The sequence below is a fragment of the Mus caroli genome, unplaced genomic scaffold, assembly GCF_978045245.1.
Source record: "Mus caroli unplaced genomic scaffold, Mus_caroli_1 scaffold_3, whole genome shotgun sequence".
NCBI lineage: Eukaryota > Metazoa > Chordata > Mammalia > Rodentia > Muridae > Mus > Mus caroli.
The window spans coordinates 30,577,257-30,721,435 of record NW_028227258.1 but is presented as its reverse complement, the minus strand read 5'-3'; the positions used below and the strand labels follow the sequence as shown (position 1 = coordinate 30,721,435).

The 144,179-nt window shown below is 43.9% G+C and overlaps 2 long non-coding RNA genes and 1 pseudogene across 2 annotated transcripts; 2 read left to right on the top strand and 1 right to left on the bottom strand.

The window, feature by feature from the left end:
* Positions 1 to 77,849: 77,849 nt before the first annotated feature.
* On the bottom strand, positions 77,850 to 118,787 carry LOC147005446 (uncharacterized). The gene is made up of 3 exons (XR_015046665.1): positions 118,600 to 118,787; positions 80,583 to 80,844; positions 77,850 to 78,834 (listed from the first exon to the last, which is right to left on the bottom strand). It is a non-coding gene; the product is annotated as an uncharacterized LOC147005446 (long non-coding RNA).
* LOC110290853 (POU domain, class 5, transcription factor 1 pseudogene) lies at positions 89,382 to 90,510 on the top strand (annotated as a pseudogene).
* A 2,587-nt stretch (positions 118,788 to 121,374) lies between the features above and the next one.
* LOC147005445 (uncharacterized) lies at positions 121,375 to 123,701 on the top strand. The gene is made up of 3 exons (XR_015046596.1): positions 121,375 to 121,389; positions 121,872 to 121,961; positions 123,307 to 123,701. It is a non-coding gene; the product is annotated as an uncharacterized LOC147005445 (long non-coding RNA).
* Positions 123,702 to 144,179: the final 20,478 nt, after the last annotated feature.

Genomic DNA, 144,179 nt, shown 5'->3' with positions numbered 1-144,179 from the left:
TGCTGTTTCCAAATGAAATATAAATGTGTCTTTTTTCCATTGCCCTTCATTTCCAGGTTATTACAGGAAGTTTCATTTTGTTTTGGTTTTTAACCTAAACTTCCTCATCTTTATTACTTTCCATAAACTTTTTTGATTGCTGATCTTTTGTTTATACTGAGAGTTGTGTTAGAATTGAGGCTCATCCAGACAGATCAGACCAGGACAGCACAGTTCCACTGGAGAGAGGTTTGTTGGGGGAGGGGGGCAAAGGAAGAGATGAAGAAGAAGGAAGGAGAGAGAAGGTCAGGGGAGCTCTGCTTTTTATTTGGACCATGACGTAACCACATGCACCGTGCAGGTAAAGGTGGGCAGGCGGCCCAGGTGGATGCTGGGAATGTATGGTGATTGCTTATGGTCCCTGTCATCACTGGATTCAGAAGGTCGATCCTGATACCAACACTGAGCACCCTACCCCATTTCCCCCTTGACTCACCTCTCAGGTCCACCTGCCCTGTCTTGCACATGACCCCTTTTCCCCCAAACACTGTTTTTCTCATGAAAAGACAGGACATCAGATAACAGACTTTATCAAGCTTTTATTAAAGATATCTCATGCTCAGATCCACAGGTAGGTAAAGCCACAGTTCTACTTTGATTAATCTGGCCTTAGCTATTATTAATATACATAGAGGCCTTGATAACATTAAACTGTCAATCATGGAGGATGGTTTCTTAGTGGAAATGGTGGCCCGCTCTGTAAATCCTCAGCGGTTTGCTTTCCAGGAGAGTTGTAACAAGCTGAACCCCTTCTGTAGCCTGAAACTCCTGCCCAGGTTTCTTCTCTTCCCCTCCCATACTCCATTTTCTTCAGCTTCCTTTCTGTTTTCTAAACACTCTAGAGCCCCATCTCTGTGCTTCTAAAGTTTGCCTAAAACACATCCCCAGCCCCTCTCCACAAGGGGTATTTGTTTGTGAATACTGTATTCTCATTATCACACTCTATCTCAGATGTTGCTTGCTTAGAGAAGACCTTGTGAAACCCTTCACTTGATCACTGCCCTTCCCAGCCTCTAGCACTTTCTTTTCATTGAAAGAACCTGCATTTTCCAGAGCCCTCTCTTCTCCTCAAGCTATTGCACATATTCCTTCAAGCCTGCTGTCTTTCTGCAGACCTAGAATGTCAGCTCAATCAAGCAAGGACTTTGCTTTTTAGCCCTGTCATCTGGGACTATACCAGGTATAGGATACATGCATAAATAACAATTCACTCTGAGAGATGCACATCGTGTTCTTGGCTCTCGCGGCATCAGGAAGCTCAAGAAATATCCTCCTCATGGTGGCAGAGAAACCTCCCCCTCCAGTTTTCACAGTGTGTCTCCATCTCTAATCTTCATTGCTTTGTCCTTGAGGTTGCCCTGGCCTGGGCTCCCCTTACAGTCTCCAACATTTGATAGATTACTGGAGCGATTCCCACCAGTTCCTCAATCACCTAATCTTTGTGACCTTTGATTCGCAGATAGAAAAACGTGGGGTTATCAGCAGAGCCTGTGCTTCATTTAGCACATTTCTTATCTAGCCAAATTCCTATCACACCCTTCCCACACCCAAGCTGAACCTTGAATCAGCATTCAGCACTCTTGGATGAGGTTGTTCCTTAGGGTCAGGTGCCTGTCATGGGCAGGGCTGTTCAGTAGAGCCAAGTGTCCATCAAGCCTAGAACTGAGGTAGAGATCTCAAACATAACTTCCTTAGCAGCACGTGATGGCTGATTTGCTAATTCATCTTAGCAGCTTCTACCTGCATAAAATACCTACAGAAAAACATAGATTTGCCTTCTATAAGAACACAAGGATTGTAGTGCTCTACTACAGTTTTGATATAACCTAATTAATATAAGACAAGTAAAATCACACTCAGGTAAGGACCAATGTAAAGCTGCTGCTCCAGCACCGTAACTGCCTGCCTGCTGCCACGCTCTCTGCAATGATGGTCATGGACTCACACCCTGAAACTCTAAGCTTCCAATAAACTCTTTCTTCTATAAGTTGCTTTGGTCATGGTATCTCTTCACAGCAATGAAAAATAAGACACCACTGCAGTGTGTAGTTTTTACTACTCCTACTTTAAGCTCTGGGTGAACCATGCTACCAGCCCCACCCAGGTTCCCTTAGATCTGTGGATGAAAGACAGACAGACAGACAGACACATACACACACACACACATACACAAACAACTAGCTTATTTTTATATGCTTTAGCTCAGTGGCTTCCTCGGCTACTGCATCCTCTTTTTCACTCCCAGTTCAGCGCCCTAAATCTGCCCTCAGTTTAGTTATGTTTCTAATCTCGTCCCTGCTAACCCAGGCCCAGTCAGGGAAGCGGCCAATGGCCACTCCACCCTAGATCTCACATGGCTGGTGGCTTTTTCTCCCTCCAAAGCATGGTGACTCTCTTTGCCCCCCAAGTCTGTTAGCCTGCCTTTGGGAAAACTGAAAGTCCCACTTATTCTGTCCAGCCCATTGGCTGCTAGCATTTTTATTGATCAATCAAGAACCAGTGGGGAACAGGACCTTCACTGCTCACAGGCAGATTCCCAATCACGGCATCAGAACCACCTCCTATACACTGTCCCTCAGTATAGGTGGCACCAGATATAGAAGGTCTGAGGAGAAAGGAGTGCTGCCTTTGCCAAAGCACTTCCCCTGCCTGAGGCTGAGTGCATCCATTGTGTTGCTGCCTCTGCTTCCATCTTTTTGCTAACATTAGAACCCAGCCCCTTCAGTCTTCCCTAGGGACTGAAGACTCATAGTTCTCCAGGAATCCTCCAGGTCTTCAGTGACTGATTCCGAATTCGGAGGCATCCAGGCTCATGGAATGAGCAACTTCAGGGTTCTCAGTTCTTCAGCATGTAGATGGCCATCGTTGGCCTGCCCTGCCTGTGTCATGGAAGCTTAACTAACAAATCTCCTTTGTAATGTTGGTTCTGTCCCTCTAGAGAACCCTCATTAATATAATATAAGGCTCTTTTCGCAGGAGAAAGAGAGAGAGAGAGAGAGAGAGAGAGAGAGAGAGAGAGAGAGAGAGAGAGAATTGGTGGACTGACTCTTACTCTGAGACTCTGAGCCAAGAGAACTGTGAATCTGGATTGATGAAGTAGCAGGAAGACATTAGACTCCTTCACAAACTAGTCAGTCACTTATGGTGATGGGATGGGTCACTGTGAGTGTAGAGAGTGCTGTGTGAGAGACAGTGGGACTGTCACTGGACTTTCAGTCTTATTCTATTTCTGACATTCTTGTCTGTGGTGGTAAATTTCTGTTCTTCACCCTTGAAGCACCAGTCTGGAGTCTGCAGCAGCCAGGGCCATCTGTGGTAAAGGCAGTTTCCTCACACAGTGAGGGGCTCAGCTGCAACAGCGGGTGGAGGCAGTCCTATACAGCCAGTTTCGTGGAGGGTGGTCTTGGAATGATGGGGTCCATTCCTCTCAGGGAAGGACAAGTTCTGACTCCAGCTGCAAAGCCAAAGCAAACAGATGTACTCCTCCATGACAAACATTCTGGAAGATTCTGGACAGTTCTGGACATATCAAAGGAAGGAGTCTAGTGGCGTCCTCTCTTCCTGTCGAAGTGGGCATGACAGTGAAACTTGATTGCTCCCGAGAGACAGGAGAAGGTAGGTACAGACAGGCTTCGTGTCTCCTTTTCTGCTCAAAGGTTCCTCGAGGCAAGTGTGAAAATAAAATAGGAATAGTCCTGAAGTAGTTTCTTTGGAAACTATTGCCAACTCAAACTTCCACTTCAAATCCCATTGAAACTTCTTGATATTTTGCTTTGCAGTTTTCAAAATGAATATGTAAATATTGCTCAACTCTACGACTTTTTTTTTTCTTCTGAGATTGCTTTTTTTTTTTTTTTTTTTTCCTGAACAGAATCTCAACATGTAGCCCTGGCTAGCCTAAATGAAACTTGCTATGTAGACCAGGGTGGGCACAAACCCACAGAAAACCACCTGCTCTCTGCCTCTGCTGGGATTAAAGGTGAACACTGCCACAGATCCTCTTTAGTCCCTGTCTGCGTGGAATGGGTCTCCGGTTGCAGGTGGACAAGGAGTCAGCAGGAACTGACAGACTCGACAGAGTGTGGATCTGAATGTAATTTGTCAAATTGAGCATCAAACTTTTTATACAGAAGAAAATAGGGAAGTTGGGTGACACACTGGCAAGGTACAAAGAGGTTACTGGATTCTTACACAAAACAGAGGAATGCAAACTCGGAAGGACTGGCAGGAACCAACTGGGATAAAATTGAATGTTAACAACTGGGATCAAAAAACTGCTCCACCTAAGATCCCCTTAATCTTAGAAGCCAGGGGCAAGGACATAGTTCCACTCCAGTCTATTGTATAGTCCACCTTCCCCCTAGGCCATTGTAAACTCCTGTGTGTGGGTAGAACTCAGCTATCTATAGTTCTAAGTATCTACTCTGGTTCCTCTTTAGGTCACAGACTTCCTTCTTCCTAAATAATGGTAAATTTCTGTGTAGGGCAGTGACTTAGCTATCCATACTCAAGGTCGGATCAAGGACTGCCTAGAATCTAATTTAGCTATATGTCAAATGTCAAAATATCAATCCTTAGGAACACTTATAATAAAGCAATATTAAGGGAAAGCACACAGATCTGTTTACCAACTAAAGCAAGGACATTGGAGCATTCTTTATACAGGATGCCACAGTTCCAGGAGACTTTTCGCCTCGGGACAGGGCCCAGGTTTTTGGGTTCTGTCACTCTTGTCACTACTGGAGTGGGTGTAGCAGAACACTACTATGCCCAGCAATTGCATTTTTTTGCTTGTCATGCCCGTACTTTGGCTGGTCAGAGTTGACACACGGATTTAGTGTGTGGCTAGTACTATTGTATACATTCATCTGACTCTTCTACACAGTTCAGTTGGGAAGTTCTGTCTTTAAAAGACAAAAACAAAACAAACAACAAAACAAAGAAGCAAAACCAATCAGAATGTGAAACATTTCTTGTGGGGAAGTATAAAGATGTAACAGGAAGTGTAAAGATGTAACAGGAAGTGTAAAGATGATGTAACAGGAAGTGTAAAGATGATGTAACAGGAAGTGTAAAGATGATGTAACAGGAAGTGTAAAGATGTAACAGGGATAAATACTATCTTCACAAGATCTTACTTGAGGGGGAATTAAAAGAACTTACTTTCAGATTCCAAGCAATGAGACTACATTTGGATTGTTCTTTGCTTACACTTGTATGCTATTATTGAGAGCCTGTTACACCAAGACAGTTTGTAACTAAACATGAAGTCATGTGTGGCATAATGAGGTTTAATGCAAAATTATTTTTCCCCTAAAGTGCACATGAAGGAAACAAGATGAAGGGGCTGGAGTTGGCTCAGCAGTTAAGGGCACTGACTGCTTTTCTGAACGTCCTGAGTTCAAATCCCATCAACCACACAGTGGCTCACAACCATTTGTAATAAGATCAGATGCCCTCTTCTGGTATGTCTGAAAACAGTTACAGTATACTTACATATAATAAATAAATAAATAAATAAATAAATAAATCTTTAAGAGAGAGAGAGAGAGAGAGAGAGAGAAAGGAAGAGAGAGAGAGATGAAGAGGGTAGGAGATGCTCCACAGCTTTGAACATGAGACTTGCACATGAGACTCACAGGCAGAATTCCAACAGCTTGTCATTTCCCAATAAAACTCTTTCTGATTAAAGTCCTATCACCTCTTCTGCCTTGTTACAGCACAAATGGTTTCTGTTTTATAAATCAACAAAACATTTCCATACTCCATAATGATGATTTACATGGGGTGATTTACATTTGGTGAAAGAATGTCTTATTGTCCCCAAGCAAAAACATCAGATATTAGGAATGAAAAAATAATAATAATGGGTCAGCCATCTTGTTGACTCCAGGGAAGTCTCACTTCCACCCCTGGGACACTGAGAACCTGAGATCTATCCCAAGGCACCACGTAGTGGGGAGAGAGCCAGCTCTCACAGGTTGTCCATTGACCACTATTTGTGCACACACAATAAATGAACACATTGTGGACAAATACACATTGAGCTGGTGGTGATCCTGGCGCACACCTTTAGTCCCAGCACTTGGGAGGCAGAAGCATACAGATCTCTGAGTTCAAGTCCAGCCTGGTCTATAGAGCAAGTTCCAGGACAAACAGGGTTACACAGAGAAACCCTGTCTCAAAAAAAAAAAGTGTGTGTGTGTGTGTGTGTGTGTGTATGTGTGTGTGTGTGGTGTGTGGTGTGTGTACACCCCCACACATTGAGCTCTATAGTCCTAAAACTTGGGAAGTTGAGGTAGGAAAATCATGAGTTTAAAGCTGTTGTGGGTTATATGGTGAGAAACCCTGTCTGCAGAGCAAACCAAGCAATAAAACATTCTCAATCTCCTTTGTGCTCAAAGACTCATTCATGTTGAAATAACCCAAACGCATGAGGACCAATGACAACATCATTTCAAAGATATCCTGCTGTTTGGGAACTAGTGTGTTCTGATTCTTTATGAACTATAATTTTAAACAAAATGCCTTTCTTGAATTACTTGGCTTATAGGCTGAGTTTCAAATCATAATACACTTGAGAGATGGAAGTTTATAAAAATGTGGTCAAAAATAAAATCCTCAAGAAATTACATAGCCACTGTTAGTCTTTCCATCCATGCAGATCAGTTTTACAAAATCATCATTATCATATTTCAGATCTCAGTGCTGACTTCTCTGTGATTTGCCCACAGTTCTTAAAGCAGCCAAAAGCTACTTAGGCAAATGAACGACAGTCATTAAAACTTAACTTCAGTGAGGTCATTGATCCTTTCAGGCCACTTATTAACATTCAGCCCTAAAACACTAAATGTATTTTTTTTTTTTGTCTCAAAAGCAATGCATCAATAGGAAAGACAAGAAAAAACACTGATGGTGAGTGGGAAATACAACCAACAGGAGAAAACCTCCTGACAGCTCACTAGCCCTCCTTTTACAGTGCTCAGACAAGCCGAGAAAAGAGATTACATTTAACCATCAGGCAAATGAACACCCAGAATCACGTGAGAGCAGAAAATGGACTCAACAAGTGGTTTCTCCAAAATAAATTATTCCAAATATCATTACCAAAAACTTATTTTTTTTCTCCTGTGGCTGTGGCTGGTCTACAACTCACTAGGTAGATCAAGATGGCCTTGAACTCACAGAGATCTGCCTGCCTCTGCTCCCTGAGTGCTGGCATCAAAGGAGTTGTTTTGTTTTGTCTTTATTTTTTTGTTTTTTTGAGACAGGGTTTCTCTGTATAGCCCTGGCTGTCCTGGAACTCACTCTGTAGACCAGGCTGGCCTCGAACTCAGAAATCTGCCTGCCTCTCCTTCCCGAGTGCTGGGATTAAAGGCGTACATCACCTTGCCCGGCCAAAGGTGTGTGTTCCCTCGCCTGGCCAAACCCCATTTTCAATGTATCAAAATAGCAGCCTTCACAAAACTTTCCACAAAACTTATTTCTGTGCTTGAAGACACTCTGACAATTAAAAGGAAAACTTTTTTTTTCTATTTTTCTAATGGGAAAAATAACACCGGGCACACAGGAATTCAGTGGCAAGGTCTTGGCCATGTCTACACGTAGCTGGACAGTAGCTGACACTGCCAGCTCTGAACAGGTGCTGCTGTGAATATCCCTGCTTAGATGTCACAGAATTGAACAGTGTCACCAGGAAGTGTCATGGAATTGAATAGTGTCACCAGGAAGTGCCCAGGTTCCTCTGGCCTCCACCTCAGCAGCCTCGGGTCTACTAAAGAGAGCTCAGATGAGCCCCGGGACCAGAGCAAGCAGTACAGAGTTTAACTAGAGCAAGCAGAGAGGCAAGGATACACTCTGAGGGGCTGGGGAGAAGGATCAGCACAGCCAGAGCCTGCTGCCTGAGCCTGAGGATTTGAGTAGAGATTCCCAGCATCTATGGAGAAAGCCAGGCATGGTGGGTACTTGTAACTCAGTGGTAGGTGGTGGAGACAAGTGGATCAGTTCTCTGATGCTTGGTGGTGGGCTAGTCCAGCTAGTTGGCCAGTACCAGTTTCAGGGAGCAACTCTATTAAAAAAATAAGGTGATGATTGATTGAAAAAAATACTAAGTTAAATACTGGCATTTATATATATGCATGTGAAAGACCCCGAGAGGAGCCCCTCACTCAGGCCTCGGGACAATAGCAGACCCCCAAGAACTCACGAGAGACCAAGCCACATGAAGCTTTATTCGAGGAAAGCCAGAGCTCTGGGGACGACTCATATCCCACACAGGGGTAGAGGAGTCAACCTCGAGGGGAAAGAGGTCCTAGTTTTTATAGGCCCTCAGGGGGGAAAGGAGAAGGGGGTAGTAGGGGATTTCCAGATCTAAACAATGTCTATTCTCAAGAAATGGGTATGGGAGGGGTACAAGGAAAGAGTCTGGTGCAGGTGTAGCAACTCAGGATTGGCCGGGCTGTGGTTGCTGGGGAGATTTTCCAACTCTTTCCCAGCAACCAATATCACAAACACCTGGCAATGGGCTTCATCAGTGGGCACACACATGGGTTCAAGGAACGGTCAAAACACTGGCAGACACACGGGTTCAAGGAGTGGCCAGAGCATTGTGCACCTCTATTTTTCTAAATCAGTGAAGTTAGTTCTGCTAACAGTGAAATCTATTTTGCCAATTTCAGTGACCTTTTACATTCTGTCAGGATCTTTCACATGCACACACAGAGACAGACACACACACACAGACATACACACATGGACATAGACATACTCAGACATACACACACAGACACACACCTACACATACAGACATACACATACAGACACACACACACATGGACACAGATACATACACATATACACACAGACACACACACAGACTCACATAAACATAGACATACACACAGACACACACAGACATACACATACTGACACACACACACACACACACACACACACACCAGATAAACACAAGTGCTCCCAGAAGAGCAAATCTTAGCAGGCACAGTCTCTTTGCCTCTTCTTGAAATCTCCTAGAGTTGGAACTTTCAGGAAAGAGGCGTGCTGTTTTTAGAATCCCGTTTTACCCAGAATTCAGTCTGCTATACGTAGATGCATAAGATGAAGCTGATGAACAGAGGTTTAAAAGTTTACTAGGGGAAAGGGTGACAGCCATCTGCATCTGCTCCCTGGCTGGGAGGTCCTGAAGCCAGTTTAGGTTGGCCCAGCTAGTTGACCACTACCACCTGTTTATTATTTTTCAATGATGTTTGAGGGGAATCTGAGTGGGCCCATCTGGACTCAAAGATCACCATTATCTTCGTATCCTGACCACCCAATCAACTGCCACCCTTATCTCTACATCCTGTTTCAAGGTCCTGAGCTGACCCAGCTGGAGAGACCACCATCATATTATGTTGTTGATGTCCTGATTTGGAGGCCCCGTTTGTTAGTCCTTTCCAGAGCTAACCTCCTGCCCAACAACTGGACTTTTCAAGTTTACCGGAGATTACCCAGAAAAGTGGGAGCGCAGTCTCCAGATGTCTGCTTACGTCAAGAAGATGAGATGGTCCTTTTGTTTATTCCATTTTTAGGGTTTTGTTTGTTTGTTTGCTTGCTTGTTTTGCTTGAGACTATGCAACCAGGGCAGAACTCAAAAAAGTAGCTTAGGCTAGCCTTGAGCTTAAGATTCTTAGGCCTCTGTCTCCCAAGTTCCCGTTAAAGCAACAAAACCATCTAATGGGAAGCCTCTGAGGTCTGGAGCCTGAAGTTAACATCAACAAGATGAGGAAGTGTGAACCTGAAAACATGTGACCTTCACTCGGCTTGCCCACCAGACTTTGGCCAGTATCTTTGGGCCCAGTTTATGCAGACAAAACTGCTTTTTTTTTTCCTCTCTCTTGCTGGCAAGCAGTGGCAGATATTGACAGTGCATGAAATGCTGGACCCACCCAGCATTAGTGACTCCATCTAACTGGGATACAACTTGAGAGTTCCGGAGGCCCCCTGGTAGGCAGGCCCACAGTGGTCCTTGAACCCAGCAACAGCACAGGCCAAGAGTAGGGGCAGCCTGAACAGGGCCACAGGCCCACCAAACACAACAAAGCAGGGTGGTAGAGCAGATGTGGAGAATATCATCTACCAATGATTGAAAATAGATTGCAATGTGGATAGTAACAATTAACATGATATTTTTATGAGGAATTTTACATGTGTATTGTTTTACTTAAATATAATTTGTGTATTGCGACAGCTCTGCATGGTAAATTAGCTCCTTTTATTTATTCCTTTTTCATCAAAGAAAGGGTCTCAGTATACAGACCAGACTGTCCCCAAAGTCATAGAGCTTCTTCCACCGCAGCCTCCTGAGGGTTGGTTGGGGTTACATGACACTCTATGTGACAAACGTTTCCTGGGGAGCTGAAATACATCTGTATTTCAAAAACTGCAGCTCCTTGTGGGAGGGAGGTATGGGGGGGAGGGAACTTCTGTTTTTAAGGTTTGTTGACACCTGAAGAACTCTTTAAAACAAGTGCAAAAACAACAAACTTAAAATTTCTCCCAGTGAATGTGTGCGTGTGTGTGTGTGTGTGTATGTGTGTTCATGTATGTGTTCATGAGTTTGTGTGCCTGTGTGTTCAAGTATGTATTCTTGTGTGTGCACGGTTGTGTGTGTCCACACATATGTGTTTGTGTGTGTGCATGTGTGTGTGTTCATGTATGTGTGTCTTTGCACTTGAGCACTAGCATGCCCATTCACACATGCTTAAACCAAACTCGGCACACTTACCACAGAGCTGGAGAAAAGCATGCTCATTTTAGAATCACGTATAAACTCAAGGATAACGTACTAACACAATGGACAATAGTGCGGCCCTTCATAATTATAGACTCAGATTTTGCTAGTGTTGCGTTAAGATAGTATAAAACATCCTCTAGAAATAAAAATTGTGTGTATGTGAATTTGTGTGAGAATGATTTGTAAAAGTGTGTATGTGTGTGTGAGAGAGTTTGTATGCAATTGTGCATGTGAGAGTGTGTCTATGTGTGTATGTGAGTGTGTGTGCGTGTGTGGTCTTCTCAGCTGACACTTTTCTTTATTTCTAATGTTCAATTCGTGATGTTCATTGTTCAACTTGACTTTGAGACGCCATGTGAAATGTGCTAAGGGTTCAGGCTTTCAAGGGCCTGTCAGGATTCACCCACTGAGCCCGTGCTTCTCTCTGAACACACACTTCTCCCTTCTCTGTAGACCACACAGGGGGTCACCATCCCCCCACCCCCACCCCACACACACACCCACTATGATGCCATCTCTGTAACTCCTGCCTCTGCAGTTCTGGATTCTGATGACTGCACCTTGGAATGCATTTCTGAGTTCTGGCACTCTTGGTTGTACTGTTCGATATGCCCCCAACCATTGCCAGTTCTGATAAAGACAAGGTACCTAAAAAGTCCCATAAAAGGAGTTGTAAGGACATTTCACCGTACACTACAGCAATGCCGTGAAGCACTGTTTTCTCGTTGCTGTGCATTTTTATTGTCGTTGTATAGGTGTGTATGCCTAGGTATACACTGGAACAGATAAACTTAATTCATACACTTTTATTTTCCAGCAGCTTTAAGGTCACAGAAATGTTGATGATGCTAGCTGTGGTAGTGAATGCCTGGAATCCCAGCTACTCATAAGATGGAGACAGGAGATCATACGTTCAAGGCCTTCCGAGGTTCCATAGTGAATCTGAGGCTAGCTTGGCTTATAGAAGGCTCTGTCTTCAAATAAAAATAATTAAAAGGGTCAGGGATGTATCTAGATGGCAAGTGCTTGTTTAGTACTTGTTAAATGGCCCTGGGTTCAATCGTCAGCACATTAGGAAAGTACAAAGAGTCTACATACTCTTTATCTTCGCTCCCATCTTGCTCCCTACCATCACACAGAATTATAACACTTGTTATAAAAGATGAGCTGGAATCGGCACATTATTAACTGAAGTCCAAAGTTTACATCAAGGTTTGTCTTTGGTAAGAGCTCTGTTTGAATGAGTATACTGTGGCACACATGAAACACTATAGTATTAACTATCTTTCTAAAAATCCTGTGCTCCACAGTTGGCCCCTCCTTCCCCTCCTTTGAATTCCCAGAAACCACCAATCTGTCTACTGTCCCCATGTTTTTTTTTTCCCAGTATCTTGTAATTGAAAGCACATGGCATTTAACCTTTCTGGTTAACTTACTCCCTTTCACCACACCTTAGTTACGTACCTATTGCTAGCACAAAACATCATGGCCAAAGCAACTTACAAAAGAAAGCATCTAGCCTGAGACCCACAGATCCAGACAGTTGGAGCTCATGAGCATCATGGTGGGGAGCAAGCATGCAGGCATGGCACTGGGGCAGTAGCTGAGAGCTTTACATCTAGATCCATAAGTACAAGGTAGAGAGAGCTAGCTGAGAAAGACATGTGCTCTTGAAACATCAAAGCCCACCTCCCATTGGCACACCTCCTCCAGCAATGCCACACCTCCTATTCATTCCCAAATAGTTCCACTCACTGATGGCCAAGTGTGCACAATATATGAGCATGGGGCCCATTCTCATTCTGCTACATCTACTCCAGTAGTGACAAGGCCCCAAAAACCTAGGCGCTGTCCGAGGCAAAAAGTTCATGGAAACTTAGTCTCCTGGAATTGTGGCATCCTGTATAAAGAATGCTCCAATGTCCTTGCTTTAGTTGGTAGATGAATCTGTGTGCTTTCCCTTAATGTTGCTTTATTACAAGTGCTCCTAAGGATTGATATTTTGACATATAGCTAAGTTAGATTCTAGGCAGCCCTTGATCTGACCTTGGGCATGTATAGCTAAGTCACTGCTCTACACAGAAATTTACCATTATCTAGGAAGAAGGAAGTTTGTGACCTGAGGAGGAACCTGAGTAGATACTTAGAACTATAGATAGCTGAGTTACACCCATACACAAGTATTTACAATGGCCTAGGGGGGAGGTGGACTATACCATAGACCAGAGTAGGAACTACAGCAAGGGCACGAAGCCCTTGCCCCTGGCTTCTAAGATTAAGTGGACCTTAGATGGAGCTGTTTTTGATCCCAGTTGTTAACACTGAATTTTACCCCAGTTGCTTCCTGCCAGTCCTTCCGTGTTTGCATTCCTGTTTTGTGTAAGAATCCAATAACCTCTTTGTACCTTGCCAGTGTGTCACCCAACTTCCCAATTTTCTTCTGTATAAATGTTTGATGCTCAATTTGACAAATTACATTCAGATCCACACTCCCTTGTGTAGAGTCTGTCTGTCAATTCCCACCGACTCCTTGTCCACCTGCAACCAGAGACCCATTCCACGCAGACAGGGACCAAAGAGGGTCTGTGGCATCATTCGAACCACCACAGTAGATATTTAATTAATACAATTTTAAATGCTATTTTTTTTTTTTTTTGGTTTTTTCGAGACAGGGTTTCTCTGTGTAGCCCTGGCTGTCCTGGCACTCACTTTGTAGACCAGGCTGGCCTCGAACTCAGAAATCCGCCTGCCTCTGCCTCCCGAGTGCTGGGACTAAAGGCGTGCGCCACCACGCCCGGCAAATGCTATTATGTAAATATAAAACTTGTTGCAGAACAGATCAAATGCCACTAAAGGTAGTTTTCATTGGGGGAGGGGCACCAAACTGAGGCATACAAACCTCCCACAGCTGTTTTGAGCTTCCTGGGAGGTCCCTGTGAGTTGTCACCTAATAAGGAAGTTACACAGCTCAGATAAGTATCAGAAATTTTATGAAGATGGCAGTTAGGAGATCATGTGTGAATGTTTGAGGTCTGCTCTGAGCAACGTGTATTTTTATTTGTGGTAATTGAGACCAGAGTGTGATGAGGAAACTTCCAGCCATGCGCTTAGTGCTCAACCAGTATCAGTGGGTATTCTTGACACAAGGCTGATTTCCTTCCTTTGCCAAAGGGAAGATAAAGAGAGTGCTGAGATCAATAAAGGAGGAGCCATTAAGATAGCAAGGCAGCAGCCAAAGGCTCTGCGTGAAGAAGTCTGAGTTACCTGGGATGATTTATTACCTGGAAGGTTACTTGAATCTTTTTCTGGGATGGACATTTTCCCAGGAGAATGAGGAACCTCTCTGGCTACCTGCCTGGTTCTTCTTTGTCACACCCCAGTGCTTGCTCTGCACTAAAGCAATGCTCAATGATCAGACTCCACGAGAGCCACTGTAGTCCTCACTCTGGACTCTGGGTAAATCCCAGCCCTTTTGGTATCTAGAAGTGTGATGGGCAAGTTATTTTCCCCTCTCCCTGTGACTCTGTTTCCCCTTTGCAAAATGAGATCCATACACTATGGCTTTAAAAAAAAAAAACCAAACAAACAAAAAAAAACATGCAATGAATATACAAGAAGGTAAGATCTTCTGAAAATAAGGCAGACATTTTAGGTCGGAAACAGGAATTTGAGACATTTTCTTTTTTTTTTTTTTTTTTTTTTTTTTTGGTTTTTCGAGACAGGGTTTCTCTTTATAGCTCTGGCTGTCCTGGAGCTCACTTTGTAGACCAGGCTGGCCTCGAACTCAGAAATCCGCCTGCCTCTGCCTCCCGAGTGCTGGGATTAAAGGCGTGCGCCACCACGCCCAGCTGAGACATTTTCTTATTTATATAAGCCTTTGGCTGCTGTGCAAGATCCACTGTCATTTCTTTGGTAGTAACTGCAGAGCTTTCTACTGTCACCAGACATGAAACCAAACTGTGGGAACAAGCCACCACCCTCTCTGAGTTGTCTGTGTGAAACCAATAAGTGGCATGTGCTTTTTTTTTTTTTTTTTTTTACCTCTCATAGACTTTGCTAGCTGATGTACATTATATGCCCACAGTGGCCCGGCACCCACAAAGTACCATGCTAGGGGATGTGGTCATTGCTCTAGTTTGTTTCTCTGTTGCTGTGCTTCAAGGCCATGGCCAAAAGCAACTTCAGAAGGAAAGGTCCCTGGGCTGCACGGAGGCCAGGGACGTCAGGTTCTCACTCCTGGACATCCCAGGCCCGCTGTATATTGAGGAAGACTTGAGAACAAAGTGGGGACCTTCTGGCAGACTCTGGCCCGGAAGCCAAAGGGTAAAGAGTAGGGAGGAGAGCTCTGACAGGTTATCCTCTTTCAAGTGACCCCTGGTAGCATCAGGTTGACAATAAAAACTTACCAGGAAACATGTGAAGACCAGTAAAACCAGCTTCCTATTGCTCCTGGACTTTCAGGAAGGAAACACAGTACATAATCATGCGTATTAAAGTGTACTTTTGTACAACTTACAGCCCGGACATAAATAAAAATGTCTTTGCTTAGAGTCAATGAAGAAGGACTCCTCTAGGGTGATGACTTTCAAGTCAGTCTGTGAAAGTGATGATCTTAAGTGCGGCTTTGAATACCACCGTCTACCTTTGAAACTGGAGAGGTCAGCTCGGTTGTGGATCTGTGTTCCAGGAGTCCTGGGGTGGTGCGTGTGTTTCTGTCACGTTGTTCTTTTCTTCAATGTTGAACAAAGCAAACCTTACTGCTAATGCATGCAGAGGGTTAAAAGGACAATAGCATCCTATTTTTAACATTTCTCCTCTGAATAGGAAAGTTGGTGCTGCTCATTAAGAAGAGATGCAACAGATAACCACGTGAAAAGCTCTACAGTCACAGGATGCTCCTGTGATGTTAAAGTGTCTGCCCCCGGAGGACTGAATAATTACAGAAACATAATATGCTTTTACAGCAGAGGCTGCCACATTAGGCAGCCAGAGCTTACCTAGTGGGATGGCCCTGATTGTCTTGGAAATTCTTCAATAAATGGTAAAAATACCACTCAGGTGTTCTTGACAAAAAATGTCTGATTTGAGCCTAAACACAGGTAACAGATAGGTGTGGAGTATGGGATGTTCTGAAAGGTCTTCAGGATTTATATTATGAACAAAGGAATATACACATCAAAATACACAGATCAAATTTGAGTAGTTCATACAGGGTTAACAGCCAAATGTATCATAGCAACAGGGGCGGGAAAGTGGATTGAAACTGGTCAAGAAAGAAATGGTGTAATGGAGCAGTTGTAGAAATTTGGTAAGAACTGCCTGCTGGATGCTGTCTGTGAGCCTCTGATTTTCTTATGTGGGATAGTCTGTCCTTCACGTGACATATACTGATTTCTGAAGCTAATTTTTGGATGGGTGAAAAGGGGATACTCCTGGTATCTATCTGAGCGTGATATAGATGAGTGAAGAGAGAGATACGGAGAGAGAGAAAGGAGGCAGAGAGAGAGAGCACATGTGACATCAGTGTTACTTTTTTGTTTCTGTTTTTGAGTCAGTATTTTTGAAATTAATTGTTTAGTTAGCAAACTTTAATGGCTGTCATCACAGCATCTGTCTTAATGTTCTATTGTGGTCAAGAGACACCATGACCAAGGCAACTATTGTAAAAGAAAGCATTTAATTGTGGGCTTGCTTACAGTTTCAGAGGCTTATAGCTCATTAGCAACAATAAGGCAAGCATGACAGCATGCAGGGACACAAGGCTCTAGAGAAGTAGCTGAGAGTTCTACGTCCTGATCCTCAGACAGGCAGGGGGTGGGGCACTGGGTCTGGCAAGAAATACTGAAACCTCAAAGCCCACCCCCAGTGACTCATTTTCTCCAGAAAGGCCACAGTTCCTAATCCTTCTAATCCTTTCAAACAGTTCTACTCCCTGGTGACTAAGCATTCAGATATAGGACCCTATGAGCCATTCTCATTCAAACCACCACAGCATCTTCAGGTATATATGCCCCTATAGTTTGTTCTCATTCATTCCCCTCCCCATGGCCTCCCTCATGACCCTGCCTACCTCCAGCTGGTTCCTTCCTATCCCAGATACTCTCCCCTCTGCTTCCATATCATACATGTTCCATTCTCTAATCTTTCCCCATCTTCCTTAAGATCTCTTCTCCCCTCCTTTCCTATTTTTATAACCCACAAAGACATATATAGGTAGGTTCTGTGAAGAATGGCTAAGCAAAAAAACAGTCTATGAAGAAATCAACTGTGGACACCCAGCAGACACTACAGCTTCACTTGTGTACCGGCACAGCCATCAGAGACATTTAAACACGAAACATGACCTCCATGGGTGGAAGAGACCACAAGCCAGAGCCAGCCCAGTATCTGTGAAACCCACTTTGACAGAAATGCATTTGTGCGTTAAATCCACATGGTAATGCAATGCTATGAAAATATCTTACGTTCTAAGAGACTGGGGCTTTTGTTTGACCCTACGGCCTCTGATGGAGGCATTTTCTCAGCTGAAGTTCCCTCTTCTCAGATGACTCGAGCTTATGTCAAGTTGACATGAAAACCAGCCAGGAACACAACAGGTGTCTGAATGGTTTGCTTTTTTTGTTTTGAGCTCACAGGATGATCCTCAGAGTCTTTAATTCACATGTTCCCCCCAAGCTATCTCAAGATGAATTACCTGACTTTGCCCCCTGCATTTGTTAAGTATTAGCTGTTTGGGTTCAGGTGAGTTAGTTAAACTCCCGGACCTTGGTTTGCCATTGGAAAATAGCTGTAAGGTTGTGCTTGCCTTGTGGACTTACTCTGGATATAAATATTTAGTAAAGTGATCACATGAGGGACTAGTATATAATGCATATTAAATGTTCACTATTTCTGAAATTTATTCATTCCAATTATAGGCAAGTCCAGGCTGACAGATGGGCACAAAGTGATTCTGAATTACAGAACAATGTTTAAAATAGAAGCACAATTTTATTCTTTCCAAGAACTCTTAATGTACTGCTAACCAAAAGGCAGGAACCATTTTAATGATGGTTTCAGGGACCAAGCTTAGGACATATGTAATGACTGCTCTGGGGAATTTGAACTAAGTTATATAAAACAAAACAAAACAAAAATCAGTCTATTTCTGTCCTACAGAATTCTGTTTCAATTTCCTTCAACACCTTTGTATGAAGCCTCCATGTCCACGCACACTACAGCTATGAGCTGAGGTAGAAAAGGCTTCAGGAGCTGGGGCATAGTTTTGGGTTTCAGCTGCGGTTCTGCCACCTCTGCTTCCTCCCCTCTGGGTGTCCAGATGCTGTTGTAAACCGGGCTAGAAGGATGAAGTGGAGTCTCGAGTGGGTGGGGTCCTGCAGGATCCAGTTGGCGGCTGAGTGACTGCCCAAGGAGGGGCTAGCTCCTCCAAGGACCTTAATGTTACAGCTCTGATGGAGGAAGGCCTTCTCCCATGATATTCAATGAAACAGCTCTCGGAGATGATCTTAGCTTGTGTACATAGTTTTAAAATTTGGGGGTAGGTTTGAACATATACACTTTATTTGGGGTGAACCTTGGAGAGTGGGAAGTTTTCAGGGTAAATGAAAACCATTGGCTAGAGTTTAAAGTCCTGTGATTGCCCCATTTGTATGAAGAAGCATTCTAGTAATCCCAGGTGCATGGTGGGTGGGTTCTTGGAGGGGGCAGAGTTTGTAGGTCTGCCATGGAACAACTACTCAACCATCCCAAGGTAGACAGTGTGGGGAGTCAGGATCCCCAGACAAGGTCAGAGAAGGGGAAGTCCTGCTGGGAAAGGGACTCCTCCATTTTGCACCAAGCTCTAAGGGTTTTGCCACACAGAATGGACAGCTCCCTCCATCTCTATCCTTAAAGTCAGAGGAGTGAACTCAGTTGGTGGAGCTAGGGTGATGGGGAAGTGATACCTTCAACGAGCAGTTGCCTGTGACAAAAGGAAGGATGGACTTCTGGTGGCTCAGTGGGAGAAAGATGGACAATAAATATCCTAAATTCACCTCTGTCCACCCTCCTTCCCATGGTCCAGATCTGAACCGTCAGCTTCCTGGTTTATGGTGGTTTTCTGAACAAGTAGAGAGTGGTACAGAGTGGGTCAGGAGGAGTGACGTGGTGTCACCAAGCTCAGTTCACGCTCGCTGACCGTCTGAAACTTTAGGACATTCACCAAAAGGCAGACAGCATTATGAAATATTCAAAGATAAAATCAGCACAGAGCCTGCCCTCCTGGCCCGTGTGGATCAGCAAATATGAACCTGCTCTCAAATTTCAACTGCCCCAAACAGAAAAGTCTAGCCTGTAGATTGGCATACTCCCACTAGCCCAGTAGCTGGGTTATATCCCCAGACCCTGCTGTAGGTCTCCAGGCTCAGTGTGGTCCTCAGGCTACAAACGTGACACTCTTTTGTATAGTATGCCAAAATAAGAAACACAAAGGAACAAGACTAATTTTCAGTGTGAATGGAAAACCCTGAGGTAGCTGCAGTCTTGGGCAGCTGGACAGGCCCACGCTCTGTTCCTGTGGAGTCAGCGTTTTGGGCCTGGGTGTGGACAGTGTCGGGTATTTTCCTAGTGACCAAACTAATTAGTCTGTTAATCCTCTTTCTCCCAAAGGCTTGGTGCAGAAGACCGGAAGGTCACTGTGGGCTTGCATCAGAGGAGCAAAGCAAGCCTGTGCCGGCCTTGTTAGAGCTAGCTAAGAGAAAGAAGTCAGGAATAAAGGCTATTCATCCAGATTAATGAGATGACCACAAGCTTTTTAACATAAACACTTTAGTTTATCGAGCTCAAATCTACTTTCATCAAAAATAAGTTTTTGTTGTTTTTACCTCTAAATTTTTTTGTCTTGTTTCCTCTATTTTTTTTTTCGATATGCCAGCCTTTAATTGAACTTTAATTCTCCTGTCTTAACCTCACAAGTATTGTTTGAAAATGTGTATGCCACCACAACAAGTTATAACAGTTTGCTTCTAAATCCTTTTCCAAATAAGTAAACATTCAAAGATAGATAGGTACTACTTGGACTGGAAAGATGGCTCAGCGGCTAATAGAGCTGTCTGCTCTGCCTGAGGACCTGAGTTTAGTTCCCAGCACCCAGGGCAGGCATCTCATCAATGCCGATAACTCCAGCTACAGGGCATCCAGCGCCCTCTTTTGATATCTGAATGTGAGTACACACACAGGAGTGAACGTACACACACTCAGATGCACAATTAAAAGGTTTGGGGTTTTTTTTGTTTTGGTCTGTTTGTTTTGTTTTGTTTTTAATTTTTTTTTTTTAGGTATTTTCCTCATTTACATTTCCAATGCTATCCAAAAAGTCCCCAATACACTCCCCCCCTCCACTCCCCTACCCACCCACTCCCACTTTTTGGCCCTGGCGTTTCCCTGTACTGGGGCATATAAAGTTTGCAAGTCCAATGGGCCTCTCTTTCCACTGATGGCCGACTAGGCCATCTTTTGATACATATGCAGCTATAGTCAAGAGCTCTGGGGTACTGGTTAGTTCATAATGTTGTTCCACCTATAGGGTTGCAGATCCCTTTAGCTCCTTGGGTACTTTCTCTAGCTCCTCCATTGGGAGCCCTGTGATCCATCCAATAGCTGACTGTGAGCATCCACTTCTGTGTTTGCTAGGCCCCGGCATCGTCTCACAAGAGACCTGTTTGTTTTTTTAAAGTAGTAGTTAACTATTTTGGTTCAATATTGTAAAACGTAAGTCAGTTAGATTACAGGGGAGTACTGTATCCTCACCTGTCTCCCCTCAAACACTGCTCCCATCTCGGTCTCTGTCAACCGCTTGCCTCTCCTTTCTTCTTTCTTGTCTGTTTTGGAGACCATCCAGTATTCCCTTTCCATTCCTGAACTCTGGATTGTGTTTCCTCCTTGCTAACTTTCCAACTGATAGACTGTCACTGATCCACCCCGCTGGAAAGCTAGCCCTGTGGGAGACCCCACCATGCAAGCAAGGAAGGGTGACATTTTATAGCGTATAGTCTCAAGCTGCACTCCTTGATTTTTCGATATAACTGACATTTTGTTTATAGTTTTCTTGACATTCCTTTCCCACATGATTTCCTTTTTTCTTTTGTCAGCGCGTCATTTTACAAATGCTGGGTGCTCTAAGGTTTACATGGTTCTTACTGGAAGTTTCTCGAAAATGTCTTCATTATTTCTCCATGCCAAGGCGAGTGAGTCTACTCTTGGGATCTCTTCTCTCTCTCTCCTCTAACTCAACTAGGGTACCTTCTCCACAGATTGCTAGCTAGCCAGATGATTCTCTGCACAACAACATATCTTTATCAAAGTTATGGATTGCTCTAATAACATTCAGAACTCTTATCAAGTGACTGTCCTAACATTGATATTTTCTGTCTTCCAAAATATCACCAGCCAAGGTCGTAGGAGGTTTCATACACATGAGCTTGAAGGACATTCCACAGTCAAACCAGAGAGACCTCTACTGCTGATCAATTATGACCGATTAGTCACTAAAATGATGAATAGGAAAACCAAGCATTAAGGTCCTAGGTTAAGGTAAAGACATACCCTGCCATCACTTTGCCCTGCAGGGTGAAACAAATTTAGTTTCCTCCATGGTTTGATTTAACATTCTTTTTACTGAGTCAGCTTGCCTGCAGCCAAGAGAATTTGCTATTCATACAAATTCCAGGAAAGTAAATATTTTCCTTAATATACACATAATCTTAGGATGCCAAAAAAGCATTGAACACTGAACCAGATGGTCTTATGTACACTATCAGACACATGAAGAAAAGAGTTTTTATTTTATTTTTTTCTATTTATATTAAAGATTTATTTTGTTTTATTGATGTATATGTATGTGTGTACTTGCATGAATTTGAGAGTTCCACTTGTTTCCATATGTTCATAGAGCCAAAAGAAATAATCAGGCATCCTTAAGTTGTAGTTACAAATGATTAGAATTCAACATGTAAGTGGTGTGCATCAAACCCAGTTTTGCTGAACAAGTAGCCAATGTTAATAAGGCACTGAGATATCTTTCCAGCTTATGTTCAACTGCAACATTACTATTTAAAATTGTTGTACTGTTATATACTTTCATCTCAAATGCATAATGTGGTCATTCTGTTATCTTTGCCATAACACTATACATATATATATATATATATATATATATATGTATATATACATATATATATATGTGTGTGTGTGTGTGTATACACATATATATGCCTCCATATTAAACACTTTATTTTATTTTATTTTTAAATTTTATTTTTTTTAATTAGGTATTTTCTTCATTTACATTTCAAATGCTATCCCAAAGTCCTCCAGACCCTCCCCCCGCCCCACTCCTACTTCTTGGCCCTGGCATTCCCCCGTACTGAGGCATATAAAGTTTGTACCACCAATGGGCCTCTCTTCCCAATGATGGCCGACTAGGTCATCTTCTGATACATATGCAGCTAGAGACACGAGCTCCGGGGGGTACTGGTTAGTTCATATTGTTGTTCCACCTATAGGGCTGCAGATCCCTTTAGCTCCTTGGGTACTTTCTCTAGCTCCTCCACTGGGGGCCCTGTGATCCATCCAATAGCTGACTGTGAGCATCCACTTCTGTGTTTGCCAGGCCCCGGCATAGCCTCACAAGAGACAGCTATATCAGGGTCCTTTCAGCAAAATCAGAACAACAAATGCACTAAATAAAGATAGAATATTAAAAGCAGTAAGGGAAAAAGGTCAAGTGACATATAAAGGGTTTTTTATTTTTTAAGGCGTGCTCTCCTGATGTTCTTGTGCCTGAAAGAATTTGAGAGTGCAGAGCTGAGGAGGATAACGGCTTGACCTAGCATTTACTGACGTGGGTTGCATTTAGTCTCCCTAGCATCCCCTTGGGTTTCATATGCATTCTTATCTCTGACCCACCCATGGGGAAGCAGAGGTTTACAAATGGTTAAGTGACTTGTACAGGAGTTAAAACCCACTCTGCTGTCTGCTTGTCTGGTTCCAAACACCTGTTCTCCATTGTGAGATTACAGTTCTGGGCTATATCCAGACAATCCTGTAAGAAAGGCATCTTGTAGCATTATCAACATTATTACTGCAAACACATCCTTTCATTAGACCTTACATTTATATGGCTGGCACATCTTTCCAATAGACAGTGTTCTTAGATTATATTGTGACTGTTTCTTCAGGGTTTGGAAGCAGATGAGCTAATGGAATGTTCCTCCTTTGGGCGTTCTGTAAATGCAGGTACGAGGAGACCCCTGCGGGGCTAAACTTCTGTGCTCTCCAGCAGTGGTAGAGAACCCTTGTTTGTTAATCCCAGTATAGAGGCTGTTCCCTGTGAATGTAAGGGGGCAGGGAATGGGGCTTGAGAAGGGGTCTGGCCTACAGAAGGCAGCTTGGACCCCATTCAGAGCCTTCCCCTCTTTCCTCACTTGGTTTATAGTTACTGGTGAGCTCAGATGACATGTGCTTGAGCAGTGATAATGGCTTGCAGCTTTAGGAGCTCATTTTCCTTCTCAGGTTTTACCCACAACTCCCCTGGCTTCATCCCTACGAGTTCCTATTATCACCTCATAGTCACTGACATGGGATAAAGAGGCCTCATCGCACAGTGCAGAGGAGCAGTTCTGAACTTCCAAACTCCAAAGTATTACTATTATCCTAATTCATCTTTTTAAAACTATTGTTACTGTTGTTGTTGTTGTTGTTGTTGTTAGTTTGAGATGGTGTGTGTGGGGGGTCTCTCTATGTAGCTCTGGCTGTCCTGGAAACTCGCTATGTAGACCAGGCTGGCCTTGAACTCCCAGCAATCCACCTGCCATCTTGAGTGCTGGGCTTAAGGGTGTGTACTAACACATACCCTCACTCAACAGTTTATATTTGAATAGGGGCTCTTAATGGCCACAGGGTATGAGGGCTGGTCTAACCAAAGGATAGAAGTTGATAGTCGGAGGATAGTTTTATTGAAGTCTAGACTTTGAAAAATGGGATAGAGACTCCCCCAGAGAAAAGTGTCTCCCTCCTTTTTTTGGCAGGGGAAAGATTCAGGCGATTTTATGGGGTGATGGGTGAAAGATGCCGGCATTTAGAGAAGTATTCATCCTCCAGTATTAGTCCTATCTTGGAAAGCTTTCTTTGGTGAAGATTGTCTCTATCTTTTCCTTTGAAAATCAGTTTTGGGCCTGACCCTCCCAGTCCCTGTTGGTACACGAGTTTTGCAGGAAAAAAAAAAGTTGAAAGGCAGAGGAAGGAGGAGGTTTCATAAATGCCGTTTCCTATGGTTTAAAGTAATGTGCTGTAAAGACAAATGGTTACTATAGACTGGATAAAAGACAAAGAGACAGGGTAGGCGGGGTCTGTCTACTTGACACAGCAACGGCCAGCAAAGGATGTGCGGTGTCTCAGAGGTCCAGCAAAGGACATGCTGTGTCTCAGAGGTCCAGCAAAGGACATGCCGTGTTTCAGTGGTTCCCTTCTGTTATCTCATTTTTATTTTCTCTCTAATTTAAACTATTGCACGCCGCTTTTGTTCCCCCTGGTAAGAACACGCTCAGGGCAACCGGAATCTTCTGCAGCACAAACTTTATTGCTTACCCCATCAGGAGCCAGTGGAGAAGAGAGCCAGAGAGAGAGAGAGGTGGCGGAGCCCCCTCCCTTTTATGGAGGACTGTCCTCCGCCTCGGACGTGTCACTCCCTGATTGGCTGCAGCCCATCAGCCGGAGTTGTCGTCAAGGGAAAGGCAGAGCACATGGCGTGGAAGCTACCCCGGCACATGCGCAGCTTGCTTGTTTACTACTTAGAACACGGGTGTCAGTGCCATCAGCGCCATCTTGTAATGGCGAATGTGAAGGCGGCTCCTTACATCTCCCCCTTTTCTTTTATATAAGAGCAATAGGCCACCCATATTAATGAGAGTGGAGATAGAGGTCAAATCCCCAGTGTGTAAAATAGGGGCTTTACACAAAACCTCCTCCCAGGCTCATCACCCAAAGGGGTCTTGGTCCGCTCCCGTGTCGTTTTTCCTGGGGGAAGGACACTTGGACACTCAACCTTCTTGAAAGATGACATGTCTCCCTAGAATAGGCTCATATATGCCACAGAGCCCTTCTACTGCAGTGCTTAGCCGTGCAACTCTCTCGGGCTGCTGAAGCACACTCACTCTATCCCGTGCAATGAGACTAGCCTCGTGGGGTGCAAGAGCTGAGTGGCCAGCGACCTATTGCTTAAGCATAGATAACCATATATCAGGGGAAGCACCATGTTCTAGTGCTGCAAGCGCCTGGGAAATAATCACCATGTCTCTCCTAGTTTGGGCCTTAAGCTTACAGACCAATCAGAAAAGCAACACTAATCCACAGCAAAGAACAGCTCCAAATAATTCCACCCCCACCCATTCTTTAAAGAAGGAAAATGTTGAAAAGATAGTCCTTAGGTCAGGGACAGGTCCAAGTGCGTGGGGCAAGTCTCAATTTTTGAAGGGTCTGTTCAAATTTAGCCGTCCAATTCTGTATCTCCCAACACTGCTTTCCCTTTGTTGTTATCGCACTGGACATCACCAAGATGAGGGACATCAGTATTCCCTTGGTCAGTCTGGATTTTTCGGGTGAGTCTTTCTGGTATCCAAAATGGGTTGTCTTCATTCTGTAGAAAAACACAAACAGCTCCCCTGGATCTTATCAAAATAGGATCCGGGCCTTTCCATTTGTTATTTAAAACATCTTTCCATTTAACCATCTCTTTGGGCCTATCTGGCTCTGAACAATGTCGTTCAGCTGCGGTATGGCCATGAGAATCAAGATTTAAAAAATTGAGTGTAAAAAGTGCTGTAGACACAGACACTCTTGGTACTCGGGGTAGAGCCTCCTCGACTCCCCCTTTCTGTTTTATTAGATAGGATTTGAGGGTGCGGTGCGCCTGCTCAATAATACCCTGTCCTTGGGGGTTGTATGGAAGTCCAGTCAGGTGGGTTACGTCCATCTGATGGCAGAACTGTTGGAATTTTTGAGATGTATAAGCTGGTCCATTATCAGTCTTAAGGAGTTTGGGTTTTCCCCAAGCACTCCATGCCTCAAGGCAATGTTGAATCACATGTGAGGCCTTTTCTCCGGTTAAAGGAGAGGCAAACATGATGCCAGAGCATGTGTCAATGGACACATGGAGATATTGAAGTTTTCCAAAGGAAGAAACATGTGTAACATCCATTTGCCAGACCTGTAGAGGTCGAATACCGCGTGGGTTAATTCCCACCTGAGGAACTGGCAAGAACTCACAGCAGCTTTGACATTGAGTAACAATGTCACAGGCTTTTTTTCTCGTCAAGGAGAAACGGCGGCGTAATGTTTCAGCCGTCACATGAAAATTGTTATGAAAATTTCTTGCAGCCTCTACCGGGGATGTTAGGGCAGCAGCCACCACTTTAGTGGCTTTATCTGCCAAATCATTCCCCAGAGCCATGGGGCCAGGTAGGCCTGAATGGGCTCTAACATGAGTAATATAAACAGGAAATCTTCTAGATAACAAAACTAATTGTATCTGCTGAAAAATATTGGCAACTTTACTGGAAGGCTTAATCACTCCAGCCACTTCTAAAAAATTGAGGGGTTCTAAAAAGGTTTTTAAAACTTCTAAAACCACTAAACATTCTACCACTTGAGGTGAATTTTCATTATATTGTTTGGATACTACTTTACCATTAGCCACATAGGCACCTATGCTAGTTTTTGATCCATCAGTATATACCACAACCCCATTTTTAAGTGGGTTTCTTACTGTTATTTGTGGAAACACAACAGATTGATTTTGGGCAAACTGTAAAATTGGATGTTTTGGATAATGGTTATCTATTTGTCCTGAAAAGGAGGTAACTAAAACTGCCCAATCATTAGATGTGGCTGCCAAGGTTTGAACCTGTCAAAAGTCCAATCTCTCTGCTCTGGAGTCAAAGCAGCAGCGTTTGCTCGGGCCTGCGTTTGTGCAGCCTCTTGCCATAGAACTCTCCATTCCATATATTTGCCCGCATTGGGGAGAGCGGCTTTTGCAACCATTTGCCAGTCGGCAGGAGTTAGTGCCATGCTGGCAAGCCTGTCTAACTGCACCAAAGTAAAATTAGCATTGGCTCCATATTTACGGACCAATTCAGCAAGCTCTTTCATCTGTATATACTCTACTGGAGCGTGGACACACCCACCCTCAGCTCCTTCAAAGACCGGAAATGCCTGTTGTATCTTCCTTTGTGCCTCTCTTGAAATGAACGAGTCCACGCACTGCCTCTCTGCACAGGGCTGACGCACTACGCAGGGTGGGGGCTCCGCATAGGGCGGAGGTGCACTATGACCTTGAAGCCAACTGCCCTGAGGCCAAGCAGCAAGCTGGCCTTTGCCAGCCGCTTTTGGCTTTTTTCTTGACTTAAAAGCTCGAATTTCTCTCTCATAACGAGCTGCTCCCTCCTCTAAGTCTGTTTTCTCAGAAGGGCTAATTTTTTCATCTGATTCACAGCTACTAAGAACTGGCTCTTTAAACTCATCTCTTTTCTCCTCTTTCCTTCTAATCTCTCCCCAGGTATTCTTCCCTGACATTAACTTTTCTTTTTTCCTTTGTTTTTTCTCCTCTTTCCTTCTAATCTCTCCCCAGGTATTCTTCCCTGACATTAACTTTTCCTCGGGTTCAAGACCCGTGGAAAGGCCTGTATACTTATTTCGCGCGCCATGCTTTCTCTTTTTTCCTGCTCTCTCTCCCCGCTTTACTTCTGATAGACTGTCTTGAACTTTGTCCAGAATTCTCCACCCTGCCTTAACCACTTGTTGACATGTGAAAAGAAATAAAAGGGCTTTTAACACTAGAGAAAGTTCAAGACCAGACATACCTTGTAAAGCTGTAACGAACGCGCATCCGTTCCCCAGCTGACGAGTTCTGAACCCACGCCGGATCCTTCTCAACAGTCTGTTTCCGGGAACACTTCATTACCACAGTTCCCCAGCTGTAGAGTTCTGGACCCACACCGGATCCTTCTCAACAGTCTGTTTCCGGGAACACTTCATTAACCGCTCCTTCTCCGTGATGTAGTAGCTCACGGGTTCCGGCACCATTTATTGCCCGCGCTTTTGTGTCCCCTGGTAAGAACACGCTCAGGGCAACCGGAATCTTCTGCAGCACAAACTTTATTGCTTACCCCATCAGGAGCCAGTGGAGAAGAGAGCCAGAGAGAGAGAGAGGTGGCGGAGCCCCCTCCCTTTTATGGAGGACTGTCCTCCCTCCGCCTCGGACATGTCACTCCCTGATTGGCTGCAGCCCATCAGCCGGAGTTGTCGTCAAGGGAAAGGCAGAGCACATGGCGTGGAAGCTACCCCGGCACATGCGCAGCTTGCTTGTTTACTACTTAGAACACGGGTGTCAGTGCCATCAGCGCCATCTTGTAATGGCGAATGTGAAGGCGGCTCCTTACATTAAACCTTCTCTGTTATATCCTGAGCTTCCTCTGAAACTCCATGAAGTTCTGCTTACAGTTTCTATGAAGCTGCATCTTCAAGCCATCCTAAATGATCACCAAACATGTAAAACCCAGGACATAAGCCGTAGCAAAGACCCCACGTCTCTAACTCCAATTCTCTATGTTAGTTATTTCAGTATTGCTGGGTCCAAAATGCCCAAGAGCAATTTTATTCTGCATGGCTCAGTCCATGATTGCAATGCCCTGTATATCTGTTCTCCACCTCCTGGTGGACAGGAAACAGTGAGGAATGGACCAAGAAGCATATTATCTTCAAAGGCTCAACAAGAAGTCCCCACCTCCTAAAGTTTCTGGAATATCTCAAAATGGTCCCACCATCAGTTAGAGACCAAGCGTTCAACACATGAGCCAGTGGAGGGAATTTCCTAGTCAAACCGTCATATTTTCCCACATAATTCTCTTTGAAATAACAGCATTAGCATAGGAACTTTATAAGGCAACTGCCTCGTTTATCTGAGCTATGATATTGTTACAAGGTCAGGGCATGAATCCTCAAATCTACAATCTTGCATATTTTTTTCTTATCTGAAAAAGCCTGTTTGGGACACAAACTTTGCTCCAGTTCTTGAAGATGTAGTTAATATTGTCAAAGGACAAAATTACAGTCTGGTTAAAAGTCCTTTACATTGGCTTCATTTCCAAGTCTATAATGAGGAGAAACTTCATTCCATAAGAAAGTCTATGTATTCTAATGGGCCGAGCAGAAAAAAGAACATTTTGAAAGGTTGTATAAACAGAGAAGGGATTTTTTTTAAAAGCAGACACAAAAACCAAAAGATGCACAGCAATTTCTAGGTCATTTCCTTTTAAGGGAGGGATGCAGAGACAGAACAATAGAAATCTGGCTGACTCAGCACCAGGTAACTTCAGGTCACTTTGTTTTCTACAAAGATTAATTAAACTTAGAGACCTTCCTTTTCGTGCCAGTTGAAACTGCTTTGCCTGGAAACTGTTTTCCATCCTAGCCCCATCTCTTGAAGTTCAAATAACAAATTAGATCTGGCTTGGCCCTATGGGACTTAGGCATCATGACTATTTCAGTCTTCAGTCTGGTCTATTGAGGCCTAGCTAAGGCGCTCAGCTCAAATGATGCCCTATTATAATATCAATTTGATAACACCCACATTAACTCAACTTCAACAATAAAAGACTTAAAAGGATGATAGTAACAGCTATGAATGTATAAATTCTCACTTACTCAATATTGGAAATATACATATTTTATGAGATAGAATGACATCATTAATTCAAGCTATACTATTTTCAGATTAGTACTGACTGAAGAAAATTTAAAATAAATTAATAGTTTCAACGTTTACCACCATCTCTTTAAATGGATGATTGTTCCCTAGGTCTCCCTGGACCTTATATGATCAAAACTATATAGTTCTCTAGGCTTTTCCCTTCTGAAAGGTACTACTTGTTGTCATAGTAAGTATTGTGATCATAGTCTGAACTCTTCATAGACAGATCTTATAAGAAATGGTAGTGATAACTGGGTAGTGGCTGCGGTGGCAGGGGCAGTGCATGCCTTTAATTCCAGCACTTGGGAGGCAGAAGCAGGCAGATCTCTGAGTTCAAGGGCAGCCTGGTCTACAGAGTGAGTTCCAGGACAGCTACACAAAGAAACCCTGTCTTGAAAAACAAAACAAAAACAAAAACAAAACAAAAAACAGAAAGAAAGAGAGGAAGGAAGGAAGGAAGGAAGGAAGGAAGGAAGGAAGGAAGGAAGGAAGGAAGGAAGGAAGGGAGGAAGGAAGGAAGGAAGGTAGGAAGGAAGGAAACCATAGGTGATGTTATACACTTTGTTCCTGGATGGTATCCAGTGATTGTATTCTTTTATATGGAAACAAGACAATCAGTGGATGTAACTAAGGTTATCATTGTGTTTACAAAGATATTGCCAGTTGAATTAATATGGGAGTGACCTCTGGACATGGTGCCACACAGCTATAATCACAGAATGTGGGAGGCTAACTTGGGTCCCCAAGTTCAAAGCTAGTCTTGGCTACCCAGCAAGTTCAAGGTCAACATGACCGTTACTACATGTGATGTTCAAAGTCTTCACTAGAGCAATAAGACAAGAAAAAGATATTAAAAGAATGCTACACTGTTTCCTCTTCATTGCCAACTTGATTGGGCTTAAAACAACCATGGAAAGCACATCTGGGTATCACTGTGTGGGTATTTGCAGAAAGATTTCCCTAAGCAGAGAAGATCTACCCAGAATGTGGGAAGCACCATGCTATGGGCTGGGGCCCTGGACTAAATGTTCCTGTTCTGGACTGTGGATACAATGTAACTAGACACTCCTTAATCCTGCCACCAGTGACAGACTGTAACCCCAAAATGTGGCCAAAATAAACTCTTCCTTTCACAGGTTGCTTTTGCAGGGTATTTGGTCAGAGCAAGAGTAACAAAGATAACTAATATAGATTGACTAGCCCACTGTCTTAGTTAGGATTACTATTGCTGTGATGAAACGCCACGCCCAAAGGAAGTTGAGGAGGAACACGTTTATTTGGCTTGCACTTTCATATCTTAAGCTACATAGTGAAATCTATCTCAAAACAAAACAAACAGAAAAACTAGCAACACACACACACACAAATGTTTTCTCTCATAGGCAGAACCTTGATTTATAATCTTACCTGTCTCTGTGTGTATGTCTATGTAGATGTGTGTTTACATATCTGTGCTTGTAGGTAATAGAACTAGAAATAAGAGGGACAGAAGAGATCTTAAGAAAGGGTAGCTGGATGCATGACATTGGAAAAGTGGAGGGATACCATCTGCAGGAAGAGTGGAAACCAGCGAATACAGAAGGAGACTGTTGGTCCTGTTGCAATGACTCTCCTCAGCTTAGACTCAGTCTCCACCTTAGCCTAGGTTGTATCCCACAGAAGTCCACCAGCTGCTGGTTCCAGGGGAAGTAGGAATAACTTCTAGAAGGCCCTGGGCAACCCCACTGACCTAGTTGTTGTTTCCCACCCTCTCCTTTTAAAAAAAGATTAATTTATTTTATATATTTGAGTACACTGTCACTGTCTGCAGACATACCAGAAGGGTCTATCAGATCCCATTACAGATGGTTGTGAGCCACCATGTGGTTCCTGGGAATTGAACTCAAGACCTCTGGAAGAGCAGTCAGTGCTCTTAACTGCTGAGCCATCTCTCCAGAGCCTGTTTTTGTTTTTTGTTTGTTTGTTTGTTTGTTTGTTTGCTATTATGCTATATATCACATTGCTATGGTGAAATACCATGATCAAAAGCATGGGGAGGAATGGGTTTATTTGGGTTATACTTCCATATCATAGTCCACAACTCAAGGAAATCAGGACAGGAACTCAAGCAGGTCAGGAACTTGGAAGCAGGAGCTGATGCAGAGGGCATGGAGGGCGCTGCTTACTGGCTTGCTCAGCTTGCTGTCTTATAAAACCCAGGACCAACAGCCCGCTGTTGGCACCGTACACAATGAGCTGGACCCTAAAACTATGTTCTACAGCCAGATCTTACAGAGGCATTTTCTCAATTGCAGTTCCCTCTTTTTAGATAACTCTAGCTTGTGTCAAGTTGACATAAAACTGGCCAGCACAGCAGTCAAAGTTATGAGTGTTGTTTATAAAAGGGCAGCGTGAAGGGGTACCTTAGCAGGCCCTGACAAGGTGTTCCCCTGAATAACCAATCCATGCAACAAACCTAATATAAAAGAAAATTGATTTGAGACCTGGAGGAAGTAGTAGAGGCAGAGGAGGGAGGGGGGTACAGAAGGACAGAGAGAGAGAGAGAAAGAGACAGAGACAGAGAGACAGAGACAGACAGAAAGAGACAGAGAGGGGTGAGGGAGGGAGAGAGAGAGAGAGAGAGAGAGAGAGAGAGAGAGAGAGAGAGAGAGAGAGAGAATAGAGGACGAAGGAAAGAGGTTGGCCAGGAACATGTAGGAGATGCAGGGGGAGAGACAGAGACAGACAGACAGAGAGCACAGAGAGAGGAGAAAGGAGAAAGAGACAGAGAGAGACAGAGAGAAAGAGAACACAAAAAGAAAGAGGACACAAAGAGAAAGAGGAGATAGAAAGAGGAGACACAGAGAGAACTTACCTGGCTGTTGCTAGGTAACTGTTGGGCGGAGCCTACAGGAAATGCTTCCAATGGGAACACAGCACCACAACTTGCAAAGCAGAAGTCTGGCCAACAACCTCAGCAAGCCTGGAAATGGATTCTTTCCCAAAACCTCCACATAAAAGAGCCCAGCCCACTTGACATCTTGATTTTGATCTTAGATTCCTTGAGAAATCTAGCTAGTCTAGCTTTCAGTGATATAAGTAGTCAAGAGATCAATTGCAGTACATATTGGGTTGTGTGTAGGCTATGCATAAATACTTCCTCACTTTGCAGACCGGACTTGAGCAGTCACAGACAGTTGTTATTTGTGGGCATCAAAGCAGATCTGTCCTGGGTCCAGAGGGATGACTGGAGTTTAAAGCCATTATTTGAAGTAATGTGTTTTGTGGCCATAGAAACACAGTCCACAGGTACCAAGCCGGTGCTCCGTCACCAGCCACTTCTCTAAGTGTTTCCTATAAAACAGTGGCATTGGATTGCTCTGCTGCTGCCCTAGAGCACTAAAGATAAATTCACAGTGGGAAGTAATGTGATGTCGGTGGACCAAGAGCCATAAAACCAACAGACAACATACAGGGCATCCTGCTCAAGAGTGGAAGAGACAGAGGGGGGAGGGGGAACTCACATGTGATAAGTAGAGTTCTAAGGACAAGGACAGTTGTTGGGAGCAGGATGTGAGGGTGAGAGGCAATGATGAACACTCAGCAAAATTGAAGAGCATGTAACTGTCGAAACTGAAACCTAGTACTGGGTGTGGCCTTAGCATAGAGCCGGGGCAGATGTTCTGTCACCCCTGCGACAATGGGTTTCCAGAGCATGGAAATTACTGTCAGAAACTTTGAAGGTTTGGAAAAGAAAACTAAGGAATTCCTTCAGAGGGATACAAACTGAGATTTCTCTAAGCCTGTCTTTTAAGAGTAAGAATCATTGCGCTGAGAAGATGGCTCAATGCTGGCTAAGCCAGCATAAGGACCTACATTCAGATCCCCAGAGCCCATGTAAAATCCAGCAATGACAGTTTGTACCTGGAACCCCAGGCGTGGGAAGTGGAGACTGTCAGACCGGGGATCTTGCTGAGTAGTCTGTCTAACTGAATCAGCAAACTTCAGACTCAGGGAGAGTCTGCCTTTTAAAAAATAATAATAAAGTAGGGGAGGGGGAGGGGAAGGGAGAGGGAGATTCCTAATGTTGACCTCCAGTCTCAATAGAGATAAACACCAATGTACACACATATATACTATACAAACACATACACACACACATGCATGTAAATGCGTGCGCATACATGCACACATACACGTGGATGCACATAAACACAATAAGAATTTTCAGAGTTTGTGGTGGCCCATGCACATAAGCACAGAGCAGGTAAACTGAGTTTAAGGTCAGCCTGGACTAATAGTGAGTTCAAGCCCAGACTGGGCTATACAGCAAGAATCTGTTTCAAAAACAAACTATAGCATATATACATACACACACACACACACACACACACACACACACATATATATATATATATATATATATATATATATCTTTAGGAAGTCATTAGTATTGTACTTAACTTATTTTCCCTTTCCATTTTCTGGGTATGCCACCGTGTTGTATAAGCTTGTGAGGTATGAATGGAAAGCTACAGCAAGACTTTATCTTACTCTTTAACACATAGTACCCAACGTAGATTTCAATTCCTGTGTGGACTTACAGTTTCAGTTCCTCAGAAAGGCTGTTTTGGAGCAGGTGATGTCAGAGGAGATGGAATAAAACAACCAACCAGGATAACCGCCTGACCTAAGCGGGGCCTCTATTCTTCTCTCTATAGTGCTCGTCTGAGGGTCCCAGGAAAGGACCAGCATCCCCATAGACGACCCAGCTCTCCTTATCCATTTCTCTAGCAAAAGGGGAAGAGGATAGATGTCAGGTCCCATGACAGAATGTTTCTAGTGATCTAGTGCCACAGCAGACGAAAGTAAAAAGCCAGCCAGGTGAGGGAACTAAGACACCAAGTCCAAACCCAGAGAGCCTTTCTGGACAGCAAAGTGGTAAAGGTTCCAGGATGTGCTCGGTGTGGCTGTCCTTGGCATTTCTTACTCCTGCTCTCTCAATGGTATCTTCAAGTAGCGCTGAGACCTCTGCTTCTCTTTCCAGTGACTCCTTCCTTCCTGGCTGGCAATTTGCAAAGTGTTCATATCTCACCTCCATTCTGCTGACACTTGAAATACAGGTCTCCAATCTCTCCTCACCTTTAACCACACCATCTTAATTGCTGCAGCACATGGACAGTGTTCTTTGAAGTCACAATTTTAAAAGTTGCTAAACATTTACTCTGAAGTAATCGAGGTTTGGCCAGGTAATAATAAATCGTAGAGATAATGTTTAAATCGGAGGAGGAACTTTATGGAGGTATTCCAGGCACTAGTAACAGAAGCTGGACTTTGACATCAGAGAGAATTAAAGTTTTATCTTGTCTAAACTACTGTTGTTTGAGTCCCTTCTGGTACTTCCAGCTTATTCTAAGCATAGTTAAAATGTTAGTTTCCGTGGACTGTAAAATAATGACGACTAACATTAAATGATTATTTCTTTACAATGAACGTTCCAGAATGACTGTTCCATCCAATGTGCACTGCAAACAGAAAGACAATACCTTCCAATAGGATCTTTCTAACATCGCCGGTTTCTAAAATGGTTTACTTTTTAAGTATGCTAAGAACCTAGAAAATCAAACACCTACATGTACGACAATATGCGATTATTAATTGATTAGAAGAATGAAATTTCATTGATAATTCAGACTCATCACCACTTTCAAAAGGCCTTTGCCCCCTTAGTTTGAACTGGTTTAGATTCCTTCCAAAAGCCAGAGGGTATGGGTCAGTCCCTCTCTAATGGAAGCAACCAGGGAGACTGAGTTTAGAACCTGCTAGCCATTGTGTGGTAGGACAGATCTGCAACAGGAAGGAATTGTAATGAGAAGAAATCTTAAAGCTTACAAGCAGTGAAGATCTACCAATATGCCTCCCATCACCTCTTCTCACAGGCAACAACAACATTTTTCCAATAATGCCTCAGTTTACTGGAAATTAGTCCCAATGTTGCTCAGTCAACTGTAAACCAGAGTTGTAATTCAAAACGATAACATCCAAGGCCACAGAAATCGGAGAATCAACCAACACTTATCGAAGAATTTGTAGCTGTGTGTCTGAAAATGAGCAGTATTATAAACCACTGGTAATCAAGTCTTTTTCATTATTGCAAACCAATAAAAACACAAACGGATATGTCAATGTTTTATAACACTTCTTACAGGATTCTTTTGTCTCCTTAGGCCAGCTCTAGAAGAAGGGGAAGGAGGTTCTGTAGTAGGAGCTAAGTGACACAAGTTTAATAATTGTCTCACCACTAATTAGCGATGCAGTCATCCATCCCACACAGCGTTCAACCATGCCTGCTTCTAAAGCAAGCAAATAGCCAAGAGAAATGGTTAGTGGTTAATGGTTAGTAGGTCATTGAAATTGTCTCAATTGTCGCACTTATCATTAAAGACATGCTAATTAAAGTGAGATTTAACTTCTATCTATAATATCACCAATGACTTTTAATGCCAATAACACATGACATCAAAAGTTACCATACAGTGATCATGCCAGATTTCTGAAGGCAACCTGAAACGTAGCAACATTGTATTTTGTTTCCTTCAGTCTAGAAATCCTACTAAAGGTGACTTATTCTAAAAACAAAGAAACAAACACCCATACATCTTTGTGCAGTTCATCGTAGTGCATGTGTGGCAGTCAGAGGACAACTTGACTCAGCTCATTCCTTCTGCAGGATATACTCCAGATAGCAAACCAGGAGCCTCAGGGTTGGCAAGAAGCACCCTTAGCTGCTGAAGCAGCTTGCTGAGCAGTCCTTTTCTCTTTGTACTAAAATTTTAGGGTAATAGGACAGCTAACTTTCTTTTTTTCTTTAAAAAGTTCTATATTTCCATTTGTTTCTCTTCTTGCATTTGTCTAATTTTAGTCTAATTTTTGTCTAATAATAATATTTTATCATTAGTTAATTATCATTAATAATAAAATATTATTTTATTCCAGATCTTTGTTTGTCTCTTGCTCTTTTCTCTCACTTTATAACACTGGTTTCCAGCTCTCTTCCTCCTCCTCCTCCTCCTCCTCCTCCTCCTCCTCCTCTTTCTCCTCCTCCTCCTCCTCCTCCTCTTTCTCCTCCTCCTCCTCCTCCTCCTCTTTCTCCTCCTCCTCCTCCTCCTCCTCATCATCATCATCATCATCAAACTTTTTTTCCTTTCCTTGCTAGTTCGTTTATGTGTATGTGCTACTGGGAACTAAACTTTATCTTTTGCACATGCAAAGTGAACATCCCACCACTGACTATATCCCCAACCATACTTTTTGGGTTTGTTTGTTTTATTTACAAGAATAAGTGCTGTCTTAGTTAGGGAAGCTATTGCTGTGATACAACACCATGGCCAAAACAGCTTGGGGAGGAAAGGGCTTATTTGGCTTACACTTCCACACTGTAGTCCATCGCTGAAGGAAGTCAGACAGGAACTCAAACAGGACAGGAACCTGGAGGCAGGATTTGATGCAGAGGCCTAGGGGTGCTGCTCACTGGCTTATTCAACATGACTTGCTCACCCTGAATTCATATGGGATCCAGAATCTCCAGCCCAAGGGTGTCCTTATCCCCAGTGGGCTGGGCCTTCCTTATCAATCACTAATGAAGAAAATGCCTTACAGGCTTGCTTATAGTCTTATCCTATGAAAATATTTTTTTACTTGTCTCTCAGACAACTTTAGCTTTTGTCAAGTTGACACAAAACTATTCGGCATAGGTACTAAACCCACCACTTTCTTTATTTTATTCAACCATTTTTATATTGACCATAAATACTTTTTAACTTCATAATATACCCTACATTATTTTTAAAATTTCTGTTCAACTGGCTTTATATAATTTCCATATCTTGTTTTATTAAGTATATTTCCATTGTATTCTCTCCAAGTTCTAGTGCTGTTATAGCAGTTTGTTTATGTCCCCCTGAGTGGAGCAGATTTCTCAAGAACATTCCCAAATAAAATCAGAGAAACATACAAACCAATAGATGCCCAAACTGTAGCAGGAAAAAATAAGAACCATGAAAGCAAGAGAGCATGGTATTTCCAATAGATAAGAGCACATCAACTACCAAACCCAAAGATATGCAAATGATTGATGCTAAGCAGAATTCAAAGATCTACCTGTGGGTGAGATGGTGAAACCATACCAGGAAGCTTGGTGGGTAGAGTGGGTTGAGACCTGGGAGACTTGGTAGGCACACACCCAAGACTTAGGTGACTTCCCACTCCCTGCCAGACTCCTGGCCTGGAGCACATACCATATTCCCTACATAAAGATATGAGACCTGTGGTCATATAGGCCCAGAAAAGAGTTCTCCATGGTAATGAGGTACCTAGCGGTCCTCAGAGCTTAGCCAATACGCTTCCCTTCTCAGACATTCCTCCCTGCAAAAGGTATCTTAGGTCCACCCTGAGAGGTTGGGTATGTATGCATTCATTTTCTGCCATGAACGGCCAATAAACGATAAGGTTAAACATGAACTGTCACTTTTATCAAGATCCGCCATGAAGAACATGGAGAAAGCCTTTCTCTACAGACCCACAGCATGACTGTCCTGTCCAGCCCATCTGAGCTCCCAGACAGCTTCTGCCAAGGTAGACACTGCTAAGCTAAGCCAGAGCTCCCTTCACGCGGCCAGCCCTACCCCAGGCTGAATGCCAGCCTTCAGACTGCAGGTCTGGACTTAGTTCTCAGCTCTTTCTTGACTCCGAGCAGCGCCTGGATGTCCAAGAGTCAGAGAACCCCCTGGCTTCAGCCTAGTCACAAGCCCTGGGGACCCTCGAACAAGCTCTGACATTCTCATGTCTCAGACTGCGCTTTCCCACCCCATTGCTGTGTCTCTGGCCTTCCCTGAAGCCCAGCAGCTACCCAGTTGCAGCGGAATAAAAGCAGTCAAACTCCTCACTGCTTTTCACCTCCCAAGTGGCAGGGCCCTGGGGCAGGGCAGGATGAAGACCCACAACTACCTAAGAAGAATCAGTGATGAGAAAGAGAAGACAAACAAAAAGACAAGTGAAGTAAGGAAATCAAAATCAATTCAGGACTCAAAGAGCCATTTGGGGGTTCACCTGCCAACATGAGGCATAGGCAGGCAGGGGACACCCAGAGGCCCATCCATTCCCCAACCCCATGGCCTACCAACAGTGAGAGCCACTGGGATGTGCAAGTGTATGGTGGACAGAGAGTAGCAGAACTGGAGATGAGAGGGTGAGGAGAAATAGCCAAGGAGTCCTGATCATGCTGTCTGGTCTGTGGTACAACAGTAGGGGTCTGTGTTGATATCCATGGCACATATTACCACCAGAGTCCATATAGACATCACTGGGCTGGGATGCCTCCCAGGACCATATTGATGTCCATAGGCTATGCAGAGCTGGCCCTGTCCCTCTCTATCCCCAGCTGCAGCAATGATGAGAGCAGAGCTGACTCCACCCCTTGCCAGCTGCATCATTGGGTGCATCCAGGGCAGTGCTGGAGAGAGCTCACCCTGGTGACATGGGTGCAGCTGGTGGGATGACCAACTCAGCTACCACACAGGCCCAGATCCAGGTTTTGAGTTGACCCACCCCAGCATTGACCCCATCTATGAATTGCCGGAGCATGTAAAGAATGCTCTGGTTTTGCCAATTCAAAGCTACAAGATCTCCATGATACAGGGCAACAGCAGGATATCGGAGAGGAGTCCCAGTGAAGTTCCAGGATTAATAGTGTAGCAGAAACCAGAGGCCTCGAACAAGACCAATGACTCATTGCAATGAACATTTGCAATGATGTAAAAAGGTATAAGGTGAGACACACTATAATACACTACAGCTTTCACAAGATGTTTTGATTGTTTTCTTTTTCTTTTCCTTTTCCTTTTCCTTTTCCTTTTTCTTTTTCCTTTTCTTTTCTTTTATTTTCTTTTCTTTGGGGGGGGGAGGTTTGCAAGGGCAGAGGGCAGATATAAAGGGAAGCGGAGATGAGTGGGGTTGGAGTGCATGATGTGAAATTCACACAGAATCAATAACAAGTTTTAAATTGTCATCTGAGGGTAGGCAGGGAAGGTGTAGGTAACTGAAGTGAAGAAGAAAGCCTGTGATCTGCCGGGGAATTGACAGCTAAGCTGACTTTCTCCATGACAAGTGTGCATAGGTTAATAGCATCTGCCCTCCACTCAGCTGATTAGACCACTCTGACTGATGGAGAAAAGCCATCAGATGGAACAAAGGTCAAGGCGGTAGCTCCAAGGTTGCTCTAAGTTAGGTTTGCTTCTACTCTCGAGAGCTGAGCGTAATTATCCAGAAAGGCGGACAAAGGCTCTTGTTGACAGTCCCTCGGCTTCAGTTAATAACATCAGCCTTCAACACGGCTGATTAAGCTCATTATTTTACAAAGGAACCATTATAAGGCTGGTAGCCAGAGTCTTATTACCTATTTTAGAGTTTAGGACATTGAAGCTCAAAAATGTTAGGAGTCTTGCTTATCTGAAGGTCAGAACTAAGTGAAATTAGATCCCCAAAACATGTGTTTTATCTATACGGTACTTATTACCATCCATAAAGAAAGAGGATTGACGTGTGCCAGCCACAAAGTAGATGAGTTAGCCAGTAAGAGTGAAGGAAAGCAATCAAAATGTAAAGTTTGCCACCCATCCCAACCTCTTTTATCTGGTGTGCCCTTCCCCCAGCCTTGAGTTGGCTAAACAAGTCTCCAATGGCTGGAGCCAGGCGCCAGGAGCCAGGCCTCGGTACATTTACATCTTCCTGCCTGAGACCTGAGCTACTGCTCAACTGCTAGTCCACTGAGCTGCTGAAGAACCAACTTTGCAACTCAATCCAGCTGAAACAAGCAACAGAACCCAGCTGAAACAAAGAGGTGGGTCCTTGGAGTTTTCCCATATATATTCAGAGCTGAACATTAAATTTGAGCCTTGGTCAGAGAACTTTGTCTTGGCTTGTTATTCCTCTTGTCTGCCCATTCTATTCCATCCCCAGCTCTCCTTTCAGGTATATCCAGCTCTCCATGGCCACTGGACAGCTACAGGGACCTTTCCATTTAAAATGACTTGATTTTTTTTTTTAAATCCTTTACAGGTAGGTATGCTGTGGTGGCTTCAATAAGTTTGGCCCTTGGGAAATGGCACTGTTAGGAGGTTAGGAGGTGTGGTCTTGTTGGAGGAAGTGTGTCACTGTGTAGGTGGGCTTTGAGGCCCTGTGCTCAGGCTCCACTCGGTGCAGAAGAGACTCCTTACAAATTAGCTGCTGAACTCGCAGCTCCTCCGGCATCATGCCTGCCTGGACACTGCCATTCTTCCTGCTATGATGATAATGGACTAAACTTCTGAACCTGTAAGTCAGCCCCAATTAACTGTTGTCCTTTATAAGAGTTGCTTTGGTCATGGTGTCTGTACACAGCAATGGAAACCCTAACTAAGACATATGTCAAGTAGTTTATCGCTTAGTTGATTACAGAGCCAATCAAAGTGACAACCAAGATTAACTGCCTCAAGTTTCTTGATGTTATGTTTAACTTCTAAAGGAAAACAGGAGGGGTATATTTCACGTTCAAATTATAATACAGGGTTCATTTCCTTATTAAATAAAGAATTTCTATGAACCAGTAAGAGTAGGTCAATGAGCCTCTAGAAAATTCTACAAGAAACCCAGTAGACAGAAAAGGACCTATAAATGACTTTGACATCAAAACTTCCTAGTGTGCTTCATACTTAGAGACAAAATGGAATAAAACTGTTACAAAACACCAATTCCCCTATTGTACTGTATTATTGTTTTAAAACTAAAAGATTACTTGGAGAAAATAACATCAAACAAATACAAGAAATTATAAGAATATGAACCAATAAAACCACTGTGAAGTATTTAAGTGTAAAATCTAAATGCTTTAGATATGGTTGGGGCATAGGCTGCTGTACAACTGTTGTATAATTTGTAGGGAAATATTACTTTGTTAGTTGACAGTATCGGCAATGAGTTTAAAGTGGAAAAAATAGCTCTTTTTGTATGATCCGGTTCTCATGAAAATGTTTTCAATTAGTGTCACAAAATCCAGTTTTACCATCTGACACAGTTTCAGAAACAAAAGCAAACAAGGCTTCTCACAGAGGTTTAGGAAGTGTGATCTCGCTTATGGAAGGTGGGGCTTCTTTGCCCAGTAAATGGAGGCAAAGCCTTTGGAATCCCACGTGGCTGCACTTTAATCCTTCCTGAGGAGACAGTAGAATCAGATTCTTGAACAAACCTCTGACCTTCCATTCTCCTATTGGAAAATGAGGCAATAGCCCCTTGCCACCATTTGGGGACACGAAGCTGGCATGTGTCCCTGCAGAGGATCTGTGCTTCATTTGGGTCAATTGTCTTCGGCTGTCGCCTCCTCTCTCCTGATGACTAAGAGAAGAAATAATAGGATCCCCAGAAAGGCTAAAGGAATGGAATCCAGGAAGGTTCGTGACAGCTTGAATATTAGGAGGCCCACTGAGGGACCTCCACCGAGAACCAGAGGAACAGCCATGGCCAAGAGTCTAGTAGAGGGTACTGGAGCTTCCCGGGGCCAAGTAGATCAGAGGGGTTTGTGAGTCACTCCAGAGACCAAGGTGTGCAGTGCTCAAGCAATGGGCCATAGAACTGCGAGGATGGAAGTGTTTACCAGCTTTGTTTCTTAGCTAGGGAAACTGCTCTGAGAGGCCCTGGAAAATTCAAAGGAAGGCAGCTCAGTGCCAAGTGAGAGGGAGTCAGTCACATCCCCAGCCCCACGCCCCTGCTTCCTCCCACCCCATCCCTCTATAAAAGGCCAGAACTCTCACCTCACGGCTGCTGAGGGACAGAAAGGAGGAGAATGACTATCCTCTCCCTGGAGCTGAGGCCGAGCTGTGAGGAGACCTCCGGGACCTATACATGAGCTAATTGGAAAGTTGTTTCTTAGGAAATTAGGTGAGTCGGGAGGTCTCTGAGAAGAAACAAGAAGTTCTATCCTGGCTTCAAAGAGCCCATGGCTGGGCCACACTACAGTCAAAAATATGCTCCCCACTCCCTTTTCCCCCTCTGCCTCTCATCATGGCGTTCACGCCATTGCTGTGCCCTTAAAGCTGCTTCCTCCTTTAGGTTCAATGCAATAATGCTGCCTCCTACCTACCCACCCCGCACGGCCATCTTTTTTTGTGGTTTGTTTGTTTGCTTGCTTGCTTGCTTGTTTTTTTAAATGTAAAGTTACCCCCCCCACCCTTTTTTTGGTGAATACTTGGTCTTTACACAAAATTACAGAAATGCTCATTATAACCTATCAGGTTATCAAAGCTGAGTAAAGTTGTTAATACTATGGTGTGTGAATTGAGGGACATTTGATGGGTGATATGGAAATCTAGTACAAATGGAAATCTCCCATGAAGGTCATACCCATAAGGTCCCCCTAATAAATGAGGACACAGAGTCCCAACTGGCCATCACTTGCTACCAAATGAGCATTCCAGAACTGGGACTGGGCTGTAGTCAATTGAGTTATTGATCAAGTGGGTCGGATGGAAATCCCCAAACAACCCAGGCTGTTGCTAAGACAAAGGATTGCTCTCTGTAGACAGTGGGGACCCATTGCCAAAGACAACACCTACACAATTCACTGAACATGGAGAAGATTAGCCAGTGTTTACACAGAGCCATCATCCCCACACTCCAGTATTTTGTTGTGGGAAGGTACTCTGCAAGCTACCAAAAGAGAAATGTAAACACCATCCCAGCCACAAAATCTTTGACCTACAATCTGTCCTACCTGTGAGATATGACAGGACAGTGGTTCTCAGCCTATGGGTCACAAACCCTTTGGGGTCACCTAAGATCATATGAGAACATGGATACTTACATTGTGATTCATAACAGTACTTCAGTACTTGACACTGCTTGGGTGACCAAGAACCAGACTAGATAAATCGGAGACCTAGGGTAAAACTAAATATTACTGGTCTACAATGTGTGTGTGTGTGTGTGTGTGTGTGTGTGAATAAAATCACTCCTAAGGGTCAGAGAATCTTCCTTGGGTAGCAGATGGCAGCAGACGCAGAGACCCATAGCCAGACATTACACCAAGAGAGAGTAAATTAGATGTCTCCACCAAATCCCTCCCCTCATAGCTCTGGGAACCCTGCAGAAGAGTGTATGAGCCAGAGCAGATGGAGGACACCAAGAGAACACAGCCCTCTGAGTCAACCAAGCAAGGCGCATGTGAGCTCACAGAGACTGAAGCAGCAAGCACAGGGCCTGTGGACTTATTGCATCTTTTAGCTTAGTATTTTTATGGGTCTCCTGAGAGGGAGAATGAGTGGGTGTCTGAATCTTGTGCCTTGGAACTCTTTTACTCTTTTCCTTCTGTTGGGTTGCCTTTTTCAACTCTGATATGATAGGTTTGTGCTTCATCTTATTATATTTTATTTTGTTATGTTTGGGAGAGAGAGAGAGAGAGAGAGAGAGAGAGAGAGAGAGAGAGAGAGAGGAAAAGAAAATGGTCAGAGAAAGAAAATATTGTTACTGTGCTTGCTTTGCCTGGTCAATTGTCTTTGAAATGTCATTTAGGACAAGTTCCCATTTGTCTGTCATTCTTACCTATTGGCGGTTGACTCCTTTGTTCTCTGGGCGCCAGGTTTTGAACCCAGGACTTTATGCATTCCGCAGGGCATCTTTCAGTAAGCATCATTTCATCCCCCACCCATGACTTTTTATTAACTCTGTGTACATACATGTGTCTACATATGTAAACATAAAGTGTGTATGGTTCACTGAGCAGCGTTATAGAGCACATAACCAGACTCAAATCAGGACACAGCACCACCCAGCACTCCCAAGGCCCTAGAACTGTCTAGAGCGGTGGTTCTCAGCCTTCCTAATGCTTCGATCCTTCAGTACAGTTCCTCGTGTTGCGGTGACCACCGACCATAAAATTACTTTTGTTGCTACTTCATAACTGTAATTTTGCTACTGTTATGAGTCATCATGCAAATAATATCTGCTAAGCAAGATATCTGATATCACCCAGGAAAGGGTGATTCAACCCCCAAGGGGGTCGAGACCCACACATTGAGAACAACTCTTCTTAAAGTTCACTTTTATTTCCTTTTAGCCTCTTCTCCGTGGTTGAGTTCTAATTTTATCTACAAATGTTGGTGAAGACAGTTTTCCCATGCTTGCTTCTCAAGCCAATTGCTATATTCCTTTGAGAATATTTTGGCTTTCTTTCTCTCTCTCTCTCTCTCTCTCTCTCTCTCTCTCTCTCTCTCTCTCTCTTTCTCTCTCTCTCTCTTTCTTCTTTCTTCTTCTTAACATATAAAGTCTTCCTTCACTCAGAAGGCCAGTGACTGTTCCCCTATATTTTGGTCAAGAATGCTTGATTGCAACATGTTACCCTCCCTGGGATCCACTTTGGTGTGAGATGAGGATGATAGCTTCAATCACTGTTTTGCCAGTAGCCCATCTTAAAAGAGCTCTCGTTCCCAGGGGTCACAGCTGTGCTAGCTGGACAGCTTCCTCCGGGCAAGAGACATGGTTTAGTTTGAGGAGAGAAGGGTTAGTCAGGACTCCCTAAGCTGAGGAATCCAGAAAACTTCATGATAGATAGGGTTTTTCAAAGTGAGTCAAGAATTTTATACACGTTTGGGCCTAGCTCTACAGTGACCTGAAGAGGGACAGCAAATAGCTTGGCTAAACATCATCCCGACAATGTTAAATGAATGAGCTAATTGGGGAAAGGTCATTTCCTTACCTTGTACGTCAAAATGACAGTCTGACGTTTTCTGGGAAAGGGGCCACAGAGCTATTCACAGGCAAGCGAGCTGACAGCACAGAAGGGAGGCTTGGAAGGGCAGTTTGGCCACAAAGAACGAAATGTGAAATGTGTTAACAAGTGACAAGGTGAAGATTCTAATGCTCTTTCTGCTCCTTAAAATCCGTGTGCCCTTTAAAAATATACCCAATCAAACTGTCATTTTCTAACAGGCACAAGCAAATACTCGACCCTCCATTTTGCTGAGGGTTGGGAAATGCCACATCAATAGAAGGAGCTTGGCCCCAGGGTGGGTGGCTCACTCTCAGTGCAGTTTTCCCACAAGATGGAGTACTGAGGTGAAAAGTAGAGATGGTGGAGAGTGGGGACGGAGCTGGAGGGGTCCACCAGCTGCAGACTGGAGACAGGTCAGGGAATGGGTTCGGCTACCCACTGCTGGACGATAGAACTGATCAAATGAGCAAAGCCCCTGCAGACACTGTTGAGAATTTTACATCTGTGTGGGGCAATGGGCTATTTACAGACAGGCTGGTCTCCAGTCGAGTTGAGGTCTGAACCCTGGTAGAAACCGTGATGGTAATTCCCACCTACATGAGACAGAACATGTTCCCTCATGTCTCCTGGACCTTCAGGCTAGACTCCTCCCAGTTACCTAGCAACAGCAAGATAACAAGACCAATATATGAGGGGCTGCTTGGCCTCTGCTTGGCCTCTCCTCACTCTCTTAAGCTTTTACTTTTCTTACTCTCCCTCTTACTCTCTCCCCCTTACTCTCTCTCCTCGCTCTCTCTTTTTAACCTCTTACTCTCTAGCCTTTCTTCTTTCTCTCTCTTTCCCCCTTCCCTCCTCTTGGCCATGGTCTCTCTCTCTCTCTCTCTCTCTCTCTCTCTCTCTCTCTCTCTCTCTCTCTCTCTCTCTCTCTCTGTTCTCCCTGCCTTTCTACAATAAAGCTCTAAAACCATAGACTGTCTCTGTTCATCAAGGTCCACTGTGCTTGGATGATCAGATAGGCTTTCTCCTAATGAGCCATGTCTAACCTCCCCTCAGAAGGCTTTCCTGTGCTCCAGCCACGGACCGAAACTAAGAACTCTCACCTGCGTGGGAACCTTTCCCCTTGCCCTCTCTCCAGTATCTCTGGGGCCGAGAGTGTCACCCTGGGACCCCTGGTATTGGGGGCTGCCCCTTGTCCACCCCCCATCAAGTGGGATCCAGTGACTTCACACAGCCAGATGCCCACCAGGGGCCAAGTGGAAAGCGTCCAGCAGTCCTCCGGAGTTCGCCTGCCCAGAGCACAGGAACTCTGGCAGGACACGGGCTCTCTCCCTTCCCCACCCCTTCCCCTATACCTACAGCCCCACACGTCTGTGTTTTCCTCCCTAACAAGAAGGGGACATTGTGGGGCTGCGGTGGGAAGAGCATGAACTTTGAAATCAAGCCAGGGACTGGATCCTGACTCTACTCTGTAAGACCTGAAGCACATTTATTAGCTTCTCAGGGACATCAGTTACATCTCACACAATGGGGAGACAGCAACACTGTCTTAGTCCGGGTCTCTATTCCTGCATAAACATCATGACCAAGAAGCAAGTTGGGGAGGAAAGGGTTTATTCGGCTTGCATTTCCACATTGCTGTTCATCACTGAAAGAAGTCAGGACTGGAACTCAAGCAGACCAGGGAGCAGGAGCTGGTGCAGAGGCCATGGAGGGATGTTCTTTACTGGCTTGCCTTCCCTGGCTTGCTCAGCCTGCTCTCTTATAAAACCAAGACTACCAGCCCAGAGATGGTCCCACCCACAAGGGGCCTTTCCCCCTTGATCACTAATTGAGAAAATGCCTTACAGTTGGATCTCATGGAGGCATTTCCTCAACTGAAGCTCCTTTCTCTGTGATAACTCCAGCTGTGTCAAGTTGACACAAAACTAGCCAGTACAAACACCTTGGTCAGAGAGTGGAACTAGACCACTCTGCATATAAAGGACCCAGAGGAAAGCCTAGGACCAAATGGGAGGTAGGCTTCGCCATTTCTGTCAAGTGCTTCTGTTTTCCTTTCCTGTATATAAATAACAGGTTTACTTCAATGTCAATAAAAAATGGATTTGGGAGGACTGGAGAGATGGCTCAGCAGTTAAGAGAGAGCACTGACTGCCCTTACGGAGGTCCTGAGATCAAATTCCAGCAACCACATGTGGCTCACAACCACCTGTAATGAGATCTGTTGCCCTCTTCTGGTGTGTCTGACGACAGCTACAGTGTATGTACATATAATAAATAAATAAATCTTTAAAAAAATGGATTTGATTACTATAAACAAGAAGTCTCAAAAGGATATAATGACCCCTCCTATCCTTTTTTCCTTGGTCAGGCTTGTGGTTTGAACCTCCTGTTACAGGAAGTTTTGGGGGGTGCTCTTAAGACTTCTGAGAGCCAGGCGTGGTGGCACACGCCTTTTAATCCCAGCACTTGGGAGGCAGAGGCAGGCGGATTTAAGTTCGAGGCAAGCCTGGTCTACAGAGTGAGTTCCAGGACAGCCAGGGCTATACAGAGAAACCCTGTCTCGAAACAAAACAAAACAAAACAAAACAAAACAAAACAAAACAAAACAAAACAAGACTTCTGAGAGTCTCTCAGCAGTTAAGTGATTGTAGCTTGGAAGGCTAGGGACCCAGAAGATTCCATGACTGTCAAACCATCCTAAGGTTGTAGCTTTCGGCTTCACAGACCACAGAGGGTGAGTTTTAGAGAGCTTACACCATAGGTGGCAGCTAAGAGAAAACCAGAGAAGTGAGAAATCCAGTTAGTAGGAGAATGACAGAGGAAGCAGGTCCTCGGCCCTCCTATCGCTATGACCCTTTAAGACAGTTCCTCATGTTGGGTGAACCCAACCATAAAATTATTCTTGTTGCTACTTCGTAAGTGAAATTTGCTACTGTTATGTACTGTAATGTAAATATCTACGTTCACAATCTGCCTCTACCTATAGGTTGAGAACCACTGAAATTGGATACTATTAGGATGCTAGTCTGGGAACTCTTTAAAGAACTTTGGCAGAAACTGGGGTGAGACATGATGCAGAGCCAGTCAGTCGAGTTGATCCAACTGGGAGGCACACAGAATACTTCCCTATCCTTGTCACATCCTTACCGACAGCTTGTAGGCCAACGTAAGAGATAACAAGGTGTCAGGAAACAGAGTTCTCTTCTGGCATTCTTGACCTCCAGCAAGGACATCCTCAGAGCTATTGCCTTGGGGTTCCTGCCCTCCCTGACCAGGTTCTGTCTCCTGTCCTCACTATCAGAGCCTCACACACATGAGGAAAGAGCTCTACCACAGAGCCAGTCCCTCATACTCTACACACGGTTAGCATTCATGGAAGGACCATTTCTATTGTGCCTTGTGAATTACGGTATGTTTACAGCATCCCTGGAGTCTTCCTGGTGGATTCCCTACAGTACCTACTGAAGGGACTCTGGCCAGCCCAGGCCTGACAAACATGGTTCTGGCAGGCCTTGCCTTTTCCCACCATTTCCTCTGCCTTGCTAAAAAAAAAACCATTAGATTACATTCATTGCTAGAGCTGGCCACTTCCTCCTCCTGAGACTGACTCACTAAGTTCCAGCTATCAAAATATTGAACTCCAGCAATTAAAAGCCCCCTTTGGCTCATCTAATTAACACATTCAGTCAAAATATACCATCAAATCCTAGCCCATTCTAACAGAGACCTTTTTTCCCTCTTCTTAAAAATTATACCTATAAGGTCATTTGCTGACTTTTTCTGTCTGTGTCAGAGGCCGCCTCGTTAACTTTTCCTTTCTGCTTAATAAAAGATCTCTCTGAGAAAGCCTGTGTTTGAGTGTGGTTTGGGGGCAGGGATGGGGGAGTCTTTCACTCACTCCAACTCCCATGAATGGGGAAGCATCAATTCTTCCACACATTGCCAAATGTCCCTGATGGCAAGATAACAGGGAAGCTTTTCCAGTAACTAAAGAGAAGGTAGAAACAGATCCATTAAGAACATGAAAATAAGGAGATTTCGCTTAGCTTCAAGTGTAGTTTTCAATAGTATTGACCTCTTTGTATTTATCTGGCAGTAAACTAATATTAAAGATACATAAGATTGATGTCCGGGTTAGCACAGAGCTTAAATATTTAGATGACTCCCTTTTTAAAGGACTTATCTAAACATGACCTGTCAACAAAAGTAGCTGAAATGTTGGAAGATAGCCTGAGCTCCCAGCAGGAGACCCAGGTAGTTTGTGTTGGCAGAGTTCAAATCAGGAAGTAATTCAACACAGATAAGCTGGTAAATGGGGCTTTGGAGGCCCAACTAAACCCGTGGGAGATCAAGTGAGCAATGACTTCCATACGGCCTCTCAGTTATCCTGATACAGCCTAGGGCATCTCAATCACCTGACTCCAGGAACTCACCTGGATATTCCTTTGTTAAGGCTTTCTCCTCATCATGATGGAAATGTAGACTTCTAGAGGGTAGAAACTATCAGCTACTTAAACATCATGGGTGGATCATCTCAAAAATATTAACCCAGAATTGCTCCTGTCTAAAGGAAATACAGGGACAAAGTGTGGAACAGAGACTGAAGGAAAGGCCATCCAGAGACTGCCCCACCTGGGGATCCATCTCATCTGCAAACACCAAACCCAGACACTACTGCTGATGCCAAGAAGGGCTTGCTGACAGGAGCCTGATATGGCTGCCCCTGAGAGGATCTGCCAGAGCCTGACCAATACAGATGTAGATGCTCACAGTCATCCATTGGACTGAACCCAGGAATACAAATGGAGGAGTTAAGGGAAGGACTGAAGGAGCTGAAGGGGTTTGCAACCCCATAGAAAGAACAACAAAATCAACCAACCAGACCCCTCCCCCCCAGAGCTCCTAGGGACTAAACTACCAACCAAAGAGTACACAAGGAGGGACCCATGGCTCCAACTGCATATGTAGCAGAGGATGGCCTTCTCTGGAATCAATGGAGAAGACGCAGGGGGAGCACCCTCATAGAAGCAGGTTGGGGGATGAGATGGGTGGTTTGAGGAGGGGAAATGGAGAAGGGGATAACATTGGAAATGTAAATAAGTAAAATAACTAAAACAAAACAAAACATCATGGGTGGGATTTTGTGGAGTCTAGAATAAAATGGAAAAGGAACATTTGCAAATAAGGTCATGAGGTCGCTCTGAGAGTGTTAAATACAGCATTAGGTCCTGAGACACTTTTTTTTTTTTTCCAAAAACAACCTTGGGAAAGTCTTTCTTTAAAGTCCCATGGAAATACGATGCCAAAAATAAAGGCTGTGTGATAGAAGGCTTGTAGTTCTGAATCTGAGTCACAACACTGTTCTTTCCATCGGCATCTGCCTTAGCATCAGCCCACCAGATGGCCCACCAGATGTTCTCAAGGTGGCCAGGCAGTTTAACCTCCTCCCTTTTCATCTGGGGAAACAGGATCAACCTTAGGCAAAAGTAGCAAGAGGAATTTGTGTTTCTTTTTCAATGTTCCCCATTCTGAGGCTTCAAAGAACGGCAAGTATCTTTGGTGCTTAGCATCACCGTTAAAATAAGCAGACAAGACCCTGAACTCTGAACCTTGAATTCAAATATTGGTTAGTATGTATCATAACATGATAGTTATAATAATACAAAAGTACCTAGATTTACTGATGGTTGGGATGGATAGATAAGGAAGAACTCATGACTTCATATTCTTGGTTAGTAGACAACAAAGATTGGGGCCAATCTCTTTTTTTTTTTTTTTAAGATTTTATTATTTTATGTATATGAGTACAGTGTAGCTGTTTTCAGATGCACGAGAAGTGGGCATCAGATCCCATTACGGATGGTTGTGAGCCACCATGTGATTGCTGGGAATTGAACTCAGGACCTCAGGAAGAGAAATCAGTGCTCTTAACCGCTGAGCCATTTCTCCAGCCTTGGGGCCAACTCTTTATGGTTTTTCCCCATTAAGAAAAAAAAAAGCAGATTTTATAATTAATGCAAGTGTATTCAACAGATAAATTAAAATAAAAGGACTGCTGTGTGATGGAACTTCTCCTGGGGCGATGCAACACACACATCTGCTCCTCCCACCCAGGGTACCCACAACAGACAAAAAGTGCAGATTCTATAGCCTCCATTCGCTGTAAGGAGACACTATGGCCAAGGCAGCTGTTATAAAGGAAAACATTTTATTGGGCTGGCTTACAGATTTGGAGGTTCAGTCCGTTATCATCAGGGCAGGAATTATGGACCTGGAGAAGGAGCTGAGAGTTCTAAATCTTGATCTGACTGCAGCCGGGAGAAATTGATGGTTCCGTACTGGGCGGAGCTTCAACCCCCGCCCCCACAGTGATGCACGTCCTCCAACAAAGCCACATCTCCCGTGGACCAAGCACATTCAAGCTACAACCACCACCACAGTCCAACTTGGTGAAGCGTGAGTATTTATTTATTTATTTATTATTCACTTTACATCCTGGTTGCTGACCCCTCCCAGTCCTCTCCTCACACAGTCTCTCCCCCTACCCCTTTTCTCTGAGGGTGAAGACCCCCCCCCAACTCCCCCACCCCACCCTACCCCCCACCCCTGTGTGTCCCTCCATTGTGGCACATCAAGTCTCTGCAGGGCTAAGTGAGTCTTCTCCCACTGAGGCCAGACAAGGCAGCCCAGGCAGGGGAACAGATTCCACAGACAGGCAACAAAAGCATGAGTTTTATTGGAGTGACTTACCGGAGTATGGGTGAAGGATTAATTACAGAAACAGAAATGGCTCAAAGGCAGCTGCTTCCCTAAAGCCTAGCCCAGCATGGGTGACAGCTCACCAGAGTCTGAGAACCTGAAGCACCCTGCACAGCCTGCAGGCAGCTCAACAAACTGAAGAGCAGCCTTTCCAGGGGCTTCTTTTGCTTTAAACCTTTTCCAGCCACTGGGTTCATCGAAGCCCTCTTTGCAGCTTGGCTTGTCTAAAAGGGTGCTCTCAACTTTTGCTGCTTTCTTTGGCAGGGAAGGGCATATGGAATCTTGTCTGTTTCAGGGACTTCCTGAGTATAGGTTGAGCTGTTTGCCTTTCTGTTTACCTTTGAGCTTCCCTACAGCATGGAATATTTCCACCTTGTGGAAACTAACACAACAATCACGTTCACACACACACACACAAATATTTTCCATCCATTGTTGTTCAATATATAGAAAATAACCAATATGTTCTAGAAACTGTACCGGATACTAGAGAAAGGAGAACTAGATGTGATTTTTGCCTTCACATAGCCTGGATGGAGAGCTAGAACATTCGTAAATGGTTATTGGACTAGACCTCAAAGTGTAAACTGTGTTAAGTGTTCTAAGGAAAAACACAGAGCATTACCTCCGCAGAACCAGGAGGCAGGACAATCCCTTAAGGACTAGATCCGAAAGTCTAGTAAATCGCTCTTCCCTAGACCTTGTCTTGCTGTTTCCTTGCGGAGAGTAGAAATATGTCCGTCCCTTATGCAGTAATGCGTATTTCAACAAGGACTGTGTAGAAGATGACCACTTCCTTAGTGTTTAATTCCAAACACAAAGCCAAAGAAAGAATTTTTTAGGTCCAAGATAGGGGACTGCGGTTTGCAAAAAAACGACAATCCTAATATCAGCGTCTTAGTTAGGATTCTGGCCAAGTAAACCAGAACCTAAAGGGAAGTTTCTGTTTACCAGAGAACTCCTTTAATCTTCCCAGCAAAGATAAATTGCTTCCAGCAAGGTTTTCGGGTCAATCTGAACAGCTTGTATCAGCTCTAAGACCCCCAACCCCCACCCTGCTGACAGTTGTACAAACCCACTTGTTTTTCCTGCCATTTTGCTTCTCTTAGCACCCAGCCCCCACCCAGACATGGGCTTGGAGATTCTATCCCCAGTCAACCTTTCTTTCTACCCATGGAGAGGGCCATGGTGGCCTCACTGTGCCCTCCCTTACAGAATTAAAGGTGACAAAGGAGCACAGCTCAGTTATGCACAGCACAAGGGGGAGACACTGTCAGAGGAGCATTAAGTCCCTCTGGCATAGCACTAGCTGAGCCTCTGCTATCCCCGACCTGACTCTTGTAGTTCTTTCTCAGTGCTGTTTCTCCATGGGCAAATCCAGTTAGAATTTGAAAGTGGCACAACGGTCCTCAAGTTTTGTTGTTGTTTTTGTTTAATATATATACATGTTTGTTTGTTTTTAGATTTGTCACTACTAGGTCAGGTGTGAAGGTGGATCACCTTTAATCCTAGCACTTAAGAGGCAGGGGAGGTGGATCTCTGTGAGTTTGAAGTCAGTCTGGTCTACATAGTGAGTTCCAGGACAGCCGGGGCTAAATAGAGAGATTCTGTCTCAAAAAACAAACGAACGAACGAACGAACAAAACAAAACAACGCCCCCCCAAAAAAAAAACAAATCAAAAAAGATTTGTTTACTTTTATGTTATGAGTATCATTATTTTGCCTGTGTCCATGTATGTATAGATCGTATGTGTGCCTGGTGCCCTCACAGGACAGAGGAAGGTGTTGGAGTCCTTGGAACTGGAGTCACAGATGTTCACCCCAATTGCTCTATAAGAACAGTAAATGCTCCTAATTCTGAGCCATCTCCGGCCTCACACAGTCTTCTTCACTGGGAATCTGCTGGATCCTTAAGAACAAATCTTGGCCTTAAGAACAACTCTGGTTCCTGAGGTCAACTTTCTCTTAGCTTTGTGGCATGGAACATAAATGTGTGTGACTGCACGTTCTTAGTGCTTTCGTAGTGCAGTGGGCAATGTGTTAGTCACATATATTAATGGCCTGGTCTGTTTACAAGCTTACCCCAGAACACACAGATGGTGGCACATGTCTTAACATCTGTTCAAAGTGTCAAAGAAAGCCATTGGATGCTTCAGAAGGGAAGGTTGTTCTGATCTAATTTACATTTTTAAAAGATAAAGTCAGTGCAGGGAAGATGCCTTGGAGGTTAAAGTGCTCACTGTGTGAGCAAGAGAATTCAAAGCTCCAGCACTCAATTAAAGGCATGGCTACCCGTGCCTTTCACCCTAGCCAGGCATAACTGATGTACAGCACGGGAGGGTGGAGACAGAGGAATCCCCCACAGCTCATTGGCCAGACAGCCTCACTGAAAGTGTAAGCTTCTGAAAGACCTCTGAAGGGAGACCCTCACTCAAGCCTCGGGATAATAGTGGACCCCCAAGAACTCACAAGAGACCAAACTTGATGCAAACCACACGAGGCTTTATTCGGGGAAAGCCAGAGCTCTGGGGACGACTCGTATCCCACGCAGGGGTAGAGGAGTCGACCTGAGGGGAAAGGGGTCCCAGTTTTTATATGTCCTCAAGGGGGGAAAGGAGAAGGAGGGAGGAGGGGATTTCCAGATCTAAACAATGTCTATTCTAAAATGATTGATTTCTCAAGAAATGGGTATGGGAGGGAAACAAGGAAGGAGTCTAATGAAGGTGCAGCAACTCCGGATTGGCTCCGGCTGTGGTTGCTGGGGAGATTTTCCGACTCTTTCCCAGCAACCAATATCACAAACACCTGTCAGTGAGGTGCAGCAGTGGGCACACACCTGGGTTCAAGGAACGGTCAGAACATTGGCAGACACACAGGTTCGAGGAGCGGCCAGAGCATTGTGCACCTCTATTTTTCTAAATCAGTGAAGCTAGTTCTGCTAACAATGAAATCTATTTTGCCAACTTCAGGGCTTTTGTGACCTTTTACATTCTGTCAGGATCTTTCACTTCCAGGTCAGAGAAAGACTGTACTCCAAAGCAATAAGGCTGAAAATAATGGAAGATATTTGCCATTCTGCCATATTCTGCCCTCTGCCTGGTCAGGAGCATAGGTACATCCACCAGCACAAGAATGTGCACGCAACATACAACAAAGGACAGACTCACAACACACACAGAGAATAAAGTGAGGGGTAGAGAGATGGCTCAGTTGGTAAGGATGTTCTCATTAAAAAGCTTGGCACGACCCTGTACATCTGAACTGCATGTGCTGGGGCTGTGCAGAGATGGTAGCATTGCTAAACCTTGCTGGTCCCCAGCCTAGTTCCAGACTCAGTGGGGAATGTCCACCTCTAACCTACACGTAGGTTATGCGCCCCTATAATTATACACCACATACCACATACACCATACTCACACACATGCACACACATACAGACAGAGTTAGGATGAAAGTAAATTATTAACATATTTAAGGTGAGTAAAACAGTGTCTGTCATATTAATCAATGCCACGCAGTGTTTTCTGTCACCGTTTTATATAGAAAATGTGCCTGTTTATGTGTTTATTTGTCCAGATCCTTCACCCAACGTTATTCTGGGTGTTCCCCAGAGAGATGATTTTTCAGATGAAATTAGCATTTAAGTTGGTAGATGCTGAGTGAATCAAATGGGTGGGCTTCTTCCAATCTACAGAAAGTTCTTACAGGATAGAGTGACCCTCCCCAGGACGAGAAGGAGCTGTCAGCGGACAATCTTCCGGTAGGAATCTCCCTGGGGCCCTATCCTGTCAGGCTCACAGGATTTAGACTTGACATCTGCATAATTGCCAGGAGCTAATTCTTTATAGATTTCTTTTTCTTATGTACACATATGTATGTGTGGGGATCCTTACTCTGTTTACATCATTTCCCTGTGTTTTTGCTTTTGGGCCTTTAACGTATAATGTACAATGCTAAGCTAATTCCCTATGTTGACTCTCCTCCATTAAGTGCCTATGCAGACATGAGAACATATGTGTGACATAGAGAGACATTGTCTTGTTTTTGCTGCTCAAGAGAGTCCTGACAGTGCTTGAGCCAGTACCAGACACAGTTTGCTTGGCACATGCTGGGCATCCAGGTTCCCCCAGATTGTCTCCATCTCAAAAGAGCTTCATGTGGGGTCTTAGCTCTGTGTTTTTAGTTTGTAAAGGTCACAACTAGGTGATAAAACCAGATGATAATTCCCGAACAATAAGCAGGCTGTGAGGTGTGTGTGTGTGTGTGTGTGTATGTGTGTGCATAAGGTTACACAGACACACACAGACACAACACAACACACATGTTGACTGTCACTAATGAAGCTTCATCCCTTGGGGCTTCCAGTGTGACATAACTGCAGGCTAGCCTAACCACAAAGGGGAAAAAAACACCCCCAGACCGCTCTGCCCAGAAAAAACAAAGCTAAAGTCATGGCCACAGGCTATGTGGAAAAAAGCACCAAGCCATGAGAACCAGAGAGCACGGCTGACGGGATTTTCCCTTCCCTAGAAACAACCTTTCTTCAGAAAATTCAATGTTTCTGAATTCGATGCCGTATGAAAAATGTTTATCTGGAACATTTGGGTTTTTTTTGTTTTTTTTTTTTTTCCTTCCTGGTATTTCTAATTACAGTCAATACCACACGATGGATTTTTCTCCTGTAAACCAATAAACACCAGTGTGAGAATACAGAGCTGCTGAGCCAGCGCTGTTGGGTTGACTGACAGATTACGAATTCTCTGGTGTGAAGCACCAAGACCTTTATCCCTGACGGGGATAGAGTAGGCCAGGCAGGAATCAATTGCAGAGTTACAAATAATGCTGGTTCCTAAATTATAAGATAGGAGTTACTAAAGCCAGTCAGGCATGACTGCACATGCCTGTAACCGCAGCGCCCAATGGGCTGAAGCGTGAGGTTTGTCATTTCAAGAGGAGGATACGGAAGGGGAAGAGGAGAAAAGAAAAGAACTCATGGGAAAGGTCTCTCATGGATTGGTGGGTAGAGCATGGCTCAGTGGATAAAACGCTTGCCCTATAAATGTGAGGTCCAGAGTTTGAATCCCCAACATGCACATTAAGAACTAGGTAGGTGCTGCAGCTACCTGGAACCCCAGCACGTGGAAGCAGAGACAGGGGCTCTCTGTGGCAAGCTAGTATCCAAGTGGAAAAAGAGAGCCTCATGTTCAGCAAGAGACAGCCTCATCTATTAAGTGGAGAGAAATGGACGGCTCCGGACATTAGCATCGCCTTACCTGTGCACACATTTCATGTACCTGCACATTCGTGTGTGCCCACACGTGAGAACACACACATACATAAGCAGAAAAAGAAAACAAATATGAAGGATTTTTTTTTAAGTGATCACAAAGGAAAATGCTAGAAACCTCTTAAGAGACAGGTGCGGTGGCCCCAGGACACCCAGAGGCAAGGAGTTGAATTTCCCATTCTGACAGTTATTTTGCCTTTCAGTCCTACCACCAAAGGCCCAATTCTTTTCTACCTTGGATTCCTAATATTTCTTTACAATTGATTTCTCTTCAAATATCACCCCTAAAAAAAAATCCATCTTTGAATTTCTTGTGTCTGATTGGCTTTTCCAAAACACAAATCTGATTGCGATTCTTTCCATGACGATTATCCGGTGTCTTTCTCTGTCTTTGGGAAAAACTGGAAACACTGGGGCGGAGCTTAAAGTCTTAGTGGCAAGGCTTCTAATCACTGTGACCGTCATCTACCCACTTTGCCCCACGTCTCCATCCAGGATGCCCGATGCTGTCTTACTGGTAGGAATGTGAGAGTCTTTACCCAGTCCGCTGTATAAGCTTGGAGTCTGTGCATGTCAGGGCCCAGCACTTGATTTAAGGCTCTGAGATCAACATCTTGGAATGTTTAACATTTCTCTCAATAATGGGACTCCAACCCAGGGATTTGCACCTGCTTACAATCACTGTATCCCTAAGTTCATGCCCAGTGTGATGCTTTGTATACACTTGGCCCAGGGAGTGGCACTATTAGGAGGTGTGGCCTTGTTGGAGTAGGGGTGTCACTGTAGGCGTGGGCTTTAATTCCCTCATCCTATTTGCCTGGAAGCCAGTCTTCTCCTAGCAGCCTTCAGATGAAGATGTAGAACTCTCAGCTCCTCCTGTACCATGCCTGCCTAGATGCTGCCGTGCTCTCGACTTGATGATAATGGACTGAACCTCTGAACCTGTAAGCCAGCCCCAATTAAATGTTGTCCTTATAAGAGTTGCCTTGGTCATGGTGTCTGTTCATAACAGAAAAATCCTAACTAAGACAAAGTTCTTAATCATTTTTAAATATAGTGTCCTATGATTTAGCTTATTTATTATTTAGTTTTATTTATTTAGTTTTGCTCAGGAAACTACAAATTACATAGGCAGTCTCTTCTAGATCTCCAGGTATCTCTTTGAGTGGAACTGTGAAACACGATTTACTTGCATATCATCTCACCTAGTAGGCAGCTCAGGGATGTAAGGTGGGGGCTGGCGCTAGGCACAGTGACAACAGGACAAGGAAACTTAAGCGAAGTATGCACTGGGGCTCCTGGATCTGAGTTCAGCTCTACCAGATTTTAGGCCTTCTGCATTGCGTGTGGTGGGGATTATGTCTACGCACAGCTGTGGAGAGAAGTGGTGGAGATAGTATAAAAATCTTCATACGGGGGAAGACAGGTAAGACTCTATCATATCACTACCATCTTAAGTGGTCTTTCTTTCCGCTGACACCAGCTAATCCTCCTTTCTGAGAGGAAAGGTTAGGTTAGGTTTGTCAAAGCAACTCATGATTCAGACTCCTGCAAAGGCAGAGAGTGCTTTGATAGCAGACTTATTCGGGAACAGCCTGGGTTTTGCAGAAAGGTTTCTGATCTGCGGCCCATACCACATATGAAAACATCTCGGCTTTTGTGTAGTAAGGTGGAAATGATAGGTCTTCTAAAGCCAAAGTCATGAAAGCGTTTCAAAATCATCAATCCATTAGTTTACCTTGGAAAGTGTGATGGTGAAGTTTGCCATTTTGATGGGACTCAGAGTCGCCATGGAAACAAATCTTTGGGTATGTTTGCTAAGGGTTATTTAGATTAGGTTAGCTGGGGTGGAAAAAAACACACCCTAAATGAAGGTGGCACCATTCCATAAACTGGGGTCTCAGACTAGACAAAAAGAAGAAAATGTGGTGTACACCTTTAATCCTAGCACTCCAGAGTCAGGGGCAGGCTGATCTCTATGAGTTTGAGGCCAGCCTAGTCTACAGAATGAGTTCCAGGATAGACAGGGCTACACAGAGAAACCGTGTCTCAAAAAACCAAGGAGTGGGGAGGAGGTGAAGGAGGAAGAGGAGGGGGAGGGGGAGGAGGAGAGAGAGGAGGAGACAATGTGCTGAGCACCATCTCTCTCTGCATCCCGACTATAAACACGATGTGGCCAAGCCAAATCTTGCTCTTGTCACTACAACTTCCCTGACATGGTGGATCGTATCCCCTTCAGCTAAGTGAAAGACAAACAGTTAATACAGAGAGAATTACTGTGAAGTGAGGGGTTACACGTCGCTGGTGTAGAAACAGGAACAGACACAGGCCCTCATGACAGAAGACAATTCAGCAATGCATAGGAAGGAGCGGCTGATACCCACGACAACAAGGTGACCCTGACAGCAACAGAGCAGGGTAGGAAGCCAGGCCCAGGAGCACCGTGTTTGAGAACCATTTGTAGAACGTTGTAGAAAAGTCGGTGTGTGCCAGAGAAAAGCTGTGCCGTGGTTAAGGATGAGGAGGAAGGTGGGATTGGTGGGCACAAGGCAGCTTCCTAGGGTGACGGGAAGAACCTAGAGCCATAAGTGATGTAGTTGTCCAGCTCAGACTTACCGAATAGACATCACCTAACCTCACACACAGTAGGGTTTTTCTCGGGATATTAATTGTACCTCAGTGAAACAGAAAGAAAGAAAACATGTGGGGAAAGGAGGAGGGGGGTAGAGGAGAAAGCGCCCACCACTCACCCATTTTCCTTCCAGCTCTGTCCTCTGCAGCAGCAGGCAGCTCTGACAGCTGACAGCTCTGAGGTCTCAGCCAACTGCACAATAAATGAAGACTTGGGATTCCTTCTACCCACCACCAAGGGAAATTAAACAGGATTTAAGTCACTAATCGCTGCCCAGCTGACCTCCCCGCTTCTTCAGAAAACCTTCTCTATTTATTATTTCCACTCACAGAAGGGACGCTCTTTCTGAAACAGACCCCTCTGTTTGTCATTGAAAATGGCCTGTGCAGCTCTTTTTGCCCGATCTATCATTTGGATTCCTGTTCTTACCTTTTTATTTTTTTCCTTTTTGAGTCAGGGTCTTGATCTTAAGAACTTGTCTTGTGTTATTATCTCTTCCCTTTCTGAAGGCCCCTCTTGCCCTAAAATGCACTTAAGATTTCTCAGTTGCTTTCTTTCTCTCTTTCTTTCTTTCCTCCCTTCCTTCTTTCTTTCTTTCTTTCTTTTTTTTTACTGTCATTTGTTTAGGGTTTTTAGATTTCATTTCATTTCTGGTTTCATTCATTTGTTTGTTTCCTTTTGAGGCAGGGTCTCACTACGTAGCCTCAGCTGGCCTCCAACTCAGAGGACTGCCTGCCTTTGCTCTAGAGTCTTGAGAATAAAGGCACGCGCCATCGTGCTCAGCCATCTCCACTGTTGTTAGTCCCAGCCATTCATCCCAGTCCTTCCACTCACCACTCCCGTGGCATCACTGGGAACAAATCTTAGAAGCACAGTCCCTCCTTAACCTTCTTCTCATAAAGAACCATCGACCTTCACCTCAGTGCCACAACCCATGTTCCCCGTTCTTTCTAAAGCTTGCGTTTCTGTACAATGATGCTTGTTGAACCCTTTTAAACTCTACCAATCTCTATGAGTCTCTCCTGCCACGCCTCATTTTTCCCGTCCTTGCCTCTTCTAACTCTCCTTCCATGGAGCCGGTTCTTTAGCCATTGACTGATGTCTTTTCTCTTCTGCACCTCACTGCTACCTTACCCAGCCACACCATCAACCCCAGCTCTAATTATAGTTCCATTTCTTGTTGGACAACTTCCTTTGCATGCACAACTTCCAGCCCAGACAGAGCACATCCGATCCAAACTCAAATGTTTAAACTCATCTGACTTTGAGTAATAACTCTTGAGAATAAATGGCAATCTTATTTTCTGTGCATTTGGGCTATAGTGGGATATAGGAACTTAAAAAAAAAATCAGTATAAGTGTGGCTATCAATGACTTCCATGGATGAGAGAGAAGCCAAGTACCTTATAACACTCCAGAGAAAGTGAAATTCTCTTAAATAAAAGACTTTAATTCAAATAATTTTTGATAAGTTCTCTTGACTTGCCCAGATGTTACTCAATAAGATGCTCATTTTCATGATTAGCTCTTTTTTTTTTAATTTAGATTTATTTTACTTTATCTTATTTTATATGTATGGTTGTTTTCTGCATGTGTCTGAGCACCACGTGCTTGCAGTGCCAACAGAGGCCTGAAGAGGGCTTCAGACCACCCTAAAAGTGGAGTTAAAGACTGCCGTGAGGTGCCACACAGGTGCTGGGACCTAAGAATAGGTCCTCTGCCAGAGCAGCAAGTGCTCTTAACTGCTGAGCCATCTCTCTCATCTCTGGCTTCAGTTCTTTAAGGAAGACCAGACTTAAGATGTAGGCGTATGACGGCCTGCAGAACACTGCTTCCTTTGACTTTGAGATTGGTAACCAAAGATAAATCTTGGGAATGGTCACATTAGTTAGTTCTGAGAGAGGATGAGAGACAGTGAACGTGGGAGTGAGAATCCTAACAGTCTAACTGCCCCAGCAGTCTAGAAACCACGGATTCTGAATATAAAATATCACGTGGAATAATTATGACAGTCCTCAACTGGCTTTCAAATTTCACTCTGCAATTCCGCAAGCCAGGCCTCCACTGTCTGCCATGCACACAGCATTATCTCCCAGATTCCCTCAACAGTTCCATAGGCTCTGAGCACTGTTTTTTCCAGCCCATAGCTCCAAATTTTCCACAAAACAAAGAGATAAAAGCTACCCAGTCACAGCAACATCCCACGCTTGGAACCAAGGTTTTTATTAATCAGGGTTCCCCAGAGGATCACAATAATGACCCAGGTCACCTCATACCTGAGGGGCTAAAAACTCAGTAGTAGCTCAGTCCTTGAAGCTGAACACTTCAGTAGTACCAATCCGGCTCCACAAACCTTGAAGGTACCTGAAGAGCTGTTGGTCCGTAGTCAAGGCTGGAAGCCCGGAACCCCAGGTTCTATTATCAATAAAGAAATCAGCAGAGAGCGCAAATCACCTCATGAACAAACAAAGCAAATGATCGCTCACTCCAGTGTGGGCAGTGGACTTGGTAAGAACCAAATAGAACAACAGTAGGAAACGCTGCCCAATTATTTTAATTTGGGTTGCTTTTTAAAAATATATTTGACCAGGATGTGACGTGATTAAGTAAAAATAAAAAATTAATTAATTACAAATATTCTTTATTTTTATGTGTATGAATGCTTGCCTGCATGTATTATATGTGCACCGCCTGTGTGCGGTACTTGAGGAGGCCAGAAGAGGGCATCGGATCCTCTGGAACTGGAGTTACAAATGGGTTGTGAGACACCATGTGGGTACTGGGAATCCAGCAGGAGTCCTCTGGAAGGGCAGCCAGAGCTCTTCCCGCTGGTTCATCGTTTCAGGCCCTCGGGTTACATTTTTCCTGAAGCAGAGGAGAGTTCCTTGTGTACTGGTCTGGTCTGTTAAGACCTGGAGTGGAAGCTCAGTGTGAAGCAATAGCAGTGGCTTCCAATTACGTGACCTTCTTCCTTGATGCGGAACTGTCGACACGGTCAGCAAGAATGAGTCCATTTCTGACGTTGGCTGTAAATTGGAGGAGCAAAAGAAAGATACATTGTACCGACCAGCCATCTGAAAAATGAAGTCTCATTTATCTACTGTTCAGAATGAGTCTAGGTTTCACAAGATCGGCCTGTTGGAAGATTTGATGACAAGGAAGCTGATGTGATGCGTGGTTTTGGATGACAACTTAATGCTTTTGAGTAAACGGTAGATTGTAGAGGGCAAAGCGTGGGCATGAGGTCACTCAGGAAGGCACCGTAAAATCTGTTGACTTATTCATCCATCCCCTGGCTATTGCATGTCTAGGATTTATATCATCCCAGACCCTGTGAGAGAGCCATCAACCACAGAAGCCCCGGACTGAGGTAGCTAACATTGTAGTGAGGTGAAACTGCTTAAAAACACAGATGGAGGGCTGGAGAGATGGCTCCGCGGTTAAGAGCACCGACTGCTCTTCTGAAGGTCCTGAGTTCAAATCCCAGCAACCGAATGGTGGCTCACAACCATCCATAATGAGATCTGATGCCCTCTTCTGGTGCTGTCTGAAGACAGCTACAGTGTACTTACATATAATAAATAAATCTTTAAAAAAAATAAAATAAAAAAGCCCTAGGTTCATCCTCAGAATGAACAAACTGGGTGTGACTGATCACCCCCCCCCGGGACCCCATCACACAGGAGGTGAGGCAGGTCATACACAAGGCTAGCCTTGGATACTTGAGTCTCTGTCTCAAAAAAGGAAGAAACGAGGGGGAAAAAAAAGAAAAAGAAAAGGGGGGTTTTAATATCATCAACATCTACAAAAAAACAAAATCAAAAAAAAAAAAAAACCACAGATGGAGACCCTCAGCATTGGGCAACCATGTAGTTAGATAGATAAATAGATTGGGCAACCAAATAGATAGATAGATAGATAGATAGATAGATAGATAGATAGATAGATAGATAGATAGATAGATCAATGATAGATCTATCTATAAAAATAAATAAGTAAAGCAAGCCAGTGATGACAGGAAATGTGGGGTGAAGTGAGAGGGGCCATTTGTGCAGAGGTTTGTCTGATGAAATAAGCAGGAACACAAACCCATTCCCAGTGATACAGCACATTGCTGGAGTTAGGGCTGAGAGCTGTGTTAAAGCAAACCAGATGGAGACACTCCTCAGAACTGGGTTTAAACATATCTGGTCAAGTAGAATAATCAAAGCAATTAAGTCCATTCCCCTGTGGGAAGATGGAGATGGGTGGAACTAAGAGCCCCACCCTCCACCCTCCCACTCCCCTCCACCTCTTCCCAGCCCCATTCCCCTTCACCCTAACCTCCTTCCCTCTCCTCCACTTATCCTCCCCTTTTCACCCTCCCACCCCCATCCCACATACCCCTGCCTCAGGTACCCATGTACAGACAGTGCCAGGGTGTTGTTGTTGGGTGTTTTAAATTTTTTTGTTTGTCGCTTTGGGGTTCCTTTGTTTGTTAGAGAACTTCTGCCTCACAAACATAGAACTAAGAATGTTGCTTTTCATAGTAATTGATCAATTTTAAAAAATAAATAGGGGCTGGTGAGATGGCTCAGTGGGTAAGAGCACCCGACTGCTCTTCCAGAGGTCCAGAGTTCAAATCCCAGCAACCACATGGTGGCTCACAACCATCCGCAACGAGATCTGGCGCCCTCTTCTGAAGTGTCTGAGGACAGCTACAGTGTACTTACATAGAATAAATAAATAAATCTTTAATAAATAAATAAATAAAAATAAAAACATGTGCTAGGAATAAGTTCCGTTGGACTGAGGGGAAAAAACAGGGAAAGGGCTGATTTGGCAGCCAGTGCCTGAGGGGAAAAGAGCCAGTGAGTTGTTCCCATAGAGTGGCATACAGCCCCTCTCAACTTAAAAGGAAGTCTTCAGTAGAGTCGACCCTTTTAAAAACGATTGTTTCTCATTAAACGGCACAGCTACTTTCCAAAATCACTGTGTGGTTTCTTAGACATCTCAATGCACACTTCCTACACAGCTTGGCAAGCGCACTCCTCCACAGTTGTCCAGAGAAATCAAAATGTATGCCCACATAAAAACCTGCGCACAACTGTCCACAACAGCTTTGCTCGTCCCACCAACACACACGCAGCGCAGCACGTCTCTCAACAAAGGTACGTGTGCAGATTCCTGCTGTGGAAGACCCAGCCGTGACAGGGGAGGCTTGAATGGGGAAAGGGCCATGCCGTGTGAAAAATCAACCTTCAGAAATGAGACGCTGTGCTGTATATAGTACTTTCTGAATGATGAAGCTGTAATGATGGTCAGTGGATCTGGTCCAGGTACAGGGGTCACTGTGGGAGAATACAGAAAAGATGGATCTGCTCCATATCTCTGGTGACTGACTAACATCAGCGTCAATGTCAAATTCTGGGTTTAAACACACACACACTTTTATTTTATTTTATTTTATTTTATCTTATTTTATTTTATATTTTATGTGCCTGAGTATTTTCCTGCATAGGTGTATTGTGTGTGTACAGTGCCCTCGGGGGCCAGAAGAGGATGTCAGATCTCCTGGACTCGAATATCCTGTGCAAAATCAACAAGTGCTCTTAACCACTGAGCCATCTCTCCAGCCCCAAATGCCTGACTTTGATATTGTTCTATGATTTCATACACTTAGATTCTTTTCTTTGAGGGATACTGAGTCAAAAGTGTATGAGAGCAACTGTTATGGTTTGTATATGCACAGGCCAGAGGATGGTACTACTAGAAGGTGTGGCCCTGTTGGAGTAAGTGTGGCCTTATGGGAGTAGGTGTGTCACTATGGGTGTGGGTTTTACCCTCATCCTATCTGCCTGGAAGCCAGTCTTCTCCTAGCAGCCTTCAGATGAAGATGTAGAGCTCTCAGCTCCTCCTGCACCATGCCTGCCTGGATGCTGCCATGTTCCTTCTTGCCTTGATGATAATGGACTGAACCTTGGAACCTGTAAGCCAGCCCCAATTAAATGTTGTCCTTATAAGAGTTGTCTTGGTCATGGTGTCTCTTTACAGCAGTAAAACCTTAACTAAGACACCAACTATACCATTTTTGTGATTTTCCTGTGAATCAGTCATCTTAATTTTTTTTTAAGTTTTGAGATGAAAGAAAGAAAGAAAAAATTCTACTAGAGGCCTATACACCTGATGAAAAGTATTCATTTATTTCTTATCAATAGAACATACACAAGCTAGAGTAGACTTTAATGCAGCACTAACATCCCACAGAATATTACAGGATCCTCAATGTAATATTCAATAGCACATTCTTAATCAGAACTAATATCTCTCCTAAAATGTTGGGAGTCTGACCATTTGATAGGCACGATCAAGGATAAGTTGGGAGTCAGCTGGCTCTCTTCTGGTCACCTGAGCAATTGCCTCTCCTTATTGTCCAGGTGCAGGGATGCTCAGGAAACTAGAAGAGCGTGCTAGTCTACGAAGTCTGGCAAGGACAGTGGGCTGTGTGCATCACCTCAGTGGCAATATCTCAGTTCAGCCTCCCTCTGGGTGTCTGTAATCCTAGCACACTGGAGGCTGGAACAGGAAGACAGAATTCAAGGCTTCCTGGGCTCCTTAGAGAGGTGCTGGGGGTTGGGGGTTGGGGGAAGAAGAGAGGGAGAAGGGAAGAGAAGCAGAGGAGAAAGGAGAGGAGGGGAGGGAAGTGAGGAGTAGGGGAGAGGTAATTGCAAAGGAGAAAGAGAAGGGGAGGGGTGAAAAGTGGAGAGGAAAAGGGAAGAAAGGAAGGGGAGAGATGGGAGAGAGAGAGAGAGAGAGAGAGAGAGAGAGAGAGAGAGAGAGAGAGAGAGAGAGAAAGGTCTTCCCATCACTGTGCACATGAAAATTGGTTTTATTTGGTTGTATTTATTCTCTCATGGAAGCCTTGTTATGAGAGTTGGGGGTGGGAATTTGGGGCGGGGGAGGGGAAGGGGTACCTGTATTATTGTCTGCCTGGACCTTCCTCCCCCTAACCCATGCCCACTGGCTTACAGATGACCCTGTATTTGCAGGGAATTCCTTCCAATAAACCTGCCAACGGGCAAAACCTTTGTAATGCCACCAAATGAACATTTTAGCTTAGCCTGGCCTGCCTCGAATATGCTCAGAAACACCCTCAAATCACCCTACAGGTAGGGTAAAGGCATCGACGCAGTACCCATATTACAATACAGTATTAGCTAGCTCATGTAACTTATTAACTACCCAAATTTTTAAAAAAAATCCACAAAACAATGTGTATTAGGGTTATGGAGAGTCACAAACTCTATGGAATGTCTCTCTGTATTAAGAGATTGGGGTGACTTACAGTCTACAGTCCGACTCACTCAACAATGGGCAGCTGTGAATGGGAAGTCCAAGAGTCCAGTAGTTGCTCAGTCCCACGAGGCTGGGTGATTCAGGTAGTCTGCTCTATGAGCTGGAATCCTGAAGAGGTAGACTCCAGCAGATGTGCTGGCAAGTAAGTGCAAGCAGGCAAAGAAGAAAGAACCTTTCCTTTTTCCATTGTCCAGTTAGGCCTCTAGCAGAAGGTATGGCTCAGATTAAAGGGATGCCCCACCATGCCTGGACCTAAGCTGTTCTTGAAGTCAGAGGTATGCTTGCCTCCGTCTACTGGGATTGAAGATGTTTACCACCTTGCCTGGGCCTAATCTTTTCATTGCTACTATGCCTCAAAATCCGGAACAAAAACATATGTCATAGCATGTCAAGATCTGAGTCAAAAGCCTGTGTCTTCCAGCCTCAAGATCTGCATCACAAGTGTGCCCTCCGTGTGTGGATTGTAATTCATTCCAGATGTAGTCAATTGACAACCAGGAATAGCCATCTCGGATCAGCAACCCAATCCACAGTAGAGTACCGGTTGTTTGAACTTGTGATCATGTGACTTACTAAGAGCCTGCTGGCTACTGTTACTCAACACCCAGAGTAGCCATTGCATATTGACAGCCAGAGAAGAAAATCAAAATACAAAGTTTAAAGTACAGTTTCTAGACAATTCGTACCACGTTCACACTGTGGATTAATTAAAATTGCAAGGTGAAACCTCACGTTGGGGACCATGTGTAAATTGCTTTTCTTCTGGACATAATCAGCCTGCAGCTCATTTTGTCTGCATTATAGATGCACTGGCTTTTAATTTTAAATGACAACAGCTGGCTCTTAATGTAGCTGACATGGTGCTTATAATGTAAGAAGGAAAGACATATCGATAGCAGTTAGTTCATAATACTCATCAATAAAGTCCCCCTGCTAAAAATCCAGTTCTTATGATAAAGCTGCTTCCTAGTGTTTAGAGCTAGTAAGAAAAATGATTTCGGTTGTTAAGCTACTGGCTGGAGGATTATGCTCAGCCAGGAAATTTAGTCACAAGGTTGTAACGCCATCTCCTAGATTTAAAGCAAAAAAAAAAAAAAAAAAAAGTGTGACTTGGACTCACAACTTAGCCCACAAAATCAGAGTATACCCTATAATCCATGGTATCCCAACACCTCACTCACCAACCCGGTACTGACAGGATCATTAGAAAGCTCCATTGACACTGCCTCATCAGGGAAACAGGGAACCCATGTGTTCCAGGGTCAGTGAAATAGGATCATTATCACAATTGTGTAATTATGCCTGGTAACATCCTGAACTAGCTAGTGCCTGTCACAACGCAGTTGTTAATGTGTGTCAGGTAATAATGAACATGACAACTTTTGATCAAAACTTCAAATCTAAAGTATCTTATAATCTGGAAGTGTGGCTAAGAACACCAGCTCCCTTCCTTTCGTGAAGACTGCAAATGTCAGTCAAAGCCACCATTGTTGTCTTCTGTCTAGACATTGCTGTTACCAGTGATTGCAGGAACATTGTATGTTACAAAGGCAGATGGCGTTTCTTGCAAATGCATGTATTAAAGGGGCCCAAAGAGGTCAGAAGAGGGCATCAGGTCCTGTGGCACTAGAGCTAGGGGTGGTTATGAACCACCATGTGGACGCTGGGAATCAATCCCTGGCAAGCATTTCCATGCCAGTAGGGACCAGGCTTCTCAGATTTCTCCTGAACACAGTTGATCTAAGGTACTTCTTTCTTTTCTGATGGAAAATGTATACCTTGGGATGTTCATTTCCAAAAGAAGTATATTACTTCATTTTAAAACGCAGTGTGACTTTCTTGGTTATGATAGTAAAAATATCCATGATTCAAGCGCGATTGTTTTGTTTTGTTTTGTTTTGTTTTGTTTTTTCAAAAATTCACAATGCAATACAGCCATTATGGAGGTCCCTCAATGTAGAGAGACTACCGAGTGTATTGTATGAATGCATTACCTGTCAATTAAAAAGCCTATGGCCCTTGGCTTAGGCAGGAAATAGAAGGTGGAACACCTGGGAGACTGAGAGGATTCTGGGAAAGAGCCAGGCATGGGAGATCTGCCCAGGAAGGTATGAGGAGATGAACTTACGGTACCTGAGCACAGGTCACCAGCCACGTGGCAGAATGTAGGTTCAAATAAATGGGATGTTTTAAGTTATATCTAGTCAGAGAAGAGCCTAGCTATATGAACACGGTATATATAAATATATTTTGAATCTAAGTCTTATTTCAGGGAGCATGGGGCTGAGAGGTAGAACCAGACCTAACTTCTATACCTCAAAAAAAAAAAAAAATCAAAACCAGAATACTATCCAACCTCAGACTAATAATCCGATAAAGGAGTCTGGTACACTGAAAAGATGCCGTCTCCTCCTGTTCTGAGTGCTTTTTACATTTCCATTAGATTTATTGAGTGTGTTTTGCCTTCATGTATGTATGTGCACCATGTGAATGCTTGGTACCCAAGGTGGTCAAAAGAGGGCATCAGATCCTGTGACCTAGAGTTAGGGACGGTTGTGAGCCATATGTGGGTGCTGGGAATCAAGCCCAGGTCCTCTGTAAGAGCAACGAGTGCTCTTATCTGTTGAGCCATCTCCCCAGCCAGGCGTTTTTCTCTCTTTCTCGCACCCTCAGATCTAACCACACGCCAAGCCCTGGCTGTTTGACTCTGAATCGCTGTCCTTTGCCCGGCCACACTTCTTCCACAGTTCAAACCTGGTCTCCTTTTCCCTGGTTCAGGCTGCACCAGCCTTCTAGAACATTCCCTGCATGCTAATCTCTCCTGTCCCGATGGAGACCTACTCCATTGGAACTCAAACTTCTTCCGAAGTGCTTTCCTGCCAACTTGATGGCCTCCACACATCTCAAAACCAATAAATATGTCCAGTGCAAGGAATATAACCTGCCCTTTCTGACCCTCACTTCACTAAATCTGTCCTTTTCAGTTCAATGGGAGATGCTTTAAAAATCAACATGGTCAACAGGCAGCTATCGATTTAAACTTCAAAACTCATTCCTTCCCAGTGCTTCGTTCATCCCAGCTTGTTTAGGGGAAATTCCTGAAGTCTGGGATTTTTGTTTGTTTGTTTGTTTGTTTCTGATTCTCACATTTAACATCCAGTATATCAGAGCAAAGAATAGGCTCTAATATCAAAATAATTGTCTAGAAACCATCACTTGCACGGCACTTCTTTTGCTACTCACATTGCCCACTGGCTTCAACCATTGGCTGCTTTTGACCACCTGGCTGTTAACAGCTCTAACTGCTCTCCCTCCTTCTGCCTCTGGTCCTGGCACAGTTTGCCACAGTGGCCTGGAGGCCTTTCCACCTTCCCACCTCACCCTTCTGGGCTCATCTACCACTCTCCTGTCTCCTCTCCTCAGCCAAACCAGTGCTCCTGCCGAACCCATTGAACGAGGCACGTATGCTCTCACACAGAGGTCAACGAACAAGCAATTCCCTCCATGTGGGAACTCCAGAGAGTTACCTTCCTAATGCACTTGTACCCTTTCTTTATTTTGCTAAAATGTCTTCTCAACAAATGAAGAAATAAAATGAAACTTTCCCTACTACCTAGTACTCTCGAGACCTGTTATTTCAGTCTACGTTATATTTTTCATGGTGACATTTTTCTGTTTTTGTTAATTAGGTATTTTCTTCATTTACATTTCAAGTCCCACATACCCTCCCCACCCACTCCCCTACCCACCCACTCCCCTACCCACCCACTCCCACTTCTTGGCCCTGGCGTTCCCCTGTACTGAGGCATATAAAATTTGTGCGACCAATGGGCCTCTTTTTCACTGATGGCCGACTAGGCCATCTTTTGATACATATGCAACTAGAGACACGAGCTCCGGGGGGTATTGGTTAGTTCATATTGTTGTTCCACCTACAGGGTTGCAGATCCCTTTAGCTCCTTGGGTACTTTCTCTAGCTCCTCCATTGGGGGCCCCGTGTTCCATCCAAAACCTAACTGTGAGCATCCACTTCTGTGTTTGCTAGGCCCCAGCATAGTCTCACAAGAGACAGCTATATCAGGGTCTTTTCAGCAAAATCTTGCTAGTGCATGCAATGGTGTCAGGGTTTGGAGGCTGATTATGGGATGGATCCCCCGATATGGCAGTCTCTAGATGGTCCATCCTTTCGTCTCAGCTCCAAACTTTGTCTCTGTTACTCCTTCCATGGGTGTTTTGTTCCCAATTCTAAGAAAGGGCAAAGTGTCCACACTTTGGTCTTTGGTCTTCTTGACTTTCATCTCTTTCACAAATTGTATCTTATATCTTGGGTATTCTAAGTATATGGGGCTAATATCCACTTATCAGTGAGTACATATTGTGTGAGTTCTTTTGTGATTGGGTTACCTCACTCAGGATAATGCCCTCCAGGTCCATCCATTTGCCTAGGAATTTCATAAATTCATTCTTTTTAACAGCTGAGTAGTACTCCATTGTGTAAATGTACCACATTTTCTGTATCCATTCCTCTGTTGAGGGGCATCTGGGTTCTCCCCATCTTCTGGCTATTATAAATAAGGCTGCTATGAACATAGTTGAGCATGTGTCCTTCTTACCGGTTGGAACATCTTCTGGATATATGCCCAGGAGAGGTATTGCTGGATCCTCCGGTAGTACTATGTCCAATTTTTGGAGGAACCATCAGACTGATTTCCAGAATGGTTGTACAAGCTTGCAATCCCACCAACAATGGAGGAATGTTCTTCTTTCTCCACATCCTCACCAGCATCTGCTGTCACCTGAATTTTTGATCTTAGCCATTCTGACTGGTGTGAGGTAGAATCTCAAGGTTGTTTTGATTTGCATTTCCCTGATGATTAAGGATGCTGAACATTTTTCAGGTGCTTCTCGGCCATTCGGTATTCCTCAGGTGAGAATTATTTGTTTAGCTCTGAGCCCCATTTTTTAATGGGGTTATTTGATTTTCTGGAGTCCACCTTCTTGAGTTCTTTATATATGTTGGATATTAGTCCCCTATCTGATTTAGGATAGGTAAAGATCCTTTCCCAATCTGTTGGTGGCATTTTTGTCTTATTGACGGTGTCTTTTGCTTACAGAAGCTTTGCAATTTTATGAGGTCCCATTTGTCGATTCTCCATCTTATAGCACAAGCCATTGCTGTTCTATTCAGGAATTTTTCCCCTGTGCCCATATCTTCGAGACTTTTCCCCACTTTCTCCTCTATAAGTTTCACTGTCTCTGGTTTTATGTGGAGTTCCTTGATCCACTTAGATTTGACCTTAGTACAAGGAGATAGGAATGGATCAATTCACATTCTTCTACATGTTAACCGCCAGTTGTGCCAGCACCATTTGTTGAAAATGCTGTCTTTTTTCCACTGAATGGTTTTAGCTCCCTTGTCAAAGATCAAGTGACCATAGGTGTGTGGGTTCATTTCTGGGTCTTCAATTCTATTCCATTGGTCTACTTGTCTGTCACTATACCAGTACCATGCAGTTTTTATCACAATTGCTCTGTAGTAAAGCTTTAGGTCAGGCATGGTGATTCCACCAGAGGTTCTTTTATCCTTGAGAAGAGTTTTTGCTATCCTAGGTTTTTTGTTATTCCAGAGGAATTTTCAGATTGCCCTTTCTAATTCGTTGAAGAATTGAGTTGGAATTTTGATGGGGATTGCATTGAATTTGTAGATTGCTTTTGGCAAGATAGCCATTTTTACTATAATGATCCTGCCAATCCATGATCATGGGAGATCTTTCCAACTTTTGAGATCTTCTTTAATTTCTTTCTTCAGAGACTTGAAGTTCTTGTCATACAGATCTTTCACTTCCTTAGTTAGAGTCTTGCCAAGGTATTTTATATTATTTGTGACTATTGTGAAGGGTGTTGTTTCCCTAATTTCTTTCTCAGCCTGTTTATCCTTTGTGTAGAGAAAGACCATTGACTTGTTTGAGTTAATTTTATATCCAGCTACTTTACTGAAGCTGTTTATCAGGTTCAGGAGTTCTCTGGTGGAATTTTTAGGGTCACATATATATACTATCATATCATCTGCAAAAAGTGATATTTTGACTTGTTCCTTTCCAATTTGTATCCCCTTGATCTCCTTTTGTTGTCGAATTGCTCTGGCTAGGACTTCAAGTACAATGTTGAATAGGTATGGAGAAAGTGGGCAGCCTTGTCTAGTCCCTGATTTTAGTGGGATTGCTTCCACCTTCTCACCCTTTACTTTGATGTTGGCTGCTGTTTTGCTGTACATTGCTTTTATCATGTTTAGGTATGGGCCTTGAATTCCTGATCTTTCCAAGACTTTTATCATGAATGGGTGTTGGAAATTGTCAAATGCTTTCTCCGCATCTAACGAGATGATCATGTGGTTTTTGTCTTTGAGTTTGTTTATATCGTGGATTACGTTGATGGATTTCCGTATATTAAACCGTCCCTGCATCCCTGGAATGAAACCTACTTGGTCAGGATGAATGATTGCTTTAATGTGTTCTTGGATTCGGTTTGCAAGAATTTTATTGAGTATTTTTGCATCGATATTCATAAGGGAAATTGGTCTGAAGTTCTCTATCTTTGTTGGGTCTTTCTGTGGTTTAGGTATCAGAGTAATTGTGGCTTCATAGAATGAATTGGGTAGAGTACCTTCTGCTTCTATTTTGTGGACTAGTTTGTGCAGAACTGGAATTAGATCTTCTTTGAAGGTCTGATAGAACTCTGCACTAAACACATCTGGTCCTGGGCTTTTTTTTTTTTTTTTTTTTTTTTTTTTTTTTTTTTTTTGGTTGGAAGACTATTAATGACTGCTTCTATTTCTTTAGGGGATATAGGACTGTTTAGATCATTAACCTGATCCTGATTTAACTTTGGTACCTGGTATCTGTCTAGAAATTTGTCCATTTCATCCAGGTTTTCCAGTTTTGCTGAGTATAGCCTTTTGTAGAAGGATCTGATGGTGTTTTGGATTTCTTCAGGATCTGTTGTTATGTCTCACTTTTCATTTCTGATTTTGTTAATTAGGATGCTGTCTGTCCCTGTGCCCTCTAGTTAGTCTGGCTAAGGGTTTATCTATCTTGTTGATTTTCTCAAAGAACCAGCTCCTTGATTGGTTGATTCTTTGAATAGTTCTTCTTGTTTCCACTTGGTTGATTTCGCCCCTGAGTTTGATTATTTCCTGCCATCTACTCCTCTTGGGTGAATTTGCTTCCTTTTGTTCTAGAGCTTTTAGGTATGTTGTCAAGCTGCTAGTGTGTGCTCTCTCTAGTTTCTTTTTGGAGGCACTCAGAGCTATGAGTTTTCCTCTTAGAAATGCTTTCATTGTGTCCCATAAGTTTGGGTATGTTGTGGCTTCATTTTTATTAAACTCTAAAAAGTCTTTAATTTCTTTCTTTATTCCTTCCTTGACCAAGGTATCATTGAGAAGAGTGTTGTTCAGTTTCCATGTGAATGTTGGCTTTCTATTATTTATGTTGTTATTGAAGATCAGCCTTAGTCCATGGTGATCTGATAGGATGCATGGGACAATTTCAATATTTTTGTATCTGCTGAGGCCTGTTTTGTGACTAACTATATGGTCAATTTTGGAGAAGGTACCATGAGGTGCTGAGAAGAAGGTATATCCTTTTGTTTTAGGATAAAACGTTCTGTAGATATCTGTTAAATCCATTTGTTTCATAACTTCTGTTAGTTTTACTGTGTCCCTGTTTAGTTTCTGTTTCTACGGTCTGTCCATTGATGAAAGTGGTGTGTTGAAGTCTCCCACTATTATTGTGTGGGGTGCAATGTGTGCTTTGAGCTTTACTAAAGTTTCATTAATGAATGTGGCTGCCCTTGCATTTGGAGCATAGATATTCAGAATTGAGAGTTCCTCTTGGAGTATTTTACCTTTGATGAGTATGAAGTGTCCCTCCTTGTCTTTTTTGATAACTTGGGTTGGAAGTCAATCTTATCAGATATTAGAATGGCTACTCCAGCTTGTTTCTTCAGACCATTTGCTTGGAAAATTGTTTTCCAGCCTTTCATTCTGAGGTAGTATCTGCCTTTTTCCCTGAGATGGGTTTCCTGTAAGCAGCAAAATGTTGGATCCTTTTTGTGTAGCCAGTCTGTTAGTCTATGTCTTTTTATTGGGGAATTGAGTCCATTGATATTAAGAGATATTAAGGAAAAGTAATTGTTGCTTCCTATTATTTTTGTTGTTAGAGTTGACATTCTGTTCTTGTGGCTGTCTTCTTTTAGGTTTGTTGAAGGATTACTTTCTTGCTTTTTCTAGGACGTGGTTTCCGTCCCTGTATTGTTTTTTGTGTGTGTGTGTTTTTGTGTTTTTTTTTTTCTGTTATTATCCTTTGAAGGGCTGGATTCATGGAAAGATAATGTGTGAATTTGGTTTTGTCATGGAGTACTTTGGTTTCTCCATCTATGGTAATTAAAAGTTTGGCTGGGTATAGTAGCCTGAGCTGGCATTTGTGTTCTCTTAGTGTCTGTGTAACGTCTGTCCAGGATCTTCTGGCTTTCATAGTCTCTGGTGAAAAGTCTGGTGTAATTCTGATAGGCCTGCCTTTATATGTTACTTGACCTTTCTCCCTTACTGCTTTTAATATTCTATCTTTATTTAGTGTATTTGTTGTTCTGATTATTATGTGTCGGGAGGAATTTCTTTTCTGGTCCAGTCTATTTGGAGTTCTGTAGGCTTCTTGTATGTTCACGGGCATCTCTTTCTTTAGGTTTGGGAAGTTTTCTTCTATTATTTTGTTGAAGATATTTGCTGGCCCTTCAAGTTGAAAATCTTCATTCTCATCTACTCCTATTATCCATAGGTTTGGTCTTCTCATTTTGTCCTGGACTTCCTGGACGTTTTCAGTTAGGATCTTTTTGCATTTTGCATTTTCTTTGATTGTTGTGCCGATGTTCTCTATGGAATCTTCTGCACCTGAGATTCTCTCTTCCATCTCTTGTATTCTGTTGCTGATGCTGGCATCTATGGTTCCAGATTTCTCTTCTAGGGTTTCTATCTCCAGCGTTGCCTCACTTTGGGTTTTCTTTATTGTGTCTACTTCCCTTTTTAGGTCTAGTATGGTTTTCTTCATTTCCATCATCTGTTTGGATGTGCTTTCCTGTTTTCCTTTAAGGACTTCTACCTGTTTGGTTGTGTTTTCCTGTTTTTCTTTAAGGACTTGTAACTCTTTAGCAGTGTTCTCCTGTATTTCTTTAAGTGAGTTATTAAAGTCCTTCTTGATGTCCTCTACCATCATCATGAGATATGCTTTTAAATCCGGGTCTAGCTTTTCGGGTGTGTTAGGGTGCCCAGGACTGGGTGAGGTGGGAGTGCTGCCTTCTGATGATGGTGAGTGGTCTTGGTTTCTTTTAGTGAGATTCTTACGTTTGCCTTTCGCCATCTGGTAATCTCTGGAGTTAGTTGTTATAGTTGTCTCTGGTTAGAGTTTGTTCCTCCTGTGATTCTGTTAGCCTCTATCAGCAGACCTCAGAGACTAGCTCTTTCCTGAGTTTCAGTGGTCTGAGCACTCTCTGCAGGCAAGCTCTCCTCTTGCAGGGAAGGTGCACAGATATCTGGCATTCAGACCTGCCTCCTGGCAGAAGATGAAGGCCCGAAACAGGGCCTGTCCCAGAAGCTGTTAGCTTCTGTAGTCCATACTCTCACCTTCGCAGACTAGTCTCAGAGGGATATGGGAACCAAAATGGCTTCCCCAAGTACTCAGGCAAAGCCCTCCCGGGCTGGGAGAACACCTGTCCTCTGACAGGGAAGATGCCCAGATATCTGGAGCCCGAAACTGGGTCTGCCTCAGAAGCTGTCCTCTAGGGACCTTGGGGGTGTCCGCAGACTCCGCGCCCAAGGTGACCCGGTGCTGGCGCCATCCTGAAGGGACTTGTGACCTGCAATGATTTTCAATATATTGTATTATTTTTCTCTAGCTCTTTTAAGGATGTTAGTTTTGCTTTAAAGTGTGTGTGTGTGTGTGTGTGTGTGAGAGAGAGAGAGAGAGAGAGAGAGAGAGAGAGAGAGAGAGAGAGAGAGAGAGAGAGGAGTTTGTGCACTTTGCATGCTGTGCTCTTATGGAGACCAGAAGAAGGGCACACTGGATTCCTAGACCTGGAGCTGCAGCAGTGGTCCACTGCCGCACGTGGGTGCTGGGAACCAAACTCAAGTCCTCTGGAAAAGCCACACACTCTCTTAACCTGCTGAGCCATCTCTTCGGCCCCTAGGGCATAGTTTTCTAACTTTATGCTTTTGCTGTCATTCTTCCCCTGTTACAATAGGAATCTCTCTATATAAATTTTGTTCACTGCGAGTGTAGAACTGCACTGGATGTATGGTAAGCACCAGCCCTCCTTCTGAGGGATGTGAGGAGAGCACCAACCAGTTAAGCAGACACTCAACTCTTACAATAAGCTGCAACCCATTTCATCCTTTATCTCTCCTGTTCTTACTTTTCCTAAACCTCCATCATGAGAGAGAATAGCTGCGCCTAGCTTACTGTGAAAGTACAGCTACAAAAATGATCACACGACAAAAGAATCCCAAAGTCTGTATCATTTGCCCCAATTACAATGCTAAGGATGCAGATTACTTTCATTCCCCCCCAACCCCATGGTAGATGGCCGCTCCAAGATGGAAGAGCGCCACCTGCTGTCTGCTGAGCCCATTGGCATGCCTCGCTAAAGCATTTTAATAGTTTATGAACTCTGATCTATTTCCCAAGTTATCATATGAAACTTTTCACCTAGCAATCTATTTTTTCCTCCCCTTCTCCATCTCCCATCTTTCTCTTTCTGGGAACGTCTTTATGTGTTAACTGAAGGCATTTATATTGTAGCATACAGTATCTTTCACACGAACTAAGCTATTCTACCTGTGTTTATTTTATATACAAAATAAATTTTGTAACATTAAAAATAAAAGTTTGACTGGTTACTATGTAACTGATGTAAATGTGCCACAGAGCAAGGGAATGATTCATGTGTGGAAATGTAGAAGATCTTATCTCTGGAAGCTTGAGGGAAGAGTTATTGTAGTAATTCTAGTTTTTCTGGTATGGTATACCCTTAAGATCATCACTAGCCACCACAAGCAAATGTGCTCTGATGCTTCCTTCAGATCTCACATCTTGACTTTTATAAGTAAAAATGTCTTGCTTTGTCTGTGTAACTGGTTATAGTAGACACGGCTCGTCACGGAGTGTCACCCATCTGACTCCAAATGTCAACGGTCCATCTAACAGGCACATACTAAGTTCCTGCCAGGTGTGAGGTTCTGTTCTAGATGACGGTGATTCAGAAGGATCCCCAACAGACATCTATTTCTTCTAGGAAGTTCTGTTCTGGTCTTTAGTTGTTCAGCCATTGCGCAAGTAGGTGAAGAGGAGAGACCATCCCTGCCTTCATGGAAACTGGTAAGCAACTGGAGAGAAATAAATAATAAACATGATAAACTATGTGGTACACTGTCCTGGCTGGTTCTGAGTATCAACTTGACACAAGCCAGAGTTATCACAGAGAAAGGAGCCTCCCTTGAGAAAAAAAAAAAAAAAAACCTCCATGAGATCTAGCTGTAAGGCATTTTCTCAATTAGTGGTCAAGTCTGAAAGGGCCCATAGTGAGTGGTGCCATCCCTGGGCTGGTAGTCTTGAGTTCTATAAGAAAGCAAGCTGAGCAAGCTGGGGGAAGCAAGCCAGTAAGTAACATCCCTCCATGGTCTCTGCATCAGCTCCTGCTTCCTGACCTACTTGAGTTCCAGTCCTGACTTCCTTTGGTGTTGAACAACAACATGGAAGGGTAAGCTGAATAAACCCTTTCCTCCACAATGTGTTTCTTGGCCATGATGTTTTGTGCAGGAATAGAAACCCTGACTAAGACATACACCAAACTGTATATCAACTATGCCCTTCCCACAAATTCATTTTCTGAGATCCGAACCCCCAGTGCCTCAGACAGTGACTTTATCTGGAAGTAATTTCACCGCAGATACACTCAGGAGACTGTCAGATCACAATGGAGTGTGGCTGGCCTGTAATCCGTTATAACTTAGCCTCTGTAGATGAGGGGAGCATGGACCCAGGAGGGCTGCATGTGAAGAGGGGGTCTAGGTCAGGGCAATACGCTGTTAAGGAGCACCACAGAGCACTAACAGAACTGTGGCTGTGACTCAGGGAGCACTGCCTAGCATGCATGAGGCTCAGTCCCCAGCCAAGTGTCAGGAGCTAGAGGAGAAGAATGGGCAGACTGTCCTTCCCAGCCTGCACAAAGAACCAACCTATGATCTTGATCTCATGGATCCAGCCTCCAGAACTTTAAGATACCTAGCTCTTGGTACTGGGCTGTAAGAAATAATAAAATAGAAATGAATCTATAGACAAAAAATATAGCAAGAAAGGGCACAGGAATGTGGAGCCTCCGATCTGGGGTGAGTGACACTGAAGGAGTGACCTCTTAAGAACATGGTGATTCTTTTCTTCTGGGTGGTAAAATGTTTCAGGGCATGATAGAGGTAGTGTGTCCATGACACTGTATTCTCTACCCATACACTTACAGATAACTATGGGATGTGTGAAGCTCATCTTGATTAAAAATAACAGAAGTGGAGGAAAACAGACGGAGAGAGTGGGAGCTTTAGCAAAGACTTAGAGACAGAAAGTCTACAAGGGCAGGCCATAAGGGCTGTTTTGTTGGTTTTCTTACAGCGGATGCTCAGGGAACACATTCAATGGACAGAGAGGAGAAAGGACTCTGCCCTTTCATCTGAACAGCGTGAGCATGAAAACTGGCTTACATCTTTTTTTAAAAAAAAATCTTTTCATTGTGGACTTTTTTTTTTTCGTTGAAAATGGACTTTTTGTGTATGATATATTGTAGTTATTGTCTCACTCCCCCAACTGCTCCCAGATCCACATCCCTCTCACCCTCCCCCTCTTCCTCCTCCCCCTTTCCCTCTCCCCCTCCCCCTCCCCCTCTCCCTCTCTCCTTCTTCCTCTCTCTCTTCCCCTCTTTCCCTTCCTCCCTGCCTCCTTCCCCCCCTCTCTCTTTCTCCCTCTCTCCCTCCCTCCCCCCTCATTAAAAAACATTGTGGACATTTTAAACACAAAATATTAATAATGAAATATTAATAATGAAGCACATATCCAGCTTTGATGGTTACCCGTATTTTCTCACCTTTTTAAGTTGTTTTTTTCTTAACACAATGACTTTCTCTGCTTTTCTATCTTTTTAAGATTTATTCATTTTTATATGCATTGATGCTTTGCCTGCACAGACTGGTGTATGTCTGTGTGAAGGTGGCAGGCAGATCCTCTGGAACTGGAATTACAGTCAGTTGTGAGCTGCTGCCATGTGGGTGCTGGTAATTGAACCAGGGTCCTCTGGAAGAGCAACCAGTGCTCTTAACCTCTGATCCATCTGTCTCCAGCCTGCCTTTCTTTAAAAAAAAAAAAAAAAAATCACTGTTTAAGAATTTCAGCCTGGTGGTGGTGGCACATGCCTTTAATCCCAGCACTCAAGTGGCAGAGACAGGCAGATATCTGTGAGTTCGAGGCTGGCCTGGTCTATAGAGTGTTTCAGAACAAGCCAGGAATGTACACAGAGAAATCCTGTCTCAAAAACAAACAAAGAAACAAACAACACGTAATTTTATATGTACATATAAGATATGTTGATCAAATATACCCCTCGCTTCCTCTCCTGCAGCTCCTCCCATGTGCTACCTGCCACTCTTTTCCCCCAACTTCTTGTACTTTTGTTTTTACCACTCTGGCTTGGGTTTTTTTAATCAGTCTAATTACCCTGGTCCTCCTCACACCTTTATTCTTAAGGGACAACACAGTGTACTGGAAAAACTCTCAGTTGCCAATAGCGCCTCTGATGGGGGTGGGGCTTTGTGAGCTCCTCCCCATCCATGCTGCGATATTGGCTGGCTTGGATCTTGTGCAGGTCTTGCGCATGCAGTTACAGCTGCTTGTGAGTTCATGTCTACAACAGCCCTGACCAATGGCCTTCTTCATGACATTTTCACATACTTATTATGGTTTATTGAAGACTAAGACAAAAGGAGCGTTGTGAGTTTGAGGCAGCCTGGAATAGAGTAAGATCCCATCTTAAAGAGAGACTAGGAAAGAGAGGGAAGGAGGGAATAAAGGAAGGCACATGGACAGAGGGACAGAGGAAAGGTAGGTGCAAGGAGGGATGCAGAGTAAGGAGGGGATATTTTTAAACCCAAACCAACATTCATCAATCAAGAAGCTCAGATGTCCTGAGCTAGAGAAAGGGACAACTGGTCGACTTCCCACTCACCCTTGAATATTCTAAATCAGGGCTGGAAAAGTGATTAGCCTTCACTAAAAGAAAGGGAAGAAGAAAAATAAAATAACAACTGAACAGGAAAAAAAAGAAGAAAAGATTAAAAGAGAAGAAATTAAAAGAAAAAAGGGATAGCAGAAAAGGGAGGAGAAAAATGGAAGAGAGTATGGAAAAAGAGGGATGAAAATGGAGAGATGATCTTATTTCATCTCCCTTCACTTCAATACCAGTGATTCTTGCCCTGGTCTTTAAAAATAATTCCCAAATGTCCTACCATTTTATTCCAAAGTGCCTTGTCATGTGTCTTAAAGGAGTAACCCTTTGAATTGGTTTTCCAGAATGATTCTGGCAACACAATTGATAGAGGAGGGGGAGGACCAAAGGCAGGGGGAGGACGTCTGCTAATTCAGTAATATCCCATGGGAAAGACAGTGGTGGAGGAGATGAGAGTGACTGGGCTGCCGTAACTTGGATATGAGAGGACAGAGAAAGATACAAACAAGGGTAAAGTGGGCGCTGTGGCACATGTCTTTAATCTCCGTACTCCAGAAGCAAGGCCAGGTGGCTCTCTGTAAGTCTCAGGCCAGCCTGGTCTACATAGGAAGTTCCAAGACAGCCAAAGCTAAGTAGAGAGACTCTGTCTCAAATAACAAAGATAGGATGAGTCAAAGTTTGTGGCTGAGAATCTGGGAATTACCTTTAGCAGAGAGGAGAAAGAACGTGGGCCATCAGGTTTAGCAGGCAGAAAAAGAGGGACAAAAGCTACATTTAGAACCTTCTTTCTTCTGTACTAGGGACTATGCCTTCAGACCTTAGCTAAATGCTCTACCACTGAGCTACACACATCACAAGCCTCTTTTTATTTCCAATTTGAGTCAGGGTCTCACTAAAGTGTCAAGGCTGATCTTAAGTCACTCTGCAGTTTAGTCAGGCTTTGAACTTCCCTGCCTCAGCCTTCCCAGTAGCTAGAATTACAGGACCATTGCAGAAAACTAGCCTTGGAGCAAGTTGAGTTTGACAAAAGGAGAAAGAAGAGAAGGAGGAAGAGAAGGAAGAGGGGGGGAGGGGAGAGGAGGGGGAGGGGAGAGGAGGGGGAGGATGAGAAGGAGGAAGAGGAGGAGGAAAGGCAGCTAAGTGGCTGTCCAGTGAGCCACAAAAACCTTCCTGTAATTGAGTTTACAGCACGGTGATTTCAAGCACACCCCACCTCAACCATCTTCTTTACATGGGTTCAAAGGCTTGAACTTGGGTCCTTGTGCTATGCAAGGCAAGCATGCTATAGCAACTGAGTCAACATCCAAGTCCCTCTTAGGCTATGCAATTACTTGTACATTTTCAGAATGCTGGTCTGCTAGTTATTCTCCTAGGGATAGAATCTCAGAACAAAATAGAAAAGGCTCTGAAATAGGGGGACCTAGCTACTCAGAGTGACAACACCAATGGACATTTCTACACTGCTTGCTGCTGCTTCTAAAGCACGACTCTGAAAGACCTCTGTTGTGTTCTCTCTCGTCTTTCCACATGCCATTGAGGAGCTTGGCAGATGGAGAGTGGTAGACTAACTCCTCTAGCCCAAAAGGAAAGTGAGAGAAACACTTCTTTCATGAGCACACTTCCTTCACTCGAATATCTTTGAGTTCCTTTGCAAGATCTTGAGTCCATAGCTACTGGCAATTGTTTGTGTTTTTATTTGAAAATCATCTTCTTGCCATAGAGCGGATGATCCCACAGCCATTCACCACAGTAGAAATAGAACGTGGGCCACATGTTTGTCTAAAACTGAAGTGAAAAGAATGAGTTGAGATGAGTTTGTGGGCATAATTAGATGGCGTTTAGCGCCATATATCTCAATGGCTGCCAAATTGATCAAGTAATCATTAAAAATTTAACAAAAATCTTTACTCTTTAAAATTAACTCAGAAGCATTTCAAATTAGCCACATTTCGGTGCTTACTAATTATGCGTGGCTAATGGCTGCCATGTTGATCAGTGTAAGTAGAAAACTCACTTTCCTCTGTCAGACTTAGAAGAGTCTGGATTTAAAAAAATTAATAACTTGAAGCCAGCTGCAGTGGTACACTCCCCAATCACAGCTCTTGGGAACTAGAGGAGGCGGATTAAGAGTTCAAGGTCACTCTCAGATACCCAGCAGGTGAGATGTTAGCCTGGGCCACATATATCCTTGAAAATGGAGCCAGAAAGGGTAATAATAATCTACTAATAAATGCTTTAACTCACTGAAATGATGTCAAAAGCAGTGATTACTACTGACAGAGTCCTAAGGGAACACACTTGCATACATTAAATTGGTAGAATTTGGTTGTGTGTTCCTAAAAGGACGAGCTGTAAGCCACTACGTTGTGGTTCTCTAGAATATCAGAGCGCACTTAACAGAAGCTGGGATCTAATAGCTTTTCTGTTTTTAAGATTATGAACTAGGGCTGAGTGAATCCAGCTGTTAAAGCACTCGCCGGGCAAGCAGAAAGACCTAAGCTTGAGTCCCAGAATCCACTTTCAGAAATGGTGGTCATGGGTGCGCATCCTTGTTTGTTTGTTTGTTTTTATTGGATATTTTTTTATTTACATTTCAAATGTTTTCCCCTTTCCAGATCTCCCCTTTGGAAACCCCTCTATCTCATCCCCTCTCCCCCTGCCTCTGTGAGAGTGTTCCCCAGCCACCCACCCATGGATGCACACACGTGTAACCCCACTATTGAGGAGGCAGAGATAGGCAGATCACTGGAACTCACTGGCCAATTGGTCTACTTAGCAACTCCCAAACCAGTGAGCTATGCTGTCTCAAAAAATAAAGTTGAACATTATCTCTAGCCTCCACCTGTATTGCACACATGTGCCCCCAGGTGTAAGCATACACAAAAAGGGAGGGGAAAATAGGAGGAAGGGGGGAGGGAGGGAGGGAGGGAGGGAGGGAGGGAGGGAGGGAGGGAGGGAGGGTGGGAGGGAAGGAGGGAGGGAGGGAGAGAAGAGGAATGAGTCTAAGGTCTTTCAGAGAGGTATGGACAGCATGTCACTGGCACACACTGAAGAGAGTATATCACCACCAAACATGAGAGAGCTCTGAGAACGCTGCGTCCATCATCTCCTGCAGCCGGGCTCACCTAACTGAAGCAGACATAATGAAACTGTGTGAATACATATTTCTCCTATTGGGCTGAATAATAATTATTCATGCAATTACTTGTACATTTTCAGAGTGCTGGCCTGCTAGTTAGTCTCCCAGGGGATGGGACCTCAGAACTAAATAGATTCTGACACCATCAGTTTTCTCAGGAGCATAGTGAACCCTGTAAATGGCTCTCTCAACCCAGAGGGCGTACAGGACACAGGCTCTTGCACCATGCTCTGGGCGACCTCTCTCTTTGGCCAGAGGCGTTCTATGTCCATGCCTCCCTCGCATGCAGACGTGGAGCCCAGGATGGCGTGATTACAGGAGCATTGCCAAGCTTCTGATTGAACTGGTTTCAATATTGATGCTGGGCCCAGCTTCTCTTTGCACTTCTGCCTTGCTTCAACAAAACAATCAGCTAGAGAAAATAAAGCTCTGAGACAATTCAGCCCAGTGTTGACATAGCCTATTTCAAACTCTCAGCGCTATTGTTTAAAATGTGCCCCGTACAAACCAGTAAGCCTGTCTAAGTGGCTAAAATTGAAATTGTGACTCAGATGTCAGCAACTTCATGAGAAATACGTAAAGGATTTTGCTCCTCCATCTCAGGAGTTCTGCTTTCTCAGAGGAGAAAAAAAAACAAAAAAAACAAAAAAAAAAACTTCCTATTGTGTAACACAGACAGTTTAACTATATATTTAAATTCTTAAAATCATTAGATTTCTATTGTTCATCTTAATTTCTTTCTTTATTATTTATTTATTTATTGTTTATTTTGTTGAGACAGGGTTTCTCTGTATAGCCTTGGCTGTCCTGAAACTCACTCTGTAGACCAAGCTGTCCTCCATCTCAAAGATGCACCTGCCTCTGAAAGGTGTGTGCCGCCACCTCCTGGCTGATTTCTTTCAGATTGTTTATAAATGAGCTCTTCATTAGAAAGAAAAGACAAAATGGTTACATAGAATCCACAGATTACACAATAACTAAGATTTAGTTAAAATTGATTTCCCTCCTTCAATTGAACATAGATTCTTTTCTCATATAATATAATATGAATATAGTTTCCCCTCTCCTCTCCCCCCACCTTTCTTCCATCCTTAGAATGATTTTTAAAAGAAATGAATTCAGTAATTTAATTGAATATAAACACAGAATCAAAAGTAATAGGTCAGGAGTTGGGCATGGTGACTCACACCTGTAATCTTAGCAATTGGGAGGTAGGGGCAGGAAGAACAGAAAGAAGTTCATAACCAATTTCAAGTATAGAGTTCAAGGCCAACCTGGACTATATGAAACCTTGTTCAAAGACACAGAGAGAGAGAGACAGAGAGAGAGAGAGAGAGAGAGAGAGAGACAGAGAGAGACAGAGAGAGAGAGAGAGAAATGGTGTATTACTTTACAAATCTTTGGCGTGTGTCCTCCAGGTAACACGGCACACATCACTCCTACAGTCCATTAACCTCAGACCCTGTGTAACGCACTCGTCATTTGAAGGATGGCTACACCCAAGTTCATTTCCTCGTGAGAGTAAGGACGAGGTGATTACACAGTTTGGGTTTTTTACCCCTGTGGTTGATAGTTTCTACTGCTTCTCTCTCTGGTTGCTTCAGGGGTATTTTGTATGCTTCTCTCTAGCACTAGCACAGTCTACTGTACATTTTGTACTGACAGATACAACCCTCTTAACCATATTCACTTGTTGCGCACTGCTGTTTTGTAGGAACCAAATCGAACCCTGAAAGCATCTTTAAGAGGAACCACCTGTCTCAATGTAAGAGGTAAAACAGACAAATGAGGAAATAGCAATCTAAACATGATTAAAAATATGGAAACGAACCTCAGGAGAACTCTAAGTAGGTACAGCTAGAGGAGATTGTCTCTCCCACTTCCTCATGAATACAGCATTGAATGTGGAAAGTGAAGCACTCGGGCAGAAATTCCAGAAAATGTGTGTAGAAAATGCTCAGGTGGGGTGGTACCCAGGGGGTACTTCCCCCTTCTCGGAGGTGAAGGGGAGGGGCTGGGAGTAGGGGCAGCATGAGGGGGGCTGGGAGGAGAGAGGAGCCTGCAATCAGGATGTAAAGTGAATAAATAATTAATTAAAAAAGAAAATGCTCCATAAAGTTGGACATTATCACCCACAATGCCACTGTTTTTGGTGATGCTATCATTATAATCCTGTACACAGCATTTATTATTTGAAAACATATAGGGCATTATGCTTACTTAATTTCCTTCATTTTAAGCAAATCAAGAAGTAAAGAAGCTTGGAAGCCTTAGGATGTAGGAGTGTGAGAAGATTTATATTCCTGACTCAATGTCTGCTCTCCCTGTCTGCTCGGGTTTTCTTTTTCTTCCTGCTTCCATTTTAGTAAGATACATTGGTCCCAAATTTGGCTCATTTCCTTGAGGTTATTGTGGTGGTTTGAATATGCTTGGCCCAGGGAGTGGCACCATTAAGAGGTGTTGCCTTGTTGGAGTAGGTGTGTCACTGTGGAGCTGGGCTTTGAGACTCTCCTTCTAGCTGCCTGGAAGACAGTGGTCTCCTGTTGTCCTCTCAGCTCCTTCAGGACCATGCCTGCGTAGATGCTGCCATCTCCCCACCTTGTTGATAACGCACTGAACCTCTGAACCTGTAAGCCAGCCCCAATTAAATGTTGTTCTTTATCAAAGTTACCTTGGTCAGAGTGGCTCTTCACAGCAATGGGAACTCTAACTAAAGCAGCTATCAATTTTGTTATGTGGCTGGCAGAAAATTTCTGAAGATCATGTGTGTTTCTAGGCCTCGTTTCTGATTTCTAATCCCCCCATCCTGTTTATCTTCTGGGCACACACACATCTTCCTTTCACTTCTTCTTATTGCTTAATTCTCATCTATTTATATAGTTTCCAAAGCTTTCCCTCATTATTGATTTCTACTTTCATTGGAATTGTGACTGGAAAAGATATAGTTTAACTTAAAAAAAAATATTGGTCCATTTTAATGGCCCCCCCATCCGATGGGAAATAGTCCATGTGCTATTCAGAATATCTGTTTTGCAGCTCCCAGCTGAAATGGTCTGTGGTATCTATTAGGTCTGTGTGGTCTAGGGTGAAATTTAATTCTGCTTTGTATTTTTCAGTTTTTATTTTTCATTCTGAATGATCTGTCCATTGCTGAAGATGGAGTTTTAAAGCCATCGATTATTTCTGTCCAAGAATAAATTTCTTCCTTTATGTTTGTTAATATTTATTTTATATATGGAGGTACCTTGGTATGGGGAACACATTTAAAGCTAGTATTTCTTTTTTATTATACAGTGAAGTCCCTTGCTTCTCTTTATTAGGTTTGATTTTAAATCTATTTTATCTGAGGAAATATGGGTGTTCCTGCTATCATTAGATTTTACTGACATAGGTCTTTGAAGAACTGACTGTCCTGGAACTGGTTATATAGATGAAGTTGGACTTAAACTCACAGAGATCCTCCTGCCTCTACCTCCTGAGTTACGAGATTTAAAGGCATGTGCTGCCACACCCAACCAAAGTGAATAAGCAATGTATAGTAGAGGCTTGGGTTTTATCCATTTAGTCGCTCTGTGCCTTCTCAGTGAACAATTGGATCCGTTTATATTTAAAGTAAGTGGCTGCAAATGTTTTCTCCTGCTATTTTATTACTTATTCACTAATTCTGTTGTGATTCCTTTCACCTTCCCTGGAGTTATATTATCTTTTGGGAGAAGTGTAGCTGGATTTCTTGCTTATAATAACTGGTTATAGCAGAAATTTTCGCTTTATAGTTACCAAGATTATTATAAAAACATATTTTGATGATAAGTTCTTTTAAACCACTCTTGTCTTTTCAATATTTCTTTCCCCCCTTTCCATACTTCTATGTTTCCTGGTTTTTTGTTTACTGAAGCATGCTGTTCCTTTGTAACCCAAGCTGGCCTCGGCCTGTGGAGGAAAACACACCTTATTTCTCCTACTGAGTGTGTTTGGTGTCACTTAACATAATGATTATCAGTCCATTCATGTTTTTACAAATATTATAATTTCATTCGTCTTTACAGCTAAATAAAAACCCATTGTGTATATTGTACATTTAATGTATTCATTCTTGTATTGAGGATCCCCTCTAGTCACCACTATTGTGACTAGTGTGTGTGTGTGTGTGTGTGTGTGTGTGTGTATCCCTACAGAGTGTTGGCTTAGAAACCCCCAGTACCTACCTTGGGGTGCTATAGATGAATCATATGATAGCTCTATTCTTAGGTTTTTGAGGAATTCTCACTCTGGTTTCTACCAGCTGAATTAGTGCTTCTCTTTCTCCACCATTCACGGAGGCTGACATCTGGGGACGGGGGGTTCTCCCCTTTCTAGATAATAGCTATTCTGCCTGAGGTGAGATAGAACCCCAAAGCAACTTTAATTTGCATTCTCCTGATAACTGGAGGTCTTAAACATGTTTCTATGGAAACAGTCCCTAGGTGAGCCATCTTTCCACCACCACCACCCCCAACCCACCCCCACCCCGCTTGCTCGTGTTCCCCATGGCTGGACACCTGGCTTCAGACTTCACCTTCTCACCCCCACCAGGTGGGGGTGATGGGTCAGCAGGTCTGGAGCCGGGCTGGGTGGACCCTCGAACCTGGCTAAGCTTCCAAGGGCCTCTGGGTGGGCCTGGAATAGGACCAGGCTCAGAGGTATTGGGATCTCCCCATGTCCACCGGCATATGAGTTCTGCGGAGGGATGGCATACTGTGGACCTCAGGTTGGTGTGGAGACTTTGCAGCCTGAGGGCCAGGCAAGAGCAGGAGTAGAGAGCAACTCAGAGGGAGCCTTCTCTGGGCCTTGTGCCGACCGCCCCAGTGCAGTGAAGTTGGAGACGATGGAACCAAGTCCCGAGGAGTCCCAGGACATGAAAGTCCTGCAGAAGGAGCTAGAGAAGTTTGCCAAGCTGCTGAAGCAGAAGAGGATCACCTTGGGGTACACCCAGACCGACGTGGGCTCACCCTGGGCGTTCTCTTTGGAAAGGTGTCAACCAGACAACCATCTGCCGCTTTGAGGCCCAGCAGCTCAGCCTTATAACCATGTGTAAGCTGCGGGCCCCTGTTGGAGAAGTGGGTGGAGGAAGCCGAAGACAATGAGAACCTTCAGGAGATATGCAAATCGGAGACCCTGGTGCTGGCCTGGAAGAAAAAGAGCACGAGCACTGAGAACCATGTGAGGCGGAGCCTGGAGAAAGAGTTTCTGAAGTGCCCAGAGCCCTCCCCTCAGCAGATCACTAGCATTAGCCACCAAGCAACTTGGGATGGAGAAGGATGTGATTCAAGGATGGTTCTGTAACCGACGCCAGAAGGGCAAAAGATCAAGTATTGAGTATTCCCAACGAGAAAAGTATGAGGCTTTCCAGGGATGCCTTTCGGGGCGGGGGCTGTATCCTTTCCTCTGCCCCCAGGCCCCACTTTGGCACCCCAGGCTATGGGAGCCCCCACTTCACCACACTACTTGATCCCTGTCCTGAGGGCGAGGCCTTTCCCTCTGTCCCCTGTCATTGCTCTGGGCTCTCCCATGCATTCAAGCTCAGACACCCGCCCTCCCTGGGGATGTTGTGAGCCAAGGCAAGGAAGGGAGGTAGACAAGAGAACCTGGAGCTTTGGGGTTAAATTCTTTTACTGAGGAGGGATTAAAAGCACAACTGGTGTGGGGGTGTGGGTGGGGTAGGATAAGAAGTTCAGTGATGCTGTTGATCTGGAGCCTGGCTGTCACTCATCCTTTAGTTCTTAAATAAAGACTGGGACACACAGTAGATAGCTGGGGAAAAAAAGAAAAAAAAAACAAAACACGTTTCTACAGATTTATTGACCATTTGCATTTCTTCTTTTGAAAACTGTCCACTCAGCACATTACCCATTTCCCATTTATTGATTGGTTATTTTTGGCACTTTTTTCTAATTCTTTATTTTATTAGATATATTCTTTATTTACATTTCAAATGTTATCCCCTTTCCTGGTTTCCCCTCCCTCCCCTCACCCTCTACCCCCTACCCCTGCTCACCAACCCACCAACTACTGCTTCCTGGCCCTGGCATTCCCCTACACTGGGGCATAGAACCTTCACAGGACCAAGGGCCTCTCCTCCCATTAATGACCAACTAGGCCATCCTCTGCTACATATGCAGCTGGAGCCATGGGTCCCACCATGTGTACTTATTGGTTGGTGGTTTAGTCCCTGGGAGCTCTGGGGGTACTGGTTAGTTCATATTGTTGTTCCTTCTATAGGGCTGCAAACCCCTTCAGCTCCTTGGATCCTTTCTCTAGTTCCTTCATTGGAGACCCTGTGCTCAGACCAATGAATGGCTGTGAGCATCCACTTCTGTATTTGTCAGGCACTGACAGAGCCTCTCAGGGGACAGCTATATCAGGCTCCTGCCAGTAAGCACTTGTTGGCATCCACAACAGTGTCTGGCTTTAGTGATTGTATATGGGATGGATTCCCAGGTGGGGCAGTCTCTGGCTGGTCATTCCTTCAGTCTCTGCTCCTCTATCTAATTCTTTAGAAAGTCTATATATTAATTTCTTGGAAGATGTAGAGTTTCCAAAGACTTTGTTCCATTCTACAGTCTGCCTCTTCACACAGTTGATTTTTTTTTTTTTTTTTTTTTACCTTTGTGGTAAAAAAGTATTTTGCTTTTATGAGATACTGTTTGTTAAATCTTGGAGTTGTTTCCTGTGCTCTTAGCGTCCTTTTCAGAAATACCCTGACAACGCCTGTTTCTAGAGTTGTCTTGCCTACCTTTTCCTCCATTAGGTTTATTGTTGTGGACTTTATATTAAAGATTTCTGTCTGCTTTAAATTGATTTTTGTGTAGGGTAAGAAATTCTTCCTTTAAGAATTACACTGAGTCCTCGTCAGCACAGCACAGTGCCCGTTGTTCTTCTTTTGGAGCAATGAAGCTGTGGAGGTCACATGACCCTCTGGAGCATCAGAATTCTCAGTCCCCGTGTTGTTTTGTTTTGTTTTGTTTTATTTTGTTTTGTTTTGTTTTGTTTTTGAAGACAGAGTTTCTCTTTGTATCCCTGGCTGTTCTGGATCTCACTCTCTAGACCAGGCTGGCCTCAAACTCAGAGAGCTAATGGCCTAATAGATTTAAGTTATTTTGGTTAACAGTAATAAGATAATAATTTATTTGTCCAGCAATAATAGCTAATAGTCTATAATTCTTGAGACAAAAACGATTCTGACATTAAGAGACTGAAATTGTTTGGGGGAATACTGTAGTGAACACTTAGAACACAAACCAAAGAAAACAAAGATGGAGGCACTCCTGTACAACACAAGGATGTCAGAAGCAAAACCCCAGGAGCTGATGGCTCACATCAACCAAAGCAGGGATCAAGACATCTGAAAGAATGAGATAAGCCTCTGTAGGGTCCAGAAGGGCTAGAAGAAAAAAACAAAACAAAACAAATTCCTGCCAGTTCAGTGGATGTTGGTCTCCACCAAACCTCAACACAAATGAGCAACCTACGCTAGCCAACAAAGGTCCCAGGGATCAATCCTCCCACCGGGCTCTCCTGCCTCTGGCCTGGCTCTGACCTTGAGTTATTTTCCTCTCTCTGTTGTGTGAGCAGTAAACTGTACATTTGAAAATGACACCTGCCTATCTGCCTTTTCTGATAGGAAAGTCCTGTTCATGGCAAACATCACAATAAGCACACAGACACTGACCACTAAAGTATCAAGTCATATGAGGAACAGGGACTCCGCAGAGGGAACCAGAAAGTGCCAGGGCTAAAGGTCGGGTTGCAACATAAAGCTCGGAGAAAATTCCTGATGCTGCATGGCAGAACCTGTACCAAGCTTCTGGCTGAGGCAAAGCAGGATGCCTGCTGGCCAGGGTGAGGAAGGGTTTCTGGGGCTTGGGGGCTTTAGTTTTCTTAGAGGCAGAACAGACTCGGGTGATTTATTTGGACTATTTGGAGTCAGTGTGTGGCAGAACATTGACGAAACTCAACTTAGAATAAAGGTTCAGGCTCAGACCGTGGCCACTCAGCATGTGGGTTTTTTGTGCTTTGGTGAAGTAAATATCAGAGCATAAAGAAGAGTTTGTTTGCTCCCCTGGGGACATCTGGGAACCCAACAGACAGGTGGGGGAAGTGGCTGCATCCTAGTATCCTCTTCATGACTATAGTAGTTCTCTAATCACTTGGATCAAGTAATCTGATAAGAAAGATTATTAATTGCCAAGGGGAAGAATTGGGGGGTGGATTAGATCAAATCTCTTCATATGTGTGAGTAAGCAGTCCTGGAAAGAAGCTGACTCCTTAGGCTGATCTGCTGATAATAATAATAATAATAATAAACATCCCAGGGGCTGTGGAGGTTTGCACTGTTACTGATCTGATGGCCTAGGTCCACTTTCTCTGGGGCTCTCTTCATCTCGGTAAAGAACCCTGGCCCACCTCTGTATCAGACCTAACATCCTGATAAAAGACAACAGCCTTTGCCTTGTATAAAGGTGTATAAAACCTATTCCCCAACAATAGAAGGGCCAAGAATGGCATCATCATGTAACACCCGAGACCCAGAGTTGAGATCCCCGTGCCCTGCTTGTAACTGCCTACCTAATGCTTCCACAAAGGTGTTTTTTAAATGCCTTGGTTTATAACTTTCTTTGTTATGCTTCTATTAAAAACTCCATGAAGATGCTTCCACATTGGAACATTATATTTGGGGACACCTGCATATATGTTCCCAGGCCACAATCACTTATATTTGTCTCCAGAATAAACCATGTCTTTTATCCCTTTGACATGAGCTGTTTCTTTCAACAACATATGCATATATAAAATTCTCAATCAATAAAGAAGCAACCTAAGAGAGAAAAGATTTATTTTGGCTCTCCGTTTAAGAGGATACAGTCCCTTTCATGGGAAAGGGGAGTAGGGTTCATGGCAAAGAGAACATGCAAATGGTTAGGACTCCTCACAGCTTCAAGGGCCAGAAGCAGATCCATCTACATGCTCCAAGTTCCACCTTCTATATAGCTCTCCATTTTTCAGTCAGGCACCAGCTCTGGATGGTCCTCCTCCAGTGACCATCAGCTTGGGACCAAGTGTTTAAAACATGGTAACCTATATGTGACATTTCATATTCAAACTATAACAGAAAGACGAGTCCCTGACATTCCAACTTTTCCATTTAAACTTCACATCCTAAAAGTTCTTCAACTTCCCAATAGTGCTATCACTATTGGGGACCACATCTCCAAGACATCAATATTCCAACTACAGCCATGATGCTATGGGAAGGAAAGATTGTCTTGAGACAAGTCTTCAGGTGACACCAAGCTCACACAAGTTGAAATAATCTGTCATGGGCACAGATTTGAAAGAAAATACATGGTAGAGGTTATAGAAAAACAAAAGAGAAAGAGGGGAAGAGAAAACCAAGAAACAGGCAGGTATAAAGAGTTTCATATGTGCCATGGAAAAGAAATAAATATTCCATCATATCAAACACATCCCATTTTGGCTCACTGTGCAAACGGTGCACTTGGTATAGTTGAAGCTGAGGTATACTAATGACTGCTTGTAAAAGCCAGAGGGTAACCCGTTATCTCTCCATCCATAGAAGAAAACAACCCTGCCGAGGAGTGGATTTAACCTTCCAGCCTACAGAAAATTAGGCTCTGCATCGTAAGCCATCCAGTGGTACACCTTGCTCCAAAGGTGTATCTTTAGCACACTAGCATGGTCCCCCTAGAGTCAAGAAGAAAAATCCAAGCTTTTGACACTGTTGTGAATGAAACAGAGCTATAGTGGACCTTCATGTCTGGCTATCTCACATGCTGCCAGATTTTACTGTGGCACCATTTCAAACCTGTTCTCTTCATGATGTGGTAGGTGCCTATCAACTTCTGTGCAGTCGTCATGTATGATGGCCAGTTGAAGTCTGATCTTATCTGGGCCATGAATGCCCAGCCATTTGGTGACACATTCTTAGTGTACCTGAGAGAAGTTTTCTCAATGAGATTGGCATCTGAGCCAACTTACCAAATACAGCAAATCTCCTCAAACATCAGTGGGCCTCACTCAATCATTTGAAGACAAGAGTACAAAAGCCATAGCCTGCCATAGCCTCCCACTTCTAATTTAAATGGAAACTCTGCCTTCTCTTGATTCACCAGCTGGTAGTTTTTATTCTGGAACTACATCACTTGCTCTTTTGTGAGTCTTCAGTGTACTGACCGAAGATGCTGAAATCACCCAAGCCATTTCTTTACGACTGTTGTGTGACATGTTTTCCTCTGGGAATAATACAATGCCATCTTGGATTAGAGATTATCTTGTTCCAGTAGCCATGGCTGCTAATGAACAGACTACAGTGGTAGCCAGCTCTGTGAGAGAATGATGGAGTTAAGGATGCTCCCTAACAATGGAGTAGGAGAGGGTCACATGACCCAGACCTAAAACTCTTTCCTGCACTACCCCTTACGCAATCCTGAGAAGTGGAAGGTTAGCCAAAAGGAGAACTCTATGATGCACCTTCCACAAGTTTGTCACCATGAAGGCTGGAACTTTGCAGTGATTCAGCTGTCTTGAGCTCACCCACACTCCTCTAAATGCCCCCTCACCTGTGCTCTGTATGCAAGCCTAATAAACTCACTTGTTCCTCAAGTGAAACTTTGACTTTGATTAAATTGTACTTTCCCTTCTTACCTATCTGGGCAGAATAGACATTGTTTTTACTGGCCCCAGAAAAGTTGATGCATCAATAAGAAATCTTTTTGTATGTACAGACCACACACACACATACACACACACACACACACACACACACACACATACCACTTATACAACAGGGGGCAGGAGGAGGACATCTCTCACCAATACAGACTTCTAATTCCTCTAGTGAATCCTGTGCATTTAATCTAACAAATTAAGGCATTGGGATCAGCCTATGGCCTGCTCTAATTCAGTCCACAGTGGGAACACAGTGGTTTACAAAGAGATCTTGACCACTGTGAAGGCGGAAGACCACCATGTACCTAGGGGGAAATATGAACACCAGGCAGCACTGAGAGTAGCAAGGTGTTGTGTCATAAATTTACCAAGGTGAGATAAGACTGTAGAGACACTTGAGCATATTAAAATCATGGCAGGGTAGCCAAGCCATTCTGGATTCCCCTCCCCCCCCCCAGGCCAAGGAAAGTATGAAACTCCCTTACCTGGACTCCATAATGATATTGACAGCCAGACCAGGGATGCTGGCAATCCCACCAACTTGTCACATGACACCTGGCCTGTACACCTAAAACCAACAGGCAGAGAACTTCCAATTGTCTCTGGGGATCAGGTAAGCTCACCTCCCACTATTGACATAGCCTATTCAACAGCCATTTATCCATCTTCCTAGTCAGCTGTCTAGACCTCCATCCGGCTCCCGTTCCTCCATCTGGACTCAGCCCTGCCCTTCGGCATCTTCAGCTGGACTCACTCATCCTTCACCTGTGGCCCACACCAAGTCGACTCTACAGCAGCGTTCCGCTCCCTGCAGCTGCTCTAGGTTATTGTCCCTACAGACACCATTTCCCGCTCCTGAAATCTCTTGAAACTCTGCAGCAGCCACTGTGCTGGTTTGAAGGACGGTGGATCCCATAGGCTCACGTGTTTGAATGTGTGGTCACCAGTTTGTGTAAACCGTTCAGGAAGGATTAAGAAGTACATCTTGTAGGAAGAGCTGTGTTACTAGAGGTGAATTTTGGGTTTCAAAAGCCCATGCCACTTCAGGTTAGTCTTCTCTGCGTCATGGTTGTGTCTTGGCATATAAGGTCTCAGTTACTGCTCCAGCACCATATGGACCTGCCTGCTGGCATGCTCCCCAGCATGATGATTACGGACTCTAACTCTCTAAAACTGTCATCCCTAAGTCTGTAAGTTGCCTTGGTCATGGTGTCTCTTCACAGCAATAGAAAAGTTACAAAGACAGCCCCTTTAGCCCTTCATTTTATTATTTAACCAATATATCTAGTATATATGGGTTCTATAATAATATATACTATACAGTACTTATGTAGTATACATATACACGTATACACATATATACATATATACTGCTATATTTACTGTGTGATATGAGTGCTATTAAAGCTAATATTGCAGGGCTGGAGAGATGACTCAGCGGTTAAGAGCACTGACTGCTCTTCTGAAGGTCCTGAGTTCAAATCCCAGCAACCACATGGTGGCTCACAACTATCTGTAATGAGATCTTCTGGGGTGTCTGAAGACAGCTACAGTGCCTTCAGACATATAATAAATAAATAAATAAATAAATAAATAAATAAATCTGTTTTTTTAAGCTAAAATTGCAGTTAACATTGAAATAGAAAACCTGTGTCCATCACCCCTAGATTCCTTAGGAAAGCGGGTCTCTCTGAGAACACACTGCCATTGAAAGCATTGCTCCTGGTGATGCATTGACATTCAGTAACTTCTGAGTAAGAAAATGCAAGAAATGAACTGGCAGTGAGAAGTGAATGAATGAGAAATCAGATCAGCCTCTATGGTGAAAGCAGGTTTGTACTGGTCTGAGAGACAGTGCCCCTGAGATCCTGAGGCACAGGGTCTGAGGACCAGAGCAACATGCTGTGCTGAGTCTTTGTATTGGAGGGTACAGAGGGGAGAAGACACGGCTTTGCCAGACCCAGATGAACTGTTTTTCAAGACTGCAGGGTGGCAGCAGAGAAGTCAGATTGGCTGTTTTGTAACCTCCAGGTTCAGGGCACGTGGTGGGTTGAGTGTTAGATGCTTTCTAGGAATTCCATGGGCAGCAGATTTCCTGGAACTTTGGCCTTGTTTGGAGCCCTGGTTCGGGAGGATCTTCCTTTATTCTGACATTGTGGAAAGGCACCCATGCGCCACGTTTCTGACAGAGCATGCTTACAACACAGGTGCACTACAGAACACAGAGGTGGGTAACAGCATGGATACTGGACTCCAGGAAGTCAGAGGTTGAGCAAAGAAGACGTGAAGTGTTCAAAGCAAACAGCCTATATGGTAGTAGAATATCCCCAGCAGCGTCTTCCACATACTTCTGTAGTGACCAGCCAAGCACTGCAGCCTCTGGTCATACAGCTGCTAGCTCAGAGCAAGGCCACTCCATCAGCTATCTGAACCCCATGTGTCTTTCTTGAGTGACAGTCACCTCTGTGCTACTTATGAACAAGATCCATCAGCATGCTGACCAAAGGTGACAGGAAAAGTCCAATGTGGCTGTTATTTCTTCTAGTCCAAGTGGAATGGCATCAAGGAAAACAGAAATATTAAGGTCATATCGATACTTCTTGTCTAATGTAGATGGATAGACTGTACGTACACAATGAGTTGACCGCTATTTTTCAAATCACTCAACATGGATCTACATTAGGTCTCCCTGTTATCATTACATGTTCTATGAGCTTTGAGAAATGTCAAGCCGCATGAATCTATCATTTTGGCGTGTCACAGGATCGATATTTGCCCTGAAAACCCCACGTGTTCTATCTGTTCATCTTCATTTCTCCCTGGCCCTTGGTTATCAGTCATCTTTTTTGTATTAACTGTCTCCACAGTTTTGACCTTTTCAGAATGTCATATAGTAGGATTCATATATAATATACTCTGTATATAGTATGTAGATTTTTCCATATTGGTTTCTTCACTGCATTGTAGGTATTTGAAGTTTTCTCCTATGCTTTTGTAGCTTGAAAAAAAAATACTCCTTTTCAGTGGTGAGTAATAGACCACCATTTATTTGTTCACTTTCCTACTGTAGAACATTTTAGTAACTGTGACTTAGGCTGCTAGAAACATCTAATTTATCTAAATCCTCCAAAATAGCTCTCCAAAGTGCATTTCAATTGGCGACGCCTGAGACTTCCTGCCGCTTCAGGTCCTCACAGCATTGGATCTTGTCAGTACCTTTGCTATGCGGGTACATCACGCTTGTGCTTTAAGATAACAGTTTAGATTTCCTGCCTATTAAAAGTCTTAGGATAGAGACAAGCAAAAAATCGGTAACAGCAACAATAAAAAGCAGATGGTTCGTTGTATCCCCTCCCCTGTCGGCTGGTTGCTTTGCATATGTGGTATATTACCTATATGTATAAATTCATTTCCCTTTTTTTTTGTTTGTTTCTTCTAAAGCAGTAGGGAGGTCAACTAAAAGAACATGCACAGTGTTCACTTGTGGCAGAGCTACTGTTCAATTAAGAGTTTGGCCTTTGATCTGACCTGGAGAAGTCAAGCCAACTGTCATCTGATCTTTCTCAAAACACAGATGTGTTGCTAAATCACCCCCGAGTAGCTATTTTGATATTCAGTGTATTCTAGACTGTACCTAATAATGTTTTTTTTTTAATCATTTTCAGTTGTTTCTCACTCTTTCATCATTCCAACTCTGTGAAATCCCTGATTGAAAACCTTGCTGACCTGAAAACAGAACTTTGGCCTGCTATTCCCAACCTTCCATACCTGGACCCCTGCTTTCAAACAGCACCTTTGTCAGTGGTTGCTGCCATAATGATTCTCCTTTGTAAAGATGCCTTGTGCATCTTCACTGGGTCACACTAAGCAACCCGTTTATCCAAGACTCACATACAGGCAGTAAGTGAGTGATGGAAGAGGAATAAAGGAGCCATGGCTCACCCCAGTGAAACCACACGTGCCTGGCAACCTGTCTCAAAACCCGGAAACACACTGATGAATCTCCGGCCCCCTACAAATGCTCACCATGACTATTTCAGACCTACTCTGTGTCTATTGCTTCTTTCCCGTTCTTGGCTAGCATTTCCCCTTTCAAGAGAATAGAAGATCTCTACAGAATGTCTCTCAGCCTTCAGTCACTGGGTGATCTTTCTCACTCTGACTCTGACGTATAACTCGAACCCTGCCCTCTTTGGTGTCCTGGAGTCTTATTCTGAGTTATTCTGAGTGTCCCTTCATCCTCCCAATGCCTCTATTCCTCCTTCTCTGGTTCCTATTCATAATTTAATCACAATTCTACTTTCAGTGCAATCTACCCACCTCTAGTCCTTCAATCCATCAAATTACAGTTTCATCTTTCTCTTCAGAAACAAACCTTAGTGCTAACTCACCTATTCAGCAAATATGTGCTAGGTGCCAATTACAGAGAAAACTTTGTTCGAGGCACTGGATATTTGGATATTGGGCAGAGATGGAGAAAGTGCTGTGTGAGCATGCACAATTGAGCCTCTTCGTTTCTAATTGATAGCCTCAGAATATCCTTCCTGCTAGACTCCGTTTATTCGGATAATGCAGAAAGCAGTACAAGCAAGGCTGAGCTCCTGCAGGCTTTTGCCACACTACACCACTCTGAGAAGTGCTGGTTCCCAGAAGTTACCCAGCTTTGCACTGAAGGTGTCTGAAGACCCCAAAGATGCAGCTAATGCTGCCTAAGACAGAAGCGGAATGTTGAGACACTAAGACTACAAAGGTTGAACAATTGAAAACAAAATCCCCTTTATGGCACGGCCCACATGCCATTCCCAGCCAGACATAGAGATGGTTGTGTAGAAGGGTTTCCTTTGGATTCAGTACATGTCAAGAAGTGCACTTGGGGTCCTGGAAACCTGACTAGGAGCAGGGAAAGGATGAAGAAAGGACAGACACAGGTACAGAAAAGCTGGGGTCAAGTGGGGCGTGCTGTGATGGAGGTACACCCAGTACCATCTTCACTCAGAACCTCAGCATGTTTCTTGTGTGCAGCACACGGGTGGGGTCAGGGGTTGGCAAGTCTGAAGGTCTCTGTAAGCAAGGAGACTCACGCTGCAAACACCAAGAGGCAAAGCAAGCTGCAGCTGCTAGTTTTTGCACACATTGGTCATCTCATACTTGGACCAGAAGAAGGTGGCTTTGCCAGCTTTGGGTCTGACTCATATGGGGAAAGGCTTCTCCAAGTTTCCCTGGCTCTAAGGTTTCATTCCTATCATGGCTGTGCCTGTGTCAACAGTACATGTTCACTCAAGACTTCTGTCGCTCAGGGCTTCCTCCACTCCCTACAAACAAGGTGTATCTAGAGGGACCAGAAAAGAGCGATATCACTGTCAGCAGGGGAAAGCACACTCCGTCCCGGTGTTTCTCAAAGTTGAATAAAAGGAAATACCAGTCTGCAAGAGAAAAGGTGGGTGGCAAATTGTCAGCCCACCCTGTGGTCAATGAGGCTAAGTTTCTGTGAATCAGAGCATATTCTAAAGACCTGTGTAGAGTACCAGGGAACTCCAGGGATCTGAGGCCAAGAATAGTTCAAACAAAGCACGTCTCACTTTCTTATTAAAGCAAACAAAATGTGAGGTGGTGTTCATGGTTGGCTTTAGCAAATAAAAGTGCAGGGAGATACTACACTGGTGTTACAGCTTATCATGTTTGGTCATGTGAGAAGAGTCAAGAATATCCCTCCCAGGCCTTTGCCTTTCCTACAGAGATAATGTGGACACGCCGTGGCATCTCCTTCATGCCCTTGCTTTCAAGTACATTCCCTTCTCTTAGTGTATACACCTCTTTCTAGAAGGCCTCCTTGTGGGAATGACATTCTGCACTCTGCCCCATCCACAGTTCACAGTAAACTTGCTGCCTCCTTACACAGGCTTCTATAGGGAACAGCTGCATGTACAGGAGCAGTATAGAAACTTCAAGAATGACTTCAGTTTGCTCTATATGTTAGATTTCCATCACAGTGAAAGATACCGAAGGAAAAAAACACCTTAAAGAACGGAAAGACTTACTTCCCTCCCTGATCTCAGGCATTATACCTGTGGCTTCACTGGCTCTATTGCTGTGGGCCCAAGGCAAGACTGAACTTCATAAAGTGCCAAGTGTATGTGACGGTAGCAGAGTTTCTCTCATGGTACACAGGAGGAAGGAACAAAGGAAAGGGTCAGACATGTGCTACATCTTTCCTGAGTGTGTGCTCAGTGACCCACGTTCCTCCAACTAAATCCACCTCTCGGTAATACCAGGCGATGAATCCACCAAGAGTTTAACTCGTTGATTGGGTTAGAGACCTCAGGAGCCTCTCACCTCTCAACAGAGCCACTAGCTGGAGAGCAAAAGTTCAACCCATGAGCCTTCAGGGCAAACACGGCCTAACCAAAGAGCAGCACTGCATTTTGTAAGATGGGGAGCTGTTTAAACGCAGTTGCCTTTTGGAATCTTGGCACATATAAATGTAATTCTCTATGGACCAAAGAGGATCAGATGAGGCTTGAAATGCCAACAATATCAAGCCAAGTGTGGTAGCAGTCCCAGCACTTGGGAGGCAGAGACAGAGGCAAGCAAGCTCATCTCTGTGAGTTGAGGCCAGCCTGTTCTACAAAGTAAGTTCCAGGAGAGCCAGAGCTACAAAGAGAAGCCCTGCGTCAAAAAGAGAAAAGAAACAAAGACAGACAGAAAGGAAGGAAGGAAGAGAGGGAGGGAGGGAGGGAGGGAGGGAGAGAGAGAGAGAGAGAGAGAGAGAGAGAGAGAGAGAAGAGAAATACCAATAATGTCACCTGCCATTGTTCCTTACGAGTCTGTGTGTCCCTCACTCAGAAAGCAGAGTCAGAAGAATACAAAGTGTAAAGTTGGACTGCATTAATAAGACGCTCTGGGAGGAAAAGACTGACTTTGCATTGTCTATTAGACTCATTTAAACTGACAAAAAACAAACAAACAAACAAACAAACAAATATTGCCCAGGTAGCATGAGGCTTTAGTGATAGAGAAACAAAGCTGGCAAAAAAAGGAAGTAATATTTACATTTTCCCTATAGCTAAAATAGAGTAAGCTTCCACTCATCCTTACCTGGTCAGACACTGCCTGCTGAGATAGAACCTGATTCGTTTCAAGAGTGTTGGCCTTTGTTTCAAGCCACAATCCTTGTGTGAGATATATATATATATATTTGTCACATACTTTGGAAAGTTGAGTTTTCATAATGCCAATGTCCTGCCCGTTTACAGATGGTAGATCTGAACTCTGATTACGGTGAAAGATTTGTAATGTACTTTTGAATTAATAAAATAGTAATAGAATTGCGATACAGTCAGCTCAGCCCACTTTTACCATGGATCCTGTCTCATAAAAGTAGTAAGGTTTTAAAGTAATCAGCAACTGGTACCTCAGAGTAACTCAAAGTAAGTTGTCTATAAAAGGTTATTTTAAGAAGGGGGGGGGGTTCCTGGTCATGTACAACAGCTGTGGTCCAATAAGCTGTGATTGTAACTGTTTTCCTGTTTCCAGCTCCTGTCACTTCCTGAGGGTCCCTCACCTCTCACTCCTCTGCAAACTACCTCAGCAAGGGCAGCAACAATCTCCTGGCCACAGGCCACATAGAAAGGTTTTAGTTACATCATTAGATCCTGCTCGATGTGCACAGCATCCCCTCCACAGTTACTCTCAGACCATGCCCACCCATTTCTTTAAAGCCTTTAGCAGCCGTACATCCCCAGTAGGACAAGTTTTTTAGACAACTAACAGGACAGCAGAAGTAAGTGCGTATGGACTGAACTCCTGCTCTTCTCTGGCTCCCACTCTCACCTCTTTAGCCTTAGCCCTTGGTCTGACTCTTCTTGGTTCCCAAAACCCTCATCACCTTGAGCCACTGAACCCGCCAAGCGCTCCTTCCCCTCCTTTACTGTCTCACGCCCACTCATGCTGCAGCCTCACCTTTGGCAGCTTTTCCTCTGGAAGCCTTGAGTTCCAACTATGAGTTCAGGGCTCTTGTCATGTGCTGATGAAAGCTTCTAAGTTTAGACTCCATTCTAGAGAACCTGACCTAAGTTTGAATTCAGGTAAACTAACGGGCTGATACCTAGCATTCGTTTCCAAGTTGTCCCCCAACTCCCGACAAAACCTGAGCCCAGCTCCAGTCTCTAGGCTAATCCCCGACAAGACCGGAATCTTCTAGTTACACCCTCAACAAGACCAGCGTCTCCCGATTATTCCCCCCAACAAACCTGCAACCCCAGGTTACAAGCCCACTCCCTGCCTAACGACCACCAATGCAGAGGGGGGCAGAAGTTAAGTTTATGATATGGCCCCCAGAACCAGCCAATTGTGCTAAAGGCCACAGGAGCTTTCCAACTGGATGCTTGCACGAATACTCCCCGCTTGCTGCGTAGTATAAACCCTTGCCCCTGATAAACATTTGGGGCTCCTCTATCACCAAATCCATCTTGCATGATGGTGGTGCAATGGGAGGGCCCAAGCTAGCTCGAATAGGATAAAAAAAAAAACCCTGATGTGAGCTGCATCAGATTGGCTCCTATCTGGTTTGGGGGTGGGGGGTTGGAATCACTAACATTTCCCTGGCAATACACCTCCATGGGAGGCTCTAAATTGTTCTCACAGTGTTCCTGGGATTGTGAATCTTGTCTGTCTTGGCTGGAATGGAAACCCAAGGTTAGGAAGCCATACTCTGGATTTGTGTATGAGGACATCTGGGGGAGACCTGCCCTGGATGTGGGTCTCATGGGCATATAAACTGGGGGCTCAGATAGAGTAGAGGAAAACCAGAGAAAACAATTGGGCATGGGCACTATGTTCCTCTGCTTCTTGGCTGATGGGATGTGAGCCATTCTGTTTCAACATACCTATCCCAGTACTGTGGACCCACAACTCTGAAGCTGTGAGCTAAATGAACCAAAATTAAGCCTTTCTCCATCCTTAGGTCTTCGTTAAGCAGTTATCCTTGTCAGGTGATCTGCCCAATTCCCTACCTACACAGTTCCATGAGACATGAGACTAACTTTGATCAAGAGATATTTTTACTGTAGTTTCTGACACAACATGATTTCTTCATAACTATCACCCCGAGGCTGAACACAGCTCAATTGGTACAATGCTTGCCTGGCATGCATAAAACCTGGGTTTAATCCCTGCATCACATAAACTGGATGTGATTAATACATGCCTATAAGTCTGGGAGGCAGGGACAAGAGGATTGGGAGTTCAAGGTCGTAGTCAGCTACAAAATAAGTTCTAGGACATGTAGATGAGTTTTACTTCAAAAAAAAGCCAGATATAATAAATAACTATTACTCAGATTAAGATTATGTTTACTGCTGGGCAGTGGTGGTGGTGCACACTTTTAATCCCAGCACTCTGGAGGCAGAAACAGGGGGATATCTGAGTTTGAGGCTAGCCTGGTCTACAGACTGAGTTCCAGGACATTCAAGACTAAACAGAGAAACCCTGTCTCAGGCAAACAAACAAACAAACAGATTATGTTTACTGAAGACTTGGGTGTATGCTTTACAAAGCACTGTGTGCTTGGAGCCTCATGCAAGAAGACACCTATGCATGATCAAAATACTCTACGTGATCAGAAAAGTGCACTGCTAGCACAATTATCTGACCCCCAATGATGAGTCCTATGGTTTTCCACCATCCCTTTAAGGAGCAACCTCAACCACAGACACACTGACTGAGAGTCAGCATGCATAAACAAAGACGTGCCCTGGCGTTCAAGGACTGACCTAGAAGCTGTCCAACAGGCCTGGCTCAGCCCCACACTGAGCATGCCTTGTTCAGTCGAGTATCCGCATCACCTAGTGGTGAAGGACAGTTCTGAGAAGTGAGCTGTCAGGCAATTTCATCACAGTCCAGACATCAGCAAATGTCCTGACATAATCCTGGAGGGCAGAGGACAGTCACTCTAAAAGACCTCTTATATAATCAAGAACCCTGCTCAACTCGAGATGCATGCAGCTGCTGCCAGCAGAACACAGCTTTGCACTGCATTGCTTTTTAAATAAGTAGAAAGTGTGTTCTGAAATTAATTATAAAAATACAGTATAGTGAGTGTCCGGCCACATAGTGGGTCCATAACTGCACTGTACTGCAGCACAGTAGGTTTACAAGTATGTGAGTGGCACATCACAGTCTGCTGTTAGGATGGCAAGAACATCACTGGACAACAGGAATCTCTCTCCATTCAGTGATGGGATTGTCATTGTCTGTGTGGCCTGTCGTTGGATGAACTGTCAGCATACAGAACTGTGGTGACACACTGTGATATCGGGACATTTGTTAAAAAAAAAAAAAAATTAGTTTTCTGGCCGGGGAGAGACTTCTTAGACTTCTTTCTGAGTAGTCAAAGTAACATGGTTCATAGGTATTTGCAGATATGTGTATTAACCAATCCAGAACAGCAATTCTTCCATTTGGTTGTTGTAAGTCAGGAAGCAGGAGTCCTCTGCCCTAACCCTTCCAAGACAATCAAAGACATGCCTAAACTTAGGCACTGAAATTTTAAAACAAGTCCATGTTGCTTGCCTGGTTCTGCCTCGTCTTCTGGCAGAGAGGTAAAGGTTCTGACCCAACCCCCCATTACTTCCTGTCTCCTGTGTCCTGACAGTCTGTCTTTTCCTCATGGCCCCAATGACTCCTTTCTCTAACACCTGTATGACAGACTCTGTTTTTCTGAGTTTCTCCTGTGTCTAATCTCACAACTATACCAGACTAGCCCACTCATAAAAGATACAAAGCTAACCTCGAAGTCCAAGGGGAAGTTTCTACCAAATGCCAGAAGAAGGAGACAGCAGCCCTCAACTTAAAATAAACCAAGTAGTAACTGCCCCCATGTTAGCGACTGGAGTGCTCAAGTTTTCTCCTTACAGTGTTCTACCTAAAGTGTGCACAGAGCCAGTGAGTGTTGAAATGGTGGCCACGAGGGATGGATTGGCACTCAGTTTTGATTACCAATTTTGAGAGGATCAAGAATCATCAAGGAGGGGCAAAAGAGATGTGGCTCTGTGGCAAAAACAAACAAGCAAAACAAAACAAAACAAAAAACCTTGTTCTGGGGACTGGAACTGTTCTCAGCATATACATCAGGTGACTTACAACCACCTGTAACTCCAACTCCAGAGGATCAGATGCCATTTTTCTGACTTCTATGTGTACCCAAGAGCATGCATGTATATATACACACAGAGAGACACAAGTACTTGCATGCATATATATGCATATATATATATACACACACACATATATATCACCAGGGAGACAAACTCACTCAGGAATCCCAAGACTGTGCTAATTAAGGTAGAAAGCTGCATCTCACATGTGTGCAGCTCTGATCTTGGCTTGGGGTTCTTGGCAGAGCACAATGGAGAACATTGAGCATCAAGCACCAGCAGTCATCCCTCTCTTGTTGTGGACACAATGTAACAAGCTTCCTAACGCTCCTGCTACCATGTCTTCCTCACTATGGTGGACTCTCATATCCTAAGGCTGGGAGCCAAAATAAACTCTTCTGTAGCGGTCTGAATGAGACCAGTGCACATAAGCTCATATGTGTCAAAGTTTGACCCCCCAGTTGAGTTGTTTGGGAAGGTTTAGGAGATGCCACCTTGCTGAAGGACATAAGTCACATGGTGGTGGTGGTGGTGGTGGTGGTGGTGGTGGGGTGTGTGTGTGTGTGTGTGTGTGTGTGTGTGTGTGCTTTGAGAATAAAAAGCCTCATCTTTTTCCAGTTTGCTCTCTGTTTTGAGCTTGTGTTTCAAGATGTGAGCTCTCAGTTTCCTGTTCCTGCTGCAGTGCCTGCCCCCGCTGCAGTACCTCCCACCTGCCATGCCCCATCGAGACAGACTCTCATCCCTCTTCACTGATACAGCCCAGCAGCAAATAAGAACTTCCTTTTTGAAACTTCAAAGTGAATCAAGAGAATGACATCAGTTGAGAACACAGTTGTTGGATGCCTCGGTGAAAACGTCTCAGACTCTGCTGGGAACGGTGTTCAGATCTTCGTGTTTCCCGCTGCTGGGTGTCTCCTGATGTTGTGTGGTGATGTCTGCATGTCAGTGTGATGACTAAGGATGGGAACACAGGTGGCTGGCTCTGCCACCACACCTCTGAAATGCTGCGCCCTACCCCTGGACCCAACCTCTATCTAGTCAGACAGGTAGTTAGTGAACTGGACCCAACCTCTATCTAGTCAGACAGGTAGTTAGTGAACCGACCCCTAGGAGAACTCTTATTGGTCTCTAAAATCTAAACCTCACAGAAAGTATGTGGTCAGTATTTATGATAGCAAAATGAATGCCTGTACATGTGTTCTCAGAATTCACTATTGCACCTTTGAAAAAGATCTCAATTATTTTTAAATAATTGATAAGATATAGGATTTTTTCTCTTTTGGTTTTTTTTGAGACAGGGTCTCTGTGTAGTCCTGGCTATCCTAGTATCCCTGGCTGTCCTAGATCTTGCTCTGTGGACCAAGCTGGCCTTAAACTCAGAGATCCACACCTGCCTCTGCCTCCTGATGTTGCTGGCACTGAGAGGCCATATTAATCACATTCAAAGCAAGGATCTAATGTTCATGCAATTTTTGATGACCAAGAAATGATCACTAAGCCACTCTGTCTCTTACTATGTAAAAACACAGAAAAGTGCTATAAACACTCAAGTGCTGTGTGAAACTGTAGCATATTGTAAGAGGCTGCAAAGAATATAAACATTGCAAGAAATGTGTCTGTAGTCTCAGCACTTAGGAGTCAGATGTGGCTAGGTTTCTATGAGTTTGAGGCCAGCTGGGTCTTACACAATGAGTTCCAGGCCAGCTAAGGCTACATAGTGAAACCCTGTCAAGAAGAAGAAGGAGGAGGAGGTGGAGGAAGAGGAGGAGGAGGAGGAAGGAAGGAAGGAAGGAAGGAAGGAAGGAAGGAAGGAAGGAGGAGGAGGAGGAGGAGAAGGAGGAGAAGGAGAAGGAGAAGGAGAAGGAGAAGGAGAAGAAGAAGAAGAAGAAGAAGAAGAAGAAGAAGAAGAAGAAGAAGAAGAAGAAGAAGAAGAAGAAGAAGAAGAAGAAGAAGAAGAAGAAAAGGCAGAAAGATAGACAAGATAGACAGGAAGGAACGAACGAAAGAACGAACAAATGAATGAATGAACGGACAACAGGGTTTAGCAGTGAAAGTTCAGCAAGACAGAACCCCAGAGACGTTCTAGGGACTGCATGCAAACATTGAATGTGGTCTGTATTGAAGGAGTCCAAAGCAAGCGTGCACTGCAGTTTCTGTTAAGGGAAAGCTGGCCAAGTTAGTAAACCACAACCTGACATGTTTCCTTATATCCCTGTCTGTACTCACAGAACCTCCAGCATTTTACCTGCAGAGATTGATAAACTCCAGGATTTATCTTAAGACTTGGTTTCCAACAGTTTGCATCAATGCCTGCCAAAATTACATTGTCGGAACATTGTATCTGTTGAGCAAGATTGCTTTAACCCAGTGTCTCCATGAACCATTTTTATAAATAGCCAGAAAACATAGCAAAAAAAAACGGAGCTTCTCTCAAAGGCTCAGTCTGTTTTCTGTTGCTATCGAGAAATATCTAAGACTGAGTGTTTGTAAAGGTTTATTAGATCATGTTTGTGCAGGCTGGGGGAGCCAAGAGCCTGGTGCGACAGCATGCTCTACATGTGGTAAGGGCCTCTGCCTGGGTTCTGACATGGTAGAATAAAGAGTACACCTGACAAAGCTGGCTTTGCCACTACTCAGACCATAATCAAAACAACCCTAATGGCTTGATCACCCTAAAAGGATGTTGCCCCTTGTAGTGGCTATTCCTGGTTGTCAACTTGACTATATTTGGAATGAACTACAATCCAGAATTGGAAGGCTCACCAGTGACCCTTATCTGGAGGCTGGGAGATAGAAGTTTCTGATCTGGATCTTGGTATGGAGATCTTGAGGCATAATGGCTATGGATTCCAGAAGATTAAATCTCCGAGTTCAAGGTCATCTGGGATTAAAGGTGTGGTGGAACACACCTTTAATCTGGGCTATACCTTCTGCTGGAGACAATATAAGGACATTGGAAGAAGGGAGTCTTGCTCTTGCTCCTTTGCCTGCTTGCTGTGTGGGACTGAGTAACTGCTAGATCCTTGGACTTCCTTTCACAGCTATGACTGAACCATTATTGGGAATTGGGCTGCAGACTGTAAGTCATCAATAAATTTCTTTACTATATAGAGACTACCTGTAAGTTCTGTGGCTCTAAAGAACCCTGACTAATACACCCCTTCACATCACTGTCCAAGTGGCTGAGTTTCCCACACGTCATGTTAAAACTTCTGCCCCTGTTAAGTTTAGAAAACCTTAAACTTGGACATTAAGCAAGTTCTTCTTATCTTTAAGTGCCAATATCTACAGAGCCCCAACAGGCTTCTTTAGGCCACAGTGTTTATTACAACCTGAACGCACAGCCTTATTACTAGCCACTGATGTCAGTATTGGTCAAAAGTAGATTGCCTGTAGAGTCAGTGACAGCCACCCTTTTATTCCTAAATGAAGGGCTCATTGGAGATACCATTTGCTTCAGCCAAAGTCAGTTGAAGACCTAGAACCCAAACAGATCAAATCACCCTCTGAGCCTTTCACTTGTAAGCGTTGGAATCGTTTCTGTTGGAGGAGTTCTTCCCTAGTCTCCCCAGCCTTAGAAATAACTTCCACAGAAAAGCAGCAGACGTGATAGGCTCCTGCAAGAAACCTCTCTCCTGGCAGAGTTTGGTGGCACATTCCTACAGCCCCAGAACATGAGAGGCCAAGAGGGTGACAAGTTCTGGGCTGTGTTAGTCGACACAGTGAGACCAAGACCAAAAATAAATAAAATTTGTTTTAAGCCGGACAGTGGTGGCGCACGCCTTTAATCCCAGCACTCGGGAGGCAGAGGCAGGTGGATCTCTGAGTTCGAGGCCAGCCTGGTCTACAGAGTGAGTTCCAGGACAGCCAGGGCTACACAGAGAAACCCTGTCTCAAAAAACAAAACAAAACAAAAAACCTAAATAAATAAATAATTAAATAAATAAATTTTGTTTTGTTTTGTTTTTTAAACAGTGCTCAGAGACTGCCACCTTCCTCCTCTGGTCAAGGCAACAGTGAGACAGACCGGTTGTCAAAAGAGAAAGAGTCTACAAAACATCAGAGTCCACCTAGAAACTGAGGGAGCACGGGGCTGAGGGGGGCACAGGACAACTGATTAGGGCTGTGAAATAGTGTCTGCTTTGACCAAAGCCACGTTTACATGTGTGGGCGCACATATACAAAAAAAAAAAAAAAATCACCTATAACTGCTTGAGATTTGAGCACACCTGTACATCTAAACCAGACCCCCCCCCCAAAACAAAGCTAAAGGTGGGAAAGCCATACACACAAGAACCCATTTTCTAAATCAGGAAGGCTTCCAGCGTTTCCCTAATTCTCCAGATTTCTGAAAGTGATATATTCAGCCGACAGAACATAGGATCAAGGCAAAACAGGAAGACAGTACTATTGAGGCTGACTGTCCCCTCCTCCCTGATACCCCAGACAAGGACATGAGCTCAAAAGGACAGCGTGAAAAGTCCCGGATGCAGTCAAAAGAGACAATCCTGACCCTCACCCTCAACCCCATGCATGACAACACCCATCTCCCGAAAGAAACCACATCTGAAAAGACATAAATCCATAGGCTGACGGCTGGCAACCTGAGCACTCACCTGACATGGGCAGAGAACAGGAGCCCTGGGGTAATCATCTCAGACAGGAGTTCCCCATAGTGACCGCTGCATGGATGTGTGGATTTATCACCGAGAATGTGCCAAATTACATTCTTTCTAGTAGTGATTCTATATTATTTCAAATTGAAGAAATAATTCCTTTGAGGGGATCAGTTAAGATTAACAACGAGAACAAAAAGACAGAGCTTGTCAAATACCTAGACATTGCCCTATCTTCCTGCTTTTTCTCCTGACACAAATACCTCCGCTACTCAGACAACTGAATTGATTGGTCTCTGCTCTCTGACTAGGAAGAAGGACATATCAGGAGATAGAAAAATTTAGATAAACCCGTTCCTGGATTTAATATTTTGAAATGTAAGACAGCTGGAAATCCAACAGCGCCATGACAGATATAATGTACTGGGAATACTGCTGAGGAAAACCGGAGTGTCTCAACTCATACCAGTGCACTTCCAAACCTAGGAAGAGTCCTGAGAAAGACCCTGGACAATGGAGCCTGAGAGAGATCTAACAGATCCTGAAAGGGAAACCATGTCCCCTGACCCGGAACCAGTGGTCTTTAAGAGAAAACCTTTGGAAACCTCACTGCCTGAGCAGAACCTGGATAAAAAGAATGGAGACCTCTGGGGAGAAATGGCTGTGTGGTTACCTGAGCAAGTGACACAGGACACAGCAGCACAGGCTTCACTGTGCACCACAACGGGAAGATCATGGAAAATTTTTGCCTGCACACCTCCTAAAGGCACACAGTGCTGGTTCTGTGTGTCAACTTGACACAAGCTAGAATCATCACAGAGAAAGGAGCCTCTCTTGAGGAAAAGCCTCCATGAGATCCAGCCATTAGGCATTTTCTCAGTTTGTGATCAAGGTGGAGTGGGCCTTTTGTGGGAGGAGCCATCCCTGGACTGGTAGTCCTGGGTCCTATAAGAAAGCAAGCTGAGCAAGCCAGGGGAAGCAAGCCAGTAAGCAGCACCCCTCCATGGAGTCTGCAGCAGCTCCTGCCTTGTTCCTACCCTGTGTGAGTTCCTGTCCTGGTTTCCTTTGGTGATGAACAGCAATGTGAAAGTGCAAGCTGAATAAACCCTTTCCTCTCCAACTTGCTTCTTGGTTATGATGTTTGTGCAGGAATAGACTTAGTCAGAACCCTGACTAAGGCAACACCGTGTAGTCAATGATAAAAGTGGAGGAAGCTTGTACAGATAAGAATGAACTTCGGGACAGTTGCATGTGTGCATCCCTGGATCAGGTGGGATGATAGTCACGCCTAGACTCCAGTGGTGACACATGACCTGAGAACCGCATTGATCTGTTTTCACCTCAAAAGCTCAGCGGCGGGAGCTGCTAGCCAAGGGAACAAGAACATTTCTCGGCAAACTGAGCCCAGCCACTAGAGAAGGATGGACTGCTAAGCGAGTTGAGGCCAGATGGCTACAGTGGTTCACACCAGAAGTCCTGGTACTCAAGAGGCTCAGACAGGAGGATTGAGAGTTCAAAGCTCCAAAGTAAGGCCCTGTCTCAAAACAGAGGATTAGAGATGTAGCCAGAGAGCAGGGCACTCGCTGACCACATAGACGGCCCTGGGTTCCATCCTCCATATCAAAACTACAGCTCTTTAAACACACACACACACACACACACACACACACACACACACACTGGTATTTGTATGTGAGTTGGATCCTCTGGGAGTTACAGACAGTTATGGACTGCCATGTGGGTGCTGGGAATTGAACTCTGGCCCTCTGGAAGAACAATGCTCTTAACCGCTGAGCCATCTCTCCAGCTCCAACACTGAATTGTTTGGTTGGTTTTGACTACTAGCAAGTGTAGTCTTGTCTGGTCTGCAACATTGTTGCTACGCAAAGCAGGCCAGTCTGCTTCTGCCTCCTGAGCGCTGGCATTAAAGGTGGACACCACTCTATCCAGCAGAATGCTTTTTATTTCTTTTGTTTCTTCGTGATCCAGGTGTCTTAGAATAATATGTGTTCCTTATGGTTTTCATTTTTATTATTATATTTTCTATTATTTAAAACAATTTTCAAATTCAAATATATTTTGATCACATTCTTCCCCTCCTCCAAGTCCCTCCGCATCTTCTCCCCACCCCACACACACACACCCAGCCAACTTTAAGTTGTTTCTCAAGAAAGAAACAAATACCCAATACAACAGCAAACCACCACATGTGGCAAGAATCTATAGTTTCAAGACAAAAAATTCCAAATAAATATTTCAGAAGTACAATGATGTAAAACTGTCAAAATAATGTTCTTATGTGTGTTCTGTTGATAAATTCAAAACTGGGTAAGGCTACGCATGCATATATATATATATATATATATATATATATATATACGCTTTTGTTTGTTTGTTTGTTTGTTTGTTTGTTTGTTTGTTTGTTTTTAAAAGCCTGGTGTGGTGTTACACAACTCTAATCTCACTCACATAAGTTTGTATCAGGGGGATTATTAATTAAAGGTCAAAAGTTTATAAAACTTGTTTTTTTGTTTTTTTGTTTTTTAAAGAAAGAGGTAAAAGAAAGGAAGGACGGCAAGAAATGCCAGGGAAGAGAGAAGAGAAAATATAAATCAGCTAAGCCACACTTCCAAGACTGAATGGCAGAACCTGAGAACTCCAACGCAGCCTGGCCCTCACCTAGCCTCCTATCCCATGAAGTCAGTCGGCCCTCTGATGCCCAGTCTTTGTCTATACCACAGGCCTTGGCTTCTTTAATGAGAAACCTGGCACTACCCAGTCACCAACTCAAGATCATCTCAGTCCATCACCAGAACAGAGAAAGAACACAGAAGGCTTGAATTTGATGCCTGAGAGGCCTTTCTGAAGGCAGTGCCTTCAATCCTGCTGAGTGGACAGGAGAGATACTCTGTTGATTTGCTTTTAGACTTCAGAGAACATTTCAATCACAATAGAGCATCTTGAACCACAATGATAACATGTCTTTTTTTTTTTTTTTTTTTTTTTTTTTTTTGGTTTTTTCGAAACAGGGTTTCTCTGTGTAGCCCTGGCTGTCCTGGAACTCACTTTGTAGACCAGGCTGGTCTCAAACTCAGAAATTCGACTGCCTCTGCCTCCTGAGTGCTGGGATTAAAGGCGTGCGCCACCACGCCTGGTAATAGCATGTCTGATCCACATGGTGCCTTTAGCACTGGGAGAAAGCATTCCCTCCAAGTGTGCAGCACAAATCAGGGCTGGAACCTCTCACAGCCAACTATCTGAAGGAAACTGTGTGGGCGCAATCACCTATTTCACATCACCTAATAAAACTAAGCCCTCTGTATTTACCCATGATACCCAAAGGAATATCAAGTCTTCAGGCCTCAAGTAACATACAGGGAACAAATGAATTTAAACATAGAAATTAAGCCAGTATAGAGACAGACTTTTCACAACATGCAATTCTAGATCTCTTTCATCAAGGGTTTGCACAATAGTGACCTCTTTTAATCTTCACAAGGCAACCTCCAGCTCTCCCCACGGCGAAGGTTGCTTCTTTAAACTCAAGCATTAAGCTAAGAAGAGCTGTTCCGTCACAGCAGAAATCTGTGGGATGACTTAATAGTGGCCTTAGATATACACTTTAGAACCAAAGACTTTAAAATAGCATAATGGAGCTTTAAGACCCCCTTTTGGGGACCCCCACACTAGTCTCGGAAGAGAGAGTGCACCCAAAGAAACACGAGAATCCTTCTTGCTGCAAAGACACAAGGCAGTTTAATGGCGGAGCTCCAGGTCTAAACGTATCTCACGCAGGAGACAGTGGATTCGACCCCAAGGCTCAAAAGCTAGGGGTTTTTATGGGGTAAAGGGCTTAGGGGTGGGGAACTCAGCATAGCGACATGCTATTGGCTTATTCAAACATCAGCAGAAAGATCACATGTCAGCAAAAGAATACGTGCAGGTCAGGGTATCAGGGCTCTGTGAGTTGTTGACTCAGTTCAAATAGCCCTGTTATGTCCTCACAGTCCTCTTTATCTTTATGGTCAAGCTGTTCCCAGGAATGCTTTAATGACAGGGCATGCCCAGGTTTGTTCTTCTTTGTTCTCAGCGCCAGGAAGCCTCTAGGCTCACAAACAACCAGCAATTTCTGAGTACTTTATATGACTTACAGGTCTTGAAATTTCATCTTTCTTTCAGAGCCAGGCATGATAATACATGTCTATAAATCCCAGTGCCTGGGAGACTGAGGCAAGAGAATTGCACATAAGTTCAAAGGTAACTTGGACTATATAGCTAAGTTCCAGGCCAGCCAGTGCTGCAAGAGACTGTCTCAATAAATAAATCTTTAAAGTATCTTCTAAATAGCATAGTGAACATTTCTGGTCCTAGCGCTGATATTGCTATCTGTGGAGAGCTTTTGGGGCCACTTAGCAGGGGTCTGACATTGGGCCATGACAAGGAAGTAAGCTCAGGCAGGACTCTAATTTTAGGCTAGAACAGGGAAGTAAGTTCAGGCAGGAATCTGATTTTAAGGTAGAACAGAGAAGTGGGCTTTAGGCATGAATATGACTTTGGGCTAGGACAGGGAAGAAGGCTCAGATACCTTGGTCACCCTGATAAGCCCTTAGAAACAGTGATCATGGAAGTGATCATGGGACTTTGTTTACTGCCTTGCTTGTTCCTGGCCTATTTGTGTTTATTGTCTTGCTTGTTCCTCAGCCTAGAATTGACCTTATTACTTGCAAGTAATTAAAATGGTATAAAAGTGGATTGGGAAAAAATAAACCTACCTCAGCCTCCGAACTGCCTGGGGTCATGCCACAGTGCTGTCTAATTGTCTTTTTTCTTTTTAATCCTCACTCCTGCTCTGGAGAACCTGTTGACTGACTGAGCTGGCTTGGTCAGCTATCCTACCCACTGTTGCATCTTTTCATTTAAGTATTGTCATTTAAAACATAAAATAATACTATCACAGCCTAGAACATTGAGAATCTCAATTGGGGGCCATGGGGTTGGGTCACAGATTTTCATACCAATTTTAGTGTTTGCATACAGTATTGTTTACAAATCATTGGGAATTTTTTCATGTGGAAATATTTATTTTATGTGTGTCTGTTGTGTGCACATGTGTGCAGGTATATAGACTCAGGACGCTACCTACCAAGGCCAGAGGCTGACACCAGGCATCTTCCTCTAACTGCACTGCAGAGACATGTCTCTCATTGAACCCGAGACTCAGCAGCAAGTCCTAGAATCTGTCTCTGCTCCACAGTGTTAGGGTTCAATAATTGCAGAAGAGTGATACCCCAGACTTAAACAGTATGCAAAAGCCAAGAGCTTTTATTCAGCTGAATTTCCTGCATGCAGGGGTCTTCCCATGTGGAAATGGAGACCCCTAGTGAGCTTACAAGCTCAGCTTTTATTGTCATTTAGGAGAATTCCAGGAAAAGCTGTGTGTGTCCTTTTACTTTGATGAGTTAGCTATATAGGCATCTGACTGATTCTACAATTGGTTAGGGCTCTGGAGACCTCCCTGGCTGGAGGTGGGGGTGGGGGGTGTCACTTATTCATTCTAGCTACCTATTCTTACTTCAGACCAGATGACAAGATGTCCTCGGTTTGGCTGCATGCGGCTGTGGCTGACCACAGCTTCCTGGATCCATGTTCTCATTTCTTGGAAACAGAAACTCAGGCCTAGTCTCGTTTGCAGCGTATCATGGAGTCAGCCTGGCTCTGGGTGACTCAGTCCTCTGAACAGTACTGCCTTGAGAGGTGAAGGCATGTGCACCCACGCCCAGCCTTCTACACAGATGCTGGGGACTTGAGCCTAGGTTGTCTGGCTTTCACACCACACACTCTTATCCAGCGAGACAACTCTCCAGCTCCACATACGAAATCTTTTAAAAAAGGGCTGGGAGATAGCTCAGAGGTTAAGAGCACTGAATGATCTAGAGGTCCTGAGTTCAAATCCCAGCAACCACATGGTGGCTCACAACCATCTGAAATGGGATCAGATGCCATCTTCTGCTGTGTCTGAAGACTGCTATATATACATACTTACATATAATAAATAAATAAATCTTTTTTAAAAAATCTTTAGAAAAAGACAGAGCTTCCTAGAAAGGACTCATTATGCAAAACTTGCCCCTTCTTCAAATACACTGACCTCACTTAGATACAGAAAGAACTGTCTAAGAGTATAAAGAGGTCAACGTTTTTAAATGAGATTTGGGGTAATATAAAGAGACCATGCACCCCCCAACTTCAAGTGAATTTTAATCTTTTACTGTTAGCAGGTAATGGGAAAGGGGCCTAGTATAAACTCCTAAACCTAAGAACAGTGGAAGGAACATTGCCTGTTCCAGGTCTAAGAGAAGCAATCTCCCAAATTCCCAAGAGAAAGCGAAGGGAAGATAAGTATTCATGTCTGTGAAGGAGGCTAGTGAGATTCACTGTCCAGGTATATCCTGTCTTACACACACACACACACACACACACACACGCATACACATGCACACAAACACACACACATGCATGCACACACACACTAACAACAGATATAATCCCGTTTTTCAATTTACATATAAGAAAAATTAGGAAGACAATATTGTTGAGATAAAACTATCAAGCTTGGGACTAAAGCCAAGGCATCTAGCTCTCTTTCTTTCCCCCAAGCCCTACCTCGTCTCTCTATCTCTTCTCTCTCTCTCTTTCTCTGTCTTTCACCTCCTGCATCTCCTCTCCCTCTTCTCTCTGTCTCTCTCCCTCCCTCTCTCTCTCTCTCTCTCTCTCTCATTCGGTCATTTTTTGAGGTATGAACCCCTAGTACAATGTTGACCTGCCACTGACCTGCAAGAGTTTGCTCAACTCCCGTTCAATCAGGTGAGGGGTAACTTCAGTACATTAGAGTCCCCGGATTTCTGGACTTGTCTCTACCCATATCACAAATCCCTAAGCTTGGTCTAGTCCATACCTGAATAGATTTTATGTGTTTTCATAGCTGCTGAGAAGTTGGGTTTTTTTAACATTTAGTTTATGTCGTCATAGAATAAGAGTCCAACCTTCAGGAGTCTGTTCTTTCTCTCACGTGGGTCCCAGGAATCAAATTCATGTCACCAAGCTTGGTGGAAGGTGCCTTTACCCACTGAGCAATCTCACTAGCAGAGTTTAGTGTTTCAAATGAAGATTTTCAAACATGAAATACCAACGTTGTTGATTAAAAACAAAAGTTCCTGAACAGGCAAGTGCAACGCAAAATGGGTGCCTACCTTTCATGCCGTTTACACGTGCCGGCCCACTCTTCAGGTGCTGAGCCTCTCAGAGCGATGAGCCCCGGATCCTCGTGGCCATTTTAATTTCTGTTTCATTGGGATTAGCTTGTCTTCGGATGTTTCCTGTCTCTCGCCGTTTTCATCCTCATCTAAGCCATGCAGAGAAGTTGTTTCGCAATCTGACTTCCAGCAGCCGAGGCTGAAAAGATGACCTTGCACATTTTTATCAGCAGAGTGTCAGCAGGTCAGACTTTGCACTGCTATCTGGCGAGAAGAGCTTGCAAACCATTCCCAACTTCCTAACAGCGTTCTTGCCCTCCCCACCTCCCAGGTCGTGCATGGCATTAAGGGTGCTTACTCTTCTCTTACATTAACACCAGGGCCTTGACTCTGCCAATGAAACATTAGTGGTTAGGCATATCCAAAACTATGAAAGTCAGTAAATGATTGGACTTACTTCTGGCCACCCAGGTAAGGCACATTTGGGAATGGTGACAGAATAGAAGATGGTGAAACTGAAGATGATACAGGTAGGTTCCTAGCTCACCACAGAAAGATCCCATGTATTGGAAGGCAGCCCAGCCCAGCTAAGCCCCTACAGACTCACAAGAACCATGGTCTATTGTGTGATGCCAAGATTTCACAGTTTGATTTATATAAATATGTATTTCATCCATAGCTACATGGAACATCGCCTTGTGCTACTGGATTCCTGTTGCTTTTTAACAAATGCTTCCAAGGAAAAGGGGTGTAAAATGGCAAATACTTTTATCTTAGGGTTTTACTGCTGTGAACAGACACCATGACCAATGCAACTCTTATAAAGACAACATTTAATGGAGGCTGGCTTACAGGTTCAGAGGTTCAGTCCATTATCATCAAGGCAGGAGCATGGCAGTGTCCAGGCAGGCATAGTACAGGAGGAGCTGAGTGTTCTACAACTTCATCTGAAGGCTGCTAGCAGAGTACTGACTTCCAGGCAGCAGGGATAAGGGTCTTAAGCCCACACCCACAGTTACACACCTACTTCTACAAGGCTACACCTCCTAATGTCGCTTTCTGAGCCAAGCATATACAAACCATCCCACAAGGTCTGTAGATGGGGTTATTTTGTTTTCTTACTATGAAGCCAAGGTTGGTCTCAAACTTAGCATTTAGCCCAGGATGCTTTAGAGCCTTGTAGCTCTCCTAACTTAACCTCCAGAGCCGGTGGCAGGCAGGTGTCACTGTGCCCAGCTGAGAATGTAGAAGAGCCCTAGATAGGTGTTGCTGGCTCAGAATATGTAATGCGATTATAGTAGGATCTTTCACAGTCACCCAAAGTGCAATTAGGGAATTGAGGCAGAAGGCTTGCTTCCAGAATGGCTAGCTCACGGGCTTACAACAGGGTGCCTCATGTTGCCCGATGAGCAGGATACCTAGAAGCCTAGATACCATGAGAAATACTCCAAGGCTACTCCAGTCTCCTCAAGCAGGACAGCTTCCTTTCCTCTGAAAAGAGGAACGCCCATGACTTGAAGGGCTAGTCTCCAACACCACACTTCCTCCATCACTCACTCAGCCTTATCATACTCATTAGAAAAGGCCAAAACCCCCAACACATATTCAAAGTCTGAAAAAACAGGCATCTTTCTAAGAGAGGGTGAGATGAGATGACACACATGTTTTCTCCAACACAGAATGCCATCTAGCTACATATTATACACCTCTGCCATGTACAGGGTACATCCCCCTACCAGTATACAAGTATACCAGCTATAGCGCATGCTCATTTCTTCCCAAGGCTTCTGAGGCTCATCCCTGCCCTCATGTCAGACTCCATAATCTAAGTCAGGCACAGGTGCGCTTACCTGTTGTTGTATCTGAAACACCATTCTCACCCTTGCAGAACCTGTGCACTAAAAAAGCCAGCCACCCACTCCTCCCCCAGTCCCTTCAGCCAATGAAATGAAAACTGTAGGAGGCAAGGGACAAGATGCTAATGCTGTTTGGTGCACGTTGCCACTTTTCTCATCAAGTATCTAGGGAACATATTGTTCCTCTTTGTCCAAGAACACACAGAGTTGTGCCTGGAAACCTGAATGTTATCCATAGTGAAAGGATAAAATGACTATAGTAATCAAGAGGCTGGAGAGATGGCTCAGCAGCTAAGAACATTTGTGGCTTTTACAGAGGACCCAGATACAAGTGCCAGCATCTGCTTGGAGACTTACACTGTCTGGAACTTTAGTTCCAGGAGATCCAACACCCTCTTCTGACTTCCTCAGCACCAGACAGGTACACGTAGGCAAGAAAGATTGCTTTACAAAAAGGAAAGGTGGGGGAAAGTTGTAAAATGACTGCAAACCTGAGAGGTTATCAGTTAATACTTGTCTGGGTTTGTCAGGGTTCTCTAAGGCACAGAGCCTTCGCAGTTGGCATAGTCCCCATCATAGCGTCTCTAAGTAGGGAGTTTAGTTGCTCAGTACACAGGGTTGCTCCTTCAGCAGTCCCAGTCTACCACCCAAAGCCTAGAAGGTTCCTGGAGAGATGATGGCCCCAGGTCCAAGACAAAAGCATGGAGGTGCTGCTTCTGGTACCAGAGAAGGAGGGACTGGGGAGCAACAACAGGAGAAGTTAACTCACCAGTTAACTGTTGTGGATGGGCCTGGTGCTGTTCTTGTGAACCAATCACCAAATGAATAAAGCAGCCAATCACTGGACGAGTAGGTAGGACTTCTGGGTTGGGCGGAGTAAGAGAGGAAGCAGGAGGGTGTTAGGTCCTCTTTGGAACAGGGAAGCGGAGCGGTAAGATGTAGCTGCTAAAGTTTCCCTGTCTCGTGGCAGAGCCGCAAGGATTCGTCATCAGAGGAATCAGATTTTAATACAGTTTACGAGATTAGGTTTTAGCTGTTGCCCCCAGAGGTTGAATTACCATTGTTTTTGAACTAAGTTTGTGTTGCGTTTTCCTTCACGCATTCAGTGGCTCTTCTGGGCTCCAGAGAGAAAGATACAGAAGCAAAGCAAAGTGTGGGCTTGCCTGACGGCACCACAAAGGCCATGGGGGATTTGAAGCATGGGACCGGCATGGTAGCGACTTGTCAGTGGGAACCTAGTGAGCTGGGTGGAGAGATTGTGGAGTTCTGAGTCTCCACAAGATAAAAACAGCTTGGCTAATGCCCGCCAGTACCTGGCTGGAGCGGATGCATGCCGGTCGGTTCTATAGTCTTTTTTTTTTTTTTTAAATAGTTCCGGCAACCATTAACTCCGTGCCCCTCTCCCTCCCCCAGTCATCTGGGCTGATCCCAGAAGGCACTGCAGATAATTTCACATCAATCAAGGCAATCTGGACCCTGACTAAGGTGCAGCTTCCTATTTAGGTGAGTCTAATTTGTGGCAGGGTGACATTAAAACCAACCATAATAGGGCCAAACACCAATAGTCCCAGAATTTGGAAAGCTGAGGCAGAAAGTTTGTAAGTTTAAACTCACAGTCTGGGCTACACACAAACCCTATCTCAAATAAGAGCGAAGACAGCAACAATTATAAGGATGGTCAGTGAGCTCTGCCCCTCCTTAGCACAGCCATCGCCATTTTGTTCCATGCCTGCCGGCTATTTCATATTGTTGCTGTAATATGCCTGCCGATCACTGAGACAGTAAAGTAACTCGACTGAGAGCAGGGTCATGCTGACCACATACCCTGCTATGTTCCGTATGCTCTGATGTTTGTTAATCTTAAGAAACTTGACAACTGTAAGTGCCACGTAGGACCAATCAGAATAAAAATCAGAACTGTTCTGTCTAGCTAGCCAAAATAGCTTGCGTCAGAGCTGACCACTGGGCAGCACTTCCTGTACCTACATAGGAGTTCACTGTGGGTTTTGCGGCTTTAGCCTTTATACACTGAAAATGGAAGATGTTCATCTTCATGGCTCAGCCCCAGAATTCTGAGCTACAGCCCTGATGGATCAGTCTTAGCGTGTGTATTCAATAAACCATCCCTGTCTGCTGGAATCAGTGTTCCTGTGGTTTGTGGAGTGACTCCTAAACCCCAACAATGGTGATGACGGTGGTGGTGATGATGGTGATAATGATAATTTAACCCAGAATGTTTAAATTATGAAAAGCTTGGTTACATAATGTCACCACTGTTATAAAGACAGTCCATACTCGGATAATATGTCTACCAAACCAAACATATTTATACCAAAAACATCACCTACATAAACCCTAATCGTGAAGCGGTTTGTTTAATTTTTCAATGGCTTTCAAATTCCTGTTATTCTCTATGAATAGCACTTGGGACTTTATTTTGCTTCATTTTTGAGACGGGATCTCCTACTTAACCCTAGCTAGCTGGGAGCTAACTCTGTGTGCACCAGCTGAGCCCTGAACATGCTGCAATCCTCACACCTCTGCCTTCTGGATGGCAAGATTATAGGGACGTGCCATCACAGCTGGCTTGGAGATAACCAATGAAATCTGAAAGTCAGCCTAATGAAACTTAAGATTACAATGGCAAGAAGGATGCTTGCAGCACATGGTGGGAAAGGGTGTATGTTCCCTCTTATCCATCTGTCCATCTATCCGTCTATCCACCCATCCATCCAACCAACAGTCTTCATCCTAGTTAAGTTCCCCTTCGAGAAGCCAGACTTCGATATAGCTTTGCTTTTTAATTCACTCTGTCTGATAAGTCCTGCTTGCTTTCTATCTGCATTAGGATTTTATTGCTGTAAAGAGACACCATGACCATAGCCAACTCTTATAAAGGAAACTGTTGGGAGCTATTTAGACAACACTATTGTCCTGATCTCTAAATTGGGCCTCTCCCCCCCCGAGAAGAAAAGGGGGTCAAAAGCGGGCCACCGACACACCGATTCCGAGAACAACCACAGAATGTTCCAGCCCTAAATCATCGCTGAAGTCCTGACCACACCCTGATACCACCAAGTTCCTGCTTCCCCGTGTAGCTGCCAAAAGAAAGAATTTCTATTGCCCCCCCCCCACTGATAAGTACTTCTCCTTTTGCTTGTATTGCCCCACCCCTCCCGCTGATAAGTATCTGTACTTCCCCTTTTGCTTGTGCATTTAAGCCTTGGGCCTTTCTCAATACATTTGGGGCTTTGATGCAATTCAGAACGGTTCTGTGTCGTTATTCGCACAAGACCCTCGTCTCTCTCTACCCCCCCCATTTGGTTATTAGGAGAAGGTCCCCTTGCGACCCTCGAATAACTGGACCTGCTGGACGGGTCAGGAAACCATTTAGGTGGGGCTGCTTTACAGTTCAGAGATTTAGTCCATGGCAGGAAACTTGGTGGCATGCAAGCAGACATGGTGCTGGAGAAGGAGCTGAGAGTTCTACATCTTGATCTACAGGCAGCAGAAGGAGACTGTGTGTGTGTGTGTGTGTGTGTGTGTGTGTGTGTGTGTGTGTCTGTGTGTGTGTGTGTCTGTGTGTGTGTGACACACTTGCCATAGTTTCAGCACATATGAGACCTCCAAGCCTGTCCCCACAATGATACACTTCCTCCAACAAGGCCACACCTCATAATACTGCCTACGGGCCAAGCAAGAGTCTATGGGGCTATTCCCATTCAAACCACCACCCATTCTTTTATCCTTTTAGTTCTGAGCCAGGATCTTACTCTATAGCTGTTTGGCCTAAAACAGCTTGGTCTGGAGACCAAGTAAAGCTGAAATTTAAGGGAATCTTCCTGCCTCTGCCTCCCTGCCTCTGATGCTGCAATTACAAGCACTATGCTGAGTTCCTGCTTTTAGTCAAGTTACCAAGGTAGATAGATTTAGATAAGCCATAGTATTATTTTTGTTTGTTTTCTATTTCATGTTTTCTGTCTTCTTCTGGACTATTGAAATGTTTTCAAGTTCCAAGCGTGGTGGCACATGCCTTTAATCCCCACACTTGGGAGACAGAGGTAGGTGGATCTATGTGAGTTCCAGGCCAGCCTGGTCTACAAAGTGACTTTCAGGACAGCCAAGGCTATTACACAGAAAAAACACCATCTTGAAAGACCAAAACCAACCAAGAAAACAAATAAATGTTCTGTGGACTTTTTAAACTATCTGTGCGTTAATTTTCAATGGGTCTAGTAAAGATTTTGTGTATTGCCCTCATCATTTATCTTTAATATTTTGCACTATACCTGGAGCAAGAATTGTACCACCTAGCTTAAAATGTAGAAGCCTCACCCCGACACAGAGGCATTAACCACCCAGGTCCTTCACTCCATCGCCGTCAAATGTAGCATCCCATGTACTCCAGACCGAACACAGCAATGTTGTATTCTTTGGTTTAAACAGCAACCTACATTTCAAGAACCTAAGATGCTTGCTTGCTTCAGCCTTTATGATTTCCTTGTTTCCTCAGGGAACAATAGAAACAAACAGCAGTGGAAAGTAGACCCTGTTTGCTCCACCACTCAAAATTAAAAAAAAAAAAAAATCACATGATTTTGTTCTGTTTCATTTTGTCTTCTGCTCTGGCATCTACATCAAAATGGTTCTTGCCATAGATTTGTCCCTCCTCAGACATGTCACGGCTCTCGTCTTTCCAGAAGAATCCCCTGAAGATGAGCAAGATAATTCCCTCAGTGCTCCCCAAGAGCCACCTGGGCAGGACACATGACCAGGCCTTCCCAGGAGTCTACCTGGCTTTGGATTTTTTTTTTTTTTATCCTCTATCACAGAACACTCATAGTAAAGACAAGAAACAACCACTTCGCTAGGATTCAACAGCCACCACCCTCCTTTACTTCTGTCTATTCATAGACGCTGCCAAGTATGTTGTACTTAAAGGAGTTTGAAAGCTTAGTTTAGAACTGAACACTGTAAAATGTCAAGCTTGCATGTGTACGGGAAAGAATGTTGGGAAAGTTTTCATCAGTTGGCTCAAACTGCCTAACATAATTCTAGAATAACTGTCTTCCACATTACATCTGCCAAGTGCTTTAAACACCCAGCAGTCTGGATTTAAACTGCAGTTTTAGGTCATGCTAATGCTTACGATGGTCTCCAGCCTACCTTTCATTGGTGGTTAGCAGGATGGTTCTGCATTCGGTTCAATCAGATACAATTCCTTATTGATTACAAGGTCCAAGGCCAGTCTTACCTAAACTGATCAGCTACTTGCATCTGAAAAATCTGGCTAAGGTTATGCACGCATTCTACCTGGTTCCATATTGCAGTATAACACAAGAAGGGCAGTTTCTCATAAGGAAATTAATTACTAGTAATGATACTTCAGGTAACTCTCATCACGACATATGTGACATATGAGCGTTCCTTTTCATTCTAAAGTTTCTTGGTCCAAAGCCAAGGGCAGCTGAGGCCAGATTTGAACCTATTCTGTGGATAAGATCTCACTATGTAGCCCTAACTGGCCTGGAGCTCAAGTAAAACAGGTTGGTTCCAAACTCAGAGATCCACCTACCTCTGCCTCCCAAGGCCTGGGATTGAAGGCATGCCACCGTCACTAACCTGCTATGGAATATATATTTTAATACATAGCAAATTCGTCTGCTGGATCATGGAACAATCGGGAAATTGTAAGATTATTACCAGTGAATTCATATAATTAAGACAGCAATTGCTATTTCAAATACCATTTCTCTTACTGCTTAAACTCAGATTAAGAGATTAAGTGTGTTGAACCATACTGCTTAAACTACATTCCAAGTGCCCCACAAAGTGACTCACAACCCTCTGGAACTTCAGTAGTAGGGAATCTGAAACTCTCCTCGAGCTTCCAAGGCCACCAAGCATGTACCTAGATGCTACACAAACATGCAGGCAGGTAAAATTTACCCATACACATACATTTTCATTTAAAAAAGAGAGACACAAAATGTGATAGCACTCTTATAAACCTAGTAAGTCTTGAAGATGAGGCAGAAGGATGACAAGTTTGAGGCTAGCAAACAAAATCCTGTCTCCAAAAACCAAGCAGGAGAAGGAGAAAGAAGAGAAGGAGGAGAAGGGAGAAAGGAACTCAATCTATTGGAATTACCTAACAAACTTATACAACCGGATTTTCAATGCTGAAGCCCAGCCTGATCTATCTATTCTCCCAAAGCCTCCTCCTGGCACTCACTTCTGGAGTTTCCTGATTCATTAATTATTGTTTATTCAAAGCAAGTGCCAAAAGTTTCACTGTGCCTTCGTTTACCTTACGAACTTGAATCACATTCGTATATTCTACATTTTTTATCTGAAAAATGGGAAAGATGGTATAAAATGAATTTCCCATAAAAGTTAGGAACTAAGATGAGCAGCCTACTGATGTGGGAGTCTTGAGCTCTCTTGATGCCCACCTCTTGAGCCCCGCCCACCTACGCAGCTCCGCATACCTTGTCAGTATCCAGCCTAATTCTCATCAGAATCACTTGGGTGTTGCATGCGGAAGAGAAACTGAATAGAGGCAATCAGGGGTTGACACAAGTTTTCTCGGTATTATGGCTGATACCGAGGTCTCTAGACCACATGTGTAGGAGTGTTGGTTCCTGGAATATTATTGCTGAGGGAACTATCTCGGAGGTCACTACTGGAAGGATTGGATCAGATCTTACCACTATGACTGGGATCCAGGATACAGACGGTGGAAGCTCATCGTTACCTCGGCCACATCTGTGTTTTACCACCCGGAAAGGCAAGCAGAGTATATAGAAAACAGATGCAGAAAAATCTGTAAGAAGAGAGCCAAAGGGACTTCCACCTCCTCCTTCCAAGCACATCGGGGCTGCACCTAATAGGTGGAGCCTATTCCGTAACCAGATTCAAGATGCACAGGATGGTGGTCAGTCCCACTCCCCACTTACCCTCATCTCTATATAAAGACACTGAGACACGGGAACACGCAAGAATCAGCACAGACTATTCTAACAAACTCCAATGAAGATGCTGCATTCTGGTGTGTCTTTTACAAATGCAGTAGACCATTTGAACCTTCTAAAATTACTCAGTGCCAGAAAAACATGATAAAAGGTGGCGTCCTTTGGGAAATTTATTTTTAGCAAATCTCTTCCACTGAAAGCAAGAGAGATGCAACTCAGTGTTACCTGGCAACTGTGAATATCAATGAAATGATTAAGCACAGTTTCCATTCATTCATGAACTATGACTAAGCATTGTCAAATTTCCAACTGTGTGATATTCCAGGGAAGGAAAGAAAGGAATCTGGCAGGTAAAAAGCTCATTTGAACCTAAGTATAAAGATTTCGGTGCCTGGGAGTTCTGCTCCGCTTTCTGTTGCTCTCATAAACAACGGGGGCTGGGAAGGAAGAGATTATTCGCTTGCAGGATACAGTCCATCAGCAGAAGTCAGGGCAAAAAACTCAAGGCAGGAACCTGGGAGCAAGAACTAAAGGAGAGATCATGGCTGGCTTGCTCCCCGTGGCTCACTCACGCTTAATTTTTCAAACAGCCTATGACCACCTGCCCAAGGGTGGCACATCCTACGGGGAACTAGACCCTCCCACGTCAATCATTAAAATCTTTCTCAGCTGAAGTTTCTTCTCCCCAGATACACGCAGCTTGTGCCAAGTTGACCAAAGAACTCTGCAGCAGCACACTATACCTCCCCTAAACTTATTCACACTCTGATGAAAAAGAAAAAAATTCCAAGAAGTACCTTGTGACTTGAATCATACAGAATCTGAAATTTCTACAAACATTAAGCCCTGAAATAGAGCAAAGGCACCGGGTCCTGTTTCCTCAAACCTGTAGATATTAATTTATTATTAATATTATTTGGTTGATTATTTTAATAATTAAATTAATAAAATTACTAGAGGCAAAAGAAAAGTCCTCACAGGCGTAACTGGGTACAGAGCCTTGAGGTAGAAAGATTATCCTAACTCATCGAGTGTTCACTGATCACAATATATCATGTATTATTTATTGTAGCAAAGACTAGGGGATTTAACCCAGAAATGGAAGAGGAGAAAGGGAGAGGGCAGAGGCAGATGAAGGGGCTGATGAAGGATGTACTGTGCTCAGCAACGGAGAGAATCATTCCACAGTGGTTTGTGGGCATTTCGCAAGTCAAGGACCATGAAGCAGAATTTAAAAGTCATGTCAAAGCCTAGAAATGGTGATAAAACATTTGTGTTTTATAGAACTGTCTGTCTGTAGCCCAGGTTGGCCTTGAGCTCTCAATCCTCCTGCCTCAGTTTCTCAATTACTGCAATGACAGGAGTTACCAGAGTGTACCACATGCCTGGCAGATTTCAGAATGTGGTAACTCTGATCTACGCAATCAAGAGAAAAATGACGCTGAGTCTAAAGTCAAGCGAAGTATAAGTCATAAGATAAAGGAGAAAGGCTCCTCAGGCATCCACGTTAGTTAGCTAGCAGTCTCCCACAGCTCTGAAATTTCCCTATATACTGCACATGGCCCTGGAGTTTCTGTTAAATTCCCGCCACCATCCCTCTACCCAGCATGGGAAAGATTTCTTGCCTAAAACCCAGGTTGTTTGTTTCTTTTCAACCATACCCAATAGTAGTTTGGTTTTTGTACTATTATCTTGCCCTTGGCATTTTCTAGGATCAGTCTTTCCTAATTTCCTTTATATTTTGTGTTTCTAACAGCCCCCCCCCATTCCTATGATATTATTACACTTGTTTTCATTTCCCAGATTATTGGACCAGTTAATTCCAGCACATTCATAAGTCAGTCTATTTTCTTTCTCACACAGCACTTGTGTTCTTCAAAACGCTCTTTCTCCTATTCCCTTGAGGCTCATTGTGTACCTGGACTTACCTATGTCTCTTTAAATAAATCTGTCGTGTGTGCATGCAGGTGTGCATGGTGTTGCATATAGAGAGAGATAAACATAAAGATATAGATCAAAATGCAGATAAAGATATATGGGTTATTGGAGGAGAACATTTGGGTCCTCTGCCTCAGATTTGTTCTTTGGAAAGTTAGCTACCACTGTTTCAACTGCTTTTTCTCAAATGGGTTAGAAGACAAGAAAGACCAAGTGTCTAATTTGAAACTGCACACTCCCTTTGTACCTTGGAGTCTCCTCCCATCTGCTGATGTTTTAACCCTCTTTTGGTTGCCTTCAGGAGGAAGCTTGGTGGGACTGTTGCTGTCTCTTTAAAATATATAAGCATGGTAGTAACAACCTGATATTTTCCAGACATTATTCAGTCATCAGAGACTCTGTTTGTGTCTGTGTGTATGTGTGTCTATGTGTATGTTTGTCTTTGTGTGTCTCTGTGAGTTTGTGTTTTTATGTGTGTGTGTCTATGTCTGTGTGTGTGAGAGAGTGTGTGTCTGTGTGTATCTGTGTATGTATCTGTGTGGCTCTGTGTGGCTCTGTGGCTCTGTGTCTATCTGCATGTGTGTATCTCTGTGTCTCTCTGTGTGTCTCTGTCTCTTTCTCTCTCTCTCTCTCTCTCTCTCTCTCTCTCTCTCTCTCTCTCTCTCTCTCTGTATGTGTGTGTGTGTGTGTGTAGGATACATGTGCATAGGTGTGCTAATGCCTATGGAATTGAGAAGGCCAACCCCTGATGCTATTTCTCAGGCACAATGCCCCTTTTCTTTTTAAAAGAAAGTCTTATCAAGTAGGCTAATGAGCCTGGAAATCAAACTCATGCCCATGAGATGCCAACAAGCATCTCATCAACCGAGCCATCCCTCGGCCCTGTGTGCTCTCATGTCACTCTGATACCTCGGATGGGCAGCATTTGATACAAGGTGGACACACAATAATGAAAATCTCCCATCCTCTTCTTAACCCTTCAAAGGCAGCATGGATCCAGATCTGTAGATGAGGAAAGTGTGGTTGAGAGAGAAAGGGTGTGAGTTATAGACTCAGGGATCCGTGATAAAAGGGCTCAGTGCTGTCTCTGTCGGTCTGCTTTCTACAGTCCCACCGTGCTCTCTCCCAGAATGCTTTGCCTCAGTCACTGGAGTCTCTCTGAACTCTACCTAGAAGATGGAAGTTCTAATTTTCCCCTGTCTCTCCCTCTTCTTCAGGCCCCCACCTTTTCACACTGAGGTCCTTTCTCTCTGACCTTTGCTACAGTTCTCAGGGCCACACCCTCCTCCTAGGCTTGTTATCTCTCCTTCAGATCAAGGTAGTAGCATCTCGGCTCTCACAAAGACACCCTAGCACCTCAAGCCTAATGGCTAAGACTTTGGCACGGCACAACATTGCCCCAACCCAGCCATATTTCCACCTACACTATGCTCTTGTCACACACAAACTATTTTATTGTTCTCCCACCCACAACTTTGCAACTCTGAGACTTTCTAGCTACTGTTGTTTCTGTATTAAATGAACTTCTTTCCACATGATATCAATCTAACTCATTATTCAATACATAGTATAAATGTCACCCATTTCATAAATCCTTCCCGATACCCTCAGGCAGCCCTAGAGACTCTATGAATTTAAATATTCCAACCATAAAGTGTATAGCAGCTAGAGTGAAAGTTCCTCAAAGCTCGAGAAGAAGCACTGTGTTCATACTTTGCCTCAAAATTCCTCAGTGGACTATTCACTGCCCACTGGTTGTACATAAAAATATTCAAAACATTACTTTAAAAACTGGATTTAAAATTTTTTTTATTATCATGAGAATTTTTCATGGTTTTTCAGGACAGAGTTTCTCTGTGTAGACATGGCTGTCTTAAAACTCTCTGTAGACCAGTCTGGCCTCGAACTCACAGAAAGCCCTTGCCTCTTGCTTCCCAAATGCTGAGATTAAAGGCATGCGCCACCACTGCTTGGCCATGTATTATATTTTAATCATGATTTCCCCTGCCTCAATTCCTCCTGGAACCTCGATACCACTCTACTCACCTTCACACTCTCTCTCTTAAAAAAAAAAAAAATAAAAAAAAAAAATAAAAGCCAGGCAACGTTGGTGCACACAAAACCAGAAATCAAAATAAACACACAAAAGACCCATGAGACAAAAAGGCCCAAACAGAGCAAGCTGAGACAGAAAGTCTACAAAAACACCACTGACTTCATTTTATGTTAGCCAACTACTCCTGAGCACAGGCCCTCCTAGAGTGTGCTTGATATACGACCCAGTAACATTGCATTGAAGAAAATTGATGGTTTTCCCATTGCTAGCGGGTATCGATTGCAGATGGCTTCTTGCTTAAAGATACAACCCCAGGTCCATTTCATTCTCCATCTGACTTGAACCTATGCAGTTCTTGTGCATGTTGTTACAGTCTGTGGGTTCATATGTGCATCACGCTTGAACTCGGTGGCACAGGAAAAGGGGCTTTTGAACAGGACACCATTAGCACAGGCACTCAGACCAACAGTTAATAAACGGGACCGCCACTTGAAGCTGAAAAGTTTCTGAACTGCACAGGACACCATCATTCGAGCAACGTAGCAGCAGCCTACAGAACGGGAAAAGATCCTTACCAATAGAGAGGTAATATCTAGAATATATAAAAATCTGAAAAACAAAACAAAACCTTAACATCAAGGAAAAAAAATAACCTAATTAAAAATGGGTTCCGAGCACAGAGTTCTCAAAAGATAGAACCCAGATGGCTGAGAAACACTTAAAGAATACTTAGCCAGCAGAGAAATACACAGCAAAATTAGGTTGAGATGGTATATCACCCCAGTCAGGAGAATGGTCAAAATTAATAAAACTAATGACTGCATGCTGGCAAGGATGAGGGAAAGGGGAGTGCTTGCCTGTGCAAGTAGCAACTGTTATAACTACTGCAGAGACTCTCTCGTGTACTGTGTGGAAGCATCACCTGTCAATTAAAAGCTGATGGCCAATGAGCTGAGGCAGGGTTAGAAGGTGGGACATCGGCAGAGAGAGCTAGGAAATCTGGGAAAAGCCAGGCACCGGAAGATTTCTCCCTGGACTCAGAGGAAATCAATGGACTTATGAAACCAAGGAGAGATAACCAACCATGTGGCCCACACAGAGTAGAATAAAAAGATTATATAAGCTATGTCCTAGCTGGGGAAGACGCCCAAGCTCATACCCGGGCATTTATTCTTGCATACATAACCCCTGAGTTGTTATTTGGGAGCCGAAGAGAAGTCCATGTTTACAAAATACTAAGGAAATCAGTCTGAAGTTTTCTCGGGAAGCTGGAGCCCGATCTATCTCACCCTCATGGGTGTGTGCTGGAAGGACTGAATGGTAAAGATGCTTGCTTATCCATGCTCACGGATGCTCTATTCATAATAACCAGAAACTGGCAACAACGACAACAACATAGATATCTATCAACTGATGGATGGATAATGAAAACAGGGTACCTTACTCAGTGGAATATTAAACTGTGAAGAAAAATAAAGTTATGCCAGGTAAATGGATAGATATCATCATCACATGAGACCACCAGGAAAAGTGACTCTTCTATGACAGTGACTGATTATCCCAGAGACACTCTGTGTCATTGGAAAGCATTGTTTCCCCAAGTCTTGCCTGCATTGTCTTTATTTAGCACTCATTTGGTTGAGTTCAGTATGTTAAAAAAAAAAAACAAAACAAAAAACAAAAACAAAAACAAAACAAACAAACAAAAAAACAGAGGTTAAGAAGTAAGAACAGTGGAATAAATTTTGCTTCATAGCCGGCAGCATGTTTAATACGCTCTAGATCAAGACCAAAGAGCTGTCATAGAAGGATTGAGTCAGTGTGTTACTCACATTTGGTATCAAAGACTCTTTTGGTTTGGTTTGGTTTGGTTTGGTTTGGTTTGGTTTGGTTTGGTTTGGTTTGGTTTGGTTTGGTTTCTTTCTTTGTTTTTGTTTTTGTTGGTTGTGGGGCAGAGGTGTTATTGAGACAGGATCTAACTATGTAATCCAGGCTGACCTTGAACTCATGGAGATCCTTCCATCTTACCCTTCCAAGTACTGGGATGACAAGAATGGACCACCACATCTGGCTCTATTTTAAAACTTCTTAACTGACTAATTGCACACCTTTGACTAAAACAAACTAATTTTTAAAATTATTTTCTGTCTATAAAAGATTGATTGATTGATTGATTGATTATATGCAAGTACACTGTAGCTGTTTTCAGACACTCCAGAACAGGGCATAGATCTCACTACAGATGGTTGTGAGCCACCATGTGGTTGCTGGGATTTGAACTCAGGACCTTTGGAAGAGCAGTCAGTGCTCTTAACCACTGAGCCATCTCTCCAGCCCCAAATTAATTTTTTAAAAGACTATTCCTCTCCATGGAGTTCCAAGTCTGCTTGTAATTAATCCTCTGGTCAGTTACAAGTATCTCAGACCCCTAAAGACTTTCTGAACTGAAACCCGTCCTTTTCAACTAATATCTGAGTTGATAATCCACTGAAAAAGAGAGAAACTAAATAATGTCCTGAGGAAGTTATCAGTTTTCCAAATATTTCTGAAAATAGTAGAATACACCAGCCACCCAGTGTTTCAGATTTTACTTAAATGTATAAGTTCATTAATTTGACATTAAGAACTGTCTGCTTCGGGGGCTGGCGAGATGGCTCAGTGGTTAAGAGCACTGACTGCTCTTCTGAAAGTCCTGAGTTCAATTCCCAGCAACCACATGATGGCTCACAACCACCCATAATGAGATCTGACACCCTCTTCTGGTGTGTCTGAAAACGGCTACAGTGTACTTATTTATAACAATAAATAAATCTTTGGGCCGGAGCAAGCAGGGACTGAGCGAGCAGAATTGACTGGAGCGAGCGGGGCTGAGCAAGGGGGGTTGGCCAGAACGAGCAGAGATCCTAAAAATTCAATTCCCAACAACCACATTGAAGGCTCACAACCATCCGTACAGCTGTGGTGTACTCATATACATAAAATAAATAAATAAATATTTAAAGAATTGCCTGCTTCAGATCTCGTTTCATGGTAACCTGGAGTAAACTCTACAAAAAAACGTTTGGGCAGAGAGTTGTTTGTTTGTTTTGTTTCTTGAGACAGGGTCTCACTATGTAACCCTGCATGACCAAGAACTGGCCATGTAAGCCAGGCTGGCCTCAAACTCATGTCTATCCACCTGCCTTTGCTTGCTAAATACTAGAATTGAAGGCATGAATCACTACACCCAGAGAGTCTATAAAATATAAGGTAAATAAATAAACAACCCACTGAGTCCAATGTATGCTGGTCTAATTCTCATGGCCATGGGGCTATCCTCTGGGGTATGTTTGACCTCATAAGGGCTGTACCCTTAATGAAAACTGACTCTTCTTCTTACACAGGCGCCATTAACTCTCATTAGCTTCTTAGTGGAGATGAGAGCTTGTGAGCCCATCTTCTTCTTCCTAAAATGCTAACTGGCTTGATCTCGTGCTGGTCAAGTGTGTAAGGCAACCACAGCTACTATGAGTTCGAGTACCCAGTCTAGCCATGTCTGGAAGATACTGTTTAATCTCACCACTCTCAGCCTCTGTCTCTTACAGTGTGCCCCCTTTTCTGAGATGGTCTCTGAACCTTGGGGTCGCGGTTGGAGGTGATATGGTTGTCCTTTGTGGCCAAGCACCACACTGGCACTGGTTCTCTGTGCATAGCTAGCTCACTGCTGAGTTTCAATGTGAACCAATATCTACTGAACCAAGGAAGATCTCAGATGAGGTCTGAGCTACTCATCTATTGGTATAGAGAGAGAAAGGCTCTCCTCTGCCTGATGCATTCTAATGTTCAGGCTTTTAGCTATGTTCCTTCTTTCTATTTCAGTCATTGGCCTTTTCAGCTTGGTTCATTGGTTTCCATTTGTCTTCTTTCTAGGTTTTATGTAATTTTGTCAAAGTTCACACCTGCGTTTCCTATATGAGTTGTGTGATTTCATTGAATTATAAGTCATCGAATGAACTTTGACACTTTTGTCTTTTGAGTTATTCTTTCGGGCAACTCATTCGTTGGCCTTTCTTTGATATTCTGTAAAACCATGTTGCCTTGTCTCTTCATCGCTCCGCACTGATGCTTGTACATCTGACAGATGAGTGGCCTTCATTGAGAGGTGGATTTCAGAGTTAGAAGCTGACATGATGATGTGTCTTTGGGTCATGTTCTGAGACCGTGGTACCAGGTGGATACCTCGGTGTGTGTGCTTTAGCTTTTCCGGCTGTAATCCATGGCAGTGATGTTCACAGATTCCCCAGTGACACAGACAGCAAAACTGTGGCATTGCAACACCCGGAGTGATACGGCTTTCTGAGTAAAGCACGTTTGCTGATTGTTCTGGGTACAATTACCCAGATGGGTGTGTGGGTGTAGGTCCCCTGTCCAGATCCAGCAGGTTAGGAAGAGGTGGGGTCATTCCAGTGAGTCCAGGTGCATTTGTTGCTTGGTAACAATAGACAGGGTTTCTGACAGTATCTGAGTGCCACAGAAGAACCAGGCCTCATTATTGAACCCAAATGAAATGACATGCTGTGGCCAACAGTTGCATGGGTGACTCTGTGGCATCTCCCGCTGCTGAATTCCTCATGGTGGCTTGCCCATTTGTTCTGAGAGGAGGCATTTGAAACTGTTTCTTGAAGTTTAGGAGAATGGGCAGAACCGTGCAAATACTTTTGGGGTGCATCATGGAGCTGAGACACTTAGGGTTACCCACCAGCTGTTTTTCCGGCTCTTGAATAGGCAGGTGGGCCAACCCATACAGGGAACCATGCCCAGATGCTATCCAGGGCCTTGAGGAAGTGAAAACTTCTGCCTGAGGCTCACAGGGCTGGTTCACAGAGTACACTAGCTACTTCTTGAGTCCCTATACATGTGTGGTTCCGATGGCACTGTGCAGCAGCATGGGTAAGGGGAGGTCTCAACCTAGGTTGAGTTCTTTTTCCACAGTATCACAGCAGAAAAAAAATGAACCCTCAGCTTCGTGCTTTGAGCTCAAGGCCCATGAGGGCTCTCGGGTTCTCCAGCAGCAAATATGTCAGATGTCAATTAACACAAGAGGGGACAGGTGAAAAGCTTTTCCTGTAGGAACAAGGTTCTCCACCTTGTTGAGGAATAATCTTGAGAGACAGGTATGTGAATGCTGTGTTTAGCTCCCTTTTTAATAAGGCCACCAGCAGAAGGTGTAGCCTAGATTAAAGGTGTGTACCACTACAACCTTTAATCCCAGATGACCTTGAACTCAGAGATCTCCCTGTCTTAATCTGGAATTCATAGCCACTATGCCTCAAGATCTCCATGCCAAGATCCAGGTCAGAAACTTCTATCTCCCAGCCTCCAGATTAGGATCACTGGTGAGCCTTCCAATTCTGGATTGTAGTTCATTCCAGATATAGTCGAGTTGACAACCAGGAATAGCCACTACAGATGGTCTTTGCCACTTCCCATCATGGCCTGCAATCTGCCCCCCCCCAACACTCCAGGGACACGTTTGTTCCTCCTTTGTTTTCTTGTCCTTGGTAGTGAAGGAAGATGAAGCCCAGATGCCTCTAGACAGCCCTCTCAATAAAATGAATCCAATAGGATGACTGTAATATCCAGATACCTGTGCTAGTCAACATCTTTTTCAATGATTCTCTTGTCATTCTGTATCATGGCTGCTTTTCAAATGTGTTCAAGATGGGAGTTGTCAGTGGGAGAGACCACTCTGTAGTTAAGAACACCTGTTGTTCTTCCAGAGGACCCAAGTTCGATTCCCAACACCCACATGTTGGTTTACAAACATTCATAACTCCATTTCCAGAAGACCCCAAAGCCCTCTTCTGACTCCCAAGGGCACCAAGCATACACATGATGCATAAAGGCACAAAATAAAATGAAAGTTTTTAAGAAAATTCATTGGTTTATGGCAGACAGCATTGGAAACTAGATGTTAGGTAAATGGTTAAATAGGCACTCAGTTCTTCTCTAATTAGTTAGTCCTTAATCTTTTTATTTATTTATTTATTTAGCTTTAAATTGGCCAGGCCAATCTAAATTGATCCAATTAAAGGTGTGGTACTGCACACCTTTAATCCAAGTGTTCATAAGGCAGAGGCATGAGACCAGCCTGGTCTACAGAGTGAATTCCAGGACAGCCGGGGATACCCAAAGAAACCCTGTCAAACAATAATAACAACAAAAAGCCAGGCCGTGGTGGCGCACGCCTTTAATCCTAGCACTTGGGAGGCAGAGGCAGGCAGATTTCTGAGTTCGAGGCCAGCCTGATCTACAGAGTGAGTCCCAGGACATTCAGGGCTGCACAGAGAAACCCTGTCTCAAAAAAAAAAAAAAAAAAAAAAAAAACAAATAATAATAATAACAATAACAACAACAACAAAGCTTTAGATCAGTTGTTCTCAACCTTCCTAGCGTCATGACACTGTGGTTCCTCAGGTGGTGGTGACCCACAACCATAAAATTATTTTGTTGCTACTTCTTAGCTGTGATGTTGCTGCTGTTAAGAATTATAATGTAAATACCTGATATGCAGGTTATCCGATATTTGACACCCTCAGAGGGATCGCAGCCCATAGGTTGTGAACCACCACTTTAGGTAGCATAGTGAAGGTTCCTCATTTGTTAACTTGACTGGATTTAGAATCACCCAGGAAACACACTTTGGAGGGTCTGTGGGGAGTACTTCCAGAGATGGGGCAAGACTTACTCCCAAGGATGTCAGCACCTTTCAACAGGTAATCCAGATATAAAGAGGGGGGCAGGGAGGTTGCTAAAGGCATGTGCCTGCATCTGCTTTCCTTTCTTTCCCAGGAGTACGTCTGCCATTGCTGCTCTGATTCTGCACTGAACCCCAACTCTTCAGCTTTCCGACATGGACCCAATGCCAGCAACTTTTCTGAGAACATTGAGGTTTTCAACAGCAAACTGCAACTACAATCTGAAGTATCCAGCTCCTTGGCCTGAGCAGTTTCTAAGTTCTCTGCCTTTCCAGCATACAGATGGCCACGGGCAGACACACTCGTGCATGCATGTGCGCAGAGAGAGAGAGAGAGAGAGAGAGAGAGAGAGAGAGAGAGAGAGAGAGAGAGAGAGAGAGGAGACTATTCCTCTGAAGAACCCTGTCTGAAATATTTTCTTGCTTTGTAACAGGTCAGAGTGTTATTCTAAACAAAGAATGACATTTATTTGATGCAGACATTTCTGCTTCAATTGAAGATCTAATTTCTTTTTGTTTGTTTGTTTGTTTTGTTATTTTTTTATCCCAAGCTTTTGTCCCCGCCGGCAAGAATACACTCGGGACAACCGGAATCTTCTGTGGCAAAGCTTTATTGGACCCCAGGAAGACCCCGAACGTGAAGTTTCAGCACCTGATGTGGCGTGACAGCTCCTGATTCGTTGCTCGCCCATCACCCCATTACTACGCCCCGAGAATGGGCAGTGACTAGGAGTGAGTTCACTCTCGCACCTGCTTACAACGCTTGTTTACTAGTTAGGCACAGCAGAGGCCAGCACCATCTTATAATGGCGATTGCTCACTGCATGGCTCTCCACATTTTTTAACTGTGATATTTCTTTTTTTTTTAATTAGGTATTCATTTCATTTACATTTCCAATGCTATCCCAAAAGTCCCCCATCCTCCCCCACCCACCCACTCCCACTTCTTGACCCTGGTGTTCCCCTGTACTGAGGCATATAAAGTTTGCACAACCAATGGGCCTGTCTTTCCACTGATGGCCAAGTAGGCCATCTTCTGATTCATATGCAGCTAGAGACACAAGCTCCAGGGGGTAGTGGTTAGTTCATATTGTTGTTCCACCTATAGGGTTGCAGATTCCCCCCAGCTCCTTGGGTACTTTCTCTAACTCCTCCATTGGGGGCCCTGTGATCCATCCAATAGCTGACTGTGAGCATCCACTTCTGGTTTGCTAGGCCCCAGCATAGTCTCACAAGAGACAGCTATATCAGGGTCCTTTCAGCAAAATCTTGCTAGTGTATGCAATGGTATCAGCGTTTGGAGGCTGATTATGGGATGAATCCCCGGATATGGCAGTCTCTAGATGGTCCATCCTTTCGTCTCAGCTCCAAACTTTGTCTCTGTAACTCCTTCCATGGGTGTTTTGTTCCCAATTCTAAGAAGGGGCAAAGTGTCCCCACTTTGGTATTTGTTCTTTTTGAGTTTCATGTGTTTCACAAATTGTATCTTATATCTTGGGTATTCTAAGTTTCTGGGCTAATATTCACTTATCAGTGAGTACACATCATTTGAGTTCTTTTGTGATTGTGTTACCTCACTCAGGATGATGCCCTCCAGGTCCATCCATGTGCCTAGGAATTTCATAAATTTGTTCTTTTTAATAGCTGAGTAGTACTCCTTTATGTAAATGTACCACATTTTCTGTATCCATTCCTCTGTTGAGGGGCATCTGGGTTCTTTCCAGCTTCTGGCTATTATAAATAAGACTGCTATGAACATAGTGGAGTATGTGTCCTCCTTACCGGTTGGAACATCTTCTGGATATATGCCCAGGAGAGGTATTGCGGGATCCTCTGGTAGAATTATGTCCAATTTTCTGAGGAACCACCAGACTGATTTCCAGAGTGAAGATCTAATTTCTAAAGGAAATTGTTGTTGGCTTGATCCAAGTTTAAAAAAAAAAAAAAAAAGTCAACAGACCGTTGATGCAATAAACAGCTCTCTTATCAAAGAGGATAAGGAATAATTTATTCTGGGGGTGACCTTGAGTGACCCTGGCCTGGGACTGTATATTCGGGTCTCCCCAGACTCAGTACTCCAACACAGAGGTAGCTTTATGGAGCATTTATAGTGTAGAAAGTTATAAATGAAGGCAATTTGAAAACATGATGGTACACAGATTAAACGGACAGTTACAGCAGGCAGAAGACTTGCAACCACAGCTTCGTTTTCTATCTGAGAGCATTGATTTTTTTTTCCCATTGATGTAGAATTAGGTTTTGTTACATTACTACATTCCCAAAGATTTTTTGATCTGTTCACTGGGATGTTAGGCCTGATACAGAGGTGAGTAAGGAGTGGCTCCTAAGGAGGCTAAAGAAAAGCAAAAAGAAAATGTAAGAAAGAAAGAAAGAAAGAGAGAAAGAGAGAGAGAGAGAGAGAGAGAGAGAGAGAGAGAGAGAGAGAGAGAGAAAGGAAGGGAGGGAGGGAGGGAGGGAGAAAGGAAGGGAGGGAGGGAGAAAGGGAGGGAGGGAGGGAGGGAGGGAGGGAGGGAGGAGGAAGGAAGGAAGGAGAAGGGAAGGAGAAGGGAAGGAGAAGGGAAGGAGAAGGGAAGGAGAAGGGAAGGAGAAGGGAAGGAGAAGGGAAGGAGAAGGGAAGGAGAAGGGAAGGAGAAGGGAAGGAGAAGGGAAGGAGAAGGGAAGGAGAAGGGAAGGAGAAGGGAAGGAGAAGGGAAGGAGAAGGGAAGGAGAAGGGAAGGAGAAGGGAAGGAGAAGGGAAGGAGAAGGGAAGGAGAAGGGAAGGAGAAGGGAAGGAGAAGGGAAGGGGAAGGGGAAGGGAAGGGAAGGGAAGGGAAGGGAAGGGAAGGGAAGGGAAGGGAAGGGAAGGGAAGGGAAGGGAAGGGAAGGGAAGGGGAGAACAAATGAGCAGTCCATACGGGACCTCACACAACCCTTTCCCCTGCACTACACCCTCAGAAATAACTAATTTCATCCAGAATAAAATGTCTTCTTTGTAGCCAGCACAGCTCCGAATCTCTGTTATGCTCACACCCGTTTCTGTAAAACTGTGCCGTGTCTAGGGTCCCCATTTCTGAATCTAAAATGAACAGGAAGCCACACGGTGGTGCAAGCTTCCGCTCAGCGCTGGATGTGTGGTTGAGGAGGATAAGAACTTCTACAGCCTCAGTTGCGTAGAAAGTTTGAGGCTGGCCGAGGCGACATAAGACCCTGGCTTAAACTAACAAAACGAACAGGACGTGTGTGGAAGAGTCCTCAGCTACTTGACTCCGGCAAACCCATCGTACTCTGTCCTAAGGGTTTATCCTGTTAGAGGTCTATGGCTAGACCCAGTCTATTCTCACCTACCAGCTAGTTAGGGTTTCAGATCTACTCAAGGCAAAATTATCTGGATGCAATAAGCAGCTTGCAGTCTTCCCTTGACTTAAACTTAGGGTAGGATGACCTCAGCCAGTTTACCTATGGCTGCTCAAGTTGTCCCATCTCATCCTCACTGGGCTTTCCTGTACCACACCATGAGAAGAATGTCTCTGAAAGCACAGTGACATTGTAAAGAGTTAATTTGGGTGAGGAACGACTCATGCATTAGCGTACATCGGACAAAAAGAGGCTTAATCTGTTGAAACCAAAGTGTCAGAGGCAGGGGTTGCTAGGAAGATCACAAAATTCAAATAAACACTTCTCGATTCATATGCTGGCGCACGCTTGTAATCAGCACCGTTGAAGCAGAAGCAAGAGGACTGTCACAAGTTCAAGGCCAGTCAGGTGTACTTAGTGAGATCTGGGTCTGCCTCGGTGCCAACATAGTGAGATTCTTTCTCAGGAAGGCAGTAGAGGTGAATTAATTGAGTGGTTGCTGTATGCTCTGTTGGTCAGCTTCCTGGTGCTGTGACAAAATACCTGTAAATTCAATTTGCATAAGCACACAGTGGGTACACAATGGGCACACAGTGGGCTGTCTCCAGGAGTTCCACATCCTCAGATTCAAAGAACCACAAACTGAACATTCTTTAAAAAAAAAAATCTTTTAAAAAAAATTGCATTTGGACTGAACATATACCAAGCTCCCTGACCTAACATACTTTTGGTTTAGGTTTTTTGAGGTTTTGGATTTTGGTTTTGGGGGAGGGTTGTTTGTTGGTTGGTTGGTTAGTTGGTTGTTGTTTATTTAGCTTTTGAAAGGAAGAGTCTGTAACAAGTTTTCTTACAACTAGAAAGTGGGGAGCCAGCTTTAGCTCGATAGTGAGTTTGAATCTATCGTGGGCTACAAGGAGCTCTACTTAGAAATTAATTAATGTAATCTAAAGAAAAAATAATTTTAAAAGAAAAGAAAGGTGCAAATGAAGGCTCTGGATCTCATACAAACGTCTAAGTATTGGCATTGTGTATGCAAATTTCTACTAACTTCAAAACAAGGAAAACCGCGCATACCTTACGGAGTACTGAATGAGTTGACAAGCAAGCCAAACATTTCATTTTTAATATAAGTATAATCCCACGAGCTAAAATGCAAACCAAAACCAAAAGGAAAACAGCCCGCCCTCCTCGTTTGTTTGTTTGTTTGTTTTTGGTTGTTGTTTTTGTTTTTCTGTATTCTGTGCCTGTTCTTTGTCACAGTCGGCTTCGGGACTCTCCATCCTTCAGCACTAATCCTACCCCACCCCCACCCAGCAACTCTCTATCCATTTATGAGAATCCATTGTGACAGCCAGTGTTTACAAGCTGGAGAACCATGTTCTTCACATTCTAAGTTGGGGTTTCAACGAATTTGAACTCTAGGCCCCATTTTTGAACTAGAAAATGAGAATGGTGGGAAGGGGTGCATGCGCAGACACAGCATCCCCACCAGCCTGTGCAGCGGGCACTGCACTCTTGATTCGCTGTTCTCTTCAGGGCCTGATGCAGGGAACAGAGTCCAGAAATGGTTATTTCAAAACGTGCGTTTGCATGGGGGACCATTGATTGTATTATTTCCATCTACACAGAGCCACCCAATCCCCAGAAATCTGTATCCTAGGTTGCGTGCTGAATGGATGGACAGGACTTGTGCCTTCCAACTTGGCATTGAATGCCTGTCAGAGTTGGGGTTTAGCTTGCTTTAGCCATGAGAGGGCAGCTCAGACCCACACTGTTTCTTGCTGGAAAGACCTTTTTCCTCTTTGGTCTGGGCAATAATTTCTTCTGTCGTGAAAGATTTTTAGTTAAAATGTTTCATTGTATATTCTATGCATTTAAAACCTTAACTATCTATGACACATTATTTCTTTGTACAAGAATACACTGGCCTGACACCAGCAAAAGTGAATTGTATTTTTCTTGTCATATGTGTTCTAATAAACTTGAACTTTGCAGGTGTGTGTGTGTGTGTGTGTGTGTGTGTGTGTGTGTGTGTGTGTGTACACATTTAAATAGTTTCTTAACCAATAGCCAGCAATGAAGACCCATTATATTCCCCAAGAGCCACTCCTACTGGTTGTCTTACTTAGGGTTCGATTGTTGTGAAGAGGCACCATGACCACAGCAACTTTTATGAAAGAAAACATTTAGTTGGGCCTGGCCTGCAGTTTCAGATTCCAGGTCACCATGGTGGGAAGCATGGTGGCATTTAGGTAGACATAGTGCTGGAGAAGGATCCAAGAGTTCTATATCTTGATCCCACAGACAGCAGGAAGTGACAGGGACACACTGACCAGGCTTGAATTTCTGAGACCTCAAAGCTCACCCCCCCCCCTAGTAAGACACACCTCCTCCAACAATGCTACACCTCCTAATAGTGCCAGTCCCTTTGGGCCTATGGGGGCCATTTTTATTCAAACCATCACACCAGTCACAGAAGATATCTCTCCTGTTTTAGAGTTCATGCCACAGGTGCACAGCTTCCATTACTGTAGCAGCTACTGCTTACTAGTCCTTTGCTACTTAAGTAACGTCGGACTAAAACTCTCAAGAATTTTCCTGCAGGCCTTGATCATAGCAACTCATGGTGCTCTGGCCACAAGAGCCCCTTTCATAACTGCTCA